At 43.2% G+C, this 144,179-nt stretch overlaps 3 protein-coding genes and 1 pseudogene across 6 annotated transcripts; 1 reads left to right on the forward strand and 3 right to left on the reverse strand.

The window, feature by feature from the left end:
* Nucleotides 1-4,567: 4,567 nt before the first annotated feature.
* CTPS2 (CTP synthase 2) lies at nt 4,568-105,360 on the forward strand. 4 transcript variants are annotated; one of them, XM_025857682.2, is made up of 19 exons: nt 4,568-4,914; nt 9,918-10,123; nt 15,072-15,242; nt 17,197-17,297; nt 28,839-28,955; nt 29,198-29,281; nt 30,119-30,199; nt 32,871-33,022; nt 37,463-37,595; nt 39,402-39,490; nt 40,655-40,749; nt 43,057-43,119; nt 43,225-43,268; nt 70,783-70,879; nt 84,513-84,568; nt 87,757-87,853; nt 92,396-92,540; nt 103,986-104,096; nt 105,142-105,360. In XM_025857682.2, exons 2-18 carry the CDS (start codon nt 9,958-9,960, stop codon nt 104,053-104,055), a joined length of 1,761 nt encoding a protein of 586 aa, XP_025713467.1. In that variant the 5' UTR covers nt 4,568-4,914; nt 9,918-9,957; the 3' UTR covers nt 104,056-104,096; nt 105,142-105,360. The 4 variants fall into 4 exon arrangements, with proteins under 4 accessions (XP_025713467.1, XP_025713471.1, XP_025713468.1 ...); XM_025857686.2 differs by having other exon boundaries at nt 4,568-4,838; XM_025857683.2 differs by lacking the exon at nt 4,568-4,914 and adding an exon at nt 5,732-5,750.
* Nucleotides 48,108-49,687, reverse strand: LOC112812749 (mitochondrial fission factor pseudogene; annotated as a pseudogene).
* On the reverse strand, nt 56,204-61,214 carry S100G (S100 calcium binding protein G). The gene is made up of 3 exons (XM_025857688.2): nt 61,174-61,214; nt 60,632-60,775; nt 56,204-56,473 (listed from the first exon to the last, which is right to left on the reverse strand). The coding sequence occupies exons 2-3, from the start codon at nt 60,764-60,766 to the stop codon at nt 56,369-56,371; spliced, it is 240 nt and encodes a 79-aa protein (XP_025713473.2). The 5' UTR covers nt 60,767-60,775; nt 61,174-61,214; the 3' UTR covers nt 56,204-56,368.
* Nucleotides 105,361-137,380: 32,020 nt separating the features above from the next.
* LOC112812863 (protein SET-like) lies at nt 137,381-138,523 on the reverse strand. Its single transcript, XM_025857841.2, has one exon. The coding sequence runs from the start codon at nt 138,456-138,458 to the stop codon at nt 137,625-137,627; it is 834 nt and encodes a 277-aa protein (XP_025713626.1). The 5' UTR covers nt 138,459-138,523; the 3' UTR covers nt 137,381-137,624.
* Between the last annotated feature and the right edge of the window lie 5,656 nt (nt 138,524-144,179).

Consider the following 144,179-nt stretch of genomic DNA (forward strand, 5'->3'; position numbering starts at 1 on the left):
TAAGAGCCATAATCCGTGGCAACCCGTGGATTTTATTTGGATCCTGATTCCAACATTGGGGGGAAAAGTATGACGTTTATATTTGAGTACCGGATAGTTCATGAAATTAAGAAATTAAATTAAAATTTTAATTGTGGTAGAATACCCATAAAATTTAACATCTTAACCATTTCTAAGTGTACAGTTTAGTAGCGTTAAGTACATTCACATTGTGCAACCAATCTCCAGAAGTCTTTTCAAGTTGCAAAAATGAAACTGTACCCATTAAACAACTCCCCATTCTCTCCTCCCACCAGCCCCTGGCACTCACCATTTTACTTTATGTCTCTATGTCTCTATGAGTGTGACTACTCCAGGAACCTCATATAAGTGGAATCATACCACATTTGTCTTTTTGTGACTGGCTTATTTCACTTAGCAAATGTCCTTGATGTTCATCCATTCGTAGCATGTGTCAGAATTTTCTTAAAATTCTGCCTTTAAAAGGCTGTTAAAAAAGGCTGAATGATATTCTATTGCATGTATATACCACTTTTTGTTTATCCATTTATGTGTTGATGGACATAGGGATTGTTAATTTTTAAATTGTGGTGATGGTGTTGTGTGTACTTAAAGGAGTTCTTATCTTTTAGAGAGTCGTACTGAGATATTTACCAAAGAAATGATAGGATGTCTGTCATTTGCTTCAAATTAATACAGGAAGGGGGGCAGAAATGGGTAGGGATATAGATGAAACAAGCTTGGCCATGGTTTGACAGTTGTCCAAGCTGGTGGTTATACTTTTATATCTGCTGCTCTGTACCTTTAACTTTTTCCATAATAACATGAAAATGAAAAAAACAAAACAAAACAAAACTGGTCAAGTGAACAACTACCCCTCCAGAGCCAGGAGTAAATGAACGGATTTCACAAGCACAGTCTTAAGCAATCTGTTGGCAAAGGACGCCCATTATTCCTCCTCCTCTCACCTAGTTCCAGTGTCCTGTGGGAGTATGTGGGGACAGATTATGACAGATTCTGATTCTGATTTCCCTGCTCTCCAGTTTTCCAGCCTGAGGTATATTCACAGTTCAGGTCCAGGATTTTGGCTTAATAAGGCCAAACAACTTTATTGAGATATGATTCACATACCACATAATTAACCTATTTAAAGTGTACAATTCAATAGTTTTTGGTATGTTACACTATGAATCTTTTAAATTGTGGTAAAATATATATGACATAAATCTGTTCTTTTAACTTTTTTTTTTGTTTTTAAAGTAGGCTGCACGTCTGGTGTGGACCCCAGTGCGGGGCTTGAATTCACGACCCTGAGATCAAGACCTGAGCTGAGCTAAGAGTTGGATGCTTAACCGAGCATCCAGGTGCCCCCCATTTTAACTATTTTTAAGTGTACAGTTCAGTGGCATCAATGATATTCCAACCTGTTTTTAGAGTCTGGGTATTGATTCAGCTTTGAAAGTCAGGAGACATCTTAGGACCAATATTTTCTGGGATTTATGTCAGTAAGAACCTAAAAGTGGTCAACACTACTGAAAAGGGATATTTGTTTCAAGTATGATTGGATTGAGACCAGAATTTCAGTCAGAAGCCTAGAGGAATGAAGGTTCTTAATGAGTTTTTTTTTTTAAGATTTTATTTATTTATTTGAGAGAGAGAGCGAGCACATGAGAGGGGATAGGGTCGGAGGGAGAAGCAGACTCCCTGCTCAGCAGGGAGCCCGATGCGGGACTCGATCCTGGGACTCCAGGATCATGACCTGAGCCGAAGGCAGTGGCTTAACCAGCTGAGCCACCCAGGCGCCCGAGGAATAAAGGTTCTAACATCACCATCTAATAGATAACCTTGACCTGTTATTTGTCCTTTCTGCCCTTCAAGTTTCTTCACTTGCATAAATATAGTGCAGAGGTGGGGCCCAGCCCGTTCAGCTCTACTTTTGCCTTATCTCCAGGAACACCCAAAACCACAGTAAAGGCTGTGTTCCCCAGGGAACAAACAGTTTTACAATGGTTCTGAAAGGTAGAATCCTTCAAAATAAAAGATTATAAGAGAGCACGAGCAATCAACTTAATGACAGACTTTGTTTTCATCTCTTTTTTTATTCTTATTGCGATGCTGGTAGTGGGCCGTGAATAAACACTTGTTTATTCACGAGGATATTCCCGTCCCACCCAAATCAGTCAATCTGAATCCTGTTATCAAATTTGTTTTTCTGTTCAATTTTTTCCCCATTTTGGATTAATAATACAATAGTTATCATAATAATTCCTTTGTATTCACAAAATATCTTCCATCTGTTAGCTACATAGAGGAATAGAATAAGATAAGGATAAGGCCCCACATCCTGTGGTGAAGAATCTGGCTTTGGGGACAAACAATTTACATTGATGTCCTGGCTTTGCCACTCGTAATGTACCTTTGGTCAGGACACTTCACATCTCTAAGCCTCAGGTTCTTCATTATAGAAAGGGGATTATAGTAATTGTCCTGGCTGTGAAAAGGGAATGAAGTATTGAAATGTGGAAGGAACCCTTACATATGTGGCAGGGGAATATCACCATTGATGTCAGGCCATTTCATGAGTGTCCTTTCCATAGGATGCTCTGGAAGACTTATCTCATAACAAACCTCTCCATGCCTCCAGCCTTCAAAGGTGTTTCCTTTTTTTTTTAATTTTTAAAGATTTTATTTATTTATTTGAGAGAGAGAGAGAGAGAGAGAGAGAGAGAGCACGAGCAGGGGGAGGGGCAGAGGGAGAGGGAGAAGCTGACTCCCTGCTGAGCAGGGAACCCGTTGTGGGACTTGATCCCAGGACCCCGAGATCATGACCTGAGCTGAAGTCACATGCTTAAACTGACTGAGCCATCCAGGCACCCCAAAGTTGTTTCCTCCTTTTCAAAAAATTTATTTATTGGCCTTCATGAGACCTGGGGCTTCCATACACTTCCTGCTGAGTGGAGCCTCTGTTTATTTTCCCAGAAATTGACATCACTAACCCTAGTGCCTTCCTTCTTCTTCCATGACATTACTCTTGGTGGGGAGAAACTCCCCTTTGCTTTGAAACTCACTGAATTTTTGCCGTACAACCTCCACCCATCCTTGTTGCCGTCATCTATTAGCTTCAGGGTCACTCCTCCACATTCACTGATGAGTTGGTTCCTTGGCCTCAAGATTTGGTTCCTTGGACTCCTCCAAGTTCCAGGGACCTCAGTGCCCCACACACTGGCCTGGTGGATGCTCAACCCACTCATTTGACTCTGTTTCAGATGTCAGACCCTAAACTGAATCATCCCCTGGAATTACTTCCCCTTTGAGGTCTCCAATGCTAACACCACAGCTGGTAACGGCATGCCAGCTCCCTTATTCCCATAGGCCTTTGTCTTTAGTTCTGTCTCTTTTCTTCCTAGTCTATCAGCTCCACACTGCTCTCAGTCCTTTCCTGTGTGGACTAGACGCCCAGTTCAATACCACAGTCACATTCTCCCAGACCCTCAACTGCCTCACTCACCTCCTTCTACTCAGCCCACAAACTGCTTTTATCATAAATATCCATATTTAGGGCGCCTGGGTGGCTCAGTTGGTTGGGCGACTGCCTTCGGCTCAGGTCATGATCCTGGAGTCCCGGGATCGAGTCCCACATCGGGCTCCCTGCTCAGTGAGGAGTCTGCTTCTCCCTCTGACCCTCCCCTCTCTCATGTGCTCTCTCTCTCTCTCTCTCTCTCTCTCATTCTCTCCCTCAAATAAATAAATAAAATCTTTAAAAAAATAAATAAATACCCATATTTATATATCTACCTATAGATAGCTGGCAAAATCATAGCTGGGCATCATTACACACTATGGTTTCTAAACTCCCCTAGGTCTTCGATGACACTTGTCTAACTTGGTACTCTAGTGACTCACACTGGTTATTCAAAATTTTCACGATTTTCCTAACTCTTCCATCTCAACTTCAAACCCTTCTATTGTCCAGTTAGAGCCTTTCTCCTTCAGTGGTTTGTGGATGTTCTTCCCTTCCCCGAATAACCTGTGACCTCTCCCAGCACCAGCCATCCTCCAAATACTCTTAAAAATTCAGTGGGTGAAGCCCTGACTGCCCCCCGCCCCACTTTTGTTGTTGTTGTTGTTACACTAGTACTGTTTGAGGAACTGTACTAATTTTTTCTTTTAAGATTTTAAGTTATCTCTACACCCAACACAGGGCTTGAACCTACAATCAGGAGATCGAACTCCACCAACTGAGCCAGCCAGGCACCTCTGGGAACTTTACTGATTTCAATAGACGTGTAGACCTGCCTCTGGACTGTGAGCCCCTCAAAGGCAGGAGTCGAGTTCTATTTGAGTCCTTTTAGCGTTTCTGCGGTTCCTGGAGCGCAGTAAGGGATCCACAAACGTTTGTGGACAGTGTGAAGCTCTTTACAGTGGTGAGAACTGGACAGGCGGACCCGAGTGAGGATCTCGCCTTGCCAAGAGGCGGGGGCTCGCCGGGAACGTGGCGTTCACCCGCGCCCCCGAAGTGCCTCTGCTAAGTGAGCCACGGAGGGGAGGAGCAGTCCCCGGGCTGACCGAGGCCTGGGGCCAAGTGCATCCAGGGCGGAGGGTGGCGGGAAGCTGTCTGTGCCTGAGGAGTGACTTTTTAGGCGCTTGTTTTGGAGCACTGCACAAACGCGGGTGCAAACCCCAAGCTCACCAGCGTGAGTCAGCGGGGCCCGCCGCAGCAGGAGAGGGAAAGGTGGGCGAGGAGGGCGCCGCGCACCCCGAGGCCCGCGCGGGCGGCGGGAAGGACCTGGTGGCGACAAGGGACACCCCTAGCGGCGGCCCCTTCCCCAGCCCTACAGGTGAGCGCGGGCCCGCCGCGGGGCGGAGCGCGCTGTCCCCACCGGCCACTCTCCCGGCGCCACCACCACCGCGCAGGTAACCACCCGCCCGGACCTTCCCCGGACCCCCAGGGCCTCCGCGCTGTGGCCACCCCGCGTCCCCAGGGCCTCCGCGCCCCCAGTCCAGGCGCGCACGTGGGGCCGGGCGCCTTTGTCCCCTCGCCGATGGCGCCCGCGCCGGGTCGGAGAGGGGCCGGCAACCGGCGCGTCCCCGCACCCGGCGCACGTAAACCGCCGGCGGACGGCAGACGGGCGGGGGCCGGGGCTGCCCTGCCGGCGCCCAGTGCCGTCGGAGCCCGCCCTGCGGCGGCCCACGATCGGGGCTTCGGAGCGTCGCGTTCCCGGGGTGCGCTTCTCCCCGCACGGGCCTCGGAAGGGGGCGCAAGGGCCGGCTGCACCCCGCTTCCCATTTCTCCCTGGCCTCGGGAGCCCAGAGAGCCCCGAGATGGCGTTGGCGGAAGTGAAGCCCCGCGCGGAGTGAAATGGCCTTTCTGTCCCCTCCCCCGCCCAGTGCACTCGTTGAACAACGACCCTAGCATTTCCCCCCAGAATAGCTGCTTAGGGCGCACTGGGGCTAAGTACGCTGCTGTTACAAAACAGCTTTCTTTCGGCAACGGTTTTTACAGATTCGATGTATCATTTACATACAACAAAATGCCCCCATTTTAAGGGTGCAGATCAGGGATTTGACAAATTATACACCCGTGTAACCACTACCCCAACGTGGACGTACACCATCTCGTTTCCAGTGTCTCCAGGAAGTTCCATCGTGCCCCTTTCCAGTCAGTCCACACCCCCCCCCCCCCCCCCTGCCTGCTTTCTATCATAGCTTAGTTTTGCCTGCTTTAGAACTTAGTAAAATGGGATCATTCAGTAAGTACTCTTGTTTTTGACTAATATTACTTTTTAAACGGCCGTCATTTGAGAAGGTGTCTCTTGGTGCTTCTGATGTTTTCAGTTGCTCTTGGGCCTGCGCTGTCCAGTGTGGTAGCCACTGGCCACACGTGGCTCTTGAGCATTGGAAATGTGGTGAGTCTGAATTGAGATGTGCTGAAGTAGACACACCGAATTTTGAAGACCTAGTACAAAAAAGGGGGGGGGACGTAAAATACATCACTAATGAATTCTTATATTGATTGTGTGTTAAAATGATGGTATTTTGGGTACATTGGGTTGAATAAGATATTATTAAAATTAACTTCCTGTTTCTCTTTACTTTTTAAATATGGCTACTAGAAAATTTAAAATTACACAGGTAGTTCCTGTAATGTTTTTATTGGACAGCAGACAGACGCAGCTCTACACATTCCTGTTTTACAAACAGCCGGTTCTGCTCACTGCATATAGGAGTAAATGAAAAACCGGTTTTCACAGGGGGAAAAACAACTCAATTCAAGGAAGTAGCTTTTTCCTGCAGTTTTAAAACTTGCTTCAAACTTACTTGTTTGCTTACAAGAGGTAGAAAGGAGTAGGTGTCTCCTTGATATTAAGTTACTTTTTTTTTTTTTTTTGAAGATTTTATTTATTTGTCAGAGAGAAAGAGAGAGCTCACAAGCAGGGGGAGCTGCAGGCAGAAGGAGAAACAGGCTCCCTGCCAAGCAAGGAGCCCGATGTGGGACTCCATCCGAGGACCCTGGGATCACGACCTGAGCTGAAGGCAGACACCTAACCGGCTGAGCCACCCAGGCATTCCTTAAGTTAACATTTTGAAGAAGGACATTGTAAAATACCTGATGTGCTTAAAAAGGCATCTGTCAAATAAATAAATAAAATCTTAAAAAGTATTTAAAAAAAAGTCATCTTGTGCTTTTTGAAAATATAGAAAAGTAGTAATTGCCTACAGCCCAACCACCTAAGTATTAAAATTTAGCTTTTTGATGTACTTTTGATTAATCTTAATTTAAAAACATAGTTGAGATAATATTATATTCAATTTTATATCCTTCTATATAGGGGGATTTTTTCTGAAAAATTCTTAGGCTTTTTGACGACCACATACTGTGACTTCACATGAATGCACTCCAGTTTTCAATGACATTTTTCAATTTTGCTAATTTTTACAAATAGGAAGTCATTTTAATAGTGTGACAATGACAGCAGTGCTCATTTTGTAACCGAACCAAACGAGAGTTTGTCCACCCGATGCTCAAAAAGCCAATAAAAAGTGACACTGAGTTTTTGCAGTGAAGGAAGATCGGCTATTTATTGGTGTGGTGCTACCTAGGAGAACAGGAAGGTAATGCTCTAAAGTCCCAAACTACCCAATGGCTTGCAAGTAGGGGTTTTTAAGGGCAAGATTTGGGGCAGGGTCTCCTGAGAAGGTGGATGCCATTAATTGGAGGCTCATGAAATCATGCTAGTTAGCAGGTGCTCTGCTGAAGCTTCATCTGGTGCCCTGGAGGTCTTTTCTATCGCAAGAGACTTGGAATCTGAAAAATATCTTTGTTCTTTATGTTGGAGATTTCGTTAGGTACATCTGGTAATTATATCTTTAAAAATTTTTTTTAAAGATGTTATTTATTTATTTGAGAGAGAGAGAAAGAGAGAACACGAGGGGGGTGAGGGGCAAGGGGAGAAACAGACTCTCTGCTGAGCGAGCCTGACGCGGGACTCGATCCTGGGACTCCGGGATCATGACCTGAGCTGAAGGTGGACACCTAACCGATTGAGCCACCCAGGCACCCTGGTAATTTTATCTTTACTTGTAAGTGAATGGAGTTGCATTCCTACAGGTTCTTTGGCCAGTCCAACTGTGCCTGGGGGCGATATGACCTCTAGTATTCATTCTTTCATCTCAACTAACAAAATGGATGCTGGCTTCAAATTGCCTCTTAATTCCACAGGGAAGGTGAAGTCCTAGAGGGCAGGGACCTTGACTTTTTGTCTACCCCTGTGTCCCCAGGACCTGGGAACATGTTAAGCATAATAGACCTATAATAAACATTTGTGAGCTGATTGAATGATGAGTAGATCGCTGTGAAAAATGATAACGGCTTTCACTAAGCACTTGGGCACTCCCTTTGTAAATGCCCACACGCCTCTATAAGGCAGGCACTGTTATGATCTCTGCGTACTGCACAGGTAGAGAAGTTTGAGGTTTAGAAAAGTTGAAGTTGCCCAGGGTCATAGCTGTAAATAACAGAATCAGCATTTGCACCCAGGCTGTCTGACTCTAGAGGAGGGGCACTTACTAAAATAGAAGAAATCAGCAGGGGGAGGGTAAGGGAGAGCTGTGAAGAGATTACCCCTATAATGACCGACTGGGCCAGTAGGAGTGGAAAGAGGTGGATATTCAGATACATTTTAGATCTACAGGAGGAGCATTCTGGGTTTGAATTGGTGGTTCATCTTTTGGGCTAAATCTAGCTGGAGTGAATGGAATGCCAGGTGGCTAGGGAAGAGGAACAATGGCATTGAATGTGATCAACTGGAGCGTGTAGAGAAAGGTAGGTCCAGGGACTTAGGGAAGCCATTTGGGATGGGACGTGTATGTTTTGGATGGCTACAGTTTACTCGCCTTGACCATGGTCGACTAGTTTAAATTGAACTCAGAGCTCTGCAGTGAGATAACCTTACACACCTTCAAGTGCTGATCGTTTGTTTTGAAAGTGGAGGAGACTGCAAAATCAGAATGGGCATCAGCTGACCTCTCCTGTATTCCTTTGTTCATTTAATCCTCACAACCACCTATGAGATTTTTTAAATGTTGGCATATTTGAAGACCGATTTAAAAAGAAAAGATTTTATTTTTTTAGAGGAATTTTAGGTTCACAGCAAAAATGAGCAGAAAGCACCGAGTTCTCATACACTCCCTGCCCCTACATGCACAGCCTTCCCCACTGTCAACATCTGGAACCATTTGTTACAAATGATGAACCTACACTGATATATCATTATCATCCAAGCTCCATCGGTTACATTGGAGTTTGCTCTTGGCCTTGTACAGTCTGTGGCTTTGGACAAATGCATAATGACATGTATCCACCATTATAGTATCATACAGAATAGTTGCACTGCCCTAAAAATCCTCTGTGCTCTGCATATTCATCCCTCCCTCCCCCGAACCCCAGGCACCCACTGATCCTTTTATTGTCTCCATAGTTTTGCCTTTTCCAGAATGTCAAATAGTTGGAATCACACAGTATGTATGTAGCCTTTTCAGATTGACTTCTTTCACTTAGTAATATGCACTGCAGTTTCCCGCATGTCTTTTCATGGCTTGATAGCTCATTTCTTTTAAAAAGCATTTTTTTTAAAGATTTTATTTAGGGGCACCTGGGTGGCTCAGTCGTTAAGCGTCTGCCTTTGGCTCGGGTCGTGATCCCGGGGTCCTGGGATCGAGCCCCACATCGGGCTCCCTGCTCAGCAGGAAGCCTGCTTCTCCCTCTCTCATTCTCCCAGCTTGTGTTCCCTCTCTTGCTATGTCTCTCTCTGTCAAATATGGGAACACAAGCAGGGGGAGTGGGAGAGGGAGAAGCAGACCTCCCGTGGAGCAGGGAGCCTGATGCGGGGCTCGATCCCAGGACCCCGGGATCACGACCCGAGCCAAAGGCAGACGCTTAACGACTGAGCCACCCAGGTGCCCCAGCTCATTTCTTTTTAGTGCTGAGTAATATTCCAAGGGACTGGTATTTTTTATTCCATTTCACAGATGAAGAAACAGGCACAGAAAGGATTAGTAACTTGCCCAGGTACAGCTTGTATAGATCAGTCTGATTCCAGATCATTTTCTCTTAAAATTTTACCATGCTTCTGAATCCCAGGGAAATTTGGTTTCTCATGATGAAGTTTGTCACATGATACAGTTGGGGTAAATGGAAAATCAGGGCAATGGAGCCAGCCACTTTGCTTGCAGATAGTGTCCACCGATTTCTGCATAGAGCCAAAAATGGAAAACCTAGAAAATAAGACTTTGTTTCAAAAATTTACTTTATATGGAAAAATGCTGTGTGCTTTTGAAAATCTGGTTTAACTCACTCCTGCTTTACTGCTTTGAGAATATGATTCTCTTCCCTGACTCTTATTTTTATTACCTTTCAGAATATTTCTGGGTGCTGGCGCCCAGCCACCTCCTCCGCCAATGAAGTACATTCTGGTCACTGGAGGGGTCATCTCAGGCATTGGTAAAGGGATCATTGCAAGCAGCATTGGGACGATTCTAAAATCATGTGGACTCCGAGTTACTGCCATCAAAATTGACCCCTATATTAACATCGATGCCGGCACTTTTTCACCTTATGAGCATGGTATGAAAGAGAATAACTTCCCCCTCTTATAAGGCACTAGGTTAAATTGCAGTTCTTTCTTGTATTTGGGGTAATTTCTTTTTTTTTTAAGATTTTATTTATTTATTCGTGAGAGACAGAGGGGGAGAGAGAGAGAGAGAGAGAGAAGCAGAGGGAGAAGCAGGCTCCCAAGGAGCAGGGAGCCTGATGCGGGACTCGATCCCAGGATCCTGGGATCATGACCTGAGCCGAAGGCAGACGCTTAACCATCTGAGCCACCCAGGCGCCCCTGGGGTAATTTCTTTAAGATAGAGTTCCAGAAGTAGAGTCGCTGGATCATTCATTATGACCATGTGAATGTTCTCATGGTTGTTGATACATTTTTCAGATTGCTGATGGCATTCCAAATTAGTCCACCCTTTTGGAAAACAATGTATAAGGATACCATTTTCATTGTACTTTGTGCAGTACAAATTATGTTTTGTTTTATTTTATCATAAAGGTAATATACTTTTCTTAACATTTCATTGTTAAGAAAAAAAGTCAGACAATATGGTATATACTGACAGTTATACTGACAGTATACAATGGCATGAAGAAAATAAAAGTCCTCCATTTCCCAACACTTTGAGTAACTATTATTAATGTTGACATTTTAATATACATGCTAATTATTTTTAAAAAGGCATTAGCACTTACATACTTTCTTTTTAAACTTTTTACATACAAGCAGGAAAGTGCACAGATCATAAGTGTACCACTCGATAAAGTGAGCATGCTGTGTAACCAGCCCCCAGATCAAGAAACAGAAACCCCCCCTTATGCCCCTTCTAGTTTTTCCCCACTGAAACCACCAAGGTAACTGCTATCCTGTCTCCTAACACTGTAAGTTACTTTTGCTTATTTTTTTACTTTTTCATTTTGTTTTTATTATGCACTACATAATACACTGCATGCTGCATAATACACTGCATAACCTACTAGCAGGGACAGATGAGCATAACTGAGTTGTTTTTCAGCAATCAGGAAAATGCTTCCTTAATTAATGTTTTCTAAACTCTTTGACATATATTAACCATTAGTTCCAGAGATTACTTCTGCTTATTTTTGGACTTTAAATGAATTGAATCTTTTTTTTTTTTTTAAAGATTTTATTTATTTACTTGACAGAGAGAGAGAGAGCCCATGCAGGGGGAGCAGCAGAGGGAGAGGGAGAAGCAGGCTCTCTGCTGAGCAGGGAGCCTGATGTGAGGGTCGATCCCAGGACCTGGGATTGTGGCCTGAGCTAAAGGCCGACGCCCAACCGACTGAGCCACCCAGGTGCCCCATGAATTGAATCTTCTAGTCACGTCAGTTTTTAATCTAATTTTTTAAAGATTTTATTTATTTTTCATTAATTTTTAAAACAATGTATTGTGGACATTTACATATTTTTATACTCTTTTTGTTTGTTTTAATTTTTTTTAAAGATTTTATTCATTCATTTGAGAGAGCAAAAGCATGAGCAGGGGGAAGGGAGAAGCAGGCTCCCCGCTGAGCAAAGAGCCGGATGCAGGGCTCCATCCCAAGACCCTGGGATCATGACCTGAGCTGAAGGCAGATGCCCAACCGCCTGAGCCACCCAGACACCCCTATATTTTATACTCTTAAAGGCTGCACAGAATTTATACAATAATGGGAAATAATTTCCAATGTATTGATATTATAAACAACACTGTGATGGAAATCTTTAAAATTTATTTTTTTTAAACATAAATGCCTACATGCAGAATTTCTGATTTCACAGGTAGGTATGCTTTTCAGGCTTTTGATGTATAATGCATATTACCAAAGGGTTTTAGATTCATGATCTCTTACCTATAAGTGTAAAATCCAGAAAGTTCTGAAAATTTAAATCTTCATAAGTTTGTGGCTATTTATAGTCTTTTTTCAAAAGTTTTGAAAATTGAAAAATCTTCATAAAGTCATGACTATTTCTGGTCTTTATTCCATTTGGAAAGTGTTTGCATTTGGGGTGTTTTCTAATATATGGCAAGTGTTTCTATATTACCTTTTCCATAATCTGAAAAACTTCAGATTTCAACATCCATCTTTTTTCCCAAGAATTCTCTGATAAGGGCTGTGGATTTGCACCAATTTATATACAGATCAACAGTGTATAAGAAGGCCTGTTTTTTTTTATACCCCTGCTGAATAGTATTCTTTTTTTTAAATTTTATTATGTTATGTTAATCGCCATACATTACATCATTAGTTTTTGATGTGGTGTTCCATGATTCCTTGTTTGTGCATAACAGCCAGTGCTCCACGCAGAACGTGCCCTCTTTAATACCCATCACCAGGCTAACCCATCCCCCCACCCTCCTCCCCGAACATTATTCTTTTTAAACTTTACTAACCTGAGAGAAAGCCAAAAAACAACAAAAAGGGTATCTCATTGTTCTAATTTAGATTTCTTTGGTTTTCATTTTGTCTGTGGAATGACTTATTCAAGTCGATGGGTAGATTGTATTTTTGTTTGAAACTGTTACCCAACTTCCTTCTGTGGAGTAAATTTCCTTGTCCCATTGACTTTGGACTGTGGTCATGTACGATGGTTAACGCGTCCTGGTTTGTTTGGAATTTTCCGGTTTTGAAACTGAAAGTCCAAATCCTGGGAATCCTATTAGTCCTGGGCAAACCCAAGAGGTTGGTGACCTTATTTGGTCATGTGGTTTGTTTTTCCCTAGGAGACATTAGTGAATGTGACATCTGTCTTGCTGAAGCAGAAATTTTCAGTGCAGTGGCATGATTTGGCTCTGTCTCTGGTTCTTCTGTTCTCTGCCATGAGAACGGCCTGCCCTGTAAAGGGATTTCTCCTTCAGTCTGGGTCCTGGAATGAGACCAAGTAGACTCACAATTGACCCACGGCACCCACATGACACGTAACCCGAGGGAGAAATCAATAAACGTTTTGTAAATTGCTAAGATTTTAGGGTGCTTTGGTATGCAGTAAAGTTGACTAATCCCATGTGTTATGCCAGTTTTCCTTTGGATATTTTTTTAAACATTTTTTAAAGATTTATTTATTTATTTGAGAGAGCGAGAGCCGGTGTGCAAGTGGGGGGAGGGGCAGAAGGAGAGAGACTCTCAACCAGACTCCCCACTGAGTGCAGAGCCCAAGGCCTCTCAAAGATTTCATCCTTTACCTCCTGATTTGAAATGCCACCTTTCATTATATACTACATTTCTGTCTATACTCGGGTCTGTCTTTGTACTCTGTTCTCTTCTGGATGTCTATGTTTATTCCTGCCTATGATTTTAAAAGCTGCAGCTTTTTATTATTAAATAGGTCAGAGCTTTCCACATTCCTTTTCTTCTTCCTTTGTTTTCTCTCTCTCTCTCTTTTTTTTTCTTTTGGTGCAGAAAGGTGTTTTTATTATTCCTCTAGCAAAGCGTTAACCTTTTTTTGTTGTTCCTTTGTTTTTTCTTAACCTCAAAGTGTTTGTCGTCTTCAGAATTAACTTAGGAATAATTTTGTCCAACTTTACAAGAAATTACATTGGAGTTTTTGACAAAAATTTCTTTAAATTTATTAATTAATTTGGGGAAGAATTAAACACTGGAAAATATTGACTGGCTCATTCAGGAACTTTAGAAGTGATTTTCCTTTTATTCATACCTTCTTTTATGTCTCTGAAGTAAGCTTTTTAAGTGTTGTAAATATAGGTCCTACATTTCTTTGAAGTTTATTTCTGAGTGTTTTATGTACTTTGATTTGTGATGATACCCTTGGGTTTTTGGTTTTTTTCAAGTGATATATTAAATTCTTTTATGTAATAGGGATCTGTTTGTTTTTTTGTTTTTTTAAAGATTTTATTATTGGGCGCCTGGGTGGCTCAGTTGGTTAAGCGACTGCCTTCGGCTCAGGTCATGATCCTGGAATCCCGGGAACGAGTCCCACATCGGGCTCCCTGCTCAGCAGGGAGTCTGCTTCTCCCTCTGACCCTCTTCCCTCTCGTGCTCTCTAGCTCTCATTCTCTCTCTCTCAAATAAAAGATTTTATTTATTTATTTTTAAGATTTTTATTTATTGATTATTCATTTGAGAGAGTGAGAGAGCACAAGCAGGAGCAGCAGAGGCAGAGGGAGAAGCAGGCTCCCTCATGCACAGGGAGCCCGATGCGGGACTCGATCCCAGGACCCCGAGATCATGACCCGAGCCAAAGGCAGACGTTGAACCGACTGAGCCACCCAGGCGCCCCTTGTTGATACTATCTTATTCCATCTTTATATATATTGAAATATATGTATGCATATGTATTTCAATCTTCCTTCACTCACTCTTATTTGTTATAAGGGCTTTTTAATTTATTTTTTTGTGTTTGTTTTGGTAATCACACCTGTTTTTCTAACAAATTAACTTTAGTGTCATCCTCAAGTTGAAAAACATCTGTTGGAATTTTTATTATAACTACATTAAATCTAAGAACCTGTTTAAAGACTTGTCATCTACAGGTTTTCTTTCTCTTCGAGGAATATAATGCATACATACTTTTTTTTTTAAAGATTTTATTTATTGGGGCACCTGGGTGGCTCAGTTAGGGAAGCATCTGCCTTTGGCTCAGGTCATGGGATGGAGCCCCATGTCCGGCTCCCTGTTCAGCGGGGAGTCTGCTTCTCCCTCTACCTCTCCCACTACCCTTCCCCCTGCTCCTGCTCTCTCTCTCTCAAATAAATAAATAAATAAGATTTTATTTATTTATTTTTAGAGAGAGTGTACGTGCTTGCAGCGGGGAGGGGCGGAGGGAGAGGAAGTGGGAGAGAAGCAGACTCCCCGCTGAGTGCAGGGAGTCTGTCTCCGGGGCTCGATCTCAGGATCCTGAGATCATGGCCTGATCCGAAATTAAGAGTTGGACGCTCCACCGTCTGAGCCAGCCAGGTGCCCCTGAAAGCAAATATTTAATATTTACATTGCCTTTTTACCTCAGGTGAAGTGTTTGTCTTAAATGATGGTGGAGAAGTTGATTTAGACCTTGGAAATTATGAACGGTTCTTGGATATTAACCTTTATAAAGACAACAACATCACCACTGGGAAGATATATCAGCATGTGATCAATAAAGAGAGGCGTGGCGATTACCTGGGGAAAACAGTACAAGGTATTGTATTCCGCAAAGGTTAGCGAGTCCTGTGTGTTGAGCACCCACACCCTGCTCAAAATAGACGTGAAGTGAGGGGCTCCCTGAGCTCTACAAGTTCTAATCCTTTTCAAATCCTTGCTTTCTTTCCCTTTTCATTTTCTTCAGAGGTGTCTTCACCCTCCATGTTCTCGATTGTATTTTCTACAGTCTTTTTTTTTTATTACTAATGTTACTGTTTTCTCTAGTCCATATATCTGTTTGTCTTTAGCTTTTATTTATAAAATCCATGCAGAACCATTCATTCATCATTTTTACCTGATTGAGGTGCAGACTTTTTTGGTTTGTTTTTTGTCTGTCTTTTATTTTGTCTGTCTCCTTTCTTCTTGTATCTTTGCATGGATGTGGATCACTCCCCTTTGAAGGACAGTGTCGGGAGGGACCGGGGGATTGAACTGCAGTGGCTGGTAGTACGGTCAGACCCTTTTTCATCAGCTCTTTTCCTGAGTGGTATGATTCTCTTTTGTCTTGGGAGAGACCCCTGCCCTCCCATGGCTCTCCCCCACCCCCAGCAAGCCTTGTATTCATGTGTTCCCTCCTGGTAGGGTAAAGGTGATAATTCCCCATCTCCTTTAAATCGCATGTTGGATCCCGCTGAGAGGTAGACATGGGGGTCGAACAGATGGAGATCAAAAGATCAGCTGTGTAATTACTGAAACTGGATGTGTGGCTTAGATCTCAGCTACAGCTGTGCTTTCTAATAGTTTCCCCCTGAGTGTAGATCTTGGGAAGACCCACAGGAGGGAGAATTGCTGCCTCACACCTGCCACGTCCCTATGATGGAGAGAGGACAGGGCCCCATACCTGGGCTCTGACTCCTGATCCCTGGGCTGCCCTCGTGGAGGCAGAGCCCGGCCAACCGCCCCCCACCCCCACCCCACCCCGGCTGCCAAAAGGGGCCAAACAGCGCATGTAATGTGGGTTGTTCCAAATGCACCAGTGGGTGACCACTTCCTCCCACTTTGAGGGAGCAGCAGGTGTGAGGTAGAGCGGGCAGCAGATGTTCCTTCTCCTCAGCTTCCCAGAGGGCCACGTTCCTGCTTCGTGTATCACATTAGGTTAGTTGACTGCACTGTGAGGATGTCCCCGTGCACCCACAAGGATGTCACCTTTCTGTCCCTTCAGCAGAGATCTGTAGCTGCAGGCCTGCTCACCACCAAGGGGCCTCCGGGCCTCTAATGCTTGTGGAGTTGTCACCTTTTGGCTTCTTCAGCTGACATTAGCAGCCACAGGCCCCTGGTCAGCATGCAGGGCTCAGCTACACCCTCTGAAGGGACCCCTCTCCACTGGCTGGTGGGCTGCACAGAGTCTGCAGCACTGGGCCACTCTGTGTCTTTTTTCCCCCAGGGAATCCAGCATGCAGCACGCCTGACAGCCCTCCTTGTGGTTTTTAGTTGGCATTATAGGTGTTTCTAGATGCCTCAAAGATGGCATTTCTGCTTTTTTTAAAAATTAATTAATTTTTTTTTTTAAGATTTTATTTATTTATTTGAGAGGGAGAGAATGAGAGCTAGAGAGCACGAGAGGGAAGAGGGTCAGAGGGAGAAGCAGACTCCCTGCTGAGCAGGGAGCCCGATGCGGGACTCGATCCCGGGACTCCAGGATCATGACCTGAGCCGAAGGCAGTCGCTTAACCAACTGAGCCACCCAGGCACCCGCGTTTCTGCTTTCTGTTTCTTGTTCTCTGTGGTCGGACAGTTTCAAAAGAAATGGTGTAACATTTAAATGATTAAACCTATATTGTGCCTATAATATTAATTTCAGTGAAATGGATAATAACATGAGCACTGTAGTTTGTCTCATTTGCCAAGTGGCTTTCAGGTTTTTTGGGAGGTCTAAAGACATGAACACATTCCTTTCTCATGACTGTGACCATGAAATAAGCTTTTGTGCTAATTATTACTTCTTTCTACAGTTGTCCCTCACATTACTGATGCTGTCCAGGAATGGGTTATGAATCAAGCTATGGTGCCCGTGGACGGTCATAAGGAAGAGCCCCAAATATGCGTTATTGAGGCAAGCATGGAATTTTTCTTTACAAACTTATATCCTTCTGGGTTTTTAAGCATCTACTTTTCATTCATTCAACCCGTATATATAGATGGCCTCCTATGTACTAGACACTGGGCTAGGAGGTCGGATTATAGCAGGGAAGGACATAGACGGTCCCTGCCCTTGGGGGTCACAAGTCATTGGGCCAGATTGGCATTAAACAGGGTGAGTACTCCTGGGACTGTGTACAGCAACCCGTGTGTAGGGACAGATCAGTTGCAGAATGCTTTCTAGTGAGTGCTGTTCTAGGGTTAAGGACGCTGACTTCTCTCTCACCCCCCAGTCAAAAATCCACATAACTACTAGCAGCCTGCTGTTGACCAGAAGCCTTACCAATAACATAGAGAGTGAATTAACACATACTTTGTATGTTATGGGTGTTACAGACTGTATTCTTAGAATAAAGCCAGCTAGAGAAAAGAAAATGTTGTTAAGAAAATCATAAGAAAGAGAAAATAAATTTACGGTACTGTACTGTGTTTATAAAAAAAAAATCCATATATAAGTGGACCCACACAGTCCAAACCCATGTTGTTCAAGGGTCAACTGTATTTGCAAAATGCTTTGGAAGTAGAGAGAGACTGAGTTAGGGAAATCTGATGGTGGAGGCGATTTGGAGGTGAGAAATGAGTTTTAGCTGCTTAAAGAAAGAACATAGTATTTGAACTTGTGACTTATTTACTGTTTCCCTTCCTCTCAATGAATGAGAATAACGTGCATGTACTCCTTGTCTAAATGTCAGTTGACCTAATTGCTGGGCAGGACTGCAGAATAATGAACAGTTTAGCTCCTAGGTACTGCCTGCCCAAGTTCAGGTTTCTGCTGTGACTTCTGAGTGGTGTAGAGCTCCCTGGTTAAGAATCTGGAGCCAGATGGCTTGGGTTCTTAGCCAAGCTGTGTTACTTACCAGCTGGGTGACCTTAGCCCAGCGTGCCTCAGTTTACTCATCTGCTAAATGGGGATAATATTTTGAGGATTAAATAAGTCAGTACACTTAGTGCTTAGAATGGTGTCAGATCTATAGTAAGTACTCAAAATTTATTAGCCATTATTAAGATGCCTGTGTGACTTTTGGCAAATTACTTCTCAAAGCTTCAATGTACTCAACTATAACAATATGATAACAATGTAACATCGTAATAAAAGCCAGATGATATTAACAGGGTTGCTGGGAGGAATAAGTGCAATTATATAAAGCACTTGGCATGTCTGGTATTCAGGAAGTGTTCAAAAACATGTGGGCTGTTCTTATTGTCATCATTGTCAGGGTCAGCAGACAGGTGTTAGGCTATCTGCAAGATCCATTTTGTTAACAGAGCTGATAAACTTAACATAAATGTGCTGTGCTATCATATATTAACTATGTATTGTACTACTATAATAGTATGGTTGATAATATAAATGCGTAAATGTGCTACGCAAAATTTTCTCTCCCCTGCTCTTTCTTTCTTTCTTTTTTTTAAGATTTTATTTATTTATTTGACAGAGGGAGAACACAAGCAGAGGGAGAGGGAGAAGCAGGCTCCCTCCTGAGCAGGGAGCCTGATGTGGGGCTCGATCCCAGGACCCTGGGATCATGACTTGAGCTGAAGGCTGACGCTTAACTGACTGAGCCACCCAGGCGCCCCTCCCTTGCTATTTCTTCTTTCACAATTTACAAGGAAAAGAGAGGGTGCTTCCTTCAGAATTTTTAAAAATTGGAGTATAACATAAACACAGGAAAGAGCACATATCACAAGTATACAGCTTAATGAAGTTTTATAAACTGAACACACCTGCATAACTAAGCTGGCTTCCTTTGAAACATATCTATATCTCATACAGTGAATAGTTTGCAAACAGATTGAGGCTAGGATAAAGACAAATAATTTAAGAAAAGAGAAAGGCAGGTAAAAGCTCCAGGAAGAATAACATCTGATATGAGAACCGGGCATAGCTTGCCCCTACAGTGAGGGAGACTTACGTGGTCACTCTGTTTATTGATTTTCGAGTTTTAGAATCAATCCCCAAGATGCATCAGAGAAGGCTTCAAAGCAGGGTTGTAAATGTCAGCTTTGAGGTGGAGGTGTGGAGGGATGTTGGAGAGGGAGAGAGGGGGATAAGAACTTCATTTTCCACTGTGAGGCAGCTACAAACATTGGTAGTAGTTGGCAGAAAAAGAGGGAAAAACGTCTCAGATTAGTAAAGTAACCAATACGACTAACAATTGAGATTGGGATCTGGGGATGGGGCAGCAGAGAGCTCCAGCCTCATCTGTTACAGTAGGAAGTCAACTTTTGTGTTATTGTAGAAGGTATCTGAAATGGGCAAGTCAAGAAAGAGTTGAGAGAGATGGTGTTTAGAGATGTGATAGAAACCAGCAGAAGAAATCGTGAACAGAGGAGTTAAAACGCTTACCTTGAGGAATCTGGATTTGGAAGCGGAAGAGGTGGGATACAGGACTCCTGCTTTTTACTTTTTTGTTGGGGAGCGAGAATTCCTGTCCCCTTCAAGGTCCTTCTAGCCAGACTAAGAATCAAACTGACAGGAGAGGGATTAATTGAAATGTGCTGTGAATTTTTTTTTTAAGTTTTTTTTAATTTATTTAATTGACAGAGAGAGAGACAGCGAGAGAGGGAATACAGGCAGGGGGCAGTGGGAGAGGGAGAAGCAGGCTTCCCGCTGAGCATCATGACCTGAGCCGAAGGCAGTCACTTAACCGACTGAGCCACCCAGGAGCCCCAAGATTTGCTGTGTAATTTACACTGAGCTTCAAAGATAGCATGAAAAAAACCCAGAATGTAAAATACCTAATACTTTTTAAAAAATTGGTGATATGTCAAAATAACATTTTGGATATATTGGGCTATATAAAATATAATGTTAAGATTAATTTCTCCTGTTTACTTTTGTTCTTTTAAATGTGGCAACTAAAAACGTTAAGATTATATTTTTATTTTTATTGGACAGTGCTGGTCTAGCACTTTCACTGGTTTTTGCTGTTCTAGCAATCGGAAAGGTAAGGGATCCAAAATGTGTCCATTTTCCGTGAAGAAGAACCAGTCTCTGGCCCAAAAGTAATGACCAATTTTCTGAACCTGAACGTTTGTATGACTTTTCCAGTAGTTTATTTTCTTTCTTTTAAAGGTTTTTGTAGGTGAAAGAATAGCCCCCCCCCCTTTTTAAGACAACCTTAATCACAGGAAAATTTCCAAATGGTCATGTGTATGGATGTTTTTGCCTCTGCTCTTCTTTAAAAAAAAAATACATTAAAAAATAATTACAAAAAAGGAGAAGGGGGAAATCTATTTTTTTGTTTCATCATTTTTATTTTTCATATATCCAGGATTCGGTATATAAATCTTTCAAAATAACTGGATATTACAAGAATAGTTTACAATTCAGCTCTGATTGCACAAATACTGGACACACGAAACCATTTTTACAAATACATGTTTTCTTATAGGAATACTTTAATAAAGAAGGTAAGTCTCTGTACATCTTACAGCAAATCCTATGCAGTTTTTTCCCCATTCAACCATCATTTTGGGTTTTCCATCCCAGCACGTTCATCACATCCAATAAACCAAATTACAATTTGCAGCTGCTTCTCATTTTCAACCATTATTGAGATTTGCACTGTTAAGCGTTTTGGGCTTCTTTTTCTAATCTTTCCTGATCTGAAAGAATTCATGTATTTAAGGTAGAAGAGGTCATTTAAACACCATTCCTTCTGAATATAGCTTGCCGCAGTTGGTGCTTGGTGATCTCACTCCTCACTTAGGCAAGACCAGCTCGCAGCTTTACCCCCCATGGCACCAAGCAGGAGGAATACAGTCCTTGCATTCCTAATGGTTTCTCAACCGCAAAAACAGACCCTAGAAACAAGGGTTAAATTTACAAATATCAAGAAAGCTAAAACATTTGCTAATGATAAGAACAAAGAACACTTTCAAATTCAAGGTCTCTCCTAAATTGAAGAAGACATAAAAGAAAGGATGAGGCAGTAGTTCTATAAAATATTGAAACACTAAAAAATGGGGGCACCTGGGTGGCTCAGTTGGTTAGGCGACTGCCTTTGGCTCGGGTCGTGATCTCAGGGTCCTGGGATCGAGCCCCGCATCGGGCTCCCTGCTCCGCGGGAAGCCTGCTTCTCCCTCTCCCACTCCCCCTGCTTGTGTTTCCTCTCTCACTGTGTTTCTCTGTCAAACAAATAAATAAAATCTTAAAAAAAAAAAGAAACACTAAAAAATGTTAATCACTTAGGTCAATGGTGTATCATTTCCAAAGTGCCAGAAGATACAGAATCTTAGATTCTAAGGTTAGCTGAACTCAAGATCTCGCAGCCTTCTTAGGCAGTGGCTTTGAAATAGCCTAATATTCCCCTGCCCAAGGGCATGTCATCATTCAGGCTGGGGGAACTTTGCGGAATACTGATCATGTTTACCTGAAGAGACAGGATCCACCAGGGGAAACATTTGACATTTATGCTACTCCGTCCCTGATACTGAAAAGTGTGTCCACTTGGCAAAGCTTGTGTTACTTTTCAGGTAGCATGAATGAAAACCTAGAGACTAGCGATATTCTACAGCCAAGTTCCTGAGTACCTGATGCTCCAATTATCCAATATTCTTAAAAGGATTCTTTAATCAAGCCCTTGTCCAGTAAGAGATTGAACAGTACTTGGGGACTACAGTATGTCCCATTTCTCTTATATTTCTCTTGATTTCTCTTTCTCACCCCAGTGTAATAAACTGCTGCGGGTTTTTACCAAAAATACTGTCCCAGTAGTTGGAAATGAGTTATTCTGCATTACCCAAAGTGTTCGATCCCATTATAACGGTCACATTTACATATAACTAGATGGCCAAACAATGTCTACTGCAGTAATTTGGCAAATTTCAGCACAGCCAACGTATCCATCATTGTTCTTGTCATCGGCTCTCAGAACATCATCTATTAAGTTGATCAGTTCAGCTTCACTCATTGGTGGGGCCTGTTCATTCCCTTCCTCCTTATGGATGTGAGTGATGGCTGTGGAGAGTTCTAGACCATCAAGGAAATTACTGCCGTCCTAATCATGCATTTTGAAATAATGGAGCTGCAGTTCTTGTGGGGACATCTCTGCTTCTGGTATGTTGATGACACCGTCTAAGATGCTCCATGATATGCTCTTGGTTGTGCACTGTATTCTTATCCAGGCCCACACTGCCAGGATGGGAGAAGCTGGCCCCAGGTTCCTCAGCCCCGGCACCTGGAGCACAAAAGGCCCAGAGCAGGCCACACAGGAAGGGGGTTCTGAGCAGCCGCAGAGATCTCACGGTCGCCAGTACCCTCACTGCCCTGTTTCCAAGCTGTTTTCCTCAAACACGAAGCCTTCCAGCATGAGCCTCGCCAGCATCCCCCCGCCCCCAGAACACTTCTCCTTGGCTCCGTCCCCCCCACTTGAGGGAAATCTATTTTTTTAGTGTAATTGAGCTGCCTTTGAATGATATTAAAATATAAGCCCAATTTGACCTTAGGATGAGCCTTCTTAACACTTCTTTTTCATGTTCTCAGTTTTTTTAGCTATTTTTTTAAAAAGATTTTATTTATTTGACAGAGAGAGACAGCAAGAGAGGGAACACAAGCAGGGGGAGTGGGAGAGGGAGAAGCAGGCTTCCCGCGGAGCGGGGAGCCCGATGCGGGGCTTGATCCCAGGACCCTGGGACCATGACTCGAGCCGAAGGCAGACGCTTAACGACTGAGCCACCCAGGTGCCCCTTAGCTATTATTTTTTGAGACTCATCCTTGAAGAAAGCTTTTATGTTTCTTTCTGGGGTCAGCGCATCTGATTCTCTTTGTCATCATTTTACAAAGATGTATACTATAGATTCAGACCCTGATTGTTGAAGATTCCACTTGTACAATAAAATCCAGAATTCTCAATGACATCTCAAAAATTTTTCTAAAGATTTTATTTATTTATTTGAGAGAGAGAGTGCACACAAGCAGGGGGAGTGGCAGGCAGAGGGAGAGGGAGAAGCAGGCTCCCTCCTGAGCAGGGAGCCCGATGCGGGGCTCGATCCCAACCTGAGCTGAAGGCAGACGCCTAACCGACTGAGCCACCCAGGCGCCCCAAGGACATCTCAAATTAAACTGAAATTTCCATCCCAAGAAACAACAGGCAAACATTTTAGGTCTGTACTTGCATATTATTCTTTTATGTCTATGCTCTTTATTATTATTTTTCCATCCTGCTCTTAAATTGACTTCTTTGGCTTAAAAAACATTAATTTAGTATTTAATATGCACTAGCCCCGTTGATAGCTGCTAGGCATATAAAGGCAAATGTGATATGACTCCTCTTCTCGGGGACTCATGGTCTTCATTTTTAATTTCATGGAAACAAACTGACAAGTTGTCCCCAGCATAACTCCTTCTTCATATAACCCTAATGTTTATATTGGCTTATTGGACACTAAGTCAGGCATCCTTCTGGGTTCGTTTTAAGTTCTGCTCAACATTTGTGTTCGTGCATGATTTAAGCTTTTGAAGAAGGACCACCAAGCTACTTTTCAGTTTTACCACATGGAAGTGGTTGAAATGTCTCCAAAGCCTTTTTGTGAGGCTCTTACTTTTCAGACTAGTGGAGCTAACAGGCTTTATTTGTTAAGTCCAGGTCATCTCCACATAAACCTGAAATAATTTATGCCTGGCTTAAAGAAATAAATTCTTTCTTTTTCTGTCTCTCTTTTTATTTCAAAAAAGAATCCTTTCCTTAAAGGCAAAGCAGACATTGCACGTCTCATAAATTTGCTGTTGCTTTGATTTCAACTTTGGATAAATCTTAAAATATTGTTATAGGTGTTATTTTCTTTGTTGTGTGGGGAAATAATTAACTTAGGTGTATTCTAGTAATAATACTGAGGGTTTCTGATCCCGGTAATACGACCTTCCAAATTGGCTGAGAGAGTACAGTACCACTGTAAGCCATGTGAGGGCAGAAGTGGATAATGTTTAAAGTTTTTTGCCTCTTTTTCAGATTGCCTGTTGATTACCAGAGTACACCTATGAAAAAAACAGATGTCCCCATATGGTTTAGTTTAAGTGCAGACCTTTTTTTTTCCTAAAAATTTTTCTCATTAGATTCTGGTATATTGTAGTTGGTGAGCACTTCAGCCCCTCACCCCCTGCCAATTTCCTGATTGCATGTGATATTTCTAGGATTTTCATAATTAAGTTTGTCATTCTCCTACAGAAAGGTCACATATTTCTATCTATTCCATACCCAGGAAGCTTGAGTTTTTTTTTTTTTTTTAAGATTTTATCTATTTATTTGACAGAGAGAGACACAGCGAGAGAGGGAACACAAGCAGGGGGAGTGGGAGAGGGAGAAGCAGGCTTCCCGCAGAGCAGGGAGCCCGATGCGGGGCTCGACCCCAGGACCCCGGGATCATGACCTGAGCCGAAGGCAGACGCTTAACGACTGAGCCACCCAGGTGCCCCTGGAAGCTTGAACTTTAATTATGTTTTGTTATCTGACTTAAAATTAATGAAGAATAATTTTTTTTTCTGTACCAATGTAGTCCCGAGATTTCTTAGTTTGATTCCATTGTAATTATGGTAACAGGTACTAGAATGCTGTTACCTAGGGCCTATAATTGAATTCTGAGACCCTTCTGTCTTGGGATGAGCACTAAGCTAAACCCTGTTGGAGAGGGAAAATTTTACTTTTACCCTTCAAGGTTCTTCTGGCTGGTCTAAGAATCAAACTAACCTGAAAGAGATTAATAGGAGAAAATCAAACAAAGGTTTAATTACATATGTACAGAAAGTCCGTATAAACATGAGAGATTCCAAAGCAGCCAGGCAAAATGAGGCTTATATGATATACTGAAGCAAGGAGAGGGGTAGAGGCCTAGAGGATACAAAGGGGAGGAAGGCCATTTGCAGAGAGGCAGAGGAGATGTTTGGAAAACGAAGACTTCCCTGTTATGCAGCTAAGTTTCTTAGGTAAAGAGGAGCCTCTGGCCATGGCTCTCTTCCTGGTATGGGATTCCCCACTTTCCAATGTAAATATAGGCAGCTGAATCTGCTGGGTTTTGGTTGCTTTTAAGTCAAAACAATCTTCATGGCAAAGTGGCATATTTCTGTGAGACCTATCCTGAACCCCTTCAACTGCAGTGCCATGTACAGGGAGCTGGGCTTGTGCCAGCAATAGGGTGGGGAGCAGGGCAGGCATGTTCCTATTCTCATGGGGCTTATCACTTCACGCAGGAAATGAGAACACACAGGAAATAATGGCACCTGGTGCTGAGTTAGTAGGAAAGGCACAGACACAGGGCTGTGATAGGGAGCGGTCGGAGGGAGGCTGGCTTTCAGAGAAAGACCTAGCTTTTCAGGCTGAAGGATAAGGAGGAGATAGATATACATAAGAAGGAGGGTAGGAGGGCTTAAGGGGTAGGAAAGAAGAGAGCGGCCCATCTGAGGACCTGCAAAGCCAGTGGGGCTGAAGTACAGGGAGTGTGTGTGGGGAGTAGGGGGGGAGTGTGTGGTGAGCAGGGGCATGAGATGACATTAGACACATATGCAAGGGGCACCTGGGTGGCTCAGTTGGTTAAGCGACTGCCTTCGGCTCAGGTCATGATCCTGGAGTCCCGGGATCGAGTCCCGCGTCGGGCTCCCTGCTCAGCGGGGAGTCTGCTTCTCCCTCTGACCTTCCCCCCTCTCCTGCGCTCTTTCTCTCATTCTCTCTCTCAAATAAATAAATAAAATCTTAAAAAAAAAAAAAGAAACATATGCAAGGGCCAGATCCTCAAGGAATTTAGATTTCATTTTTAGTGAAGCAGTGAGCCACTGAGGGTAGAAACACAGGAGAGATACATTCTGAGGTTTTTGTTTTTTAATATTCTGAGTTTTCATAAGGTCACTCTGCTGGTGTGTGGCAAATGATTTGATGGTGGGACAGGAGAGGGTAGAAGCTCGGAGGCCATTTAGATGAGGGGGTCAGCCAACTTTTTCTGTAAAGGGCCAGATAGTAGATATGTCTAGCTTTGCAGGTCAGAGAGTCAACTCTGCCGTTGTAGTGTGAAAGCAGCCGTAGGCAATATGTAAGTGAATGCCATAGCTCTGTGCCAATCAGTACAACCTTATATAGAAAAACAAGCAGCAGGCCATTGTCACCACCCCCTGCTTTAGATTACTGCAATCATCCTGGCCAAAGGTGGTGTTGGCGTGGGTGTCTAAGGTGGTGGCACTGGATATAGAGAGCACTGGACTGGATCAGGTGACGAAAAGGGAGGGATCAAGGATGGTTTCCAGACTGCCAGCTTGAACTAGTTAGTGGGAAGAGATGCTTTTGCTAAGATGAGGGGCTACTCAGAGAAATGGGCCCAGGGAGAGTTCGGTTTGGGCCGTGCGAAGTTTGAGTAATTGTTGAGTCATCCAGGATGTCAAGGACATGTTGGCTCCAAAATCCACTTGTGCTGGGAAGACAGGCTGGGGCTTGTAGTAGATTTTGGACCTACTTAGGTAGCTGAAGCCAAAGAAGATGGTGGATTCTGGGACTGGTCCTGCCACGATCTTTTCCTTCTCAGCATCCAGATCATTTCAATTAGTGCTTAAGTTTTACTCTTTTTTTTTTTTAAGTTTTATTTATTTTATTTTATTTTTTTTAAAGATTTTATTTATTTGACAGAGAGAGACACAGCAAGAGAGGGAACACAAGCAGGGGGAGTGGGAGAGGGAGAAGTGGGCTTTCCGTCGAGCAGGGAGCCCAATGCGGGGCTCGATCCCAGGACCCTGGGATCATGACCTGAGCCGGAGGCAGACGCTTAACGACTGAGCCACCCAGGCGCCCCTCAAGTCAGTGTTTTACTTGGTAAACATGTCTGAGACCGTGCATCCCTGGCTGCTAAGCACCATGACGGGACAGGGCTAGAAAGGTAACAGCTTTATTTTGAGCAGGGGGCAAAGACAAGGCAGCACTTTACAGCTACACTGTAACTAGATCCTGCATTAAGTTTTATTTATTTAAATACTGTCTACACCCAAAGTGGGGCTTGAACCCATGACCCCAACATCAGTAGTCTCACACTTTTCTGACTGAGCCAGCCGGGTGCCCCAAGTTTTATTCTTGATTATTGTTCTTTATCTCTGCCTAATTTTCCTAGATAAATTCTGAGCTCCTTAGGAGCACTGTTGTCTTAAATTCTTCTCAGCACCTCATTTATAGTGTTGAGCATGCAGTAGATCCTCAAATGCTAGAGAATTAATTTTAAAATCCATGTGATAGCCTTTTAAGTATTTAGATATAGTGAGGATGAGTAGGTTAAGGCTAATTTTATCCTAAAGTAAATGCTTACTTTAAAATGCCTTACTTGTTGGAAGCACACTGTAAATTAACATTTATCAAAGGATTACGCTGTCAGGAATATTATAGGGGCTTTCGGTAGGACTCGTTTCAGAAAGCCAGCATGTTTTAATAGTAGTTAATTCTAGTAATACCACCATTGCAAAGAGACTGTTGAGAAGAATGCAGGAGTGTGTGTGTGTGTGTGTGTCTGTGTGTGTCTGTGTGTGTCTGTGTGTGTCTGTGTGTGTACATGGAGATGGGGAGAAAGAGAGAAAGAAGAGAGAGTGAGAGAGCACTATTGCTCACCAGGCAGAGCCAGGTGGCTCCCACCTTTCTCATATAGTCACTGGATTTGTGTTCTACCTTCCAAGTGGACCACTGGTGGAAACTACTTGATCTCACCCCTCAGTGGCCTATACTCCGGATCTTTTTGTCTGCTTATGAATTCCCTTCTATTAAAGCCTTCCTTTTGGGGCGCCTGGGTGGCTCAGTCAGTTGAGCGTCTGCCTTCGGCTCAGGTCATGATCCGGGGTCTTGGGATGGAGCCCCGCATCAGGCTCCCTGCTCAGCGGGGAGCCTGCTTCTCCCTCTCCCACTCCCCCTGCTTGTGCTCTCTCACTCTCTGTCAAATAAATAAAATCTTAAAAAAAATAAAGATTGATTTATTTTGGGGGGCAGTGGCAGAGGGAGAGGGAGAGAGAATCTCAAGCAGACTCCCCACTGAGCATGGAGACTGATGTGGGGCTCGATCCCACGACCCTGAGATCATGACTTGAGATAAAACCAGGAGTCGGACGCTTAACGGACTGAGCCACCCAGGCGCCCCTAGGCACCCCTTAAAGCCCTCCTTGACCTCTGTTTCTTTTCCCTTCTTGATGTTCCGCTTATTCCCTTACCTGCTTACCTGGCTACGTTATCCTGCATCCTTTCTTCTTAGTTTCCTTTCTAGCCTCCCATCTCTCTTTCCTTTGCTTCCTGCCATTCTTAAATGTACAGTGCTTTTCTGTTTCATGTCGAACAGCTTAGGAGGTTTAATGTATCTATCCTAAATTTCACCTGCTTTAAGTATACAATTCCATGATTTTTAGTATATTTATAAACTTCTGTTCTTGTGCTCTGTTTCTTAATAATGTTTCTATTAGTCTGTATACTGTGGAAGGTCACTTGTGTCTTTTTTTTTCCATTCCCAGTTGGGTGGTACCATTGGAGACATCGAAGGGATGCCGTTTGTGGAAGCATTCAGACAATTCCAGTTTAAAGCAAAAAAAGAGAATTTCTGTAATATCCATGTTAGCCTTGTGCCACAGGTGAGCTTTCCAGATAAGTATGTAGACAGCAACTTCTATAAATCTTCCTGTGATATTCTGTTTATTCCACATTTTTTAAAAAGGAGATAGAAGTTTATTGAATACACTGCAAGGGCGCAGCAGACAGGACAGCAGAGGAGAGACTGTCTGCCTGTTTTTTTCCACATTTTAAACTAGGGAGCCCTTCATTATCCGGAAGAGCTAAATATCCAATATACTGACAGTGACCCATTTCTTTTCAGCCCAGTGCTACCGGAGAACAAAAAACCAAGCCCACACAGAACAGTGTCCGTGCGCTGAGGGGGTTAGGCCTGTCTCCTGATCTGGTGAGTTACGGAGAATGGGTAAATTTCTTGGAATAGGACCTCCATTTCTTGATCTATAACATCATCTAAGTCTTTTCTATCTCTCAAGTGGTTCCTATGACATTGAGCTCTTTGTATCCAGGGGCCAGGGAAGGCTTATTCCCATATCCTCAAGGGCAACTTCATACATTTCTAAACTGACCATCTGTTCTCCTCCAGGTCCTCATGTGATTGGCCACATTGACAGCTAGGCAAGTGCAATGTCCTATCATTTTTTTGGTCCCTGGGTCTTTTAGTGTGAGGTGGGACCTTGGGGATTTTCCTGATACCCACTAGGGTGGGCTGTCACTGCTCTTATTTATAACAGGTAATCCAGTTATCACTAACAGTCTAGATCAGAGGTTGGCAGATAAGGGCCTGCAGGCCTGCTGCCTATAAATAAAGTTTTATTAGAACATGGTACCGTCTATTGCTTACATTTGTCCACAGTTGCCTTTGTACTGCAGTGATACAATTGAGTAATTGAGCTTCCTGACTTGCAAAACCTACAATGTTTACTGTTTGGCCCTTTAGAGAAAAAGTGTGCCAAGCCATTTGTGAGCCTTCACTCTTGTTTATTTGAGATGCCTTGACATTTTGAGCTCTGACTGGTAGATTTGTGTTGAGTTTGATTATACTTGCTTATATTAGCACTCAGGTGTTTCTAATAGTCCAGTGGCATGCCCAGAATGAACAGGTACCTACTTGGTCAAGTCTCTGGTTGTAAGAAGAAATTAATATAGCCTCCTCCTGAAAACGAATGGCGGTATGAATAGCCGGATTCCTGCTTGCTGACCTGTGCACACCTGACTTTGACAGATTGTCTGCCGAAGTTCAACGCCCATCGAAATGGCTGTGAAGGAAAAGATTTCTATGTTTTGTCACGTGAAACCCGAACAGGTGAGTGCTGCTCTTTAGCTTTTAGTGCTTTGCGGGCAGGCACTTCTACGGATGCTGATGTTTGGCCTCTCTTAAATTACTGTATCACTTTTCATGGCATTTATGAAAGCTTTGGGAGATTCATATCCAGCCAGCCACGGCTTCCTTGCCTTGACGTGAACAATCTGAGACTCCTGATTCCTTAGGTAGATCACATATTTCTTTGCATCATCATTCCTTAAGTCACAGGGACAAAACTTAACAGTCGAACCTGCAGGGACAAACCTGTTTGTCTTGTCTTTCCAGGACACTGACTGCTTTCACTGCGATTTCTCCTTTGTACACGTTACAGCGTAACTTTGCCCAGACCCCATTCACACCATTGCTGCTGAGTGTATCAGTGGCCTCAGTTCAGTTCCTTGCTAAAGAAACTACCGTGATTTGGGCTCAAGTCCTCTGTACTGCAGGACTTTCCACCTGGGTATCTGAGAGCTTTTTCCTTTTTCTTTCATTCTGTTATCTGTCTCTTGTTTGCCCTAAGGCTTAGGTGTAAGGGATTGGAGTTGGCTGGAGTTGAAGAGGTGATATGAATGGTGCTCAGGAAAAGGGTGAAGTTTAGCAGAAACCCTTTGTTTTCTTCAGATTAGCCCTGGGTTCTTTGAAGCCTAAAAACCATCTCCTCGGATTTCTGTATCTCAGGAGGCAGCCTAGCACACAGCCTCCCACCTGATAGGTTTTTCAGAGTTGGGTTACTGAGGGCTCTGAGAAGGGAAGAGTGCACATTTCCGACCATACAGAGCCTGTTTTCAATAGAACTATAGATTCTGAAGGATGTTCTATCCCAGCAGTCCACAGGCTAGCTTATTAGCTATTTTTCAGCATATCGTTTTTTCTGATGTGAGTTAACGCTCCTGTTTCTTGGTTCCTGGTGAACTGGCATTTAAAGATCCTCTCCTCTCATTTCCTGAGGAAGGGATGGAGGGTCAGAGGCATCTCTATGGATGTGGTCATTACCATGACACTTGAAAAAAATCTCTCTCTGGCCTGGAGGATAAATGAGTAAATAGTTCCACATTCCACATCTTCCACTGTGGGAGTTTGGGCTGCCCAGAGATTTAGTTTTAATTAGTAGTTGGGCTGGAGCTCATATAGGTGACATCTTGGCACTTTGAATTGCTTTGGTGAACGAACAAGTGAGGCATAATAGTCATAGGTGTCAAGTTGGTGATGTCCAAACAGCTTAAGAACCTTTGAGTGGATTTGGCTACAGATTTGGGAAGACTGAACGCATAGAGTTAGCAGAACATTTCTTGGCATTGATTTAGAATGTGGCAGATCCTTAAATGCCTGCCGGTAGTCCCTTGGATGTACTTGACAGGGTGGTGAAAGCTCGTTAGGGTAAGTGTGAAAAACAACCATACCACCTGGCATTTAAAGGAGCCGTTCTCCTCTAACAGGTGTAATAATTAATTTGACTGGGTTCAGTGTGTGCTTGAAATTTTTCCACAAGAAGGGAGGAGACGAAAACACTCCAGCAGCAGCAACAGCAACAAATGAATACACACACACACACACACACACACACACACACACGAACCACACACCCACATTTAGAAGACACAGTGTACATATTCAATGTTACTGCTTTAGCCTGGACTTAGGTGATGCCTTGGGCCATGTGTCTTGGATATGGACACATAGACCATCCATGTTTCAACACCAATTCTCTGACACCAGCTGGGGTCTTGTAATTCAACTCTGACACTAACTACCTGGAATGAGCGTCAGATCCTGCAAATTTGAGGGCTGAGTTCTTTATAAGACTGCCCCCCACTTCAGTCACCAGCCACAAGTTTCCAGTGTCCCTGAGCCACTTATACTTCTGGCTGGCTGACTACAAATTTGGGGCTTCCCATAACCCCTTCAGGTTTGATAATTCTCTAGAATGACTCATGGAACTCAGGAAAATGTTATACTTACTATCACCATTTTATCATAAAGAGTGCAAATGAACAGCCAGATAAAGAGATACATAGGGCAAGGCCTGGGAGGATCCCAAGCTCAGGAGCTTTTGTCCCCATGGAGTCAGGTGTTGCCACCCTCCTAGTACATTTGTAGATTTACCAACCAGAATACTCCCCTGAGTCTTGGTGGCTAGAGATTTTTTTTAATGGGAGTTTCATTATATAGGCATGATTGAGTCAACCATTGGTCACTTAATTGAACTCATTCTCCAGCCCCCTTATTATCCTTGGAGGTCAGGTGGCTGAAAGTTCCAGTATAACTTCGTGGGTTTTCTAGTGACCAACTCCCGTCCTGAGGCCATCTAGGGGCCACCGTAAGTCACCTCATAAGCATAATAAAGATACTCCTGTCACTCAGGAATTTCCAAAGGTTTTTGAAGCTTTGTACCAGGAATTGAGAACAAAGACCAGATATATATATATCAAATTATTCTACCATGGTATCCATGTTTCCAGAATTGGAATAATGAGTTCAAAGAGTTTTATAATTAGATCAAAGTAAGCTTGTGTTAATTCTGCCTCTTGTTTGGGTCACCGGACTCTTGCTTTTCTTCAATCAGTGTAAATGAACTGCCATATCTCTCGAATTTTGGCTCATTCTTGAGCTCATTCTTGTGACATATTTGTGGTGTTCCATTTAAATATGGTGTTTTATCATCATTAATCAGGTCATATGTATCCATGATGTTTCATCCACATACCGAGTGCCTGTGCTTCTGGAGGAACAAGGCATTGTTAAATATTTTAAAGAGAGGTTGGATCTGCCCATTGGTGATTCTGCAAGTAATTTGCTTTTCAAGTGGAGAAATATGGCTGACAGGTACGTGAAAGGAATTACTAATGTAATCTTTAATAATTCTTGGGTTTGGGGGTAGGATTGAGACATACCTTGAAGTATACCTATGTCACATTGACTTTCTGTATGTATATATTTTGGTCTGGATTTATCTGAAGCTTTAATACATTGGTCGAGTGTTTTGCTGTATTCTTTGAAGATTTCTGGAGCTTTTGATTTTGTTCTACTTAAATGAAAATGAGTTGAAGGAATTTGGATTCTGGAATGATTTTTTTTTTTTTAAATTCTGGAAGCATTTTGATTGATTGATTGATTTCTCAGTTTCCGAACATTTTAAACTTGCTTAAATGTCACAGATTTTTGCTGTTTGTTTTGCTTGGTTTTTTTTAAGCTTATTTATTTTTTAGTAGTCTCTACACCCAATGTGGGGCTCAGACTCAACGACCCTGAGATCAAGAGTCGCATGCTCTTCCAACTGAGCCAGCCAGGAGCCCCTGTTTTGCTTGTCTTTAAAGACTTGGCTAGGGGCGCCTGGGTAGCTAAGTCTTAAGCATCTGCCTTCGGCGTAAGTCATGATCCCCTGGGATCGAGCCCCGCGTCGGGCTCCCTGCTCGGCATGAAGCTTGCTTCTCCTTCTCCCACTCCCCCTGCTTGTGTTCCTTCTCTCGCTGTGTCTCTGTCAAATAAATAAATAAAATCTTTAAAAAAAAAAAAAACGACAACTAACATTTCCTAAAGAAAATCCCCTTTGAATGAGAGGTTCAGGCTCTATCATTATTGCTCCATCCTGCGGTTATTAACTGGCAGCATTGTTATTAAAACCTCAGACAGGTTCTAGCTTTAAGACCACGATATTAATTTCAGCGAGGCTTGTCTCATTTGAAGTCATATGGAAATTAAATCCCTGTCACCTATTTTCTTTTACTACATTTAGTAAAAGAAAGGCATCACTCCATAAAGTCCTGACTGCCTGGCTTTTCACGCAGCTTAGGTAAGAGGCAGTGGTTACAAATGTCGGCTCTGGTGTTGCTAAGGAGTAGATCTTATTGTGGTGATCGTTTCCTGATACATATAAACATTGAATCATTATGTTGTATCCCTGAAACTAATACAATGTTATTTGTCACTTGTATTTCAATTAAAAAAAAAAGTAAGCTCTGGTATCAGGTGCTCTGGACTGAGATCCCAGCTTCTCCTCTCACTAGCTGTGTGAGTTTGGGTGGATTACTTAACCTCTCTGGACTTGTTCTCCCATCCATATGTAACAGGGAGATACTAGTACCCACATTGTGATAATTATGAGAGAAAACACTTAAGACCTTAATCTCACATTGGGCGCTGAGTATTGGTTACTGAGCTTGGTAACAATAATTAAAATGGTTTGAAGATGACAAAATCACTGACCTTGGTAGATGATCAGTAGATTGATCACTTATAAGTCTGTCACTTAAAAATTTAAAAAGTGTCTTAGAATTTCTGGGACAAGTAAAATCAGGAACAAAGTGCAGTTTCTGAACTTAGGTACTTTCTTGCATGATGATACAGTTAAGCCCCTGCCCTCCAGAATGCTTAAGGAATCAGTCGCTTTGGGGGAACTTTCTGAGTAGCTTGGGGCTGATCCTCTTTAAACACTAGAAATTTTATTTTTTTATTTTTATTTTTTTAAAGATTTTATTTATTTATTCATGACAGACAGGGAGAGAGAGAGAGGCAGAGGCAGAGGAAGAAGCAGGCTCCCTGCTGAGCAGGGAACCCAATGCGGGACTCGATACCAGGACCCTGGGATCATGACCTGAGCCGAAGGCAGATGCTTAACATCTGAGCCACCCAGGTGCCCCTAAACACTAGAAATTTTAATATATAACTCCTTTTACTGGAAATAGCTCTAAATTATACTCTGAGCTGCTGTGCTTTTAAAAGCCAGTGTTTGTTTGTCTGTTTTTTAAGATTTTATTTATTTATTTGAGAGAGTGAGTGAGCGAGCCAGAGAGAGAGCATAGAGGTAGAGTGGGAGGGAGAAGCACACTCCCTGCTGAGCGGAGAGCCCGACGCAGGGCTTGGTCCCAGGACCCTGGGATCATGCCCCGAGCCGAAGGCAGACGCTTAACCGACTGAGCCACCCAGGCGCCCCCAGCGTTTGGTCTTCATGTTAGTTTCCTTGGCTGCTGTAACAAATGACTGCAAACTGAGTGGCAGAAAATATCAGAAATGTACTCTCTTGCAGTTGTGGAGGTCAGAAGTTCAAAATCAAGGCATCAGCAGGATTGGTTTCTTCCAGAGTCTCTGAGGGAGAGACCATTCCAGCTTCCGGGGCTGCCGGCAATCCTTGGTATCCTCAGTTTCTGCCTCTGTCATTGCATGGCCTTCTCTGTGTCTCTTCTCTTCTCTTCTTTTCTCTCTCTCTCTCTTTTTTCCTCCTCTTCTCTTTTTGTATAAGGATGCTTGTCTTTGGATTTAGGACCCATCCTAATACAGGATGATCTCATCTCGAGATCCTTAATTGTATCTGCAAAGACCCTTCTTCCGGATATGGTCACATCCACAGGTTCTGGGGGACATAGGTTTTGGGGGGCCACCATTCAGCTCACCACAGTCTTCAAGCAAAAGGGATATTGAGCATTGGTCCCTCGTGGTGATGTTGGTTTATTGGTAATGACGGTATGTACTGTCCCCTCAGTACAGCCTGTAGAGAGATGCAAGAAGGCAAGCAGAGGGAGAGAGAGAGAGAGGGAGAATCTCCAGCAGACTCCCTGCTGAGCAAGGAGCCAGACGTGGGGCTTGATCTCACAACCCTGAGATCATGACCTGAGCCGAAATCAAGAGCCTGACGCTTAACCAGGGTAGCCTTGCTCATGGAGATCCAGTGCTGTTCAGAGGCCAGGGGTCCCTGGTTGAACGGGATGACAGAGCTTGCCTGGGATCCCAGGCCAAAGTGGAGACGGCTCGCCTCCCTGGGGACCTGCGTGTGGGGTGGGCCTGCAAAGTGGCTCACAGCAGCCTCAGTGGCTGACCCCCTCAGCTGATGGCTAGGTGCAGAGCAGGTGAGAGCTCGGCTGGTCTGGACAGGGCCCCCTGAGCCTCGCCTGCAGGCCCGAGGGTGAAAAAGAGCACGAGGGGAGTGCACTCAGGATACATATCCTTCCTGGACGGCAGCCCCTTTCCCTGGGATGTGTGGCCTGTCTCCCCCGGCTGCTGAGTGACTCCTCCTCTCCCCTGGATAGATCAGACTGAGTGAGTAGGAGGAGCTGGTGGTGTTGACCCCAGTCCTTCTTCCTTCCTGGGAACAGAGTGGACATCCCTCCTTCAGTGGAGGAAGTGAGAATAGGCGGGAAGGGCTCAGCCCAGGGGGTCAGCTCAGATGTGGTTGTGATCACCAGTTCTCCAGGCCCAAACCTGACATGGGAAGCATTTCCCTCTGACGTTGTATCGGAATCTTGCCTGGATACCAACTTGCTTTGTCACCTGTGTCCTTTGTGTAGGGATGGGGTGAAGTATGAGCAGCCATGCAATCTCCTGAGCGACGTAAAATTCAGTAGCGATCGAAAGGCTTAGCAGCTTTCTCTGAGGTTCTTCAGTCACCTTCGTAGAAAGTCACCTTTCCTGTCAGTTTGAACTTCTTAGCTTCTTACGCATTTTTCGCCTCGCAGCCTGTGTGCAATCATTCTTGTCTGGCACCCTTTGCAGATGCTGGTATGAAAGAGGAGTGTTCCCACTCACGGTAACTTTTCTGTTCTAAGGTGTTTGGTGACGGGTTTGCTTTCAGGCCCTAAAACATCTTTAGCTCCAAGATGACGTTTCTACATACTTAGTACCAGACCAGACAATTCAGACAATTTTCATGTACAGGTTTCCTAACAAAGCAACAATAAACATTGTGTCTTTAGTGGTAAAATTGATTGAGCATCTTATGTAGAATGGAATTTTCTCATAAAAATGATCCAAATGGCTTGTAATATTTTCTGTAGTTCTCTTAGTGCCATTCCCTGCCTTTGTGGGCCAGCTGGGACTGTAACCATTTTTAAGGTAGACAGTTTGATTGCATTTTCTTATATAATGTCACCTTACAAAGTTAATATTGAAGTGTTTCCTGTTGACATTCAGAATGCATTTTCTTATACAGTGTCACCTTATAAATGAATTTAAAGACAGCTCATGTTTATGAGACGGGGAGACCTTTTTTATTTTTAATGCTTTTAACTGTTTCTCTGATACACTTTCCTTGGATTTATGTCTGTGCCTGCTTATGTCAGCCAACATTGGGGTTGCTTATGATTTTGCAATCTGTTGACACACAGATTTTCATTCACTGGGGGTGGAGTGGGGATTTGAGTCAAGTACATCAGGTTCGAGGCTCATCTGCCCTTAAGGTTTTAAGAAGTGCCTTGGGATAAGAACAGTGGCTCTCATTATATTTGTGATGTTATATTACATGCATATAACCCTTAAGCTTGTCTTTCATCTCAGGTATGAAAGGCTGCAGAAAACGTGCTCCATAGCCTTGGTTGGCAAATACACCAAGCTCAGGGACTGCTACGCCTCTGTGTTCAAAGCCCTGGAACATTCAGCCTTGGCCATCAACCACAAATTGAATCTGATGGTGAGCCCCTGCTGGTCTTCCGCATATTTCAGTCACTCACTGTGGTATCTCCTGTTGTGTTGAAGGGTCCCCAAGACTTCCGCCAGGATTGATGTCACCAGGAGGACTCACAGTACTCAGCATATTGCCTGCCTTGTGGCTAAGATTTAATACAGTGAGAGGATACAAAGCAAAGTCAGCAAAGGGAAAAAGTGTATGGGATGAAGTCTGGGGGACCTTATATATATATAGCTTGAGTATATTCTTTGTCTTTGTTAGATATAGAAGTAGTACATGCTCAGTGTAGGAAATTTACACAAAGCATCATGTAAAATGCAGAAAGCCAAAGATCCCTCCTCCCTGAAATCCTACTTCTCTGCTATACCTGTCGCTCCCAGTTTGATGCGTATCTTTCTAGACATACGTATATATGTTATGTTTAATGATATTCTATATAGGTATGCCATGGTTTAAGCCAGCCTTATTATCTTGATTTAAATGTTGAAGTATTTATATAATGAGCAAAAGGATACATGTATGCATCTAAGAAATTTAGTAACTTCCAACTTAGGACCTATCTGAATTTTCTTTCACCTTTTCTAGCCTCCTCCCGTCCTAATCACTTTTTTAAAAAAGATTTATTTTTGAGAGCTAGAGAGCACGAGGGAAGGGGCAGGGTGGGGGGAATCTCCAGCAGACTCCCTGCTGAGCAAGGAGCCAAATGCGGGGCTTGACTTCACAACCGTGAGATCATGACCTGAGCCAAAATCAAGAGCCTGACGCTTAACCAGCTGAGCCACCCAGGCGCCCCTGTAATCACTTTTTATTTATGCCTTTCCAAGGAACACTTCACTTCCTGCTCTTCCTGCTCCTCCAAGTCCCCCAGCCCCTTGTAGAGAAAAGAAAAGAGGAATAGAAAAATTGTTAGATTACCAATTTCATAAAGCCTTAAAAGTCTGTATGTTAAGATGTATTCAGATAATAATTTTTACAAAATAAACACTAAAATAATACAGGTCAATAGGAACTGTTATGTACATAGGAGTCGTCATATATGATTTTTCAGTTGACAGAATTTGTTGACATTTGCTTCCACGAAGTACTATTTGAATCATGGTCTCATCATATTCTTTTTAGACCACTTTGCTCCTGTGTTTACTTCGCCTGGCTTACTGCAGCAGCTTCCTGACTGGTTTGCTGTCTTCCCTCCATTTTCCACCTCATAGCACCGTGATCCTTCTAAAATCTTTCTCTGTTCTCTCTGTTCCTTAAGACCTTCCAGTGGCTTCAAGTGTAAACTTCTCCTCTCCTTTGGTGGAGTCTGCTTTGAGGGCCCCCGAGTGACCACCCCTTTGTCTCTTTCCTCTGAGGTTTCATACAAGCTGTTCCTTTGCTCCCCTCCTCCCTGTGTCTCCCACACACCTTCCCGCCAGCCTCCCAACATGCACACACAGGCTCATCCTCGAGGGCTGAGCTGCTCGGACATTACCTCCCTAGAGACCTTCCCCGATGGTGCTTCTTCCCATCTTTCCTGCCATGTCAAGGTCTAGATTAAGTGTGGCTCCTACTTATTTCCACAGCATTCTCTTTGCCCATCATAGCCACTACCGTGCTATGGTGTGTGTGCCTGTGTATTTGGTTCTGTAGTCTTCCTGGAAGATAAGAGCCCCAAGCCCGAGATTGTGCTTTTCTATCCTAAGTGACCAGTGCAGTGTTTGCAAAATGAGTAGTTATTGAATAGTTGGGTCAGAGTGTTAGATGCCTCGAGTATTTTTGAGTATCTACTTTTCTTAAATGTTCTTTTAATCTATTGGATATTTTTTTTAGTACATAGACTCCATTGATCTGGAGCAGACCACCGAAACTGAGGACCCTGTGAAATTCCATGAAGCTTGGCAGAAGCTGTGCAAAGCTGAGTGAGTGCCGAGGACTGTCCATGGCAATTAGGAGAATGCCATTGTGCTTTTCCCATAACGATTTGATTGACCCCAATTCCTAATTTTTGTGCACTTTTGAAAGGTAGTCTACTGTAGTCATGGTCATTAAGGGTGGACATGCTGCGTCCTCACCTCATTTACTTTGATACGTGCCACGTTCATGTTCATGGCATGTGCAGTGGAAATGGGTTTTATTTCAGGGGACTATGGGGATCCTGTACGGGGAGAAAGTGGGTTGATTCTGCTGAAAGATAGAGAAATAGATCTTACAGATGCACAATTAAAGTACAAGGATGCAACACTTCCTTCTTGGTTATATTTTCTTTTTTACATCATTTGAGTCTAGGTTTTATTTTATAAGTAGTCAACAGAACTTTTGGGGGCAACACCGTGTTGTGAGGGTAGAATGACCCTCCCAGTTAGTTCTTGAAGTCTTGTCTTTTTCAATGAGTGTTTGCCTAAAATGTCTCTAAAGTGTCTCCTAGCCAGGAGACTTTCATGTGCCACTATTTAATTAGCAATTGAAATCTTAGGCTGATTTTACCAGTTTACCTCTTTCTGATTATGCAAGAGATCTTAACGTTTTTCTAATAGTGCTTTTAAAAGAACCTTAACCTTTTTTTATTCAGATACTTCAGTGGCATTTGTAATCGAATTGAGTTTCTCAGTCACTATGCTCACATACCACAAAGACCTATCGGAAAATATATATATCGAAGTCAGTTGTGAAAAAGTATTGTCTCTTCTTCATAACATTGGGAGGATTTCAGGAAGAAAGTTCAGGATGTGAAATCATGTGGTCAATTCTGAAAATAGACCTCAAGCATATTCTCTAGCAAGCATGCCAAGTGTTGGACTTGGGGTCAGTAAGCCTGACTGGCTGAAAATAAGAGTTGTTTTTTTTTTTTTTGGATTTTATTTATTTGAGAGAGAGAGAGAGCATGAGGGGGGGGAGGGCCGGAGGGAGTAGCAGACTCCCTGCTGAGCAGGGAGCCCAACGTGGGACTCGATCCCGGGACTCCAGAATCACAGCCTGAGCTGAAGACAGCCGCCTAACCAACTGAGCCACCCAGGCGCCCTGAAAATAAGAGTTTTAAAAAGAAAAACGATGTCAAATTCACCCTCGTCTTGTGTTGATTGCAGTGGTGTTCTTGTGCCGGGAGGCTTCGGAATCCGAGGAACGTTGGGAAAACTCCAGGCCATTTCTTGGGCACGGGCAAAGAAGATCCCTTTCCTGGGTAAAACTCATGTTTATGCATCCTAACTATGAGTTGATTGGATTGTTGATATGTAGTAGGGGTAACACTTCATAGGGTTTGTTAACATGAAAGGTGTGAACTCAGATTTGCATATTCAGGTGCCAAATAGTCCACCACAGGGGCCAGCAAACTCTGTCCTGTTTTTGTAAATAAGATTTTATTGGAGTGACACCAATCTGTTTACATATTGTCTGTGGCTGCTTTTATGGTGCAGTGGCAGAGTTCGAGGCCTACAGCCTGCAAAGCCTAAAATCTTTACCTTTGTAGAAAAGGCTGTTGACCTGGGAGAACTTAGCACCGTTCTGGTTGGGTAGCAAGAGGCTGGGAGAAGTCGCTGTGTACACCTGCCCTTACCTTCTCCCATTTTCACCCGAATACATCTTTTCACCACTTCGAGCTAGAAGAGACCATCCTACATCACAGGAAGAGTTCTGCTAAAATTTGGTAGAGCCAGGTCTTTGTAATGTCTTTGTTCAAATTTTATTTATTTATGTGTGTATGTATTTATTTATTTATTTATAAAAGATTTTATTTATTTGTTCAAGGGAGAGAGAGCATGAGTGAGAGAGCAGTGCAGTGGGGAGGGGCAGGGGGAGAAGCAGACTCCCCACTGAACAGGGAGCCTGACGTGGGGCTCGATGTGGGGCTCGATCCCAGGACCCGGGGACCATAACCTGAGCTGAAGGCAGATGCTGAACGCACTGAGCCACCCAGGCGCCCCTTTCGTTCAAACTTTAAAGCATTGCTTCTGGACCAGTGAACCAGATGAAACGGCCCCTCAGTGGGGGAAAGGCAGCTCTGCAGCTGGGGATTCGGGCAGGGGTGGTGGTGTGGGAAGGGAAGTGGGGGGGAGGCTGTGTTTCTCACTGTGCTGGTGGGTTTATGACCGAATGGACTGGCTTCTGTGGCTTTTACAGTATCAGCAGATTGTTCATTTTCCCCACTGCCTCCTGTCCTCTGAATAGCTTCCTACACGCTCTCCACTTGGGATCCATTTTCAAAAGAGAAGCGGGGAGTAGTTAGATACCTGGATACGTTGCTTTGTTTTACCCATGTAAGCGCCTCTGGGCCGCTGTTTTCTTCTGAAGTAATCTTGTTTGGTTTTTGTCTAAACGTGGTTAGTGTTCTTCAGATAGTTTTCGCCGTATAGAATAGTTTGAAACTCTTCAGCTTTCTCTTATTTAACACAGCATCTCTTTATGTCTTAGCCATTTGGAACTTGCTGAAGTTCCTCCCCCAAAGCACTCAGCTGTTTCGTGCTCACCAACTTTTGCTCTAGTGTGCCAACTGTACTGATTGCCCTTTTCTGATGAGTCCCTTGTATACCTTAGCTATGTCTATAAAAACATCTGGAATGTTCCTTGGCATCTGTTGAGTGGAGAGAATGGGTGGATGTGGAGATGGGTGAAGGGCCCATCCCTGTGGCAGCAGCTGGGGGCTACACAGGTGTTTGTTTTCCTCCTTATTGAGGTCTCTGTTCTGTTCCATCTTGCACTCCCCTTCCCTGCTCGCCAGCATGCTCAAGCCTGCAGTGGAGATGCCAACTTCCCCCAGCTGCTGCCGTTCTCCTGCAGTGAGGTTGGAGGGCTGTTCTGCGCCTAGCAGCCTGGCACAGACTTCGCACTCCTTTGATCCCAGCCTGCTGGCTAGCCTCAGGCTGCCGTCTGAGAGGAGGGAGTATCAAGTCTCCCTCTTTTTTTTTTTTTTTTAAGATTTTATTTATTTATTTGAGACAGAGAGAATGAGAGAGAGAGAGCACATGAGAGGGGGGAGGGTCAGAGGGAGAAGCAGACTCCCCGCTGAGCGGGGAGCCCGATGTGGGACTCGATCCAGGGACTCCAGGACCATGACCTGAGCCGAAGGCAGTCGCTTAACCAACTGAGCCACCCAGGCGCCCTCAAGTCTCCCTCTTGAGTCGGGGTGTTGGTAGACGTTCTTGGAAGGAATCACGTGCTCTGGGTCAGGCCTGCATCCCACGCATACGCCTCGAGTTAGAGGCAAATTTGGAAGGAGGCAGATTTGCCTTTGGGACCTTTGCTCTGTCTTCTCTTGCCCTTTTCTGACCTCGAATTCCTTCTTCCTCAAGTCCAGGTGGTCTAATCCCCCTCCTGCCCCCGGCCACCGGTGTTCTGAGTGCAGAGGGCACAGCAGTGAACCCGGCAGGCAGTCTCGCTCTCTCCAAGCCTGCGTTCTAGAGGAAGGAGATGGGCAGTAAACAAATGAACAGGAAATACGAAGTCATACAAAATATGTTCATTTGCTTTATACATATGCTTTTTCAAACAGGAGTTTGCCTTGGGATGCAACTAGCTGTGATAGAGTTTGCAAGAAACTGCCTTAACTTGAAAGGTAGGCCTGCTATTTGCTAATACCCTTTTATTTAAAAAATTCTTATTACTTAAACTATTTTTCAGCAATACTGGTGAATTATTGACCTCATTTCCTCATCCTCAGGTGCCGGTTCCACAGAATTTGAGCCAAATGCCCGTGTTCCTGTGGTAAGTGGCTTATCTTTCTGGGTTGGGTCATTGTCATTTTTTTTTTTAAGATTTTATTTATTTATTTATTTGGCAGAGAGAGACGCAGCAAGAGAGGGAACACAAGCAGGGGGAGTGGGAGAGGGAGAAGCAGACTCCGTGCTGAGCAGGGAGCCCGATGCGGGGCTCGATCCCAGGACCCTGGGATCATGACCTGAGCCAAAGGCAGACGCTTAACGACTGAGCCACCCAGATGCCCCGGGTCATTGTCATTTTGTTTCTAGCTCTGGCCTAAACGCATAAGGGGAAATTATTGTTGTGTTTTCCTTACCACATCAGGACATTTTAAATTGGATATGATTTTATTACTATTATTACTACTGCTACTATTATTTTTATATGAAACAGCTCTGCTCTCAATAGTCCCTCTTGTCAGCTGTGCCTTGAAGAAACAGTCCCGGACTGATTTCTTTTTGCAGCAGTTCTCAAGCCTCATGTTTAGGAAAGGATTAACTGCACTGTGACAATACTTTATAACCAACCGCTCACGTAAATAAATGGGCTGTCCTGTCTCCAGACTCGTCTCCTGCCTGTCTAGTTTTCACATTGACGGTCATCTGCCTTTCTAAAACAAAGGTGACGACCTTTCTTGTGCTGCTCCTCATCTTTCACTGATTCTTTTTCCTAGAAAATATTCAGTCCAAGGTTCTTGGCTGGGACTGAAGGCCACTGTGCTCGGTCACCTGTGGCTTTGCTACAGTAGGCCCCCTTACCTGTGGGGAAGACGTGCCAAGACCCCCAGTGGATGCCAGAAAGTGTGGGTGGTACCCAACCATATATATACTCTATTTTTTCCTACCCGTCCATACCTATGATAGAGTTTAATTCATAAATGTGGCACAACAAGAGATGAACAACAATAAGTAATAATAAAATAGGGCAATTATAATTATACTCTATAATAAAAGTTATGTGAGTGTGGTCTCTCACTATCTCTCAGAATGTCTTACTGGGCTGCACTCACCCTTCTCGTGATGATGAGGGCTGTGTGGTGAGGTGAAGTGGGGGAGTGCCACAGGCACCGTGATGTAGTGGCGTCAGGCTATCCTGACCCTCCGACAGTATGAAACCATGGGTAAGGGGGGGCTACTGTAATTCAAGTTGAGGTGTCCCTGTCCCTCCCATGCTTAGGGTTTATATTTGCACACTCTGAACGGTATTTTTAGATGTATCCTGAGATTCCCTATACCTGACATGTCCCCCTTCCTGCAATCTCCCTTCCCCTGGAATGTCAATGAAACCAGTGAAGAATTTAATTAAAAAAGTAAACCAAACCGATGACTGACAACTTCCTATTCATCCTGGGAAGGCTGTCCTGATCTCCAGTCTTTCCTTGCCTCTGCCTTCTGTGCCTCGTGCCCACCTCTGTCAGAGTGCATACCTCACCCTTGTGATCGTTTTTTTTTTTAAGTTTATTTATTATCATTTTTTTTGTAATGTCAACACCCAGTGTGGGGCTCGAACTCCCAACCCCGAGATCAACAGTCGCATGTTCTTCTTACTGAACCAGCTAGGTGCCGTGTGATCACTTTTTTTTTTTTTTAAGATTTTATTTATTTGAGAGAGAAAGAGCATGAGCTGGGGCAGAGGGAGAGGGAGAAGCAGACTCCCCGCTGAGCAGGGAGCCCAATGCGGGGCTTGATTCAGGACCTTGGGATCATGACCTGAGCTCAGGGCAGACGTTCAACTGACTGAGTCACCCAGGTACCCCCCCCCGCCGCCCCGTGATCACTTTTCTTTAAACAGTTTTATTGAGATATAATTTACGTACCATAAAATTTAGCCATTTGGAAGTCCATAATTCAATGGCTTTTAGCATATTCACAGATCCCTGCCACCATCATCACAATCCATTTCGGACCATTCTCATTATGTCAGAAGAAACCTCACACCCCTTAGCTGACACCCCCAACCTACTCTCACCCCCAGCTCTAGGTAACCATTAATCTGTTCTGGGTCTCTATGGATTTGCCTATTCTGGGCATTTCATGTAAATGAAATCATACAATACGTGGCTTTTTGTGACTGACTTCTTTCACTTAGTATAATGGTGTCAAGGTTGTCTATGTTATAGCATCTATAAGTACTTTGTTTCTTTTCATTGCTGAATCATATTACATTAGATGGAACACAACACATTTTATTAATTCCTTCATCCATTGATGGACATTTCAGTTATTTCTACTTTTTGACACTTATGAATAATGCTGCTATGATCACTGGTATACAAGTTGTGCTGTGGACATATCTTTATTTCATTTGGGTATATACACCTAGGAGTGGAATTGTAAGTCGTACGGTGACTGTATGTTTAAGCTTCCGAGGAACCGTCCCACTGTTTTCTACAGCGGCTGCAACAACTTATATTCCCACCAGCAGTATATGAGGATCCCAGTTTCTTCACATCCTCAACACTTGTTTTGTCTCTCTCTCTCTCTCTTTTTTTTAAGATTTTATTTTTAAGTAATCTTTACACCCAACATGGAGCTCGAACTTACAACCCTGTGATCCAGAGTTGTGTGCTGTACTGACTGAGCCAGCCAAAGGCCCCATTATTATTTGACTTTTTGCTTATAGCCATCCCAGTGGGTGTGAAGTTGTGTCTCTCTGTGGCTTTGATTTGCATTTCCCTGATGGCTGAGGATATTGAGCTTATTGGCCACTTGTATATCATCTTTGGGGAAATGTCTATTCAGGTCCTTTGCCTGTTTTTGAGCTGGGTTATTTGTCTTTGTATTATTAGGTTGTAAGAGTTCTTTATGTATTCTAAATACAAGTCCCCCATTAGATATACAGTTTGCACTATGGGCATCTGGGGCCGGATTATTTTTTGTGGTGGGGTGCTGTCCTGTGCACTGTAGAATATTCAGGAGCATCCTTGGCCTCTACCCACTAGGTGTCAGTAGTACACTCCTCCCAACCCCCCGTTGTGACACTAAAAATTCCAGCCAAACATCCCGTGGGGGCGCGGGCAAAACCGGAGAACCGCTGATTTTAAGAAACCCACTTCCGTTCTTCTCTCCTCCATCCTGTTCCTTCCCTTCCTTTATGGTAGTCATTAATTCTATTTTTTAATAGGTTGTCTTTCTTTCTTTTTTTAACAGGTTATCTTTCCATTTAAAAATATAAGCAAACCTATATATCTACTTGTAACCCGCTCTCCTTCTTAGATAAATGGTAGCATGCTCTGCACGCTTTTTTCTTTCTTGCTTTTTTAACTTAACATTATACGCTGGAGATCACTCCGTGGAAGGATATAGAGATATTCCTCACTCTTTTTATAGCTTGCAATTCAGACCATAATGAACCATAACTTCCCAGCCAGATGGTACTTTTAAGTTCTATGCTCAGAAGACCTAATACTAGTGAAGAGTTCCTTATGAAGCTTTATTATAAACATATTTCTTGACTAATGGCTGAAATGGCTGTGCAGGCAAATCATGGGTTTTCTTTCCTAAGATAATACTTTGGGATAGGAAGTGATTTGGGGGGGCGGGGGTAGTGTGTGCTAGGAAGTGGTTTGACCAGTAGGTGCCACTGTTAGATAGCTTTGGCAAGGTTAATTCTTTGCGGCCTATTCTTTGCACTGTGTGTGTGTGTGTGTGTGTGTGTGTGTGTGTGTGTGTGTGTTTGCCCGCGTGCGCGCGGGCACACATATATGGATATCTGTTTCCTTTTTAACAAATACATTGGCTAGCATGCTTGAGACACTGTGCCCCCTGGCTTTTTTTTTTTTTTTGCCCCCTTGCTTTTTGTGCGCATCACTCCCTGTCAGTGCACAGGGAACTTCCACATGCTTCCCTGCTGTATGCATCATTTATTTAACCAGTCTCACACTGATGAATATGTGTCCATTATTTTGCAACTTTAAATCATGTTGCAAATTAGTATCCCTGTGCATATGTCCTTGCGGCCCATGCATGCGCATTTCTACGGCATGCGTTCCTAGAAGGGGAATTACTAAGTCTGAGGATCTGTGCATTTTGCATTTTGATAGCTTCTATACTCATAAGTGAGATGGGAACAATAAAACCTAATTGCTACTGAACATCTTTATGGCCTGTGATCAGTTTGTTGGAGAAAAATAGACTTAAGAGGCAGCATTTGTGCTGATGGTGAGAAGTCCTCTTATGGAGAAGGGCTAAGCGAAGAGACTCATCAGGCAGCCGATACCAGGTAGGCTGGGGAAATCAGTTAAACTTGAGCAAGTAACAATGACTTACAGTGGGTAATGGTCATTCTGGCCTTTCCAGCTAAAAAAGTAAATGATTTGGAAACCAGGAGCCTCCTTTGGGTATATTTGCTGCTAAAATCTGTTTCATAGGTGTGGAGGAGGAAAAATAATTTTTACTCCCCCCCTTCTAGGTTCTTGGCTGAGACCCCTCCGTCATAAAAGATTAACAGGACAAAAACAAAGAAAGCTTAATAACCTGTTTACCTCCTGCGTACATGGGAGAAGCCCAGGAAAACCAAATGGCCCAAACCATCATGTTAAATAACCTCTCCAGCTAAAGACAAAAGATGATGTTGGGAGTGGGGAGCAAGTTTTGGGGGGGTTACCTGGAAAAACACAGGAAACAAGGGTATGATTGTGATGCAGATTGAAATCCTTGCTTTCTACATTCATGTGAGTTTCTAGAGATTTAGTCATTCTCTTCCTGGTACAGAGTGGGAGATAACCCTTACAGATGGAGATTTGCCTTTTACCATGTAAATGTCTCTTCCATCAGTAGACACAAGGGCATCTGGGAGAGAGCTCTAAGAGGAGGTATCTCTTATACACACAAAAGGAGAAATAGATTTTTTTTCTTTAGTTGACAGTTTATTAAATATACTACATTTGTACCTTATTCTGTAGTTTTTTAAATCATTCACACAGGGACTTAGTAAAAACATACTTTATAGAAAACCATCTGCAAAACTAAAATAAAAATAAGAACACACATTTTACACACATATTAGATAAACTGCTGGAAATGTTAGGAATTACTGTAATGAAGGTGACTGGAAAACATGAAGTGCTTGACTTTATCAAATCTGACACCAGACCATGACTTCAGAAGTGTTAATGTTGAAACGTCGATGCAAAAGTGTCTATTAACAAAACTGTTCAATCTAATGGTGTTTGAGAAACAGGACAAAATAAAGTACCATTTTTCTTCTACAGATACTTTTCTAAATCCATTTCCTATGCACTCTCTCTCCCATTCAAAGAATTAATTGTGTGAGCTGATGAGGCAAAAATTGCTTTCAAAAAACAAACTAGAGCCTATTTACAAAACATGCAAAGGGAGAATTTTAAGGTGTTTGTTACTGCAGATCTGCTTAAAAGTGACTACAGCTGAGTGAGAGAAATATACCTTGACTTCTGCAAATATCAGTCCTTCCGCCCTCCTTTCTGGAAGAAATACACGTTCAGGGCATGGCCTATAAAACGGCATACAATGCAAAGACAGAAACAAATTTGCAAATTCTTTATACTTGCAGCTGTTGAGACAATATTTTTGAGAGCTGAGGTTACCTCTAGCGGCGAAACCAGAGCCAGCTGTTAAGCAGCCAGAACGCTGCAGTAATCGAACACATGACCATTTCTCTTTTAGCACGCTCTTTGTTCTCCTCTTCTAGAAGCTGTAGACGTCTATTTAGTTTGATTATCTGCCGTCTTAACGAAGCTGCATCTACAACAGTCATGTCGTCTGAAGTTCCTTCAATTGTTGTATCTATATGTGACATGCCATGCATGGAGTCAGCTCTGACCAGCTGTCCGTTTTGGCGAACAGCATTTTCACTCATAGAGCGCGCTCTTTTTAGCCTGCCAACTGCACGGATTTCTTCATTTTGAGGGGTTGGAGGAGGTCTTTCTAAATCCAGAAAATCTAGTGGTCTTTCACTTAATGTAAGTACACAAGGTGGTGTTTTTAGTGCCAGAGGTTTAAAGGGAGTTGACTGAATAAGGTCAAGATCTGCTGGTCTTGAAAATGGAATGTCTTCACTATCTCCCGCTACAACAATCCTCTCTGGAACCTGCATAATGACACTAGCGTTTGGAACTCCTTCTTGGAATCCTTGTTCCAGGTCAGCATTTGGTGGTGCTACCTTTAATTTCTCCGGGACCCTCATTTGCTGACTAATACCTTCGGTGTATTCCATTTCATACTGAATTCGACTAATCTCCGCCATCTCAGCAGCAGTGGGAGAAGGAAATGCTGCCCCACTCACTAAATGTGTACCAACTACAGCTTGCTATTTGGCACTATCTATCTGCTTCTGTGCTTCATATTAAATCCTTTAACTTGCTTCAATGTGCCTGTGCTACATTTAGAGCCACTTTGTCCCCCTGGGCCCGCTGAAGGGTCCCCGGCGAGGGCCGCCGCCCGCCGGCTTCCCGAGGCGTTCGGCTGGGCGCTCGTAGAGGCAGTTGGCCGATCGCACTGCGGCGCTGGGGCAAACCACCGGCCGGAGCGGCCGAGAAATAGATTTTTCTCTAAGAGTGAAGGTAGTAGACTCTGGGACTACCAGGAGAGAGTGAATAGAATTTATTTTATTGTGTCATTTCTCTGCTTAATCCACAAGGCGAAATAGAAGGCTCTGGGAATTTGCTGAATATTTAGGGTTCTATAGCGAGTCTGATTTTTTGGCTTGTGTTAAAGTAGGCTTACCTGCTTTCTGGACAAGGCTTACCAGGAGCACAGCTGTGGGTGACTTGCATTCTGACTCTTTATCAATCACGTGGCTGCTGCTGACACCCTTGACCTTGATTTTCAGATCTTTCCAGTTCATGTGGAGGATAGTTCATGGCATTGTGTACTTTCTATTTAGAATATTTTTGGGTTTTGAGACATATATAGGAAGAATGATCTCAATCCAATATTTAGATATGTGGATATGCTTAATTTTTAGCATTTCTTTTCTGTTTATTGAGAATAGTAACTAAAAAAACCCTGGATTTCCATAAGACACAACACTTGGAAAACAAAATCTGTCTTCCACCTTCATACACATCAGTACACACATGTATACTTGGGTAAACGTATTGGTAAGGAAAAGTGAGGAATTTGAAGCATTTTAAGCAAATGCAAATGGACATTTGAGATTGTGGTATTTGATACTATTTCAATTTTAGTTATCATAGATATGACTTCTTTTATCCCTTTTTGATCCAGGGATTTTCAAAGTCAAAATTAATTTCACATTTGACACAGTGGATTTGTGGCATAGTTACATCTAATTAAAAGTCGATTCAGGTGAAGGGTAATTTCTGTTATACATTAAGCATAATTAATGCATGACATTTTCCTACCTCTAGATGAAGCTGTTTGAAATATTTTTTCTCCCATGTTATTTTTCAACAACTTTATATGGAAGGCAAATTAAGAGGCATTAAAACAAACCCGGACAGCCATTCAGCGTAACCTTTCAGGTGACTTTTTATTACTTTGAAGACTGCTTTGCATTTAGGACATTGAGTGAGCATCTCCCAGCTAACAAAACGGTCTTATAGAAGTCCTTTGGAGCTTCGTTTGGGCTAAAGAACTTTTCTTCCCATCAAAGCAGCTGCCAAGAAGACAGCTATGGCTAAAATAGCCTTTTATGGACCAGTTTGGGAGCCTAATAGTCATTTAGTCCTGTCTCCGTGGGGGCAGTAGGTTCAGAGTTGATATTAGGCTGTTGGCCATAGAAACTGCTTTCTATCTGGAGAAAGAACAATTCTTCAGGCATGATGGCTGCTGTCTAATGGCTAGGGCATGTTCTCCACCCAAACCTCCGCCTTATGCCGGCCTACTTTTTGGAAGGAGACGGCGCGCCATGCTTGGAATGAGCCTCCATTAGTGAATCACAAGGGTAGTCTATAATTTTAACAATAAATGACTAAATGAGTACTTCAAAGCTAATGTATTTGAAGGCTTTTGTACCTTGAGCTCAAAGGGAAATGCCTTAGGAATAGGTATTTCAACCACTTGAAAGATTTTTCTGCAGTAGAAATAACTGGATGCTAGTGGAAAGAGATTATTAAAAAGAAAAAAGTCACTCTACATTTAGAGCTTGTCTCCTTAAGTGCAGTTCCAAATAGAGTGTATTACAAATGAACTGCTATGACAACCCTGCTTGCAGTTTAGTTGGGGATTTGAGACATACACTGGTGAAACATATAACCAAATATACAGGCAGTACGTGCGTTGTGCCCACATTAATGCTAGCAGGGTTGTCAACTAGGACTTCCTGCTGTGATAGAATGCTCTGTATTTGTGCCATCCAGTATGATAGCCACTAGCCACGTGGGGCTGTGGAACGCTTGAAATGTTGCTAGTGTGGCCAAGAAACTGAACGTTAAATGTTATTTAATTTTAATTGATTTAAATGTCCATGACCACCTGATCTAGTGGCCACAGTATTGCCCAGCGCAGGTAGACCTTAGATACTTAAGAATCCAGAATCTGGAAAAAATACTGTGGGTTAGAGTAAGAAGAGAAGGTTGTCAAAGCCTGGGAGACTTCATAGAGAGGAGGGGAGGCATCGGCTAGATCGGAATGTCCAAGATTTGCTCATAAAATACCGAGTGGCTTGGCTGAAGCATGCGGCTCCTGTAGAGAAGTGGAGGGAAATAAGGGAGATTGGTACGGATTTGTGGGGGGTCCTTGAGTATCAGTGTCAAAATTAATCCTGAAGGCCCTAGGGAACCAATAAGATAATACCTGTCAACTGTGACATATTATGCAAATACCGTACTCATTGCCGAAGACTTTGCAATAGAATGAGTGCTTTAGGAAGATTCAGCTGGCATGGGATCAAGAGAGCTGAGAGGGGAGAGAAGACTCCGGGCACAGCACTCGGTTGAGTCTTAAGGCAGCCTCAGTCTGCGATCTAAGGAGCTGGGTTGGAGCAGGAGTTAGAGTAGAAAGATCTGGCTGGCAGAGCAGCTTTATGGAATGATTCACTGACTGGATAGTCAAGAATCATTCATACAGCAAATAGCACTTGAACCTGTCTCATGTGCCAGGCTCTGAGCTAGACTTGGGGGTACATCAGTGAAAGACTGGAGGTCTTTCAGAAACACACATACTACATTTTGGGTGGAAAGCCAGCTACAGGGAATAAAGAGGGCACACTGGCTTCAGATCATAAAAGTCCTTGGTTGCCATGATAAGCCAAGGTCAGAAAGGGAGTAGAGGGGCGCCTGGGTGGCTCAGTTGTTAAGCATCTGCCTTCGGCTCGGGTCATGATCCCAGGGTCCTTGCCCTGGCGGAGCCTGCGGTGTAGTGAGGATTGAAGTTTTGTGGTTGACAAAGTGCTGGTACTGTTGATTCTAGAGGAAATTCAGGCGAATCCTGTTGGATGTGGGAGATGAGATCAACGTTGGAAGCTAGGCCAAGAAAGCCAACGAAGTAGACATGTACATACACCCCTACTACATACAACACTCCATACGTTTTCACCCTTCTTGAAGGTCCTCAAATGGTAATTTGTCCAAGTCAGTAAATCTTAGCCAGGTGGAGAAGGTATCTCTCCCATGGGTTTCCTGTGCATTGCCACCATTCCTTTGAGGCCTTCCCAGTTTGCCCCGCTTGCAGTGGAGGCCTCCTGCCTAGCCCCAGCCTCCACTCTGTGACCAGTCCCCACCCCTTGCAACCTCTTTATTGGTGCCACCTCATCTTCCCGCAACACATTCACATCACCTTATGACTCCTACACCTTTCTACTCCCTTTCTTTCTTTTTTTTTTTTTTAAAGATTTTATTTATTTATTTGACAGAGAGAGACACGGCGAGAGAGGGAACACAAGCAGGGGGAGTGGGAGAGGGAGAAGCAGGGGGAGTGGGAGAGGGAGAAGCAGGCTTCCCGCGGAGCAGGGAGCCCGATGCAGGGCTCGATCCCAGGACCCTGGGATCATGACCTGAGCCGAAGGCAGTCGCTTAACGACTGAGCCACCCAGGCGGCCCTCTACTCCCTTTCTGACCTTGGCCTATCATGGCAACCAAGGACTTTTATGATCTGAAGCCAGCGTGCCCTCTTTATTCCCTGTAGCTGGCTTTCCACCCAACATGTAGTATGTGTGTTTCTGAACTGCCTTGTACTTACACATGTGTTTACTTGGGGTGTTTTCTCTATCTTTTTAAAAAATATTTATTTATTTAGGTGATCTCTACACCCAACGTGGGGCTTAAACTCACAACCCCGAGATCAAGAATTGCATGCTCTTCTGACTGAGCCAGCCAGACATCCCGTGTTTTCTCTCTTTTAGATAGCCCAGTGCTGCCCCTTCCCGGCAGGTTCCCCTGAAGTCTCTTCCTACAAATCCCAGTTGGAAATACTACCTTTGCAATTAAGCCTTTCCCTGACCTGATCCCAGACTTGCTGACTTAGGATCTCAGAGGTCTAGAAATTTCTATTTCTTGTGGCATCTTTTCTTTTTTTTTTTAAGATTTTATTTATTCATTTGAGACACACACACAGAGAGAGAGAGAGAGAGAGCATGAGCAGGGGGAGAGGCAGGCTCCCTGCCAAGCCAGGAGCCCGATGTGGGCCTCGATCCCAGGACCCTGGGATCATGACCTGAGCTAAAGGCAGACGCTTAACCATCTGAGCCACCCAGGCTCCCTCTCTTATGGCATCTTGTGTAAAGCCTTGCCCATGGTAGTTGCTTTATACATGGTGGAGTTGAAAGAGATAATGTATATTTATACTGCGAGGGGCCAAATGAGAGCCAGAACATCGGCTAAAATGGGAAGCTAGCATGACCTAGATATTAGAACTCAGCAAACACCCGCAAACAAAAAATAAAACCTAAAACTATAGACTAATATTGGTTATTAATAAAGATGTAAAAATCTTAAATTTAAAAAGATTTGATTTATTTATTTGACAGAGAGGAAGAGGGAGCACAAGCAGGGGGAGGAGCAGAGGGAGAGGGAGAAGCAGGCTCCCCACTGAGCAGGGAGCCCAATGTGGGGCTTGATCCCAGGAGCCTGGGATCATGACCTGAGTCAAAGGCAGATGCTTAACCAACTGAGCCACCTAGGCACTCCAAAGATGCAAAAATCTTAAATAAAATATTAGAATGCCTAATTTAACAGCATTAAGGAATAATCAGTCATGACTGGACAACGTGTTTGTCCTGGGGATTGAATCAATTGATGCATTATATTGATCAGACAAAAGAAAGAACCCCCATATCACCATAGATGCTCAGTAGGCAATCTACAGAACCTAAACCCTCCTGCTCACAATCTTATAACAAGCTAGGAAGAGAAGGGGAGTTCTTTTTTTTTTTTAAGATTTTATTTTATTTATGTATTTGAGAGAGAAAGAGAGAGCATGAGTGGGAGGAGGGGCGGAGGGAGAGGGACATGTGGACTCCGTACTGAGCACAGAGCTCTATGTGGGGCTCGATCTCATGACCCTGAGGTCATGACCTGAGCCGAAAACAAGAGTTGGATTTGGATGCTTAACCGACGGAGCCACCCAGGTGCCTGGAGAAGGGGAGTTCTTCTTCTTCTTATTTTTTTTAAAAGATTTTATTTATTTATTCATGAGAGACAAAGAGGCAGAGGCAGAGGGAGAAGCAGGCTCCCTGTGGAGCAGGGAGTCCGATGTGGGGCTCGATCCCAGGACCCTGGGATCATGACCCGAGCCGAAGGCAGATGCTTAACCAACTGAGCCACCCAGGCGCCCCTGAAGGGGACTTCTTAAACAAGAGAAAAATTACCTTTTATAAACCAATATCAGACAGTAAACTCAATGGGGAAATAGTGGGGGATTCCTATTAAGACTAGAAATGAATAAAAGATGTGCACTGTTTTGACTAATAAAGTTGTTAAAATGAGACCAACTAATGCTGTCTAGAGAGTGCAGCTGGTGTTCTCCTGCCTGTTTGTAGATTTTTGAATCAATACAATCTTTCGGAGAATCAGTTAGGTGGTCTCTTTCACAAACCCCATAAAAATACTCATACCCTCTGACCCAGACATTTACTTCTCAGAAATTCTCCTAAGGAAATGTGGTATGTTGACGGAGATATGAACAGGTACTCATTATAGCATTATTTAGAAGAATCAGAACTGGCAACAATCGAAATGTCTCACAATGGGCAAATAGTTAAGACTATTATGGGGTATCCGTGCAGTGGAGTAGAACTAGTCATTAGAAACGTTTAAGGCTTTTGACTCAATAAGAATGCTCTTGTATCGAATTAGAATGATACAGATTGCATTTAAACATTTCCTCACTGTGTATAAAAATTTCCTTTGTTTCTTGGTGGTGGGGTTAGAAGTAATTTTTCTTTTCTTTGGTTAAATTCCTCTCCAACACTCCCCCTCCCTCCTTCCCCCAAGCTGGACTCAGTAAGTGGAACTTGAGGGCTAGCTATTTCTCAGATCCTGAGAGTCCCAGCAGCCCTAGATGCCAGAGCTGGGAGGGCCCTATGTCTTCCTGTCCCTTTTCTTTTAAATATTACTTGCCAGAACCAAGGCCACCCCCTCAGTGATGGAGAGAACTGACTCTTGGTCCCATAATGCTTTTACCTCCTGAGAGGGTCATTGATTCAAAAAACACAGTGAGTGCTGGAGGTGACTTGAAAGACAAGTATCTGTGCTTTGAAGTCCGCTCCTCACTAGCTGTTGACTAGTGTTGAAATTGGAAATGACGTGAGCACTGAGTGGCTGGGGAGGGGCAGCAGGAACAGGGCTATTTTGATGGAAGGCCGGAGTAAGGACGTTGGTTGGGCAAGTCAGAATTCTTTCTAAGCCTCTGACACTATCTTTGCAGTCTTGGTGAAGATCATGGAACTATTCTCAGCCTTTCTTAAAAAAAAAAAAAAGGGTATAAAATTAAATGCATTAACCAAGGTTACTTTCAAGTCTATTAAGCCATGGGGGTCAGTACTTGACAAGGAGAGACATGTCTAAGAATTCCTTTATTAACAGTGATTGGACCTCACTGCCAGATCATTATAATTGCCAAGAATTAAACAGAGACATTAGCAATTGCATATAGAATGGGGGCCACATCCCAGGCGCTCTTCTTTTGGGGCTTGGAATAATGATATGTTGTTTTGGTTTTTTTCCTTCACTGGGATATCTTCTTCACTAACACCTGGAATTCTTCAAAACTAACTTCTCCGTCTCCATTCTTGTCCAGTTCTTGAAAGAGTTCATCTAGGGTGCTGGGACCCTGGTTTTAGATGAGAAGAATGGCAAAGGGGAGAGGAGAGAAAAATGAATCAGTTACCGCTACCCATTTTCTGAAATTAGAGACGCTGGGTCTGTGTTCCAACAAGGCAGCTGAGGTTTCAGTTACCTGCCACTGATGGTTGAGGGTGGAAAGCCCAACTTTAGCTCCATGTCACCAAACTGGCTACCTGGTTTTTTCTGTATCATGCATTTATCTTTATTTTAAAAAAAGATTTCATTTATTTCAAGAGAGAAAGAGAGAGAGTGTGTGCATGGGCAAGCAGGGACAGGGGCAGAGGCTGAGGGAGAGAGAGAATCTGAAGCAGACTCCCCGCTGAGCACGGAGTCCTAGAGGGGGCTGGATCCCAGGACCCTGAGATCATGACCTGAGCCAAAATCAAGAGTTAGATGCTCAACCAACTGAGCCACCCGGGCGCCCCACACATTTATCATTTTAATACTGCTAATGTGTATTTTAATATACAGTTGACCCTTGAACAGTGCAGGGGTTACAGGCACCCACCCCCCACAGAGTCGAAAATATGGGGACAACTTTTGCCTCCCCCCAAATGTAATGACTAAGAGCCTACTGTTGACTGGAAGCCTTCCTGATGACACATACAGTTGATTAACACAGATTCTGTATGTTTTATGTATTAGATGCTGTATCTTACAATCAATCAAGCTAGAGAAAAGTGTTATTATGGAAATCATAAGGAAGAAAAAATACATTCATCGTACTGTAAAAAATCCGCATATAAGAGGACCCATGCAGTTCAAACCCATGTTATGTAAGGGTCAACTGTAATTGGTTTTCTGTGTAACCTTAAGTATTTTTCTTTTCTTTTTTTTTTTTTTTTAAGATTTTATTTTTTTAGTTGACAGAGAGAGCGAGAGACAGAGAACAAGCGCAAGCAGGGGGAATGGCAGGCAGGGGAGAAGCAGGCTTCCCACTGATCATGGAGCCTGATGTGGGGCTCGATCCCAGGACCCTGGGATCATGACCTGAGCCGAAGGCAGCCGATTAACTGACTGAGCCACCCAGGCGCCCCAGTATTTTTCTTTATGTCTCCAAAAACGGAGAAGGAATCTTGGGGCTTCACTGGACTGCCGAGGAGCCCATGGCTCACCAGTTGACAATGCTTGCCCCAAGGTTTTCCTGGGAGCTGGTTCTATGTAACCCAAGGCAGCACGGTGCCGTGGGCTCTCCGTAGCCTGCGCACTGCCCCCAACTACCCTGTTGGGGGGAGATCCACTTCACAGAGGAGGGAACTGTGCTCCGGGACAGCTGCTAACTGGCTCCAGGGCCCACAGCTGGTAAACAAAGGGTTCGAGGTTCAAACATTGACTCTAGAGCTCAAGCCCTTAACTAGGATCCACACCAGTTTTTCCCAAGCCCCTGGGTTGCAGCCCCCCTCTACACCCTGCAGGATGACAGGATCAGTGGTTCTCACACTTTGGCGTGCAGCACGGTCACCAGATGCGCTTGCTGACCTTAGGAGATACAGAGTGACAGGTCCCACTCCCAGAATTTTTGAGTCACTAGGCCTGGGGCAGGGCCTGAGAATCTGTATTTCCAACAGGTTCCCAACAGGTTCCCAGGTGATGTTGATGCTGCTGGGCCAGGACCCATCACACTTGGAGAACCAAGAGATGTTGCAAGAGATCATGTTAGGCTTGACCCCCTTTTGACTGTTACTACTCCTAAAGTGTCTTAAGCAGACTTAAGTTTTGCCTCTGGCCTAAGACTCAAATCTTAAAGCCGTTACAGCTCTGCCTTTCAGGTAGGAGTTTATCTGTGGCAAAATAGTACCTAGGAAACTCACTGAAATAATGGTTTAGTTTATAAGTCAGCGTCAACACTTAAAAAAAATTGTGGTAACATTTACCATCTTAACTATTTTTAAGTGTAGAGTTCAGTACTGTTAAGTATGTTGACATTGTTGTACAACTGATCTCCACATCAAGATATGTTTTAACCCTTAAGATTCCTCTAAAGACATTTGATACGTTGCTGTGATCAGAAGACAAAACTAAGTTAGTTACTCAGCGTTTGTTGTATAAATATCAAACACTTTTCCTGAAGCGTTTATGAGATTCTCAGCCATACAAGGCGATGATGGAAAACCTTAGTAATCCTTAAGAAAATATAATCCAGTACGTGATATGGTAAGTAGATTTTTCAAAACTTACCATCAGTATTCTTACCTTTATTCAAATTGTAAGTCATCATACCTGCTTTTTGTAGGAAATACCTAAACCATAGGAAAATATAGAAAAATTCCCCAGTCTTACCTTTTAAAACAACTTGTTTGAGTAGACTGCCTAGGCTTTCCTGTCAGATTATTATTTTTCTTTCTTTTATTATGATTATTCCTTCCTATTATTATTTTTCTTCCTTTTGAAAAAATCTCAGAGTGTTTTTTAGAATTTAATCTTTCTCAGAAAACTTTGTCTTAATTTTTAATTAAAAAGTCTCTTTTTCTGGGGTGCCTGGCTGGCTCATTTGGTAGAGCACATGACTCTTGATCTCAGGGTCGTGAGTTCAAGTCCCACGTTGGGCTTAGGGCTTACTTAAAAGTGAGTAAATAAAATAAAAATCAGGAAAGGTGGTTTTTTTTTTTTAAGATTTTATTTATTTATTTGACAGACAGACACAGTGAGAGCAGGAACACAAGCAGGAGGAGTGGGAGAGGGAGAAGCAGGCTTTCCGCCGAGCAGGGAGCCCGAGGCGGGGCTCGATCCCAGGACCCTGGGATCACGACCTGAGCTGAAGGCAGACGCTTAACGACTGAGCCACCCAGGCGCCCCTAGGTTGTTGTTTTTTTTTTTTTTTAAGTCTCCTTTTCTGCTAGCGCCTTTAACTGTTTTTAAAAGTTATTTTATATTTTAACTGTAAGCAAATGAGGAGAGATTGGATTATATCATTGAATTCGGCCACTTTTTCTTTTTAGTACTAAAACCAGAAACCTCAACAGCTATAACCAGAAACCTCCTCATGTGTCATACTGGCAGAAGGGACATTTCTGGTTAAAACCTGGGAAGCCAATGCTTTCTTCTGAAGTTACAGCTAAATAGTGACCAAGTTGGATGAAAGGGTTGCACAGTCACTTCCATTTTGAAAATGGCTTTTTTAGTTGTGAAGTAGAGAAAATGTATTGGAGCAAGGAGATCAGCCCGCCTCTCTTTCCCATGATTGCCTCAAGATGCACTTTGTTGGCTTTTTTTTTTTTAAGATTTTATTTATTTATTTGACAGAGAGAGAGATAGCGAGAGCAGGGGCACAAGCAGGGGGAGCGGGAGAGGGAGAAGCAGGCTCCCCGCCCACCGAGCAGGGAGCCTGATGCAGGGCTCGATCCCAGGACCCTGGGATCATGACCTGAGCTGAAGGCAGACGCTTAACGACTGAGCCACCCAGGCGCCCTCAAGATGCACTTTGATTTAGACAACTCTGGGATAGTTTTGAAGAGAAACTATCTGGCTAGAGATTTAATCCCTTCCTGGAAGTTGTTTAGAAATGCCTGGCTGCCTCAATAACACAGATTTAGGTGCTTAACACAAATTAACACAAATTTAAATGCTTTTGAAATATAAATGGATGTCACCAGATGGCAATTTGTCAGCGCAAAGTGGGTTTTCTCTACAGATTGCCTAGTAAGTCTTCTTGACTTGGTCTTCTTGACAGATCCTACCTATAACGATGAAGCACGTCCAAGGTCAGCTAATATTACTTTGCACACCTCTTTGTTTTCCTAAGAGCCTGGCCCGGAGATGCTGAATCCAGGCTGAAGGCCTTAGCGTGTTGGCTTGGTGACCTATGGGTCTTCTAGACCTAGCTTCATTAAAAGGGCAATCATTGCTTCCTTTTACTCTGGCTGGTCATGGAGAGTTCTGTGCCCAGGCTGTGGGGCATAGAAGGCTTGGCCCCTGCTTTCTAGGTGCTTGCCATCTGAGATGTGGCCTGCCACCAGGGAAGAAAACACACGTTCAAGAGCCCTTAGTCAAGGAATGCCCTCGCCTTGGCTGCTGTGTGCTCTGCCCCAGAAGGAGCCCCGATCAGTACTGCATTCCTCCGCCTCCCCTGCATCCTCTCCTCTTCCCACCCCTCCCTCCTCACCCTCAGAGGCCCCGTTTATGGGCTCTGCGGTGGTGCACTCACTTTCAGTAAACTGGGGAATTCCATCTGAATCAATAGCTTCAGCTCCTCCTTCGACAGCTGGTCTGGATCACCTTCTTTGGCTGCGTATCTTTCAAAAATGCTCTTCAGTTCTTCAGGAGACTTTTTTACGCTCATCGTGGTGGCCTGTCAATTGGGAAAGAAATGAACTCACCAAAAAGCTGAAGCGGAGTTTTATATTGATGGTTTTGCCAGCAGTTCAGTGCCTTTGGGCTCTTTCCTTGGTGTAGTAAAAATAATCATCTTAGTATGTTAAATGTCTGTTCTCAGAGTGCATCTGTGAGGAGATGGTCCCTGGAGCCAAACCCCTTTTTTTAGTAATCATGACATTCTCCACTTTTTATGCACCTGGTCTGTGCTCTGTAGGCTGTGGTCTCCAAGAAAGCTGACTACAGCTTCTAGCTTCTAAATTACTGGAAATATATTTAGATGGCACCAATCCACTTTTTCTCCTGACCACTATCTTTCATACCGTTCTGGAAGGAAGCAGAAGAAGCACCAGGTTGTACTAAAATCACACTTACCTGGTTGCCCAGCAGCAAGACAGCTAGAGGAAATCAAGAAGTAGGAGTGTGAAGAGTTGAGCAGCAGGATCATGACTTTTATAGTCTTCACAGACACACCACCCTGATTATAACATTTTCCTTTTGTTTGCCATTTAAGGGTAATTATTAATGGTTTTTGAAACCCAAGCTTAAGACTGCATGAACCTCATAACTAAGGGCAAGAGCCAATAAACGGCCACCTCAACAGTTGCTTAATGGTTCAGAGTCCCAAGAGTAAACTTGGATTTTTTTTTCCCCCTTACATTGTATTTTCCCTCCAATGTGGCATTACGATATTTGCTCACTGCTCACATTTTCAGAAAGCTTAACTATGGAGGGTTGGATATTTTTCAGTTTAATTGCATATTTAGGCTTGAAACAATAACTTTCTTCACATCCAGAAAAAAAAAGAATGCTATAATGGATGGTCAATCCTGTAGAGTTTAAGAAATTGCAATATGGCCGTTGAAGTCCCTCTGATGTTTTGTACAGATTAGGTGCTTAAATATTTGAATAATTGAATGAGTGAATGAACAGAAGTATCATTGAGAAGTAGGCTTAAGGAGTGGGGAGAAGATACATAATAATTTGTGATTTTATTTAGCAAAGCAAGATTACCAACTAGCGTGGTAATTTTTCAACTTTTTCATTATTTGTTGCTCCCATATCTGCTTTTTTATTTCTCATTACCCCTTTCCTTACCACATATATGTATATATAAATTTTTTTTATTGAAGTATAGTTGACACACAATTTTCTATTTTCAGGTGTACAACATCCCCCCATATATATATATTTAAGATTTTATTTATTTGACAGAGAGAGACACAGCGAGAGAGGGAACACAAGCAGGGGGAGTGGGAGAGGGAGAAACAGGCCCCCCCCCCCGCTGAGCAGGGAGCCCGATGTGGGGCTCGATCCCAGGACCCTGGGATCATGACCTGAGCCGAAGGCAGACGCTTAGAAAGACTGAGCCACCCAGGCGCCCCCCAAATATATTTTGTTAATCATTCTAAGAACTTGCAAAAACACTTGACTTACTTTTATTCTGTTGGAAATACTTCAAACTTATGGAACTGCCAGGATTTAAAGTTGGAGACTAAATTTATTTCTATTGGAAAGAGTTCCATGAAAGAACATGGACATTTCCAGAGGACATTAATCTGATACTGATGTAACTCACAATAAAGGTTTCCAGATTGACTTTAAGAGATCTTATCAGCTTTTAAATACTTGCACGCTTCCACACTTGTATAATTTTTTCTGACCCTTCATTATATCGTGTATAAATTGAGCGTTGTACTATTGAACTGTATTTTTCTCTGACACTTTTTAGTTCTAAACTTCTAGGGTCTTATTTACCTTGGAGAACAAATGTGAAATCTTATAGTTTCTTAAAAACTTCCCACCCATCCTGAGCATTTATCATTCCGTGTGCCTTCACTGTCCTTGTATATGTTATTCTTGCTTTTATTACAGATTCTTTGACTTTGGTATTCACCAATGTTGAATATATAGGAACTCACTTCTTGGAGTAAAGATAAGCATTTTGGGTTTAGCTTAAGATTTTATGCAAAAAGATTCTGATTTTGGCAATGCATTTTAATCAAGATTTTAGAGAATTTCTGGTGTTTTTATACATATGCTCTGTTTTACTTGGGAGGAAGTTAGCTTTTGTTGAACAACTGTAGCAAAAAATACCTTTTTCTTCCAAAACCTTTAAAAAATTTTTCCAATCTACAGAAAAGTTGCAATAGTGGGTGAATACAAACCTACCTTTGGCCCAGATTCATTTATGAATCAGTTGCCAACTGATTTTCCCCCTTAATACCTTAGCATCTTATGTCCTAAGGACAAGGACATTCTTCTATACAACCACAATGCCATTATCAGAGGCCAAATTCACATCTCTCCAAGTGTGGAAATAGCATCTTAAGTCATCTGTTCTCTCGAATTACCACTTGTGAGCTAAACTCAACATGGCAGTTGTTGTATTTCTTGAGTCTATATTGAAGAAATGGTTTTAATAACTATATAATGTATAACTATAATTTTAATAACTGTATATTATAGGACAGATATATGTTATGTATAACACATGGCATATATTGTATATATGGGGTGTGTGTGCGTGTGTGTGTGTGTGTGTGTGTGATATTAAGTCTAAGAGAAACATTTGGGACAGTTTTAGTTAACAGTCTTTCAAGCTACACATCTTTAGTTTCAAGGGAGGACCTCTGGTTAAAAGAGGCCCAGTGCTGGGGCACCTGGCTGGCTCAGTTGGTAGAGCAAGCAACTTTTCATCTCGGGGTTGTAGTTGTCTACAGCCCCTGTTGGGTGTAGAGATTGCTTAAAAATAAAATCTTTTAAAAACATAAAAAATAAAAGAGGTCCAATGCTATTTGTTGTCAGAACTTAGGCTTGTAGTAAACACTGACAGAGCTTGAAAAACGACCCATGGGTTTTAAATGTTCCCTTGCTCTCCTGTGCCAGGCACATCTCTCATCTCTTATGTTTCTCTTTACCTATGGGCTCAAGTGTGAAGATAAAGCTGCAGTGGGAACCACGAAATCCACCAATAGATATTCTCATGAAACATTAACTAAAAATATATGGAGACAGGTGATAAACACAGGGTGTGTTCAAAAGAGTGCATTTTGAGACTAGAGAAGGGGGAAAATGACAGGCATAAGATTGGGCATGGAAAAATGGAGAGGCAAAGGTTATTTATCACCTCACCATTCAATTGCTTGATCTTTGGACAGGCTTAAGTTTTTCTCAGGGAAGCCGAGAGTAACTTATTTGCAAAGCTCCGATACCACAGGGTTCCATGGGGGTGTTATTCGATTTGAAGTCTACAGCGGGCAGTGCCTTGAAAGGCATCTTTGGAAGGGGGTCAGTGTCAGGCCCTGCAAAACGAAGTGGGCAGGCAGTGCTATCCTGGGTTCGTGTTGTCTTTGATCCTGAGGTTCAGAAAAGAGCCTGATCACTAAGGCACAGTTATCCCTAAATGCTGTGTGACAGCTTCCCTTTGCCTGCCTACTCTGTGCCCTACCACCGACTTCACCTTCTTCTGATCGAGGGCTGGCTCTTCCCATGGCTGAGTGCCGCCCTTGGCCACAGCACCCTCTGTGGAGTGGATACTGCTGTTATCCCCAGTCTACAGAGACGTTCAAAGACCAGCTCAAGGTCACAGCTCTGGGCAGTGCTAGAGCTGGGATTCTGGTCCAGGCCCAGGCTGCTCCCTCAGCCGCCATGCTGCCTGCCCCTCTCAGGAGGAGGGCTTCTGTGAGGAGGGCTACTCAAGGTTAGCGTGAGGCCCAGAGGTAGGACTTATGCGTTACATTCACACCTGAAGGCATAAGAATGTTCTTTTTCTGACGGAAGTAACTTAGGCCTTCTTTTATTGGTGGAAAATGAGTTGAAAAGATTGGAAAATACATACGTATTTATGGGCGTGCTCAGTGCCTTCACCATTGTGGATTCCATCATCCCACTGCTGGTGATGAGACAGGCTGGGGAGACGGACAGGGAAGTAACAGTCCTGTATCAGGTGAGAGGCTCAGCGGGGCCCGTGCCTCAGAGCGCAGCACTCTTCCCCCCCCCCCCCGCCTCCATGCTGAAACGATCCGCCTGTTAGCTCAGGACAATCCGCAGCCTCTCAAAGACCCCATCCATTGCTTCTCGGCTGTCCACCAGTCCCTTAGTCCGCTCTGCTCGTTTCTGATAAAAATCCAGGGAGATTTAATTATGGAGCACTTGACGGCAACCTGACGTGTTGAACTCTGATGGAAACAGAGAAGAAAATCCAGTCCTTGTGCTCGAGGAGCCCCCCCTTTAGGCAATGAGCCGAGGCATGTAAAGGAAATGATGGAGGGGGTTAAGGTTGTATACAGTGAAGGACTACATTAGTTTCCTGTGGCTTCTGTAACAAATTACCACAGACTTAGTGGCTTAAAACAACACAATTTTTTTTTTTTTCTTACAGTCCTGGAACTCAGAAGTGTAAAGTGGGTAGGCAGGGCTACCATTGCTTCTGGAAGCTTTAGGGGAGAATCTGTTTTTTGCCTTTTCCAGCTTCTGGAGGCTGCCTGTTTAAGGCCCCTTCCTCCGTCTTCAAAGCCAGCAAGGTAGCACCTTCCAATCTCTCTCTTTCTTTTCTCTCTGACCACCACTTTGTCATCTGTCTCCTTCTCTGATTCAGACTCTTCTGCCTCTGTCTTATAAAGACCCTGTGGTTACAAGGGCGTCTGGGTGGTTCAGTCGGTTAAGCGTCCGACTCTTGATTTCAGCTCAGGTCATGATCTCAGGGTTGTGAGATAGAGCCCCTCATCGGGCTTTGCGCTCTGTGGAGTCTGCTTGAGATTCTCTCTCTCACTCTCCCTCTGCCCCTCCCCACACTCACGCACTCTCTTGCTCTCTCTCAAATAAATAAATCGATCTTAAAAAAAATTTGAAATAAAGACCGTGTGGTTACATTGGGCCCACCCAGTTAACCCAGGATAGCCTTCCCGTCTCCAGAGCCTTAATTTACTCATGTCTGCAAAATCTCTTTTGCCATGTAAAGTAACCTCTTCACAGGTTTTGGGGACTAGGGCATGGATCTCTTTGTGGGGTCATTATTCAGCCTACCACAAGGACTAGTTCAAGATGAATTCACAGCATATAGGTGATTTATTTGGTAGGGTGAGCATGCTAACACGGTGTTAATTATGGGTCAGTAAGGAGAACAAGAGGGTGCCCCGAAAACATGGGCCCATACGGAATGGTGGGGAGAAGCCATTTTAGGAAAAGTAGTGAAGAGGCAATATATACGTAGAGGGGCTGGGGGCGGCGGGGGGAGCAGAGGAGGCATCAGCAATGGACCTGTCTGGCCAAGGTGGAAACCACAGGTTAGAATACGTGAGGAGAGCATAGCCAGACTGGGTTCCTGAATGAGGTGTGGAACCTGAGTGCCACATGCGGAAGAGCGTCGAGTTGATCTGTAGTGATGGAGGCTACTAGAGCTAGCAGTGTAACACAGAATGAGTTCATACTTTATGGACACCACTTGGTTCATACTTTGTGCACAACTGGAATATGACTCATCAAGAATTGAAATCAGAAGCAGGCTTGAAAAAAAATGAGCAGAAAAAACTAATGGACAGGAGGAAAAGAATGGGTTGGGGAAATCCTTGTAAAGAATACTTGAGGAATATACTAGAAAGTCCGAGAAAAATCACTGTGTGTTGCCTAAGAGACTGGAAACAGCCTGCTGCGGGGTAGGCTCCTTCAGCGTCCCCAAATGAAATATCCAAAGGCAAGGGACGGGAAGGAAGCCGACTTACCTCACACACTGGAATTTCATCTTTGATAAGAGAACCTAACTTCCCTAGACTTTGTTTTTAAGGCACGTGGGACGCATGAACCCAGGCTTGAACCCATTACACTTTCATCGTGGGCTGCAGAAACTTCAGTAAAGGTTAATTAGTGCTGTATTTATCCTTATGTGGTACTTTTACATCTAAAGCTTTATCACCACCAACATTTGTTACTTATTGATCCTTTTTTATTTTTCTTATGCTGTATGGCTGGCTCCGTTCCAAGAAAGGACAGCTCTGTGGTGGGGATCAGACAACAGGCAAAATCAGAGCAGGCCAAGGCAATCCTTTTGTAATGGAAGAGGCATTTTCCTCCTACCTGCAAATCTAGGGTATTTTGTGGGGCGCCTGGGTGGCTCAGTTGGTTAAGCCACTGCCTTCGGCTCAGGTCATGATCCTGGAGTCCCGGGATCGAGTCCCGCATCGGGCTCCCTGCTCAGCGGGGAGTCTGCTTCTCCCTCGGACCCTCTTCCCTCGCATGCTCTCTGTCTCTCGTTCTCTCTCTCTCAAATAAATAAATAAAATCTTTAAAAAAAAAATCTAGGGTATTTTGGAAATGTCGGGATTAAAACTAAAGCACATTTGGGTTTTTTTTTTTAATTTTATTTATTTATTTGAGAGAGAGAATAAACGGGGGTGGGGAGGGGCAGAGGGAGAGGGAGAAGCAGACTCCCCACTGAGCATGAAGCCCACCTTAGGGCTCCATCCCAGGACCCTGGGATCATGACCTGAGCCGAAGGCAGACGCTTAACCGACTGAGCCACCCAGGCGCCCCGAGGGTATTTTTTTAACTACCCCAGTAATGATAAAGTATATGTTTTGAAACTGACATCTCTCAGGCTTTTCGTGGAAGGAATACCAGGCACAAAGATGTTTTCCTTGATTTTGTTGCTGAATCAGGTTGCTTATAACCCGAGAGGCAGTCGGTCGTACTGCCAACTTCAGAGGTCATGGGAGGTACCTGTAACTGGAGGCAGCTGATTGGGCCCGGCTCGGCCAGAAATGCACTGTGTTCTCTACCTTCCACAACCTTCCCCTTCCAGTGTGTTTGGATTGCACCAGCTTGTGTCTGGTCTGGGAGGTCCTTTGACTGAGGGTCTGATGAGCATCCCCAGACGAGGCCTCCTGAGCCAGACCAGAGAGAACAGCAAGTCTCCTGCCAGTTCTCACTCTGCTTTTGGCCTTTCACTGACATCTGGGGCATCACTCAGCATCAGAAAGCCACTTGCCTCTGCTCCCTCATCTTTTCTCTAGCATTTTCTTTGCCTTCTCCACTGGTTTCTGTGCTAACACGTTTTAATCAGGGGATCACTGTGGCTGCCATTCCTTGGGATTTCATTCTGTCTTATCATTTCAGGAGAAGGTTATAGTTATTGCTTCTGAAAACAGCAGGGATAATGTGAACTAACAGCCTAGTGGAAGGTCGAAATAAGTTATTTCACTGTTTGGGCTTTAAATTTGTATTCTCATTAAAATAATACTGTGTACAAAGCTTACAAAGCCAACATGTTCCAAAAGGCCTATAATGAAAATATTTAGTAATCCTCACACCCTCTCTGCACCCTCAAGTCTTCTAGCTGTTTCTCCTGATATTTACCTCCACCTTTTTTTATTTTTATGTATGCATGTAAACTCTGCCCCCAACATGGGGCTCAAACTCACCACCCCAAGATCAAGAGTCACATGTTCTACTGACTGAGCCAGCCAGGTGCCTCCTACCTCCATGTGTTTAAGTAACATTCTCATCAGGCTCTCTCAGAGATTTCCAGATTTCCATTTATGTTAGAGGAGTACTTAATGCCCTCAGGCCACCCCTGTGCCCGCTGCATTTTTCTTTCGGAAATATGTTCTAGTCTTGTGTTTGTCAAGTTCATCTCAAGTGAGCGGTAAGGCAGATTTCCTGTCCTCAGGTGGGTCATTTGAGTTTTCTTAGTGGTTCATAGCAGAACATTTCTTAAACACCGAGCATGCCAATAACTGCACAAACTACGTTCAGAGACTCTTCCTGGGCAGAAGAACCCAACGCAGGAAGTAAGGATGGATTGAACAATCACAGAACTTCTAAGAAGCCAGGGGGGAGTTTATCATTGTGCTCTTCCTCCATGGTTCAGGTTGTCTTAAACTTAAGCGAAAATTGAGGCTGTGGTGGGTAGTGCAGTCTTATCTGCCCTTTCCTAGGAAATGCATAAGGGGCTGGGCATTTATAAGCAGCTCAGCTTTGAGAAATAGAAGCTAATGCCCTCTCTCACCTCACTCCAGTAATACTTAATCTAGCCATAATTAGCCAACCAAAGAAGATAGCAAATAGATGCCAAGGCCAAGAGCACTTCAGAACTGAGCACTCCATCAAACAAGCGGAGTAATCAAGCTTTTTCTCCACCCCTTCCCCTCAGTGACTCTTAGAGTGTACTTGGGACACAGGGTTCAGACGGCTCGGAAAGTTCTGGGGCGCTGATAAGATCATACAAGTTCTGGGAAAATTTTGACCTCAGGAAGTTCCAGTTGTCCAGGCTTCCTATAGAGTAATACGTGGCAGTTAAGATATGGGGGAAGAAACCGAACGAAAGGTTTTATGAGAGGGAAACCTGAGCAGTTCCATTAGAGCAGGTTACCTTGCCTAACTATGGTCTAACAGCTTAAAATAACATTAGATGAAACAAAACCATGAGATCATAGCGACTAGAGGTGGGAAAACAGAGCAATGACTTACGAGAATGGGCTTTTCATAAAAATCACGTGTTTCTGAATTTCTGTGAGGTAATCATAAAGATAAATCTGAAATTATTTGGTCTGAGTTCATTCCTTCCTTCCGTCGTGGATTCATTCAGTGTACACCCTGGGCCAGTTCCATAGGTGCAAGGGGCCGGGAATGCCATGTAAGGAAAAACAGCACTGGCTCAGCTCTCAAAGATGTACAGTCTGACACACAAAGCACTCCACAGACAGGAACTGAGGGAAGCACAGTGGGCGGGGGGAGGGCAGGGATAGGTGGTCCTGACTAGGCTATGGCGCCTGGGAGTATCCGCTCCCCATAGGAGTTCATATTGATTGTTGAGCTAAGATCTCAAGGTTGAGGCTGGTTTACTTTAGGAAAAGAAGGTAGGGGAATGGGAGATGTTCTGGGCAGAGGAAACAGCATGTGCAAAGTCCCCGTGTGGGGAGGAAAGAAGATGCCTTGGAGGAACGGAAGAAAGGCCACACTGACCAGAACTCAGGGGACAGTCATGGGACGTGAGGCTGGAGGGCTAGGCCAGGCTGATAACACTCAGTCAAATTTCAAGCTGGGGAAATACAGCTACTTTGCCTGCAGTGTGCAGGGTAGACTGGGACCATGTGAACGCGGGGCAGCCGTTTGGTAAGCTCTGGCTATAGCCCGGGTGAGGGGCTGTGGTTTGGGTGGTGGTTGGAGCCATGGACGGATGCCACAAGTCTGGAGGGGGTGAGGACTGGACACATTGGAGATGAGGGATGAAGAAGAGGGAGAGATCCAGGGTGGCCCTTAAGTTTACAACACACAGAATGTGCTAGAATGGATGACATTACCCCCCTTTTTGTTTAAAGGAATCCTTCTAAGGTTTTCTACAAAAAAGTATCTTCGGTGTACTTTTCCACAAGGGTTGGCAGATTTGCTTATGGAAAATCTGTAGGGAGTGAAGTGGGCAGTGGGGGAGGGATGTGAATAGCAAAGTGAGAGGTCCCAGAAGGCCGGAACTTGAAGTGTGAACATTGCCTGGAACTGACAGCTTGAGTAATGACAGGAGGAAGGTCATAAAGAGGCTCCTGATAAATTTTTTACAAGTGATCTGAATGAAAGATGAGAAGGAGATGAAAAGAAAGCATACCGTGAGGGCTGTGTAAAGCATGGCTGTATTTGAATAAGAAAATTGGAAGGAACGATCAGATTTTACTGTTTAGGGAACATCCTTACTCCAGTGATCATTACTCTAAAAGTAAAGCTTGGGGGCGCCTGGGTGGCTCAGTTGGTTGGGCATCTGCCTTCAGCTCCGGTCATGATCCCAGGGTCCAGGTCCTGGGATCGAACCGTGCATCGGGCTCCCTGCTCAGTGGGGAGTCTGCTTCTCCCTCTCCCTCTGCCTGCTGTGTGCTTGTGTGCTCTCTCCGTCAAATAAATAAATAAAATCTTAAAAAAAAAATAAAAGTAAAGCTTGAAATGTGGGAAATGACATTTGTATGAGATGGCAAAACCTGACTTGTTTTGTTTTCTAAGGTGATTGATATGCCCGAACACAATCCCGGCAATTTGGGAGGAACGATGAGGCTGGGAATCCGAAGAACTGTTTTCAAAACGGAAAATTCAATATTAAGTAAGTTTGTCCGATCATTGGTTTTACGACAGCGGGTGTGGTTAGCATGGCTCTGCGCAGCCCGAGCCTAACCCTACCCCTTCCACCTCGCCAGCTTCCCCTTCCAGTAGCCCCTGGTGCTGCGCCTCTTCCTCCCACCTACATCAGTCCCCCCGCTCCCCCCCCCCCCCCCCTGCCCCCGCTCCCCCCCCCCCCCCCCCCCCCCCCCCCCCCCCCCCCCGCCAAGCCCTTGCTGGTCCTCCTGCTTCTGGATTCCTCTCCCTGGCAGGGTTGGGAACCTGTGAACGCCCCTTCTCATTCGATGTCCACGACACCCTGCCCAGGGAGCTGCTTTGTGATTTACCGCCGCTCCTGGAGATGACCTTGCCCCCGGGAGCAAGTTCTCTCCAATCCACCATTCTCTCCACTACACTGAAACCAGCTCCCTGTTTAATTGGTTCATGTCTGACTGGTTTTAGCCACTAATTTACGAACTTCGTGGAGGAGGAGAGCAGTTATGTCTGAGAAGTAGATTTCTCTGCTCCCCCAGTAGCTTGGGCGTAGGGAGAGCAAAATATGATGTGGCTTGCCGTCTGCTATTTGCCCATCTTCTACTCCCAATAAGGTTATTCGAATTTTTGTGGCACTTTTCTTTCATAGATGAACATTTTATTTTATTTTTTTAAAGATTTTATTTATTTGACAGAGAGAGACACAGTGAGAGAGGGAACACAAGGAGGGAGAGTGGGAGAGGGAGAAGCAGGCTTCCCGCCGAGCAGGGAGCCCGATGCGGGGCTCGATCCCAGGACCCTGGGACCATGATCTGAGCCGAAGGCAGACGCTTAACGACTGAGCCACCCAGGCGCCCCTTATAGATGAACATTTTATATGAGACTAACTTAAAGTGAGAAAACCCCCAAAGCCCTGAATTCAATTTAATAAATATATTTTGAGTGCCTACTCTGAGCCATAGGCACCGTGCTAGATGCTGCACATCCAGCTGTGCCCGGGACAGCTGTTAGCCCTGCCAGCCTCAAAGCAGGTGGAAAGAGTGTGATGAAGGGGAATGTGCGAGGTGCCGAAAAGCTGGAAGGGGAGAAAGGGAACCAGGTTTCTTGGGTGTCCAGCATCATTCCTGTGAAATTATAAGCATATCTTAGAAAAATGCCTTCTTGAAGAAGAATAAGACCAGGAATATGGGTTTCTCCTTTATGGGTGAGAAACAGCTTCTAAGGAATATAAAGCTTCCTAGTAAGAATGAAATTTAAAAAGGAAAAGTTTCAAGGCACACACATGTCTCTACTTTCTCTGGATAAGAAACCAGTGCTCTCTAAGTGACTTTTTTTCGTTAAGAATAGAAGAATTTTTTTCTCTTCTTGGATATTAGCAGTGATTCTGCAGCTTTCTGATGTTTTCAGATCCTTTGAAACTTGGTTCGAATAGTTGTCTAAGAGACAAAAAATGGTTAGTGAGAAATGTAATGTTTTAAAATTGTATCTTCTGTAAAGAGTTCAGTGCTTAACAAACTAAGCTTTTATAAAAGAGCATAGTGTTCAAAATATTGAAAATTTGCGTCTGTCTTGATAGAAATAAGACTGATTTAGGGTTTGTTTTTCTTTATGGTAGACATAAAAGTAATGTCGATTTTCATGAATCTTAAACACACTAAGAGCTTGTTGCTTAATTAATACCTTTGGCCTGCTTTGAAAAAACATTTTTAAATAGCTTTATTGCGATATAATTCATATACCATACAATTCATCTGTTAGAAGTATACAATTCACTGTTTTTTATTGTATCCAGAGTTGTGCAACTATCACCACAGTCACTTTTTGAACATTTTTGTCACTCCAAAAAGAATCTCTGTTTCCTTTAGCTATCACTGCCCCCCTCAACCAGTTCTCAGCCACCATTAATCTACTGTCTCTGATTTGTCTGTTTTGAACATTTCATATAAATGGAACCATATGCTATATTTTGTGTTTGGCTTCTTTCCTTTAGCATCATGTTTCAAGGTATATGCACATTGTAGCATGTACCAGTACTTCATTCCTTTTTGTGGCTGAATAATAGTTCACTATATGGTTGGACTACATTTTGTTTATGCGTTCATCACTTGATGGGCATTTGGGTTATTTCCCGGCCTGCCTTAAATTTAAACTGTGCTTCCTACTTTGCAAAAGTCATGTGCATATATGAACCTATGATCCCCAGGAGGCATAAGTTTTGCCCTCCCATTTGCGCCAGATCTTCCACGGTTCTCCAAAAGGGTTGTGTTGGAAATAAGAGATAAGAATACGACCACTGTGCATGGCTCTATTGAGTGTCATAAAAATATAAAAACAAATAGCACCATAGTATTTTGTGGGTTTCTTCCCCTAGTTGGTGTATTTCTTCTGTAGGATTTTTTTTTCGCTAGTCGGCTCATTACTTTTGTAGGCTTTTTTTTTTTTTCCCCTATTCACATTTCTGCAAGATGCTAGGAACAAAATACATTTGCTTACATAGCTTCTGAAAATAATGTATAGTTTTGATGGAAAGCATTTGATGCTATTCATTATTTAAATTTGATTTATGGGCCGGTGATTGCAATGCTCTGGATTAAATGGAAAAACAGAAAAGTAAAGGGTTTTTTTTTTTCTTTTAGTAAAAGAGAATACTTTGAAATAGGACCAAAGCCTAAAGATATTGGCAGACACAATGGCTGGATTACTAAAGTGATTCTAATTTTTATATTCATCAGGAACAAATTCCTCTTTTTTTCTTAGTCACCTGTTCGTTCCTTGAGGTTCATGAAAACTAGGCATTTGTTTTTTTCTTTTTTCTTCGTTTTCAACCACTTTACTGAGGCATCATTGACATACAGACGGCTATATATATTTCACGTATGCAATGAGATGAGCTGAATTTGAGTTTTCTAAAGTGGAGATTACAGGTATAAATTGAGTTGGACCAAAGTACTAATCATCATTTGCTCTGTTTGTAAGAAACATGTTCCCAGAGGCTTACTCCTGTCCTGCATTCTGGATGTATGTGCTGTCCTTGCCTACAGAGGCTTTTTCTTATTAAAGGACTAAGGGCAGTGTGTGGGGAATTGTCAAAGCTGGTTCACAGGTCTTCACCAATAAGATATTTTTTCTGTAACACTTCACCTTAGTATTAATTGCACATGCATGATGTTTTCGAAACTTTATCTATCATGCTTAGTTTTTATATAGCCTTTTGTTGTAGAATAATGTTTTATGTACCTAGTCTTTGTGTTTATTACTTGGGCATAAAATATTTCATTGAATTAAGGAAGCATAATCTACTGATTCATTTCTTATTGCTAAACACTGCAGGTTGTTTCCAACATTTTTTTTTTAAAGATTTTATTTATTTATTTGACAGAGAGAGACACAGTGAGAGAGGGAACACAAGCAGGGAGAGTGGGAGAGGGAGAAGCAGGCTTCCCGCGGAGCAGGGAGCCCGATGCGGGGCTCCATCCCAGGACCCTGGGACCATGACCCGAGCCGAAGGCAGACGCTTACCCGACTGAGCCACCCAGGCGCCCCTGCAACCTTTTGTTAGAAAAATGCTGATGCAAACATCTTGACATCGTGTTTATATTCTTTTGATTGTTTCCTTAGGATAGATTTCCAGGAGTCAGACTATTCGGTCAAAGGGTATAAACACTTTTATGACTGATAATTCTGCCAGATTGTTTGAAGGGAGAGGTGAACCAGTTCATGGTGATGTTAACTCTACTGTACTTTTCTTGCTTTCTCTAGTCTTTTTATTATTTTTCTTTTTGCTCTCCTAGCAAAAACAAAAAGGGCCTCTATTAGAGTACTCTATTTTCCATTTCTTTTCATTACCACAAAGTGGAAGGTGCCCCCCACCCCAAAATGTTGGTTTACTTGTGTATATACTGCCCATGTTCCTACTAACACTTAAACATGTGAAGGGGGAGATCTACCAGCCCAGAGTCTATAACCTACATGGCCTAAACCAGGGCTTGGTAAACGTTTTCTGTAAAAGCCCACACAGTACATATTTTCAGCTTTGGGGGCCACACGGTCTTTGATGCCAACAGCTCAACTCTGCCATTGTAGTGTAAACAAGCAGCTGTAGGCAAATATGTAAGTGAACGAGTGTGGCTACGTTCCAATTTAGGTTCCTTTATTTATGGACACTGAAATGTGAATTTCATGTAATTTTTGGGCGTCATGAAATATTATTCTTCTTTTGATTTTTTTTTCAACCATTTGAAAATGTAAAAATCATTCTAAGTTCAAGGGCTGAACAAAAACAGGGGAATCCTGTTTTGCCTCAGAGTTGCCATGGCTTGCTTGCCAAACACAAAAGAAGCACAGGCTGAATGAAGGGTAAGGCCCAGGCAGTGAGGCTGTTACCCTCCTGGGGAGCGTTCAAGGACATCTCCCAGCTTGTCCACTTGCCGGCCTAAATATCCTATTTAGTGTCAGAATAAGGTCAAGAGGGCTTTCGGAAGCCATCTGACCCAATCAATATTTTTCAGCAAGGAAATGGGCACAGAGGGGAAGTGTCTTATGGTCAGTGGGTGGTCAGAACAGGCCCGGATCACTCTTCTTGCATAGTTCCTAGTCTTCTACTCCAACAGATGGCCCTGGCTCCACAGCCCACAGTTATAATCACTCTCCAAAATGCAACTCTTAAAACACTACTATTGTTAAACTCCTTCAACAGCTCTACCCTTCAGATATGTATATTTCATTGCGTGTAAATTACACCTCAATTTTCCAAAACAACATTTTATCTGGATACATAGATGGCAGGACTTGTCTCATAGTGAGACCATTACTTGGTTGATTAACTCATTAGATGACATCTGAAAAGCAGGGAGAAATGGTGCAGAGCAGGTTAAGTATTAAATGGGGTGCTTTGAAGAGTCAGAAATCTAGAAAGAGGTATGGGTGGCTCAGTTGGTTAAGTGGCTGCCTTCGGCTCAGGTCATGATCCTGGAGTCCCAGGATCGAGTCCCGCGTCGGGCTCCCTGCTCAGCAGGGAGTCTGCTTCTCCCTCTGACCCTCTTCCCTCTCATGCTCTCTCTCATGCTCGCTCTCTCAAATAAATAAATAAATAACATCTTTAAAAAAAAAAAGAGGTATGTTTAGAGATGGAGTGGATCAGGCTCAGGTGAGAGAGGAGCCAGGGAAAGCACCAGGGAGCTTTGTTATGAGAGGGTTTTGAGACTCCCAAAAATAAACTTTATCAGTTTGCTTTTGGCTCTCCACCGAGTGTGAGACATGGGAACGTAGTAAAGTACAAAGCAATTCAGACACGGTTCAGAGCTCATTACGGGGATGGCTGACAACTTGTTTGATGGTTATTGTTTCCAAAATATTACAGTCCTCAGGCTTAACTTTTTTGGTCAGATCCCAGACATGTTGCTGAGAGATCCAGGAAACGAAACACGTCTTTGTCTGTGCTGAGTGTGGTTTTCCAACCTAACACCACCTACCAGAAAGAATATGCTTTTTGGACCATGCAGGTAGCATGTTTTAATGCTGCTCAATCTGGTGTGTATATGCACTGGTAGGAATGCTAGAGTCAACTCGATTTAAAGCAATCCCATATTTGGTATGCAGTTTGAGAAACTCTGTCCTCTAAACCAACACCCAAATGGTTAGGGAGCCCTTGCATTTAGAAACAGGAATCCTGCCGGGGTGGAAAGGTGCAGAGTAGACCTGAGTGCCTGGGGTAGGGGTGGGAGGTGGGGGGGTTGGGCAGAGGAGGGAAAGGGCCACCCCATGAGCATAGCACTGGGCTGCGGGGTTGTTAAAAGTGAATGGGTACCATTTTGCCCTCTAGGGGTGTCCAGTCCAGTGGAGAACGTGGCATAACATTTTGGAAGGAATTAGAAGCCCTCTTCAGTGCAGTGTATGCAACTGGAGACCAGGCCCTGGTGACTTCCCATCAGAGTTCTGAGAAGATGACCCCCATCCTCAGGGCAGACAACCAGGGGACAAACGTCAGCTGGCAATGGAGGCTGGGGAGAGCTCCTCAGGATGATGCTGGCAGGGAGTGTGCCAGAGTCTAGGCTGGAGGAGGCCATGGCAAATGGAAATTGAATGCTTTAGGAGAAGACTTTATTCCTTTTTGGGATCTTCTCTGCATTTCCTCATAATAAGGGGGGAGGACTTGGCTAAAACACTTGGTTCTGCCTTACTGTAAGAGAAAAAGGGTTTTGTTCTGAGAGAACAGGCAACAGGCCAATTAGGGAGGTATGGAATGAGTCCCAGTGTTAAGATCTGGGTTAAATTCATGGCGTTGGAAATGCAGATTGGTCAATCTCGAATTTGAAGGGACTGAAGGAAAGGGGGATATGGTGGAACAAATTTTCACTGGCTAGAAAAATTGCTCTTGCTTTCTTATCTTTTATCAGGGCATGGGTAGAGAAAAACAGCTTCTAGTTCCTGGTGTGATTAGATTGTTAGGAAGTTTAAGAAAATAATCATGCCATACAAAAAGCCTAGGTTCGGTTAATGAGGTGATTTACAAAACAGTTTAAAAGAGGCCACCAGGGATTTAGGGACGCTGAAAGTCCATGCCACGGTGAATTTGTCGTGCCGAGACCTATGGGAAGGGAGCGCCTCCTGAGCGGAGTGTGCCCGCTGGCCAGCCTCCCGGCCTCCCTGCTGATGGGCCACGCTGCAGGGTAGCTGTCTGCCCTGCTCCTTCTTGCCTTTTGCTGGGGAAACCCTTCTCTAAGGTGTATTTGTGGATATGGGGGCTTACAGGTCTGGGACATGACGTAGCTCCTTTAATCCTGACAACAGGAGGCATGTCCCTTACTGAACCAGCTCTGTGCCAAGCATCTCCCCCGTGGGAACTAGTGGAGTGGTTAACAGCCCAGCCTCATTGCCCCATTCACTGGAGGCCCCCTCCAGTCCCAGCTCTCAGTCCCTCGCTGCGTAGCTACTTACCGCATGACACTGAGGTTTCTGCATCTGGAAAACGGACATCAGAATGCCTCCTGCCTCATGGGGTTCTTGTGAGCGTTAAATCAAATATACATGTGAGTCCTTCAGTCCTTCAGTGCCTGGCACAGAAAAAGCACTGTTTGAGTGTCGCTGTTAGGATCCTTAATGTGAAGGGTATATTCCAATACAATGTGACCTGTGAGTCTCTCAAAGCTCTGGGTATGACCTAGTATTAACATACCATGTGATGGGGCGCCTGGGTGGCTCATTCAGTTAAGCGTCTGCCTTCAGCTCAGGTCATGATCCCAGTGTCCTGGGATCGAGCCCCACATCGGGCTCCCTGCTCAGCGGGGAGCCTGCTTCTCCCTCTCCCTCTGCCTGCCTGTCTGCCTACTTGTGATCTCTCTCTCTCTGTCAAATAAATAAATAAAATCTTTAAAAAATAATAATAATAAATAAAATACCATGTGATTCAGTAATTCCACTACTGGGAATTTACCCAAAGAAAATGAAAACACTAATTTAAAAAATATATATGCACCCCTATGTTTATGGCAGCCAAGATATGTAAGCAACCTAAGTGTCCATCGATAGATGAATGCTTAAAGAAGCTGTGGTACACACACACACACACACACACACAGAGGAATATTACTCAGCCACAAAAAAAGGACAAGATCTTACCATTTACAATAACATGGATGGACCTAGAGGGTATTATGCTAAGTTATGTAAGTCAGACTGAAAAAGGCAAATACCATTTGATTTCACTCATAATATGGAATCTAAAAAAACAAATGAATAAATAAATGAAAAGCAGAATTGTATAGATAAATACAGAGAACAAACCGATGGTTGCCGGGGGCGGGTGGTGATGGGCAAAATGGGTGAAGGGAAGTGGGAGATACAGGCTTCCAGTTATGGAATAAATAAGTATGGGACTAAAGGTAGAGGGACTACAGTCAGTGGTATTGTAATGGTGCTGCATGGTGACAGACGGGAGCTACACATGGGGAGCACAGCATAACATAGTATAGTCATCAAATCACTATGTTGTACACCTGAAACTAATGGAACATTGTGGGTGAGCTACACTCAAATAAAAACGTTTTAAAAAAAGAATATACTAAAAAAAGAATGGGGTCTGCTAGGACAGGGGGAGGGGAGAAGGGGGTGAGCCTGAGGAGAAGGGGAGCAGGCATCCTCCTTGCGTTACACGTTCTCTCCAGTCCCTCTGTTCTAGTCTCCTTGCTCCCTACCTGCTAATATGGACTAGCCGAAGCATACAAAAAAGTCTAAGAAAAGAGATGTTAAAAATGGGATAAGAATACGAAGTCGGGGTGGGGGGAAAGAGATACAAGCAATGAAAAAACATGTAACGCTGTAATGTGGCGTTAAAGGCAAGGATTCACATTTTAAAAATAGAAAGGGAGCATTTTTATACTAGCAAGTTGAGATAAAAGCAGATCACGAAAAATAAAATTAGAGAAAGAGGAGGAGTTTAGATGCTCAAAAGAAATGAGATGTTTTATAAAAACTGAAGAAATGGTATAGCAAAATCCAAAAGTAATAAATAAGGAAGGAGAAAGATAGTCGCTGGCCCCGCTTGCGCACTTTCTAAGCATCAGTAACGAGGACGTTCTGTGCATCGTTTCGGTTATTCCTTTAAACACCCCAGGACCCGGTCGGATTTTGCACGAGACAGAAAGGCATCTTAGCCTGCTTAAGTCATCTGTTAGAAAGTCACTCAGCTGATTTCTGAGCCTGAACTCTTGACCACCTCACTCTATCAAATAGCTGGACCTTAATTAAAGAGGGAATAAAAAGACCGAAACAGCTCACAGAACTGAAAGCTGCCTTGTGCTGAGAGCCCCCAAGACAGGGTTCCACAGGTCTCGGGGGGGTGTCTTGTGGGAGAAGAGCAGGGAGTGCAGAAAGTGAAGACCCCACCTCTGGCTTCTGAAAGCCAGTCTGAAACCACATGCTTGGCTTGAGGAGGGACACAGGCACTGAGTCAACAAAGGACTGAGCCGGAATGCAAACGCGTCCAACAGCCAGGTGTAAGAAATGCCACAGCTTAAGCTCAACAATCAGTGGCAGCTACATCAGGCCTTAGCGTTGGAGAGGAGGTAGGGAATGGTGGGGACTGGGGCAAAGTGACAAGCACTTGACCCCTCAAAGGAGTAACCGCTAAAACTGATAGTTGCATGAAGAACTGTGGATTCACTGTTGCCAGTCTTCTAAATTTTCAAGAGAATCTGGAAATCTGGAGTTTTATGAGAAATCTCCTGGTTTCTAAATGTTGGCAACTTATTCATTTTTAAAACACTGTGTGTTTGCCAACACCATGCAAACCAAATACACCAAATATTCTATACCCTGGGCAGCCTCTTGGGATCTCTGAATTAGACAAACACCAGGAGACCCTTGTACATACACAGAGAACTCTAGCCCCTTGTAGTGCCTAATTAGCACAGGGCACAGGTCCGGGCAGTCTTAAAAGTGAGTCAAATTAAGGCATTGGTACAGCAGTTAAAAGATGTTTGGGCAAAGGCAAGGCAGTTCTGCCTAGAGGGAAGAGGTGACGAAGCCCATCAGGTAATGATTTTACCTTTTGGACGTGCCATGGGTGATTTCTTCTAGCCCCCTGGAAATAGGAAATGTGGAGCCCAGGTGGAAGATAAGGTTCAGAAGATACAGAATGGGGGTCAAGAGCATAGGGGGGATGGCTTTCAGGAGTGAAAGTGGGGGAAGAAGGGAGGGTACGGTTCTGGGCAGGTGTCCCCAGTTGAGGATGAAGAGCTAGTAAATGGGGAAGGAGTAAAGGTCACAGATGGGGAAAGGGGGGGTTACTCACGTCCCAGCTGAAGACACATCTGCTGCATTTTTTTCTGAGAGCAGTTCAGTAAAATAACAGGAACAAAAAACCAAGTTGCAAAGGATGGGGATGGGAGGTTTGGATAAAGGGTAAGTTAGGGGAAGAGTGAGCAGTGGGGGCAAGAATGGGGCTGTATAGCCTTTTACTTTTTCAAATTTTAATTGTGGTAGAATACACGTAACATCAAATTTACCATCTTAACCATTTTTTAAAAAAGACTTGATTTATTTATTTGTCAGAGAGAGAGAGCGCACAAGCAGAGGGAGGGGCAGAGGGAGAGGAAGAAGCAGGCTCCCTGCCGAGCAAGGAGCGCGGGGTGGGACTCAATAGCAGGACCCTGGGATCCTGACCTGGGCTGAAGGCAGACGCTTAACCGACTGAGCCACCCAGGCGCCCCCCGTCTTAACCATTTAAGTGTACAGTTCAAAAAGAGAGCGAGAGAGAGTGTGTGTGTGCACACAAGCAGGGGGAAGAGGCCCAGAAGGAGAGGGAGAAGCAGACTCCCAACTGAGCAGGGAGCTGGATGCTGGGGGGCTCCATCCCAGGACCCCCGGATCAGGACCCGACCCGAGCCCAAGGCAGACGCTTAGCTGACTGAGCCACCCAGACACCGCGTCCCCCCGCTTGCTTCTTAAGGGAGCGTGAAGCTTATGTGCAGTTAATCTCTGTTGCATTTGATTTTGCCTCCAGAAAGACTAGGATAGAAAAGAAGACTGTGTTGCTTTGTTGAGGATTTCCCCCTGTGCCTAAGATCATCGTAGGGCACGAGTGCTTGATAAATCCATCCAGAGAACTGCTCCTCACAACATGGTGTATCTACCCCTCAGTCTTTTCACTCCACGCCCAGATACACTCTGCAGTCAGCCGCAGCTAGTGGCTTGCCTTGTCACTGATGGTCATTGATTGTCCTCCTACAGCACTTTCAGCAACAGTATGGATCAGCGGTGCCTAATCTGGAATGCACCCGGAGTCGCTCGTGGTGCTTTGTAAAAACCCACATGCCCAGGACCTCTCCTGAGAGTAACCAAATCAGAATCCCTGGGGCCAAGGCCCCGGAATGAGCAGTCTTGGTTTTATTTTGATTTTTTTTTTTTTTCAAATAGAACTGGACTGGTAACATTCTGAGTTGACTCTCGACATATAGTTATAAAGGAAATTTTAATTTTTTTCATGGATATGGCAATGGATTAGTTTTATAAATTCATTCTTGACAGATTTGTAGGTGATCAGGGAAGAATTGGAGTGCATGAAACAATATTTCCAAAGTCCTAAAAACATGTTTTGTTATATACCATATATGTATATATAGGGAGAATGAGCCATTCATTAAACAAATATTTATTTATTTATATATTTAAAGATTTTATTTATTTGACAGAGAGCAAGAGAACACAAGCAGGGGGAGTGGGAGAGGGAGACGCAGGCTCCCCACGGAGCAGGGAGCCCAACACAGGGCTCAATCCCAGGACCCTGGGATCATGACCTGAACCGAAGGCAGACGCTTAGCCGACTGAGCCACCCAGGCGCGCCTAAACAAATATTTATTAAGTACCTGCTTCTGTGCTAGACGCCAGTTGACTGGTTGCAGGAATTGAGGGGATGGGTCCTTATCTTGTCCATTATCATTATCTTGTAGAGCTTAGGTTCTGGCTTCCATTCTTCCTACTTGGATTTCATAGTCTAGAGATAACACTAGCAGTCACATGGTTTGCTTACGGTTCCAAGCGCTTTATTTAATCCTCACAACAACCCTATGAAATAGGACTATCACAATCCCCATTTTACAGATGAAGAAGCTGAGGCAGAGGGGTGAAATAATTTGCCCAAGCCACACATCCATTCAATTGTGTAGTGCAATTTAGAGCCAGGTGGCCTGGTTCCAGAGTCACTACACAGCCCTGTCTTCCTGTCACTTTTGTGATACCTTCGCAAACCCAAAATTTGCCTTAAGCCAGGCAGTATGTGCCGGCCATCACGGCTTCAAAAGGTTGCGCTATATCCTGCTAGTCCTGATGACTCGAAGATATAATTCCTTATATCCTAACTCGGAGATGTTTGCCATTTTCTTCACCATCTGTTAGTATTTTGGCTCTATTATTGGATTTCGAAGTCATCTGTTGTAATGGAGAAAGCAGAGAAGAAATTTTGGACCATAGGAAGAAAAGATCAATCACAAAGTCAGAGGTCCTAAGGGAATCAGGATCCTCTCCAAGTTAGGTCCAGAGCTTTCAAATGATTTTTCTTGTAACTTCACAATGACATATATGCTTCTATTTTTTCCAGCTGGTCGTCATTGTGCTATTAGTTGCCATTTTTCCTTTCATTTTTATGAACCGATAGTTTGAGTACAAAGGCTCTGTCTTGAATGACTGCACTCTTGGTGGCATGTTGGAGTTCTCTTAAAGTAGCTCCCTGTCCCCACGATTTCCAATTTTTCTAGAATGCCTGGTAAATATTCACTATGACTAACATCATCTCCAGGGAGCTGAGTCTACATGGACAAAATTGCAAAATAGAAGTTCAGTCGTGATAGATGTTCATACCAAGTCATAGGAGAATGCAACCAATTTGTGCTTTCTTTATCCAAGTCAAAAGCTCAGAGGAGACACGAGGCATTTGGTCTCTCTTGGTTCTCTGCTCTGCAGCCTTATGGTGTCTCAGAGAGTCTGACAATCCCCTGCCTGTGGAACTGAGCCCTGCTCCCGATTCTGTTGGAGTTGGGCGATGTGTTCTAGCACTGGCGGCAGGTCTTCTCCTCCCTTGGCTGTGTGCCAGGGGCCTGCGTCACGAGGGTTGGCTCTGAGGGAGGCGTGGTTGGTCCCCTCCCAATGCTCCAGGGCTATCACCCACTTGGTGGTAGTGCGTCCTGCTGCTCCACATGATCGGGGTGGGGGGGGGCTCTTCTTGAGAGGGGTCTGGTGACGGATGCCATTGCCATCCACCTGACACCGCAGTCACTGGACCCCCCCCAATTGTGCCCGTTGCTGAATAGGTCATGCCCAACGTGCTGCTCGGGGCTGCGGCAACCACGGCGACACAGGCACATTTTAGCGACACATGACCGCCAGCCGCGCACTACTGGTTAAGAGCTGTTGGTATAGATGTGCTCTCGTTTAATCCAGCACTCCTCTGCGCCTGGTGCTCAGCTTGTTTCCAGTTGTTCACTGTTAAAGAACGAGGCAGTGCACATCTTCGTGGTGAACGCTTGTCTTCGTTTCTATTTTCAGGGGTAAATTCTTAGAGGCTGAATTTTTAGAGTCAAAGGACAGGCATATTTTTAAGGCGGGGTGTAAACCAATTATTTGGCCAGTACACAGAGGCAGCTGGTATGGTGGAGCAAGTGCGGACCAGGTGTGAGGGGGCCTGGGCTCAAGATCGGACTGTGCTGCCAGTGGGGCGGGGCTTTGGGCAAGTCCTTCGGTTTCATTTCCATTCCTTCGGTGTCATTTTCTTCTTTTGTAAAATGAGCCCTGTTAGGAGTCTGCACAGGAGCAGTGGTGCTCAGATGTTACTCCGCCTCTCAGTACTTAGGGCAGGCAGGTGTGGAAAGGCAGGACGTCCATCTGTTGGACGTCATGGTGGACTCGTATAACAGAGGGCTTCCCTTTGTGCGGTGCTGATGGCTTACTTGAGAATTGCTGCAGGGTTTCCGAAAGCTATTGCTGTTCTGTACTGGAAGAGAAGAAAATCTAGATGACTATCTGGAGTCCAGGTAATTTTGAGGCCTCTGATCTATGGCTAGAGGTCAAAGAGACATCCTCCACACATATGCTCTGGATGTGGTTCCAAAGCTGATTACTTTGATCTTAATTTCACTCTTGTATCTTTACAGGGAAACTTTATGGTGATGTCCCTTTTATAGAAGAAAGACACAGACACCGGTATGAGGTACGGCCTACAACTGAATGACTGCGGGGTGTAGGTGCCTAGGTCAGAGACCTCCAGTGATTACACGCGGGCCTCCGGGAAAGGCGTCCGGCTCGGTGCTATCCATCGGGCTCAGGGGACTCATGCCAGATTTACCAGAGGAGGGCAGTTGGGATGGGGACACTGCCCTTCTTGGCTTTTCAAAGGCAAAGTCTTACCTATCTGCACACAGGACACATCAGTGTTCTAGGTTCCCCTAACTGTTGTCTCCTAGACCGAGAGAAGGGCATCGTCCTTCTCCTTAGTCCTTTATTTTGGCAGGTTTGGGAAAAGAGAACTTACATCTTCTGAACCGTATACCTCTCAGGATAAGGAGGCATCTCTGGCTATCCCATAACGGATTCTTCATTTGGGAACCTCTTCGGAATTCTCCATTGAGCATGCGGCTTAGTGTCACATGATTAATAAGAGTTATCATTGAGATTGTCACATGAGAAGCATAGGTTCCTCAAAACGCGGGCTGTCTATACCAGGGTTATTGGAGTATCGATTAGGATGCTTTTGGTTAGTTAGAATCAAAAACCCTGCTCATTATTCACTCAGACTAGCCTCAACAATAAGGAAATTTGTTATATCAGGTAATACGTAGTTCAGAGGCTGAGTAGGCTCCAGGCGTGGTATGATCAGGGCTTCTACTATTTCTGGGATTCTATTGGCCTTACCTTTTCTCTGTGTGTTTGCTTTGCCCTTAGGCTGGTCTCTCTCCTAGCTGCAAGGTGGTTACCAGCAGCAGCTGAGGCAATACGCATCTCTCTTAGACATGGAAGTTTTTCTTCAGTCTGACTGGATCAGTATAGATTACCTGCCCACCTGTGAACTAGTAACCATCGCAAGGGCAAAGCTAAACCAGAGTTAAACCTGGGTTCTTGCATCATTCATCAGCCAACAGGGATAGCTTTATCATGTTTGGCTTAGACTAGTCAGGGCCAACTTCTAGAATGGGGGAGATGGAGTCCCATGGGTCCTGTGGGGGTGGCGTAGATGCCGGAAAAAGTCAAGGGTTCTGTTTGGAGGGAGGACCAATGGGAATCGATGTCGGGTAGGCTACCAACAGTGTCACTACAATTAGGGAGCAATTTGCTGAGTATAGGCCATTTTTGGTCTTCTTTCCACTGGGAACCGGCCCAACTGGTGGGACCAGAAACTATTGAGCTGCTTTGCCTAGGTGGTAGCCAGAAGGTGTAAGAAATACTGTGCACACATTGGTGTGGCCATCCATTCCTGCATACTTATTTCGTATCTGATATGCACTAGAGATGGAAGGGGGAAAGACACACAGTCTCTCTCCTGTTAGGGAGCTTACATTCTAATGGACAGGACACAAAATAAAATAACAGATAAAATAAGTACAGATGAAATCAGATATCAGATAAGGTACTTCTCTCTAGACTATATAAAGAATTCTTACAACTGAATATTAAATAATGGCAAAGATTCTGAACAGACATCTCTCCAAAAAAGATACACAAATGGCCAATAAGCAAATGAAGAGGTGAGGTGTTCAACGTCATTTATCATCAGGGAAATGCAAATCAAAACCACAAAGAGATACCACCTCCTACCCACTAGGCTGGCTATAATCAAAAGACAGATAATAGGGGCATCTGGGTGGCTCAGTCATTAAGCGTCTGCCTTTGGCTCCGGTCCTGATCCCGGGGTCCTGGGATCGAGCCCCGCGTGGAGCTCCCTGCTCAGTGGGGAGTCTGCTTCTCCTTCTCCCTCTGCCTGCCTCTCCCCCTGCTTGTGCTCTCTCTCTGTTAAATAAATAAAAATCTTAGAAAAAAGATAATAACAAGTATTGGTGATGACACATTGTTGGTAGGAATGTAAAATGGTGCGGCCACTTTGGAAAATCATCTGGCAGCTCCTCGAAAAGTTAAACACAGAGTTATCATATGACCCAGTAATTCCATCCTTAGGTATATAACCCAAGACAAAAGAAAACGTGCATGCATATAACAACTGTATACAAACGGTCAAAGCAGCATTATCCATAATAGCTAAAAAAGAAAAAGTAGAAACGCCCCAAATGTCCATCATCTGATGAATGGGTAAATGAAATGTGGTCTATCCATATGATGGAATTATTTGATAATAAAAGGAAATGAAATATTGATACATGCTCCTATAGACACGAACCTAAAACACATGATCCTTCACGAAAGAAGCCAGTTACAAAAGACCACATACTGTATGGTTCCATTAACATGAAATGCCCAGAACAGACAAATCTAAAGAGACAGAATGTCAATTAGTGGTTGCCTAGGACTAGTGGGGAGGTGATGATGGGATTAGGGGGATGATGGTTAGAGGGCCTATTCTTGGATTCATTATGGCGATGGCTAAAATCCTCTGTGAATGTGTTAAAAACCATTGAGTTGTACACTGTTAGTGGGTGAATTGTATGGTATGTGAATTATTTCTCAATAAAGCTGTTAAAAAAAAGGAAAAATAATTACAAATTATGAGAACTAGCCTAATGTTAAAAAATAAAATAAAAACATATACGGTTAAGATTGAGGAGGACAGGTGGGGCCCCACTTTGATTTTAGATGAGTTAGTGATTTCTGTGAAGAAGAGGCTGAAAAGTTTGGGAAAGGACTAGGGATGCAAAGAATGAGGGAAGGGGCTGAGCACCAGGCCGTCGGGTTGTCATCTATAACCAATATTCTAGCAGAAAAACTGCTTCAAGCTTCTAATCCTTGGAGCTTTTATGTAACTCTATGTGAAGAAAGCACTGGGGTTAGTCACAAGGGAAATAAGGTCGTTTCAGTCCTCAAGCAGATTTGTGATTTGGGGAGAAACAGTTAATTACACATAACTCAAGGGAAGAAGCAAATATGGTGATGGCTATAAGTAGCTAATCTCAAGGTTCCAAGTCGGAATATCTGTGTCACAGTCCTACTTTTTGAATTTCATCTTTGAGCAACAGAAGGTGGGCCTCTCAGGTTTCGGGGCTGTGACTAGACTGTTTCTCAGGTTCATCATGAGTTTAAAAATAGGCTTTGGGGGTGGGATATAGAAATTAACCACTAGTTAAGAGCATCACTGAAATAGAAAACCCACCCCATTGATGGAGGGCATTTTCATAGGCTGATATGTCTCTATGGCTCTGCTGCCCAAAGGCACTTAATTTCTTGTTTTTCCAGGTGAACCCAAGCCTGATCAGTCAGTTGGAGCAGAATGACTTAAGTTTTGTAGGTCAGGATGTCGATGGACAGAGGATGGAAATCATTGAACTGGCAAGTAAGTGGCTCTTTGTTTTTGAAAATTTTCATGGTAACCTAACGTCTTTTTGTTGTTATATAGGAAGGTATAATTTGTCGTTATATGTGAAGCCAGAAGTTGAGACTCGTTTTGTTTGCTCTCCTTCTTTTCCTCTCTCCTTTGAAATAATATGCAACTAAATAGAAATAATATGACTAAATATAAAGTACATGAAAAAACCAGACCACTTATAATCCTAATCATTTTGGGGTCCACTGTTAAAAAAAGGAAAAATAATTAATCTACCCGAAAATGATACATTGTTCCATGTCTACCAGTTCTACTAGCAGTATGCTTCCTCACCATCCCTGCCCCCTTTCTGGGCCTTCTCCTGTTGCTAGCCTCTAGGTTAGTTGCTCTGGGAAAGGCAGGCAGCCCACTGTTGAGTAGCACTCTGCTTTCTCCCTCTTTTGAGGAAAAATGGCCCAGTGCCCTCATCCCTACTCGTGACTGGTTTTGACATCTGTTGTGTGTGGGACCTGGCCCCTCATTCTACCTGGAGTCTGCCTTTCCATACCACTTGTGCTCCATGGTCAAGTGTGGACCAGTCGTTTGACTTTTGAACACTAGTCCCTGCACCCACAGAAGTTCTTAGTGAGACCAAACACGGCACAATGGGTTAGGGACTTCTGTTGAGGAAGGTCGCTGAAGAAGTTGTTTGTGTGGAGGCTGGGACACCCTCAAGAGCCTAGGCACAAACCATACACCATTACTGGTGAGACAGAGGACACTATTCTCATTCAGAGCTGCAAATACATAGTAAGCCCATGCTTACCGCTGGTCCCAGCTCTTTCTCTAACATTACTTACTACCTGGCCCTTAACAGAAGTGTTTGCCAACCCCTGATGTAGACCGCACACATATATACTTCATTTAACTGACTTGAACTTAACATGTTCCGGTGCCTGCTTGACCTGTTTGTCTATCTGAATGTTCTCCTAGCAATCCCAGCTCAACTTATTTAAACCTAAATTACATGCTTTCCAAACTAGCTATTCTTCCTGACTATTTCTGCTAAGTCATGCTCAATCTCCTTGTTCAGGGTTTCTCACCCTCGCCACCATTGGCATTGGGAGGGGGATCATTCTTTGTGATGGGGGCGGTCCTGTGCACTGTATGATATTGGGCAGCATCCCTGGCCTCTACCTACTGGATGCCAGTAGCCTCGTCCCCACCTCCCAATGTCACAACACCCCAAACCATCTCCAGACATTGCCAAATGTCCTTGAGGGGCACATTCGCCCCTGGGTGGGAACCACTGTCCTAGACCATCAGGCTTAAAATTGGCCTTATTTAGTTCTTCTTCCCCTCTATACCCCCAACTTATAATCGGTTGTCAAGTCCTGTAGATTCTGTCTCTAGAAAGATCGAGCTGGGATTGCATTCCCATCCCTCTCACCCTCATCCCCAGCGCGTGGTGACTCCAACCCAGGGTCCTCCTAAAGCTCCTTCCTGCCTCCAGGCTCTCCCCTCGGCAGCACCCCCTAACGAGGACAGGGCTCTGAGTGTGCAGTGCATGTGACACGAATTCGGTGGATAAACCACGCTCATTTATCAAGTGCTTAGTTTGTACAGGATACTGTAAAAACGGTAACATGATTTCCTAGAACCTACCTTTTTAACCTGTCTTCTTTAGGCTACAGGTATTCTGGACTTACTCTTCTAAACCTCCTACTTCTTTTACCATCTGAGCCCATGTCACCATCCTCTACTTCAAATTCCTTTTCTCTGCCCCTTTCCTTTTCTGTCTGGAATCTGTTCAGGTACTTCGGGAGTCCCGAGCAGGGAGCAGAATTGAAGTTGGCGAGGGCTTCTCTGAATGCAGTGACATGTTACCTGGACCCTCAAAGAAGGAAAGCAGTGGACACTGAGTGCACACTTGCTAGATGCTTCTCCCTAGACCCCTTGCTAGGGACTGTGCGTGCCTTATGTAACTTAGAAGACAGGTGATGTTATTCCCACTTTACAGAGATGTCCAGCTCATCACAGGAGGGGGTGGAGCCAAACCAGGTCCCACCACCCCCTCGGTGGATGTTACCGTTCCTCTTGTTTGCCCTGGACACGCCACCTAAGATTATCAGTCCATGCCCGAAGTTTTGAATTAGGAGATGAGGATGTATTTCCCGTAGTCTTTCTGATGCAAATGCCCGTCTTTTAGAATTTTTATAGTGTGGATCACTGGTCAGGGGTGAAGTCTCTTAAATCTTTCTGGTGTGTGAGGGGGCAGAGAATTTCATAAGCAGATTGCTGTTTGTTTACTTCATTCAAGTACTTACTCTCTTTTAATTCTCCTGGCTCTCGTTATTGTGAGCAAATACTTAGATGCCTCTTTCATCGCACGGATTTAGATTCCCATTGACACTTTTAAATGCGGGTTGGAAAGGAAACGAGAGATGCTGTAAAATCCTGCCATTTTTTAAAAAAGCCAATTGCAAGGAAATTCGTTTTATTAAGGAAAATTCCCCAGAAGATTCTGATCTCAGCTACCCCTTAGAAGCATTTCCGTGAATGTCTACATTTCCTAAAGGAGTTCTAAAGGGAACAACAAAGTTTGAGATTAGTATAATGTCAGAATGTGATTCAAAGCAATTAAGAGCACTATTTAAAAGATACTTTATCTGACTAATAGAACACCATCAACATAAAAACTTTTTCATTTCTTTCCTCATATTGGCATAGGGGATTCTCTTGGAGAAAGCGATTCAGAACAGTGGTCCATTCGTTCAAATATTTTTTGTCCCTGGCCATGACACAATTGTTTGTGTAGCTTCTGTCTGCAGTTGTACAAAAGCACAATTACTGTCTGTGTCTTTCAAAGACATCCCTAGATGCTGTGCTATAAGATTCATTGCATCTGAAATTTAAAGCTACATTGCTTCATTTCTTTTCTAAGAGTGGATGATTGCTTTTCTTCTTTTCTTGAGGGGACACATTCCTGGGAGAAGGTGGCATTCTCTTCACCAAGCTTTCATACCTGAAGTGTCCCTCTCATTCAAGGAGGCTTCTTCCTAGATGCGATGGTACAAGATTTCTACACTGGATTTTTCTGGACTCAGAGCTGTCCAGTGAAACTTGCTGCCGTGATGGACTATTCTGCCCTGTTCAGTATGGTAGCTACTAGCCATGTGTGGCTATTGAACACTTGATATGTGCTCAATTAATGTGAATGAATTTAAATAGCCACATGTGGCTAAGAGCTACCATTTTGTATAGCAAAGCTTTCAATGATAACCTTATGAGAGTGGACATTTCCGTTCAGTCCTCATTTCCTTACTATTGTAGTAGGAGCTTTGGGTCTCCAGCGGTAAGTGATGGGGATTTGTGATTTTGAATTCCACACTAGATTTTTAGATCATTTGATAAAGCATCTCGTTGAAAGCTTTAAAGTTATATTTACTCCCCCCATAAAACTTATATTCTGTCATCTTCAGTTTGATATACATAGCAATTAAGATGATTTTTAAAGTAGGGAATACAGCAACAACCATGCTCTGTACTATAGTAATTATGGGATTAGAGATTTGCCTGATTTCTAATTAGAAGTTGCTTCCTAATCTGGGGGCGGGGGGGCGGGGAAGCCAACATAGTTTTTGAGAGTTCTGATTGGGGGAAGGAATTTGCACTCCTGTAAAATTTCTACCCAGATTTGGAAATGTTGCCCATTTAATGTTTTCCAATCCAAAAGGGGATTTGTGTGTTTAAAAGTAGCTGGGTGAAGCTACTTCTCTGTTCCATTCCATCCAGGAGAACTTGAATTTCTCCTGTACGAACTTTTTACAACCTTCAATTTGGAAATTGCTTAATTTCCCCCCGATAATGTAAATTACATATGCTCATGGAAAAGTTTCACACAGTAGGGAAAAGTATAAGGAAGAGAACAAAAGTATCTTGACCTCTTACCACCTGGAGCTACAACCACCATTAACATGTTGAAAGGCCATCCCTTTATCACTCCGGGACTCATCCTCACAGGCAATAAGTTGGCAGAGGCTGAAATAGGGGTACAAGGTCAGTTTCATGGTGCCACCTCTGATTAATATCCATCGTAAAGCTGTGATGAGAAAAGCGGTCGTACTTGCTGCATTCCCAGGGGACTTTTCCCTTGGGAAAGGAAACGACCTTGTGGGAACTGGCCGGAAGCCAGCTAAGAGACGGAAGGCCCTACAGCTAGCCTCTAGTGTGAGGGATACTGTGGGAATGGAGCCAACATACGTCTACGAAGGGCCTTCAAAAAGCAGGCAGACTTTGGGCAAAGCAGAATTCATCTTGCCATTCAAAAATGTTGCTTGGTTTTTCTCCCTCTAACACCTTGCACAGATAAAATGCCAGATCTCTCATTAAGTGAGATGTGTTTTGCCGTTTGAGATTCTGCCTTGAAGATGGTTGGTGAGAGTAGCTGCCAGGGATGGTAATAGGTTAATTGCCTCACCATTTGATGCGTTTTCTTATTCAAAGATAAGACCTTTAAAGCAGCTCTCATGTTTGTCTGCTTCAGTCACATCATGATTATTCTCATTTCAGATCACCCCTATTTTGTTGGTGTCCAATTCCATCCTGAGTTTTCTTCTAGGCCGATGAAGCCTTCCCCTCCGTACCTGGGCCTGTTACTTGCGGCAACCGGGAGCCTCCATGCCTACTTGCAACAGGGATGCAAGCTGTCTTCTAGGTAACCAGCTTACTGCTCTCAGCGCCAACCCCAGCTGCACTTATATCAACATTTTAGGGTTCTTGTGAAATTTAATATCATTACAGGACATTTTTAAAATGAAGAGTAATTTTTTTCTTTCTTACCGATCCTCATTTTTTTTCTCTGAATGAGAATGATTTCTTCACGTCCAAGGCAGTAACATGTTAGCTTTCCGAATCACGCTAATGCTGGGTGTTATTTTAGAAGTTTGTGTCATTTTGATAAGTGAAAAGTGGGATTTGCTTTTGGTGACTCTCTGATTAATGAATATATATAAATATTTTATATATTTATTTGTTTTTTAAGGACTAGCCTGTTCATACCCTCTGCACTATTTTTCCTTTTGCTATTGTATCCTTTATCTTACTGATTGGTAAGCTCTTTATATATAAAGGACATTAATCCTTTGTTAGGTTGCAAATAATTTTTCAAAGTGGGTTTGTTTATCTTTTAAGTTGGTAATCATGGTTTCCATTTTCCCTAGATCTTTAAAGAAAGACTTTATGCAGTCCTCATGGTTTTTTTTTTTTTAAGATTTTATGTATTTATTTATTTGACAGAGAGAGACACAGTGAGAGCGGGAACACAAGCAGGGGGAGTGGGAGAGGGAGAAGCAGGCTCCCCGCAGAGCAGGGGGCTGGACGCGGGACTCCATCCCAGGACCCCGGGATCATGACCTGAGCCGAAGGCAGACGCTTAACAACTGAGCCACCCAGGGGCCCCATCTTTGTGTGTGTGTGTGTGTGTGTTTTTTAAGATTTTATTTTGCAGTAATCTCTACACCCAATGTGGGGCTCAAACTCACAACCCTGAGGTCGAGTCGCATGCTCCACCGATTGAGCCAGCCAGGCGCCAATATTTATGTATTTTTAGTTTATGTGGTCAGATCTTTAACTTTTATGGATTCTGCCTTTAGTATCATGCCTAAAATCTTTCCCTATCAAAAATATTATATAAAAAAATAGCCCATTTGTTTTCCATTAGCACTCTTATGGTCTCAATTTTATAGTTTAAATCTGTAACATACATATACTTGATAACTGGCATAGTGTGTAAGGTAGGATCTGCATCCCCCCACCCCCATGGTTAGTAAGTTGAGTAGTTCAGATTTGTTGTAAAGATTTCTGTTTTGTTCCGTTGATGATTTCATGTCTTATTGCTGAACCCTTACCACCCTTTTCATTATCATAGCATTACTGTTAATCAAGCCCTTATCTACCCTATGCCCATTATTTTTTTTTTAAGTTTTTATTTATTTATTTGACAGAGAGAGAGAGAGACAGCAAGCGAGGGAACATAAGCAGGGCGAGTGGGAGAGGGAGAAGAAGCGGGGAGCCCGACATAGTGCTCAATCCCAGGATCCTGGGATCATGACCTGAGCTGAAGGCAGACGCTTAATGATTGAGCCCCCCAGGAGCCCCCCTACGCCCATTATTTAACTTTTTAAAAAATATATTTTGCTATTCTTCCAGATGAATTATGCAACGATTTTTAAAATTGGGTTCAAATAAAAAATCCCTTAGGGATTTTCATTAAAATTTCTTTACATTTAAATATTAGTTTGGGGAGAATTTCTCTACTTCTTCTCCTGCAAGAATATTGGATGCAATAACTTTAAAAGTGGAGGGAACTAGCCAGAATCATAGAGGGGTTATGAAGGGTTATTCCCGCAGTAACCGGATATATGTCATTTAGAAGATTACCTTTGCTGACCCCCATCCCAGCAAATAACCCTGGTGATGTTGCAGTCGAGAGCTGCCAGGATCTGCGTCTGGTGTGTGTGCGTGTGCTTGTGTTACACAAGCCTGCTTATTCGTGACATTACCTGCGGGGAGAAGCTCACAGCTCTCTCATTTCTTGTAGCCAGTTTTCAAACGGGAACAGCTTTACGTATTTCCCTGTCAGGTGTCTTACTGACTCAATGATCACTGCTTGCTCCGCTGAGCCAGTGCACTGGTTTCCCAGCTGGGGCCTGCGGAGCCGCAGTGTGGGCGGCGGTGAGGAGCAGGCCGCGGGGGCCCCAGGCTTTCCCCCCGCTTCGGCCGAGCAGCTGCTCTTTACCGGGCTCGCGTGGCGAAGTTCCGCACGAGACTGCATGTGAAGAGAGCTTCTGTGTTGTGACACGGCGCGGCATTGCAAATGCCAGGGTGGTCGCGTGTCGCACGCGTGCCGTGACCCTTTCTCCTCCACTGTATAGTCTCCGTTATTTCCGGTGCTCGCACGTAAGAGGAGGGTGGCGGCAGCGATAGCTGGGCGAAATAATGTCGGGCTGTTTGCCAGCAACGGCTAAGAACGAGTGTTCTCTAATTTGTGTGGACTGCGCACCTGTGTGCTAGATGGCCCGCTGCTTCCCGCGGGGGGCCGGGAGGCGGGATGGTGGTTTCTGGGCAAAGCTTACCGGCAGTTTCTGAGAAAAATGCTTGCTTGCTAGGGACTCCTGAGCAAGACTCAGTATGTCTCGAGGACAAGGCAAGACTTCTTAATGTGACTCCGAGGCTGGTATTGGAGTTACAGCTGACTAGCAGGCTTCCGCGGTGGTCAGAGAATTCCTGCGCGTCAGCCATAAACCGGCGCGTTTCTTAAGGGCAGCCGACACCTTATTTATGGTGATCTCCCTGGCTCCCTAGCGCACGGGGTAGTTAAGTACCCATTAAAGTACTAACTGTAGGTAGCAGGGGAGGATGGGTATAGTCTAGCCTAATTTTGACACCTCGCGGTGGGGGGGGGGTCCAACTAAGAATGGTGACCATGAGTTAACCCAGTGACAGACACCCGGATTCCAGAGGGACCTTGCACTTCAACTCCTCTCTGCCCAGCTCTGTGGCGTGAGTGAACGATGAAAAGCGAACGAGTGCTTTGATGGCCAGGCTCTAACGTGAGCTGGGTTGGTACTGTATTTCTGTCAAACCAGACTACTGTCTGTAATCCATCACAAACAAACGTAACAAGGAATATGAACACCAGCATAGTGACTTCCTTCCCCAGAAATTGGCCGACTGTATGTAATTATATGGCACATGCGCAGCTGACATCTTTAAAGCCCAGAATACAAAAATCTTTGGCTTTGAGCGAGTACACCTGAACTATAACCTCTGCGTTCTGGCCTGTGGAGAACAGTTATCTTTTAGTGCCTGGGAAGTTGCGGTGAGAATGGTATTTTGGGATCTAGAGCTGGTGAGCTAAATTCTTGGCTACTCTGCTGTCTATAGAGTGGAAGCCCAGTTATGAGGACCAATTCCACCTGGTTTTCAACTTGCAGTCTTCGGTTCGAGAAAGGCATAACAGTTTTAGGGTAGTATTTTTTAGGTTTTTATAAGCTGCTCAGGAAGTACATGCAAAATCAAACGGAAAGCCTTTGTTTTGGGGGTCCCCCCAGGACGACCCACACATTTGATGATTAACTAGAAGGAGATCAGAATATAGTGGTACTCATGGTTAAAACTTCAGTGACAGAGTAAGCACACCCAGCTGGCTCAGTAAGCGAAAACGATGTAAGTGGGGTGTGGGGAAACCTATCTGCAGGTTTCCTATGCCCCACCCCCCCATGAGAGCTCACACAGAGCTCACCTTCCCTTCAGCAGGGAACATGCAGCAACATGTGTCTGATGTTTGTGCCCAGAGGAGCTCATTTGAGACTCAGAGTTTAGGGTTTTTATTGGGGCTGGTTACATAGGCATTCTCTACCTAGCAACCACTCAAATTCCAGACTCTCAGAAGGAAAGCAAGCATTCACCATAAAGCGCATCAGCCTACACCCAGTGAAAGGACCTTATCGGTTAGTCATGGAGAACACATTCTGAAAGCCAAGTTCCTGAGTCGTTCTCCCATCCCACGCCACTAAGCAAGCCCTTCTAATGATAGCAGCCTCACGCCTGCTGTGTTAACTCTTTTTTTGCACAAGTCTAATAAGCCAGTTTTAGAAAAAACAAATCCGATGGGAAATTATTGTAATCCTCTGCTGAGATCTCTCCTCTGGTGTACATGTGTCCCATGTACGAAAGATAACCGCACATTTGCCTGGTTTTGCTGGCATATCATGTAATAGGATGGGACTGTTTCATGTGATTGTAAGAAGGCAATTTTAGGGGACTTATACTAAATACGCTATACAAAGGTGCTTGTAATTGTGAGTTCTTGAGTATCTAGAAACAAAGCATATCATCTCTGTTCAGAATTGCATTTTTAAGCACCTGGAAACAGAAGAGGGATCGGAGTCTAACGTGGTTCAGAGGTTGTTTTCCAGCATGTGGATCTCTGGGGCTGCCCTGCAGAACTCTTAGGCTCACTCACTACACACCAAGTGGAGAAATAGCTTCCAGTTTGGATGACGCTGCCATTTATCACACCCGTGTGTCAGGTCAGAGTAAACCTCTCATGCTTACACAGTGCTCGTTCCATGTTGGAAAGCAAGAACCTAGATGGGTTCTTGCTGAACTGCTCGGTCAGCAGTTCACAGACACGCAGCTCTTGGAGGTAGCATGTCTTTAAAGTATAGAACCAGAATCTTAAGACATTTGAGCAGCATTGTATTCTAGGTTTTAGGATCCTGGATTCCATGCCTCCACCCAACATATACTACCTTTTGTGCAGAGAAATCATCTTCTTTGGCAAAACAGGAAGCAATCTGGTACAGAAACAACAGGAGGGAAATTACTCAGTGACTCCCTCTATTTGCTTGACTTTTTCAGACCGAAATCAAAAGTTGAAACTACTATATAATCAAAGGGCCCTTAAAGGAAGTTCACACCCAGAACCGGGTCTTTCCATTCCCCGATACCTCGTGTGCTCCCAGGATCTGAGTCCATTCTCTCCTTCATGCTTATCCTCATCTCTTCATTTTTTTTTTACCTGTGAATCCTGGCAGCAGTCAGGGAGAGAAGGCACCCATTTTCATTCACCATTGTCTCTAGTCTCTCTGCCATGACTTTCTTCTGGGTTTCCTTCTAAGTGACACGCCGGCTTCAAGCTTGGGAAGATTTTGTTTTCTGTTGACTTCTAGATGTAGCATGACAGAAAATTTTGAAAATAGAAAAAAAGGACCCATAAACCCACCAGCCTAACACACTGTGCTCATTTTTGAGTATTTCCTTCTAACCTTTATAAACATATAGGACTCATTTCATGGTTATAATCACTGTTCTGTGACCTCGCTCTTCTCTGCATCAGTTTATAAAGGGGCATGGTAATGGTACCCTCTTGCCATGGTACCCACTTAATGAAGATTAAGTTTCATACTAAATGTAAAGCACTTAGCACAGTGTCTGGCCTATGGTGGGAAATTAAATGGAAATTATTTTTTTATTTTTAAAGGAAGCTCTACACCTTAAGTGGGGCCTGAACTCACAACCCTGAGATCAAGAGTCACGCACTCTACTGATTGAGCCAGCTAGGTGCTCCTAAATGGGAATTATTATTATTAATTTTACCTTAGTTCTGGTCTTCTTCATCTCTTGCCTACTACAGAGCTTCCTATCTGGTCTCTATACCTCCAGCTTTCCTCTTCTCAGTCCATCTTCCTACATTATTTTGGAGTTTAAAACTCTCAGTGGCTTCCCTTGACTTAGAGAATAAAATGCACACAGATCCTTAGGGAACAGCTTGCAGTCCCTTGATCTCCCTAGAAGCTTTTAATGCCTTTGCCTCAGCTCACACCACTTTTGAGGCCCTTGATATACATTCCTGAACTGCTTAGTGAGAGGTGAATGCCAATCTGTATCCTGTTAGGATGCTACTTCCTGACAGTGGGCATGGGAGGTGGATGTGACCTCTCTATTGATTGTAGTGTGTGTATTTCTCCCTCTAAGGCATACTTATCCCCCCTTGGGTACCTCTTTCTCTTTGACTAGGAGGGTGAGATACTTTTTTCCCCCCTGCATGAATCTGATGTGCATTTTCCAGCACTATTTTAAACTTGGGATCACCTTGTCTATTTTTTTTTAACCTTTGGGCTGCATGGTTGATGTTGCCAAGGGCCATTCTTGCAGTCTGTGGTGTGTAGGGGCCAAGGGCTGGCCATCCCAAGATGGCCCAGTTTGGCATAAAGATTATTTCAAGTTTGAAGGGGTTTGGGACAGGTCTTCTCAAAATATGCCACTTCTAAAAAAAAAAAAAAATGCCACTTCTGCACGTGGACTGTTTTGAGTTGAAGGCAATCAAGACACTGCGGGCTCAAGAGAAACTTTAGTCCCTCCAATTTTCTTCTGTTAATCTGTCTCATGTCACTTTGATTCTTAGTCCAGCTAGGAGTACCTTTTTTTTTTTTTTTTAAGATTTTATTTATTTATTTGAGAGAGAGAGAATGAGAGATAGAGAGCACGAGAGGGAAGAGGGTCAGAGGGAGAAGCAGACTCCCCGCTGAGCAGGGAGCCCGACGCAGGACTCGATCCCGGGACTCCAGGATCATGACCTGAGCCGAAGGCAGTCGCCCAACCAACTGAGCCACCCAGGCGCCCCCAGCTAGGAGTACCTTAAAGGGGACAGGAAATTCTTGCTCCCCGACAGGTGCAAATAGTTTGTTTCTTTGGGGACAGTGTGAACGAGTAGAGCAGGGGCTATGGATTTGGTTTCTGGGTTTGCTGCTTACTGGGTGATTTTTCCCAAGTCTCTACTCCTAAACTTCAGGATCTTCATCCTTTTGGGCTGCTGTAAAGAATAGTTGAGATGGTGCTTTGTATATTTTAAACTGATATAAAAATACTACTTTTTCCCATTTGTTACATTTCAAGCAAAAGTGAACTGGAAAAAGAAAATGATTCTATTTTAACAGTTTTTTAAACACCTTTTAAATCAGCGCCGCCCCCTGTGCCCCCATTGTTTGTCACCAACTGCATACCTTGAGACTTTTTGGTAAAGTGCTGCTAATAAACCACATTTGAATACACCTTCCCTTAGGGATTAAATGTTGATTAAAAGGTGCTCTTTACTGATGGTGGTTCACTGCAGTGCTGATGATATGGTACCAGCCAGGGATGGAGTTAATAGTGGTAGAGACTACTGTGCTTTTAATGCCCTGCTGGGGTCGTATTCTACCATTTACTAGTCAATGCAAAACTCATCAAAGCATACTAAGTTTTTATTCCATTGCTCTCACATTTTATGGCTTCCAGGGGCTCTTTGAAAAGGAAGTAAGTAAAGCAGTAACAATGCTTTGGAGAAAACTGTGTGCATGGCAACCTGTTTTAAAACAACGCTTTTTCCACATGAAATGGATTTTGATACAAAGTATTGTAGGAACTCATGCATGCTGGGAATCCTAAGTTGGCCATCAAGATTTTTTTAAATTCCAACCACCTCTTTCTGTTAATGGAGAAGAAGTGGCTTAATGGCCGCCCCTGGGATGGCATAAAAAAGTGGGATATATGAGGCATTACTATATCTTGTCCTAGTGCCTTGAAATATATATTTTCTTATATTGGGAATTTACTAGGAACCAGGAATTTTTGACGAACAAATGACGATGACCAACCTTTTGTTTGTCAAAGAACCACACGTAGATTGTTGCAGTCAAGTCTCCTAGGTCAAGCCAGTGTTGTAAGGATAGCGATTCCCATGAATCACTGCTGGTGATTCTGATTTTGTCTTGTAACAAGTCATATAGGGGGCATCTGGCTGGCTCAGTCGGTAGAGCATGTGACTCTTGACCTTGGGGTTGTGGGTTCAGGTCCCACATTGGGCTTGGAGCCTACTTAAAAAAAAAAAAAGAAAGTGTATATATACATATATATTAAAACTTTTTTAAAAAAGAGTGCTTCTGTTATTTGGGGGACACATGGATGCATGAGAGACATTTGCCATTTGCCATGATTTTCATTAACTGTAGATAGCCAGACCTTAAAAAAAAATTTTTTAGGAAGTGACAAGGAGAACCATTGCATGGTGATTATAGTTTTTGATATGGTGATATATTGTTGTTGCTGTTTTTAATCATTATTCATTTGTTTTAAAATCAGTGCTATCCAACAGAACTTTCGGCAATGATGGAACTGTTCTATAATCTGCACCGCCCAATATGACAGTCGCCAGCCCCACAGGACTATTTGTTGGGCGGTTAGTTGGACCCTGAGGGAGGAGGGATAAAGCAGATGCTGGTCACACCCTTGGAGCCAGCCCTGACGGTTAACAGCCACACCTTCAGAGCCACCTCTAAGAGCTAAGAGAACAGGAAAGGCCTCGCCACAGAGCTGGCTCAGAAGCCACAAGGGGACTTCCACGTGCTGAGCATGCGCACAAAAGGCGCAACGTGTCCTTAAGGTCACAGCAAAAGCTCCTTAGAAACTCATAAATATACAATACATAGATAAATACAATTGTAACAGAATGCATCATGGGTAGGCGCATGCGCAGAAGCCAAAATGTTATATAACCAGCTGTCACTTGACCATATCTGTCAAAGCCAAATTTAGGGCGGAAAACCGGCTTAAAAGGATGCAGCTAGAGCTTCTTGGGGCCATTGCCACTCTTGTTCTAGTAGTGGCTCATTTTCGCTCTTGAAAGTGTAGGTACTATGCTTATCTACTTAATGAACTCTATCTCCCCATTCTGGTCTCGGGTTTCCAATTCTTCGGTGCCTCTGGGGCAAGAACCGAGCAACCCGGTAGCATATGGAGCACTTGAACTGCACTTAATATGTGTGAGTGAGGCATGGAATTTTCAATTCAATTCGGCTTTAATTGATTTAAATGTAGATAGCGTCCTGTGGCTTGTGGCTACCATATTGGGCACTGCAGGTTTAAAACTTCCCCTCCTCAAATATATCAAGATACACACAAATGGGTCTGTATTCTGTGGCATTTCATAAAGTTTAACATGTAAGACCTTAATATCTAATAATTTTCCCTACTGAGAAATGTGTGTACAGAGAAGATGATTTTAAAAGATGGGTTAGTCTTAAGATAGAGCTGAGATGTCACGAATTTAGTGAAAATACACTCAGACAAGTATATCTTATGACTTCTTTAAGTTTGTTCTGTGTGAAACTCAAATGAACCCCTAAGTCAGACGCAGCACAGAGTAGCATTCACATTTTATTGAACGTGCAGGAGCCGCTGCTGTTCCGTGTGTGGTGATGATCCGTATTTTATTTCTAGCGCTTGCTTTTTGCTGGCATGCGGATGCCCTGACATCAGCACGTTGAACAGCAATGCCTATTTTAATGATTCTGTTCTTGAGTGCCATGGTTTATTTCATTGTCCTACTTCTGGCCCCTGACACATAGGAAGAAGAATCAGTGAACCCGCTCATTTGCCTTAAAAATGACTAAACTCAAGCCGAGTCTCCCCATGCCATTTTGATGTGTTGTCAGAGTTTGGGGGAGCCAGCCATCAGACAGAAATGAGGACCGTTAGGTTAGAAACAGACCCACCCTGCTCTGCTGGCTAATGTGGGCAGGGAATTATTTGGGACAAGAAGCAATTCTGGGGCGCCTGGGTGGCTCAGTTGGTTAAGCAACTGCCTTCGGCTCAGGTCATGATCCTGGAGTCCGGGGATTGAGTCCCGCATCGGGCTCCCTGCTCAGCCGGGAGTCTGCTTCTCCCTCTGACCCTCCCCCCCTCATGCTCTCTCTGTCTATCTCATTCTCTCTCAAACAAATAAAGTCTTAAAAAAAAAAAGCAATTCTGAAAAGCATGCAATTGGCAGTTTTTGTGACTTCTTTATATTTCCATGACTTTTTGAGAGATGCCATGTTATAAATATGTAACTCTCATAAACAATGACGGCTTACATTTTTATGTAGGCTTCAGAGCACATTTAGACATTCCCTTTTGGCCTTCATAACATTTTGGTGAGGTTGTAGGTATTGTTACTATTTTTCTAGACTCTCAGGAGTCAAGTGACCAGTCCAAAAGTATGTGGCTAATAAACAGTACAACCAGGAGTGTGAGGGGGGGAGATGTGGGCCCACCTTACTCTTCCCTGGGCTCCGAGGTTGGGAAGGAAGCAGGTGTAACATCTGATGCCTGAGAAAATGGGAGTTCCTTGGTTCTTTTGGCCTTCTTGCTTGTGGAGTCAGGGGACATGCCCCAAGGTGCCTGCTGGCACATTGCAGCCCAGCTTAGACTTGAGCTTGTGGCCTGGGTTGGCATGATGGGGATGCTGACCCCGCCTTGAATGAGCTGTGTGCTGGGTGAATCACCTGAGCACCCTAACCTTCATTTCTTCTCCCAGAGGAAGTTGAGTGCAACTTCCAATTCCCTTTTTGTCGCACAGAACCAGGAAGGATTCGACATTTGTGTAATGAGAGTGCATGGATAAGGAAGGACATACCAACTTTTGGGGGCAGTTTAAAAAAAAAATTCTTTAGTTATTCCTGTATTTTCTTTATTGGAAACCCTTTTGTAACAGAAGTGATTTTCCTGCTCTAAAATCTAAGTAGGAGGTATCTTCTCCTTGATTGTTTTGAGGATCTGTTGATTTATATGTTTATCTAACATATCTTGTCTTTTCTGCCAATTCTCAATCCTTGTCTATCTCCTCTCCATACTCGAGCCCCGCCCCCACAGCCTTTCCAGTATTTTGTTCAAAAGTCAGGGAGGAGAGTGAGGCTGTGGACCTATTTTTGTTGACCTATTTATTGATACGCACTCAATATGTTTAGAGTAAACCTTTGCTTCCTAACGTGTTAGCAGAGGGTTTCTTCAGTTCCCTTTCCTCCTTTAAAAAAAAAAAAGAAAGAAAGAAAGAAAGAAAATGGATTTTCACGTGTTATGGAAATCAGACTTCTATTGCTGTAAGTCAGCTAACAGTTGGTCAAGGCTAGGAATGGGTCAGGCATAAAACACTTACTTCCTGGCAACGTCATCTCCATAGATCAGTAGAACTCCTGTGAAGTTGATCTACTTGCTGATTGATTTGGAACCGAGCAAGAGGAACCCCAAGCTGAGCCCATGGCTCAAAGCAAAACTCCAGTTGCAGGGCTCTGTCATGGAGAAGGTGTACTTCTGAGGGAACCCAACATGGCAGCATCTACGTCAGTCATTGGTCCTATTTTGAATACTACATGTGACTCGAGGTAGTCGGAGCATCCCATAAAGCTTCTAATGTGAGAATAGCATAATTGTGCAAATTATTTCTGAAGCCCTTGGACATATGAGAATGCTTGTTGGAATGGAAAACTTTCATGCTGCTGGCCTATATTAGTGGCCTTCAGAAGATTATAAATTTTAATCTAAATTGAAATGCTTTTATAAATTTTCTGAATAAGTTGCTTCCAACTTAAGATGAAAGCAAGTGATCAGCTCCTCTGACGAAAGATCATTGTGTGTGGTTGGACTAACCTCTTTTTGCCGTGACTAGAAAGTGGTGGTAGAACATCGCTTAGCATTTTCTCTGAGTGGAGATTAATTATGGAATGTGTTTGGAAGTGTAAATAGGATAATGGTCCAGGGTTTTTTATACCTTGCTAAATTAGTTCCTCTTTTGATCTAGTGATAGATACAGCGATGCCAGTGATGACAGCTTTTCAGAGCCAAGAATAGCCGAATTGGAAATAAGCTGAAACTAATACAGGACTGGGACGAATCAGGACTGCCTGAGAAGGTAAGATGGAAGCCTCAAGTAGTCTCTGTTTGTCTGACAGCCAAGCTGTTGTCCTGCTGGAGAAGGGACCATTATAGGACTTGCCTTGCATGATTTTGCTCTCGCGGGATGCTCCCATTTGCCTGGCATAGGTAGCAAATATGAGCAGCCCGGGGCATAGTTAGGACGGACCTGACAGCCGATCGTGCTTTTGGGAAACTGGAATGCACCGGAGAAAGCTCACAGTTAGCATGGGGGAACTGGAATGCACCGGAGAAAGCTCACAGTTAGCATGGGGGAACTGGAATGCACCTGAGGCCAGGAATAAATATGTAAGTGCACCTCTAAATGTGTATCTGGAGGCTAGAGTGGTTAGAGTTGTCATAGATCAGCAAAATTTGCTCTGTAAAGGGCCAGATAGTAAATATTTTAGGATTTGCAAGCCGTGCAGTCTCTGTTGCAACTATTCTACTTTGCCATTATAGGGGGAAAGCAGGCGTAGCCAATACATACGTGAATGGGCGTGGCTGTGTCCCAATAAAACTTTATTTACAAAAGCAGCTTGCTGACCCCTGGTTTAGGTCATTCATGGAGAAACAGATTTCCATGGATTTGTGTAAAATAAAATGGTATTTTATTTCTTTGTAGGGAGATGCCAGAGACTGGCTCAGCTTCTGAGGGCACCTTATTTTCTCCACGGCTCTTTTAGGCTTTATGAGGGAGGACAGCAGCCTGGATAACTTTATTGAATTCGAGCTCAGAGGCTGATGCTGCCTGGGATAACTCTAGTGTTATGGCAGGCCTTGAAGTGGATGAGCAGCTCTCTTTTCTGGAAAATGTAGAAAGAGTTAATTGCTCCAGTATGAGCTCTCTTCGTTTCACTTAGAAGTAGGATATTCATGTTCACCAGGGAATGCGTACCTCTCTCTATTTCGGTTTGCCTCAAACATGGAGACCTTTAGGAGCAAACCAAAATGGTGCAAAGACTAGCTGGAGGTACTTGAAAGACTTACATTATTCAGTTTCTGATGTTGCTAATACTTATATTCTTCTTCTGTTTTTTAAGGCTCTGAAATAACTGAAGCCAGGATGAAGGAACTGTCTGAGGAAATCACCACACTCTTAAAGAATCACTCTATTTTCCACCAAACATGGATGTAAAGCCTCAAAGGGGATCTAATAATAGATAAACCAGAACCAAAGGGCTACTTTCCTTTTCAGTCCAGAGGTGGGCTTTGGTTCTCACAAATTTCTGTAGCCAATTAAACTTTTCCCAGAAACCTCACAGGGGAGAAAGCGTGTTTGTGTTTTGTCCGGCATATGGTGACGTCCCGGCAGTGAGCAAGGATCCGGGTAACTGAGGCTTCACTGTGCTGTATGAGAAAGGTGGCAGGGCACATGCCACAGTGAATTTTGAGTCAAACAGGAGTCGTTCTGTGACCTGGAGCTCAACCACAGATTTGTGTGCGGCCCAAGCTTCTTTCAGTTTGTCATCCTGTTTATTTTTATTTTTTATTTATTTTTTTTAAAGATTTTATTTATTTATTTGAGAGAGAGAGAGAGAATGAGAGAGAAAGCACATGAGATGGGGGGAGGGTCAGAGGGAGAAGCAGACTCCCTGCTGAGCAGGGAGCCCGATGCGGGACTCGATCCAGGCACTCCAGGATCATGACCTGAGCCGAAGGCAGTCACTCAACCAACTGAGCCACCCAGGCGCCCCGTCATCCTGTTTATTTTTAGCTAAAAATAAAATTAAACATGTCCAAGACTGGGGGGGGGGCGGCAAGTAAGACCCTCGCTGCAGGTGGGCAGAATGTAAGGGGGCATAAATATATATATAATATATGTATATTCATTGAGGCAGAATTCACATAATTAACCATTTTATTTTTATTTATTTTTATTTTTTTAGAATTAACCATTTTAGTTTTTTAAAAGATTTTATTTATTTATTTATTTGAGACAGAGAGAGCATGAGGGGGAGAGGGGCAGAGGGAGAGGGAGAAGCAGACTCCCCACTGGGCAGGGAGCCCAACGAGGGGCTTGATCCCAGGACCCCAGGATCATGACTAGAGCCAAAGGCAGACGTTTCACTGACTGAGCCACCCAGGCATCCCGGGAATTAACCATTTTATTTAATTAATTAATTTATTTTTAAAAGATTTTTATTTACTTATTTGAGAGAGAGTGAGAGAGAGCACAGAGGGAGAAGGAGAAGCAGGCTCCCCGCTGAGCAGAGAGCTCGATGCGGGGCTCCATCCAGGACCCTGGGATCATGACCTGAGCCGAAGGTAGACGCTTAACCACCTGAGCCACCCAGGCACCCCTAGACTTAACCATTTTAAAGTGAATGGTTCAGGGGCATCAGGTACATTCGCAACATTGTGCAACCAACACCTGTCTCCAGTCGGCTTCCTGATGTCCCCGTTGAATGAGCTTGAGAGGAGAGTTGTTGCTCACATCTGAGCTTCCCGACTTTAACTTAAATATTTTAACTGCTCAGTTAATTGTTTTGAGTGTGTTGTCTTTGGCCTTTTAAGTTTTTTTTTTTAAGATTTTATTTATTTAATTGAGAGAGAGAGAATGAGAGACAGAGAGCACGAGAGGGAAGAGGGTCAGAGGGTCAGAGGGAGAAGCAGACTCCCTGCTGAGCAGGGAGCCCGATGCAGGACTCGATCCCGGGACTCCAGGATCATGACCCGAGCCGAAGGCAGTCACTTAACCAACTGAGCCACCCAGGCGCCCTGCCTTTTAACTTTTTTCACTTAAGTCTGTAAGGTGTTACAGCGTTATTTTTGTAAGACGCTACAGAAAATTCATCTACCAAACACAGGCAGAAGTGAAATGAGTAATTCTGGTAAACAAAAATATTACAGAGCTTTAGAGCTCCACTTGTGAAAATTATAACTTGGAGATCACAAGAGGCTCCAAATGAAAAGCCCACGAGGTAGGTTAAAAGCTGGAATAGGCCTCATAGAGAGAGGGACTTAAGCACTGGGGGCATACTTTACCATCACAAAGGGGTAGTGTGGCTTAAATGGAAGTTTTCGATTGTGATGATTATGATTTCTAAAGTCACTTATACCAGAGTGCTTTCACTGTGGGCTGATGATGCATGTAAATAGGACCAGAAGAAGGGCACTTAAAAACAATAAACCAGCCCTTTTGTTGTTACTACATGAGGTTTTCCTCTTTTGGAGACACCCCTTGAACTTGGAATCCACTGAAGGCTTAATGGTAGTAGCGTGGCTGCTCAGGATAGTGGAGCAGCCGTGGGACAGGAACACATGGAAAGTTATTATAAATCATTCATTCAAGAAATGTATCTCGAGCCCTCAGCAGGAGCCACACATGGTATCAGGTGCTGGGGGAAACGAAGAGGAGCAAAATTTGCCCTTGTAGGGGTCCGGGGCAGGCTGCCCCAAGACGGGCCACTTTGGCATAAAGATGAGTTAAAAGTCATCGAAACCTAGCAGATGCAGGAAAAGCTCTCCGCCTCCCCTTCAACTGCCTAATTTTACATTGGAAAGGAGAGCCTGTACCAGGAAGAAAGCTATTAACAGAGACTCCCTTTTATCTAAGAACCTTGTCTGCATAACAGGGCAATCTCGTTTTTCAAAACATCTCCTTTCACCTTCCTGCTAATGAGCTCTCTCCTTAGCTCCTGTAAGCTTCCATGGTGCCTCCTTGTCTTTGGAATTTCCCTGTCTGTGTCGATTCCCCTAAGTATGCTATTAAATTTTATTTTCTCCTGTCAATCTGTCTCATGTCAATTCGATTCTTAGTCCTGCTAGAGGGACCTTGAAGAGCAGAGGAAGGTCTTCCTCCCCAACACCCCCAAAATATGTCTCTTTGGTATAAGAATTCGTTTAGGCTGATTTTAAAGAAATAGCAGACATAGGGAGAGCTCTGAAAACTGAGTAGAAGTTACCGTTTGTGTACAGGTCATTAAACTGCTGTTTGTTTTTCTCCCGTTAATCTGTTTTTTAGGTAAGGGGGTATCTTCTATCCCAGGCTTTGATGGAAATAGAACGTGAACTTGGTGAGCTGCTTTTTGCCATGCAGCTTTGGTCTTTAAGGTTCATGTCCATGGAGATCTCTAAAACACGGTGGTAAATCTATGGATGCCATTCAGTTTTCTCTCTCTGGGATGGGGCTCACTTTCCATCCTGGTAGCTTCCTTGGTACTACTGATATGGGAAACAAAGGCAGAAGAAAAATTATTAAGTTTCCTTACTACCTAGGGCCCCCTGACAAGTCCTTGAAACAGGCAGAATGACATTCCTCTAGGGACTCAGCTGCCTCGATGTTAATACTTTGCTAAGGACAAAAGGCAATCCTAGCCCGCCCCCTCCCCCCAAGATCCTATAAGTCTGCTTTCATGTATAAAAATTCCTTTGGAAACTTCCTTTATCTCTAACCCCTCCAAGATACATGTTGGCAAGCATCCCCCAAGCATATGACCCACTGATATCCATCTGAAGGGTCTCATGACACAGGTTTTATTAGACAGTAATAAATGACCCTTTCCCAACAACAGCTAGCCCCCTCGAAGTCCTGGACACCTTGCTCCCAAAATTCCTTAGAGATTTACGCTCTCCCTAACCCCCTCCCAACCTGAAAGTATATAATGGGCCACTGCTCATGACCCCGGTGCGGCTCTGTCCGCCCATGGGTCCCGTCCCCGGGCTTTGATAAAACCACCTTTTCGCACCAAAGACGTCTCAAGAATTCTTTCTTGGCTGTCGGCCTCGAACCCTAACATCACTACCTTCTCTCGGAAGAATACTGGTGAAAAGCTGGGGAATCCACGTGGCACTGTGTGATTACATAGTTCATTTTTAAGCCTCACTGTCAAGTTTTAAACTTCCCATTTTTCCTTGAACAAGAAATTGTTTGAAAATAGACGTATTGCTTTGATTTGTTTTCCCTGGGGGAGACTATGCTTTCAGTTAATATGCTGAGAGTATTCGATATTGAGAGTAAGATAAAAGCCTAGAACCTGGGGGCTGGTGTCGGTCTACCAGGAAACTACACTTTTCCACGCTGAATCACCTTCTCAAGGGGTTTCTGTGAACTAGAGAAACCTCATCACATGCCACAGGCCAGGATGATGAGACTACTTGTTACAACGGCCACTTATGTAGAGAATTTAATCGCAAGAGATTAATATTATTTGAAACTATATAAATTTCTGGAGTAGCAATTTCTGAATTTATTTGCACAAGCATATATACATATATATATGAATTATTTATTTATTAAAGATTTTATTTATTTGACAGAGAGAGACGCAGTGAGAGAGGGAACACAAGCAGGGGGAGTGGAAGAGGGAGAAGCAGGCTTCCCACCGAGCAGGGAGCCCGATGCGGGGCTCCATCCCAGGACCCTGGGACCATGACCCGAGCCGAAGGCAGACACTTAACGACTGAGCCACCCAGGCGCCCCTATTTATTTTTAGAACGAGAGCGAGCACGAGCGGGAGGGGCAGAGGGAGAGGGAGAGAGACTCTCAAGCAGACTTTGCACTGAGGAGAACCCATTGTGGGTCTCGGTCTCACAACCCTGAGATCATAACCTGAGCTGAAACCAAGAGTTAACCAACTGTGCACCCCTGCACAAGTATACATTGTTTAAATGTCAAACTTGAGAAGCTTGAAGACACAGAAGTAATTTTCTTTTTTCTTTCTTTTTTTTTTTAAGATTCTATTTGAGAGAGAGACAGAGAGAGAGAGAAACCGCGTGACAGAGAGAGAGAGAGAAACCACGTGAGCAAGCACAGAGGGACAGTGAGAGGGAGAAGCAGACTCCCCAGTGAGCAGGGAGCCCAATGCAGGGCTTGATCCCAGGACCCTGGGATCATGACCGGAGCTGAAGGCAGACGCTTAACCAGCTGAGCCACCCAGGTGCTCCCAGAAGTAATTTTCCACCCAGAATGTGACTTCTTTGTTGCCACCATTGATTCATACCAGGAAAATATCTGATAGGATGAGAGTTTTTCATGGCTTTTGAAACACTTATTCTTTTTATTCTTTCTTTCTTTTAAAGATTTATTTATTTATTAGAGCAAGCAAGAGAGAAAGCATGAGCGAGGGGAGGGGCAGAGGGAGAGGGAAAGATGCAGACTTCCTGGTGAGCACAGGGCCCAACTTGGGGCTCAATCCCAAGAGCCTGAGATCATGACCTGAGCAGAAACCAAGAGTGGAATGCTTAACTGACTGAACCACCCAACACTTTTGCTCTTCTGAGTGAATTATCACAACTCCGTGGTTTTATCCCATAAACTCAGTGTTGTTTTTCTTCTGCTCTCTATTATCTTTCCTTTGTTTCAACCTTCCTAAGCATAACTCTTTTAACCTGGGTTGAAGGGAGATCTGTTTTAACCTGCTTAAGAATGAAGAAGTAGGGGCGCCTGGGTGGCTCAGTCATTAAGTGTCTGCTTTCGGCTCGGGTCATGGTCCCAGGGTCCTGGGATCGTGTCCTGCTTCAAGCTCCTTGCTCGGTGGGGAGTCTGCTTCTCCCTCTCCCACTCCCCCGGCTTGGATTCCCTCTCTCGCTGTGTCTCTCTCTGTCAAATCAATCAATCAATCAATCAATCAATCTTAAAAAAAAAAGAATGAAGAAGTACAAAGCATGATTGTACTTGATTGTTCGAAGGAGGCACTATCTAAAGCAGGGGGTGGCACACTGTAGCCACAAGTTAAATCCCACCTATTTTTGTCAGTGAAGTTCCATTGGCACACAGCTGCGTACACTTTTTTTTTTTTTTTCTATTGTCTATGGCTGCTTTCATGCCACCAGGGCAGAGCTGAATAGTTGTTGGAGACCCACAAAGCCTAAAACATTACTCTCTGGTGCTTCGCAGAATAAGTTTGTTGACTGTTACCCAAAAGGAGCGTGGCAAGAAAACTGTGCAAGTTTCTGATGGGGTCTCAGTTTTCAAAATCTTTCTTTCTTTCTTTCTTTTTTAAAGATTTTATTTATTTATTTGACAGAGGGATACACAGCCAGAGAAGGAACACAAGCAGAGGGCGTGGGAGAGGGAAAAGCAGACTCCCGCTGAGCAGGGACCCCGATGTGGGGCTCGATCCCAGGACCCTGGGACCATGACCTGAGCCGAAGGCAGACACTTAACGACTGAGCCACCCAAGTGCCCCCAAAATCTTTTTTTCTATATAGTGAAGACTGCTCTTTAAAAGGTTCTAGAAGATCATGGAACACTACATCAAAAACTAATGATGTAATGTATGGTGATTAACATAACAATAAAAAATTTTAAAAAAAGGTTCTAGAAGAATTCCTGACATGAGGTCCCACATTGAAAGACTACAGAAAAGTCTCTCTTCAACTTCTTTCTTCAGCCACCTTGTTCCCTTCCCTGGAGGCTGTTTTATCAAATTGTTCTGGGTCCTGCCTGCTATATACCATGCAAAGGTGACTGTTTTATCATTATGTTTAAGCAGTGTTCTTATTTCAGATGAAATTATATTTCTCTCTTTAGTGAGAAAAGAATAATTATGGACTACTAAGAAAAAATGTACAGGGGAAAGGTTCAGCTTGTGACAGATATTGTGCACACGCTGTGGGTCCAGCCCTCAACTGATGCAGCAGAGAATATGGAAGACCTGCAGGATGTGGTCTAGCTGGGGGAGGGCCCAATACGATGCTTGAACTGAATCCTAAAGGATGAGTAGGAGTAGAGTAGATGCATCTTTATGTTAGAAACACTGGCAGGACCAGTCATTGGCTACTCCAAACATTTCCCAAGGATGCACTCGAAACATAGGTGAGCCCACTTCCTCAAATAACACTGCCCAGATCTGGAGCATCCTGAAAATTGTGAGTCATTGTGAGGGCTCTCTGTATTCTCACTAACAGGCAGAGAGGCTTTGGTGGTGAGAAACCCAGCTTCCCACCCTAGACTTTAGAATAGCTCCACGATCTTTTTTCTCTTCCCTGCTCTACCCCAGCTGCTCTCTAGACCAGTGCTATCCAAAGAATAAAATGTAAAATAAAATAAAATAAAATGTGAGCCACAAGTATTACTTGACATTTCCTAGTGGCCATATTAAAAAGTAGAAAGAAACAGATGAAATTAATTTTAGTAGTATAATATTATATATTAACTTTAGTAGTATAATGTTATATTATACTACCAAATATTATAGCAATTATACAGCACAGCTCTAATTCTGTATAAAGAGGATGTACAGATCTACCACTTGCTCATGGCAGAATCCCTGGGCATGTGTCACAGAGCACAAGTATATATATTAATATCTCAATGCATCTCACATTGGGTTATGAATATTTTTGTGTTTGAGATGTGAAGGGATTCAGGACAGGCACCCCGCCCCCCAGAATGTGCCACTTTGGCATGTGGATTATTTTGAGCTGAAGGCACTTGAAACTCTGCGGGAGTCTCAAGAGAAACTTGTCCCTTCCTTAACCACACAGAAGAATCTAAATTGGGGGTTTTCCCAGAATAAGGGTTACTAACAGAGATAAATTTTATCTGAGAGACCCGTCTGGATGGTAGGGCAAACATATAATTACCAAACCTCTGCTCTCCTTACCATCCTGTGAAGTGCATTCCTTTCCTCTGAACTCCCAGACCCCTACCCCCATCTCCTTGGTTCAGAATGACATATAGACCTCATTTTGCCTGACTGTTTTTGGAATTTCCATGTCTTTGTGGATTCCCCATATGTATGCCTGTTAAATTTGCTTTTCTTCTGTTAATCTGCCTCATGTCAATATGATTCTTAGTCCAGCCAGAAGGACCTTTGAGGGGACAGGAATTCTTGCTCCCCAACAAGCTGAAAGCAGTATAGTGCAGTCATGTATGAGGCTTGCTATTGGATTTGGCAGTCGGCCTTCTTGCTGTTTTTTTCTGGTGGCTCTCCAGGTCCTCAAGCCCTACCTTTGCCTCTGGATTTTGAGAAAGTACGTCCTTCTTTCTTCCTTAGAATTCTCCAGATGCTGCATTGCGTTCTTAAACAGAGAAAAGATGTCAGTTAGTTGGGTTTACTGTTCTAGCATTTGTCACTCTCTACCCAGGACCGTTGTAGGGGAAATTTACTTGGCAGGTCCTTTCAGATTCTCCTTAAGAACATTTGCAAGTGGGGCACCTGGGTGGCTCAGTCATTAAGCGTCTGCCTTCGGCTCGGGTCATGATCCCAGGGTCCTGGGATCGAGGCCTGCATCGGGCTCCCTGCTCCCCGGGAAGCCTGCTTCTCCCTCTCCCACTCCCCCTGCTTGTGTTCCCTCTCTCGCTGTCTCTCTCTCTGTCAAATAAATAAGTAAAAATCTTTTAAAAAAACAAAAAACATTTGCAAGTAATGAGCAATTTTTGCATTCAAAGGAGAATAACATTGACAGTAAAATCTACTAATTGCCAGTGTTGTACTTCTACATTCTGTCTTTAAAAAAATTATCTGAGTATAGTCGTTACATAGTGTTACATTAGTTTCACATGTACAACACAGTGATTCAAAGATTTTGTCCTTGATATGGATATAGTTTATAAAATAGCAGACCTCCTTGCAAATTTCAGGTAGAAGTTACTGGTGATTAGCAAATTTGGCCCTTCTCATCATTAGAAGGGAAGAAAATGGAACTTTTATTTTTGATTTTTTTTTTAATTTTTAAAGATTTTACTTATGTATTTGTCAGAGAGAGAGAGGGAGAGAGAGAGAGAGAGAGCACAAGCAGGGGGAGCAGCAGGCTCCCAGCTGAGCAAGGATCCTGACGTGGAACTCCATTCCAGGGTCCCGGGATCATGACCTGAGCCGAAGGCAGATGCTTAACTGACTGAGCCACCCAGGTGCCCCAATCAAACATTTTTTTTTGACTCAACTTTGCTAATAGGGTGGGCGCTAGACAGTGACTTGGAGTCCTGTATTCAGAGAATTCAACCTGATATTGGGGCAATTAGGAAGAGATTCACAGCCAAGTAACATCTGATTCTTTCGAGGGCTTCAATGGCGAGATAGAATAATGTCATGGCATCTTACTGGGGAGGTGATGACATGGATGCAAGGCTTTCTATGTTACCGAGAGAAGCTGCCCACACATGTGGATATGCACAAGAATGATTTGCTCCAACCTAGAATAGAGTTGGGTAGATTTCTGGAATTGTGACATGTTTTATGAAGGGATTCTATAATAGCAATAATGGGACTTTCAGCTGTTGAATGAACAGTGGAAAATGCTATGCAGATGGGAATTTATTAAATTCGTAAATTGCACTAGCCTCCCTTTCTGCAGCTCTCTTGATTCCTGGCCATTTCCGGCTTGATAATAAATAATTGTATATTAGGGCAGTTCTTTTCTAATCTAAAAGAGAATAATGGCCTGTAGCAGGTGGGGAGCCTTTAATGCTAATGACCCAATCAAAGTTGTTTTAAAATGTCAGTTAACAAAGGCAAACCATAATATTGGAGCAGAAAATCCTTTAAGTGGCTACATAAAGGATGCCTTTCTAATGGCTATGTAAATGATGTTTTCCTTAATTTAGGAGTGAGATTTAATGTTTATTGGACATTTGTTTTAAATTTAGCATGTCGTCTAGTCTGTTGATCTCAACAGTGCATTTCGATTCAGACTAACCCCATTTTAAGTGCTCAATAGTGGTTCTCTCTGGCATGCCAGGCTCTGTGGCTGGGGGCACAGAAGTAGGAAGCTTTGGTGTCCAGAACACATCCTTAATAAGAGTTTATATATAATGTTACTTCTGTCCTTAGTGATTAGGGGAATATGAGGGTGGGGCTAACCTTAACCTATGGTTTGTATCTTGCAAAGCTGGGACTCACCAAAGCCAAAGCTCCCTTCATGGAGAAAATGGAGCTGAATTCTCAGAGCAAACTGCCTGGTCAGAGGTGGCCTCTCTATAAAACTACTGACCTGAATTAGATAGAAGGCAGCCTCCCCTATAACAGCATCCTCTCAATCAGAGTGTGGTAGTGTTTCTCTGCGTCTGTTTTCTCTGTGTTTAATCTGGAGCCAGACAATATGGTTTGGCTAGTTTTGGAATAGCAGTTATTTGCTTTTGGTATCTTTTGGGTCTTGCAGAAACAGCCCAGCTTAACCCAATTCAGCTCAGGCAGAAAGAATTCAGAAAGAGCATCAAAGGAAAAATAACATATAACCTAGAACATCACATGGAAATACAGCACAGCTCAGGTAAATGATTGAGGTATTTTTATTTTGTTTTATCTTGCTTTCTTTGATTCCTCGATTGCAACTTTATTCTTAGGCCACCCATAGAAACTCAGGAAGACAACCATGATAGCTACTAACTAACTAAACATGATAACTACTAACTTCAGGGGTTAAGCTACTTCAAATTTACATCCTAGAAATAAGGCTTATTATGAAGGCCAAACTGCCCTTGGTGGGATCCCGCAGCTGTGAGAAAATGCAGCCGACCCAGTCAAGGTAATGTATTTTCTGTCCACGCCGGAGGTTTTCTTCAGCAAAGAAGTAGGTAAATATGGTGGCGTATACTTATCACATAACTGAAAATCTTTTTTTTTTAATAAGACATCTCCTTTTTTCACCCAGAGACACACCCGGAAGTGACTTACCATGCAAGGGAGCATATGTGTTGCCAAAAACTTTTTAAGCCCTTTTGCCATACCTTATTTAACTTAAGAAATCCTATTTTATGATAGTCATCAAAGACAAAGTAGCAAAATTATAAATCACTTATAGATAATGCAGCTATATGGAAAACAGTAAGAGTATAAGTCATTTACGTGCAAAATAGCTATATGAAATCACATTAAAAAGTGACTCACCAAGGGGCGCCTGGCTGGCTCAGTCGGTAGAGCATGCAACTCTTGATCTTGGGGTCGTGAGTTTGAGCCCCACGTTGGGTGTGGAGCCTCCTTTTAAAAAAAAGTAATTCATTGAAAAAACATTGGGAATATAAATGGTTCTCTTTAGGTGGTGGGGAATATGGGGAAGGTTTTTTTTTTTCCTCGTTCTAATTGCTTTTATTTTTTAGGAGTCGTCCAGAACGAGTCAGTAAAACACTTAACTTTTGTTATTTATTTAATTAAAAATTTTTTCTGACACAGAGATCTCAGTTCGCCACGCATCTTCGTTCATGGCTCACTACCTTCCATGGTCAGTCTCAGGCACCTGATTTTTTTTAATCCCACTCCAAATATGTTCTTAAAAAGGTATAATAAATCCCAAAACATTGACAGTGCTGTTTTGTGCATGTGTTTGTGACAAATTTATACAGATGGCATTGTGCCACAATTCTTATTCTATATTTTCCTGCTGTTGTTCAACACCGTGTTTTTAAAGTCTATCCCCACTGCTGTATGTACATTTAGTTCATTGCTTTGGGCTGCTGAGTAGTAGTCTTTTGTCTGCATCCATGCCATTTACTTACATATTTCTTGAGTTGCACTCACCTTCCTGCTGCCACAAACAAGGCTGCATAGAATATCCCTGAACATGTACCCTAATGGAACTCTAGGTGAGTATTTCTGGAATACACATATCCAGGAGTGGAATTGCTGGACCATAGGAAATAGGCACACTTAATTTAGCCAAAACTGGCCAGGTTGCTTTTCTGGAGAGTGGCCGTCGCAGCCTGTCCACATTTCCATCAGCAGGTGAGGAGTGTGCCAGTTCCCATTGTACTTGTCAAATATTAGTCACCTTTTTTATTTTTGTCCATCTGATGAGTGCAAAGTGGTATCTCAATGTCGTTTTGACATTTCTCTGATTGCTGGTGATGGTGACCATCCTGGTTTCCTCCTTTGTGGATTGTCTCTTTTTAATCTGTGGGGGTTTTTTTCTCTTTGACTTCCCGACTTAAAAAAAATATATATGTGTGTGTGTGTGTGTGTGTGTGTGTGTATACACACACACATAAAGCTTTACTGAGATATAATTTGCATGCTGTAAAATTTACCCACTTAAAAAGCAGTCATTAGTTTTTAGTATATTCACAATATCATGCAAGCACCACCACGATCCATTTTAGAATTTTTTCGTCAGCCCCAAAAGTGACTGTTCCCTTAGCTCAAGGAGACACCTTTAGGTTGGGCACTCCCTGTAACCTTGTTGGTCTCACAGGTCTGGACAAAACGTCTGTGGACTCTGGTTGCTGGAGCCCTGGTTTCTGCTTTCCATAGCATGGCTCAGGTTCCCTTGGAGTGTGTGAGCTTCCTCAGTGTCCTGCCCACGAATTCTTCCACGGCCCATGCCCTCACTTCGTGCTTGTTGCCAGCATTGGTTTCTGTTTGCTTGCAATCAAAAGAACCTAAACTAAGTCAGAAATTTGTACCTAGAAGAAGGATTTTGCAAGCAATAGACCCTAGAATGTGGAATTGATAGTTGCAGTAGATGGCAGAGCCCCCCGTCCTTTCTATAACAAAGGGCAGCAAAACTGTTGATCAGACTATGATTCGTTTCCTCCTGGGACTGTGTACCTACCTGTAAAATGTCTAAATGTTTCCCAGGGTGAGCTGCTTTTTTGCCTTTCTTGAGGTGCTCTGAGAGAGAGAGAGCTAAGTTTTGGTTCAAGATGATCCAGCTGAAAGAAGAGAACAAGGCTGGTGCAGAGCTTTATTAAGAAAGCATACAGCCTGGGGCACCTGGGTGGCTCAGTCGTTAAGCGTCTGCCTTCCGCTCAGGTCATGATCCCAGGGTCTTGGGATCGAGCCCCACATCAGGCCCCCTGCTCAGCCAGGAGCCTGCTTCTCCCTCTCCCGCTCCCCCTGCTTGTATTCCGTCTCTAGCTGTCTTTCTCTCTGTCAAATAAATAAGTAAAATCTTTAAAAAAAAAAGAAAAGAAAAGAAAGCATACAGCCTGGCCAATGATCTGATATATCAAAGGTCTGTCTGCCATGCCCCCCTAGGAAGTGGGCTGCTAAGATGGTACGGTGCTCAGCAAGGGGATCCTCTTAGCACCTTTCTCAGGTGGGGCTTTGGAAGACACTGGGTGAAGGAAATCCAATGGGCACAACCTCAGTTAATCAAGGACCTCTTGTCACTGCCAGAGGAGCCAATCGACAAGTGGACATTTACAAAAGATGGTCCAGGAGGATTGTGTCCATGCTTGAGATGTTGCTTTACTTTTTCCTTTTTATTAAACATTTATGGTCTCTCTCTCCTCATGTAGTATATCAGGTATCATTCAGGTCACAAATTGCAAGACCACCAGATGCCACATCTCATCCTGCCTAAGTCATGGACATCACCAAGAGATACTTGACTTGGCAGCTCGATGGGGAGACTAGCTATAATTTTTAATTGTCTCATAATAGGGAAGGGGGTGGGGGTTCAGTCCATTCTTGGTTGTATGTGGAGTAGCTGTATTATGTTAGGTGATAGTATTTAAAAAACGTGTGCATAGGATTAAAAACATGCGCAGACATGCGTGTGTGTGTGTGTGTGTGTGTGTGTGTGTGTGTGTGTATGCACCCAAACTACCAAAGATAGACTATGGTATACGTTTATTTTTTGCTTTCCCAGAGCAGAGAAGAAGACTGTATTAGTCAGGTTTCTGCTGTGATAATGCTACATAACAATTAACACCCCCCATCCCCACCATCTCAGTGGCTTTACAAAAACAAGCACTTATTTCTTACTCATGGGTCTGTAAGTGGTTGTGGCTTTGCAGGACTTGGGCTTCTAGCTGCAGGTTGGTTTCTGGTCTGCTCTATGTATCGCTAGTGGCTACTCAAGGCATGTTCTTCTCATTGCCAATGGCAGAAGTACAATAGAGGTCAAACCAAACTCTGTGAACACAATTAAAGCCTCTGCTTCAGTTCCATTAGTTAAATCATTGAGGACTGGGATTTATTCTCTGCCCACAGTAAGCCCTAGTAGAGAAGGGGAAGGAATGAAGAATTGAGAATAAATAAATCATTCTACCACACTCCCTCTTCTTCTAAGAAATTAGGCATGGGGTTTAAATGTGTTTTCTCTCTCAGCAGATTACATTATTACTCATCGAGTTGCTCATGTTAGAAGCCTATGATATAAGAGAGAGTCCAGATTGGGAAGGGAGGAGCATTTGTTTAATTTCAGATATATTGAGTTTGAGGTGGGTATGGGATAGAGAGATGACAAAACTGTTGGCTATATAGATCCAGAGCCAAACCATTCTTGTTGTTTATGTTCTACTCAAGCTCCTACAGGTTTTATAAGTGGGGCTATTGATGAGTGTTACTAGTTTCTTAGAATCCTCTCCACTAAGGTGTCCTTATGATGTAACTCTCATGAAATTATTCTGGATTTTGAACCAAAACTAGTCCCAGTCCTGGCCTTTCAGATATAACTCTGTGAATTGCTAAATGTCAATATCAAGGTTTCTATGTGAAATTCCCACGCAGATATTTATTACTTCAGAGAACTTTTATGACTGAAGGGCATTAGCAAGTAATATTTTTCAATCCAGAACTGCTTTAGTCCACCATTTGTAAAGATTCTCCTGAAAAAGAATTTTCTGCGCTTGTGTAAATACACTTGAGTCATCATATCTTGTGCCAATTGTCTGTATTGATTAATGGTCTCTTGTTTGCTTCCTTTTGCTTGTTGTATTTATAGCTCACATTACTTATAATTGTTGGCCAACATAATATGGACCAGATGGCTTCATTATTCTGTGTTTCACATTTTGAATTTTAAATGTTGTGTTGGACTGCCCGTCAGTGGAAAGCTGTGTCCTGGAGGAGATATGAGGCCAAAGCGTAGTTCAAAGATCCCAGGCCAGAAACCATGGACAGTAAGTGCTGTTGAGGTATTACATTTGAGGTTTCCTCCGGCCCCTCTGCCCTTGGAAATTCAGACTGGAAGGTCAAGGGGGGAGAGAGAGAGACTGTGTGTCAAAGCCCTCTGAAGCACTCAGCTGGCCCATGATTGCATTGTGTTTGAAAATGCTCTTTCCCAATAAGCTCACAAAATTTATTATGTGTTAGGAATTTTAAGTATAGCTACTAATATTTTAAAATAAGTGTATCAGTCAGGGGCCTAGCAGGAAACAGATGATATACTCAAATAGGATAATTAAAGAATGGTGACTTAAGGGACTCTTTACAGTAGTATGGGTTAAGGAAAACAAGGTACAGTGAAGTAACAACAGTCTTTTCTGGTCTCGACTTCAGACTAAAACACTGGCTCTTCTTGGGCCATGAGCCTACTGGCTTTTGTACTGGAACTTACCTCATTAGCTCTCCTGGTTCTCTGGTCTTCAGACTCAGACTAGAACTATACATTAGCTTTTATGGGTCTCCAGCATCTCCAGCTTGCTGACTCATCTGGCAAATCATGAGACTTACTCTCCATAGTATTATAAGCCAATTCCTTATAGTGAAGTGTGCGCTCTCTCTCTCTTTCTCCCTCCTTCTCTCACTCTCTCTCTCTCTCTCTCTCTCTCTCTCTCTCTCTCTCTCTCTCACACACACACACACACACACACACACACACACACACACACACACACACATTGGAAAACCCTGACTAATACAGAGGGCAAGGCAACAGGTGCTGTGACCTTTCTTAGAGGGACACATAGACAATCCTAACCACCAGGCAGTGGGGGGAGCTGGGAGAATAAATACCTAAATCTCACCTTTCTCCCTGGTGCCTCCACTTGGTTGAACTCACCTGGAAGTTATCGAGCAAGGGAACCAGTTGATTGAGTCTTTAAAGAGTTTGAGCTATAAAGCAGGATGGAGGGTGAACAGTGAGTCTAGAGAGGCAAATGGAGCCTTTCCAGATTAAGTTTCTATTACAACTATTGTTACCATATTCTTGTATATCCTCCGGAGATATGCTATGCATACAAAAGCGTATATAGAGATCTTGGTAATTTTCATGATATTTCAAATTCTTCCAAAAATATCATTTTGATGCCTACGTAATATTAGCAAGCCTTTTATTATGAAATAGTGTTACATAGAATAAATGTAACATTTATATAATATACAAATATAGTAATGAATTCCTGTGTATCTGTGATGTTGCTTAAGAACTAGAATACTTGGGGGAGCCTGATTGGTTAAGCCCAGTTGGTTAAGCATCTGCCTCCAGCTCAGGTCATGATCCCAGGGTCCTGGGATGGAGCCCCGCTTCAGGCTCTCTGCTCAGCGGGGAGCCTGCTTCTCCCTCTGCCTCTTCCTGCTGCTTTGTCACCTTGTGTGCTCTCTCTCTATATATCAAATAAATAAATGAAATCTTAAAACAACAACAACAACAACAAAAAGAACTAGAATACTTGAGTGCCTGGGTGGCTCAGTCAGTTAAGCACCTGCCTTCAGCTTGGGTCATGGTCCCAGGGTCCTGGGATAGAGTCCCGAGTTGGGCTTCCTGCTCAGTGGGGAGTCTGCTCCTCCCTCTCCCTTTGTCCCCCACCCAGCTTGTGCTCTCTCTCACTCACTCTCTCTCTCAAATAAATAAATAAAATCCTAAAAAAAAAAGAGCAAGAATACTACCAAAACTTCTCAAGACCACTGTGGGCACCTTCCCAATTATATTCCTTCCCATAAAGGGTAAACTGTGATAATAATTTCATTATCGTATTTCTGAATATATATGTGTCCCCAAACAATATATTGTCAAACTTTGTATGGTTTTGACATTTATGTAGTTTCAAACTTCATGTTGACTTCTGAGAATCAATTTTTATCCTTAACATTATAATTTTGAAATTCATCCAAGTTGATGTTTATTATTTTAATTTTTGCACTGTATATTGTTCTATTATATGCATATGCTATAATTTATTTGTTTTACCATCAATGGACATTAGTTATTTCTACCTTTTTATGATATTGCTATAGAATTTCTGGGTATGTATGTGTATGAATTTCTCTAGGATAGGTACCTGGGAGAAAAAAACCTGGGTGATGAGGATTATCTTCAAGTTTACAAGGTAATACCATATTTTAGTACAAAATTGTTGTTCCAATTTTCACCCTCCACTGCCAGTCTATTAGTTTTATGGCTTCATATTCTCACCAAACAATTTTTGTCAGTCTGACAGGTATAAAATGGAAGTAACTGTTCATGTCTTTTGCCCATATTTAAATCACTTACTTCTTCCTTTTTGATTTGTAAAAATTCTTTATATATCTTAAGCATCCATCTTTTGTCAGTTGTATTGCAAACACCACAAATTAGACTTCATCAACACTAAAGACTTTTGATCATGAAAACATAACATTAAGAGAGTGAAAAGGCAAGGTATATAATATGAGAAAAAAATTTCAATGCATATATTGAACAAAGGACTGATATTCATTTTATTAAAAACTCCTTCAGGGCAGTGAGAGAAATACAGACATCTCAATTTTTAAAACATGGGCAAAACCTTTGACCAGGTACTTCATAAAAGATGATCTCTGAGTTGCCAATAAACATAGGAGAAGGTGCTCAACTCATTGATTCTCATTAAGACACAATAAGAAGCCACTCTGTACTCTCCAAATCCTAGTGCTAGAAAAACTAGTGTTTGCAATGATTGGAGTACCAAAAACTTTTATTCTATACTGGTGGTCCATGTATCTTGGTGCAATTGCATTGGAAAATAGTATCTAGTTTCTAGTAGTATGATAGCATATAGTAAAGTTGAACCTAGGCATAGTTATAATACACAGCTCCATTCCTAGGTATATACCCAACAGAAATGCCTACACATGTTAATAATAGCACTATTCATCAGAATCAAACACTGAAAACAGCCTAAATGTTTATCAGGAGTTGTTTATCTATGCAACAAAGTGAATGAATCTTACAACTATGGGGAAGAATGAAAGATACTAGATACAAAAGAGCATACTATATGATTCTGTTTATATAAAATACAAAAGTCTGCAAAACAAATTGATGGTAATAGAAGTAAAAATAGTTACCTTCAAGGACGGTGATGAGTTGGAGTGAATAAACTGGGGGTATCTGGGAGTAAAAGCATTATCTTGTTCTGAGAGTGAGTATATGGGTAAATTCAGTTTGTGGAAATTCGTTGAGGTGTGTACTTGAGATTTCTGTACTTTTCGTATTTATGTAACACTTTAGTAAGAACTATCTTGAAAATGCCATGTGTTTGGAAATCAACAAAAACATGTCTAAATAAATAATCATGAGTAAAAAAAATCATGATGGAAATGTAACTTAATGACAATACTGCATATTAAAACAGGTTAAGTGGTACTGTAAGGGAAATTTATAGTATTAAATGTTTACATGGGAAAAGAAGAGAAGCTTAAAAATATGAGCCAAGTGTCCAAATATAGCACTAAAACTTTTTTTAAAAAGGGTAAAAAAGCAACAATAAAAATAAATGAAATAGAAAATAAGATACATTTTTAAAAATTCAACAAAAAAAGTTGATTCAAGGAAAGAAAAAAGAGAGAAAGGCACAAACAATGTTTAAGGGTGAAAAGAAGGACATAACTACAGGAAGTCCAACTATACCCAGCTGTACAGTGTTGGCTTTCTGTTTTAAAATATTTTATTTTTAAGTAATCTCTGTGCCCAGTGTGGGACCTGAACCCACAACCCGGAGATAAAGAGCCGCAGGCTCTACCAACTGAGCCGGCCAGGTGCCCCCAGTTCTTGTTTTCTAAAGACCTAAAGATCACCCTACTTGGGGAATATAGTGTAAAGGAACTTGAATGGATGCAAGCGGGCTAGTTAAGAGGTCATTGCTGTAATCCAGATGAGATGTAATGGTAGCTTTTATTGGGACTAGTGTCTTCTTAGGAAGGATGCTCACATTCTAAAGTTATCTATTTACTCTCTTAACTTTTCTAACAATATGTTCATTGTTTGGTGTTTACTCTTAAAACTGTAATCTTTACCTGGAATCTTTAAAAAAATATACAGTATGAAATAGAGCTATGACTTTTTTCTCAGATGGAGAACCATTTATATTAATGCACCTCACTCAAAAATAAATTGAAACAACTACCCTTGTTGTATATTAGGTTTCCACATTTACTTGAATCTATGTCTTAATTCTCCATTCTTTGTTCTACCATCTATTTGTCTCTTTCTTTGCATATACTATATAATAGGTTTTACAGTAAGTTTTAATACCTGGAAAGATAAATTACTCCCCTCACTATTTTTCTTTAATTTTTCCTTGGCTTAATTTTCTTACATTTATTCTTCTATATGAACTTTAAAATCATTTCACCTATTAAAAATCCCCATTTTTATGCTGATTGGATGGCATTTATATATTATTTTTAGAAGAATTGACACTTGTCTTCCATTCCAGAAACATGTTCTAACTTTCCATTTATTCAAAACACCTTTTCTTTTCCATGAGTATAGATAATCAAAAGGTAACTGCTGTTATGTTTAGTATTTTATGCCTTTTATTTGAATATCTGAAAGTACTATTCATTTTATTATGTAACTTAAGGAGCAAATAGTGCCCATTTAGTTAATCACTTAATAGTCTGAACATTTCCAACATTTCAAGTGTGTCATTTTGAATATGGAAATTCTTCTGGCTCTGAGAATTACTGAAAACCTCTGATTCGTGATTAGGTTGAAGACAAGGAAAAGTATTAAAATTAGACTAATCAATTTTATATGCAACATGTAACAGACATGTGTAACTTTTTTTTTTTAAAGATTGTATTTATTTATTTGACAGAGAGAGAGAGACAGAGAGAGAGCACAAGCCAGGGGAGAGGCAGGCAGAGGGAGAAGCAGGCTTCTCCCTGAGCAGGGAGCCTGATGGAGGACTCGATCCCAGGACCCTGGGATCATGACCTGAACTGAAGGCAGACACTTAACCGACTGAGCCACGCAGGCGTCCCTCATGGGTAAGTTATGAATTTGTTATGCACCATTGTCTCTTTTACAGATACTTCTTTTCAGCTTTTGATTTCATCCTGTAGCAAAGATATGGGGGACAGGTTTGGGATTTGAATGAAATTAGCTTCATATTTTCTGGGTGAATCAGGATTAGATGTTCATCCAGAATTACTTAACAGTCAGTAATGAAGCTGCTTGGATATCTAATATCCTCCATCACGTTTTCCCCCACACCCCAGTGATTACAGAGGAAAAAGACTACTTTCAAATAGTAAGGCTCCCAATGAGTAAGAATGATCAAAAATGTTATTGACATTATTTTTTTTTTCATGTTTTAGTGAGGTTTTGGTCTAGTGGAATAAGATGACAGATGTAGCTCCTATTTATTACCTGGGCTTCCCCAGAGATGGTTCTGGAAACACCAACAGGTTTGCACCCTTACCTGAGACAGAGGATGTTTGGAGATCAATCTTGCTGGTGAGAGAAGGGGAAGGAAAGAGTGTTGATTAGTTTTCTCTGTCTCCAGCCTGGTTCAACAGTCAACTGCTCCTCTCTGTTTTAACCTCTCCTCTCTCTTGCAAAGATGAATCTGGTTTTATTTAGAGAAGACAGAGGCCAAACCAGAAACTGCATAACTGTGGAAGGTAACTATTTGGGGAAATTATTTTTCTTGATACCTATATCTAAAATGAAGCAGATATGAGACTGTGAGGGGAAAGTCTAAATGTGGTATGTTTGGGGGAAGGGATGACAGAACTAATTTTCAGTATATTTTAATTTAAGCAAGACGTGAGTTTGCTCTAGTCACACAGGTGGAATGGGGCTCCTTTGTGGCAGTGGGTACAACTCGAGGTACACATTAGAATCACCTGGGTTAACATGGAAAATGCTAGTGCTTCAGCCCAACCCTCAAGAAGTTCTTACTCAATTGGTCCGAGATTGGGACTGGGCTTGGGCCTTTTAAAAAGCTCCTTAGTGATTCTAATGTGCAGCTAATATTGTGAACACTGTTTTGGGGAAATCACCAAGGGTCTAGGAGGATCAGATTTTTTAACAATGTGTGAAACACAATCAGCAGGATTTGGCAAGGGATTGCAATATGATGTATCAACAAAAAGTAGTAGACATTTATTTTAATTCATCTTGTTAGGGAACAACCAGTGTCCGACTAGTTAAGTTTATGGGGTTAATTTTTCTAAATTGACCTTTTCATACCAAAATAATATTTCCATCAAATGAAGAAGAGTGCCATTATGTAGCATGTGTTATTATTTGAAGTCATATCTTGACCTTCCAAGATATAACTGTTTAGGAAGACCCGACATAGCATGATCAGCTTTTAGATTGTGGAGCTATGCACGCCTGTTACTATTATAAGGTGATTTGTGCAAAATGCTTCATGAAAAAAATCTTTGAGTCTTATTTCAGCCTTGAAGTTATAATTCATATTGGAAAACTAAGGTCATTAAACCTTTGGAATTTATTCAGTTGTTCATTCATAGGGTACAGGGGATTACAGATATTTTCAGTGCCTGCTAGGCCTTTCATTTTCCCCAGCTTCCAAAACAGTTCTGCTTAATAATGTGCAGATAAAGCCAGGATTAAACTCATCCTTCTGATTATTCTTTATTATTGTTTTTTAACTGACAAGTTATTACATTGGCTTTGTTCTTGTCACTTCCCTCTGATGCTCCAATTATCTAGGCATCAAAGATCATAATGAAATAACAAGAAAGGAGAATGTTAAAAAAATCATCTGTATAACACTAGGATGTTGACATATGTGATAAAACTAGCTTTCCAACCCAGGAATGAGTCTGCATGAGTCATAGATCCTTCTTTCCTATGAGAAGTTGAGTCAAACAAACAAAAAAAAAAAAAGGATTGCGGGGGGTGCCTGGCTGGTTCAGTCGGTAGAGCATACAACTCTTCATTTGGGGGTTCAAATTTGAGCCCCATGTTGGGTGTAGACATTACTTAAAATTAAATCTTAAAAAAAAATAAAAAGCATTGTGCATCAGTTGGGATTAGTTTGACTGTAACAGAAGCTCCCAAAGGAGCTTTGCGCTTCTCACTTTGAAGCCCTGGAGGTGGGCCTTCCAGGGCTCGTGTGGTGGTTCTGTTCCACAAAATCTTCAGAGGCCCTGGCTACCTCTAGCTCTTCTCTCTGCTTTCCCAGGGGTATGGACCTTATCCTAACAGTTCAAGATGCAACTAGAGCCATCATATGAACATGTTTAGCAGCAGAATGAAGGGAGAGGTGACAGGAGGCAGGGTGGGGGAAAGAAGGAGCAAAGTTGAGCTCTTGCTCTTAAGATCTTCAGATAAGGTCACACGATGAGATCACATTTATAGCTCATTAGCTAGAACTTAGTCATATGGCAGCCTAAATGAACAAGAGTCTGGGAAATGTAGACTTTACCTGGTGATCATGTGCCCAGCTGAAAATCATGAGTTATAAGAGGGAGAAATGGACATTAGGGGTTAACCAACAATCTGTGCCATAAGTGGCATATGTTGGATTGGATAGTCACTGGAAAATTATATTTTGAGGTTGAATTCTGCTCCACAAACTTTTATTTTCTATCAGAGACTCATCTGTACACACCATTACTATTCAATTACTCTTCAGGAGTTCTTCGCTCTCTGCTTTTCTGTGGGACCACCATGGGATAAACAAATAGAACTCTATAGAAACCGAACTTAAAAGGGAGAGGAGTGTACATTTTCACTTCATCCTGCAGAGAAGTGTACATTTTCATTCTAACCTATTCCTTCTTCACATAGATAATTTATTCAGTTGTCTTACAATATTTTTATTGGAATCTTTCGAGGACTGACATCACAAGATGGAAAAGGGGGTAACCCAAATGGAGGGATTTGAGAAATGTCACTAAAGGCCTTCCTACAAAAAAATAATCCCACAACTTTTCCAACACATCACCTAAGAGCACACCATTAATAACACATTGCTTTCTAAAATACAAAGTATTTTGGGGGAATTATAAAGCACTGAGCTCTTTTTGGCTAAATTCGTTCATTATATACATGAGATCAGGGTGGAATAGGAATTTTGAGAGGTGAGACGAAAGGGAAATATAAATTTGGAACATGACAGGAAGACCTGGGTGAGGCCACAAAGTTTCCCCACCCATATCTCCTAAGCATCCCCCATTCCAGTGTAGACCACTGCTTTCTACGGAAATATAAGGACAGGGTGGGAATGTTAAAGAGGATTGCCAAAAGAATGGGAGATGGCAGAGCAAAAAAGACAAATACCACTACTTCAGGCTCCAGGTGAAAAAGACATTTGTACACTTAGTTTTATTTGGAGGAAATCATTATTTCATGATCTAACATTCATATACACTTAAATAGGAGTAAATCACGTTTTGAGACCAAAATTTTGCGACAAAAAAGATCATACTGCTTTACTGGAGACTCTCATTTTGCCCGAAGCCACGGTGTCTGAATCCAATATCACTTTCACAGACATTTCCTTTCCTGATAATGGATTTTTCCTTTACTTCTGATGATCGATGGGAATTTGTTTGTTAGCCCAGACTGAAAGTGATACAGTTCATTGAGATAAGTAAGCTGTCAAAATGGTGGGAAGAAGCATTGGAACTAAATGTCATCTACCATGTCGGCAAATAGGGACAATTATGCATTTCACTGACATGTTTACCCTTTGCCTTCTCTCCTTATGTTCACTAGGTTATAAGGATCCTTCTGAAACTGTTCCCAGAGAACAGAAGAAGCCATGTCAACCATGTTGGGTAATTTGAGAGCAAGTTAGTTGTCTTATGCCAGTTGGATATTATATAGGAATAGCGCCACCAGGGGCTAGTGCAGAACAGTGTAGGCCTAAGAGGTCTAGGCTATTGTCATAGCAGATGAAGTTAGTGCACCCACCTACACCCCCAGGTACTTGCCATTCCAGTACCCACCAGTGTGAATGGCTTCTTAGTAGGAGTGGGTTTGTGCTTTAGCGCTGTGCAGGGCAGGCCAGAAGTGGCAGGGACCCAAGGCCCCTGGGAGCTACCCTCAACCAGTGATGTATAGGGTTGATGGATAAATGTCTCGGCTTCCCCATCTCTTGAGACGCCTGTTCAATATTATCTCCCTGAGATCCTCAGTAGGATTAAGCCCCTTTTGCTCATAGTAATGAGCTGCTCATGAATGCATTCTATATTGGCTTCCTTCCCTTTTCTCTTTCATCTTCCCTACCAGACCTTCCTAGGATCACCTCCCAAATTAGCTACTCCCATTCAAATCCCTGTCTCAGTGCTTGCTTCTGGAGGATTCCCACCTGAGGCATAGGCAAGAAAAGTAATAGAAAGCTGAAGAAGACATAAAGCATATCAGCGGTAGAAATTGGACTTCAGTATGTAGAAACCAGGTGTTGCTTTACATAACTTACTCTCTCTCAGGAATTTCAGTGAAGGATTGTGAGAACAGTAGTAAGAAACATTTACTCTAAGTTCAGAAATGATCTTGCTTAGATCGATGGACTGAGAGATAATGTTAGGCATCAAAGTTCTTCACAAGAGCACTACAGTTATTGGGCAGTCTTGCTCGCTTGTGGTAGTTGCTGAGCCTTTTTTTTTTTTTGAGACATTCTTGATTACTGTGCGAGACAGAGAGAGAAAGAGAGAGACTTCTATATGAATAAATTGAAATTTGGAGCCGGGGAGTGGGGAGATCATCCATTTAAGATGAAGAAGAGACAATCCCATGGACACACAAGAGAGAGAGGAAGAGAGTAAGGAGATGGGAGAGGTCCTGGCACTCTTATGTATGACCTCTCCCTGCAAGCTCTTCAACCTTGAAAACATTATATTAAAACAGAAAATGCTCGAGATGAGTGGGTTCCTTGTGGGAAGTGGTGGTGAAGGGACCACGCATCTAGGGACACTTGGGACGGATCAGAGATGGTATAGCTGAACATCACAGCCTGGACACAGAAGGGCAACTGTGGGAATAAGCAGAAATCACTGGGGGAATTTAGGGCTGTCCAGGCAATGACACTGGCTGGGGTCCGTGCCCCTTTCTCTCTGGTCTCTTGGGTGTCAGGGGGCCACAGCTGGTGTCTTTGAGATGAGTTGAGCATCAGAAAGGGAAACTGAGGAGGTGGTAGGAGTTCCTCAAAACTTTTCAAAAAGTCTTCAAAATTTTTCTTTTGAGTTAGTTAAGCATTGTTCCTTCCTGGAACAGATAATTGGTTTAAATGGTTTTTGGAATTTCCTCTGGCTTGATTTATAACTCTGTGAAAGGAACCTGAAATTGTGCAGTTGTTGGTTACTTGAAAGTTTTTATTGAAAAATTCTAAAGAGGTTTTAGCAGACTCGGTGTTCTGTTTTTAGCACTTCATCCAGCAACTGTCTAACTCTATTTTATCTTCTGTATAATTGTTAAATATTCATTTTCTGCCCGTATCTGAAATTCATGAGTCATATTCTTTTCTTCTGCATTTTCCCTGATAGATCCTTATTTTCAGCCTGAAGAGTCTCCTTCTTTCTTGTTTTTAATTTCCCAAGTGCCTTCTTAGAACTCAAGTTTTATCCACCCCCGACATCCTAGCAATTTCCGTGGGTCCTTCTAAGACCCTGGTTATAGGACTCCACGGTGTTCCTGGTGGGCACGGTCGTCCTTCGTCACCTCGGTTCCGCTCTGCGCGCTGTCACTCAGCGACCGCCCACCACGCCTTCCGCAAGCAGATGCTCCTCCTTCTGACGCATCCTCGGAGCATTCATACAGCCTGACGCTGCGTCACAGCGTCTACGCCTGCGTCACTCACCCCACTTCCTTTCGTGGCGCAGGCTTCGTGACGCAGGCGCTGTGTCAGTCCCCTCATCCCATCTCATCGCAAGAGGCAGAGGGGTGAGTACAGTAAGGACGTTTTGAGAGAGAGGCCGCATTCACGTAGCTTTTGTTAAAGTACATTGTTATAATTGTTCGATTTTATTCGTTATTATTTATTATTTGTCATCAGTTACTATTGTTCTTACCTTACTGGGCCTGATTGATAAATTAAACTCTATCCTATGTATGTAATAGGACAAAACATAGTATATACGGGGTTGGGCACTATCCATGGTTTCAGGCACCCCTGCGGGATGGGGCTCTTGGCACGTATGCGCCACGAGTAAGGAGGGACTACTGTATTTCTGCTTGATTTGATTCTGGACTCCGAGAAAAAGCATTTCTGTTCAGAGATGTAGGGATTTCCTGATGCTGGTTTTCGCCTGACCCAGAGTACGCAAAGTCCTAAGTGCTCGTCCCGAGGACCCCCGTGCCCCGCCCCCATGGCTGGAGAGAGCAGGCTTTTCTCAGAGCACCCTCCGTCTGTGCCCTCTCTCAGTCCTGGTTGCAGGCTGCCTCGGAGCTTGAGCTGGGATGTACAGAAGGAGAAAAAAAAGAAAAAAACCGGAGAACTCACTTGCACGTCGTCCCTTAAGACCTGGGTTCCTTACCCAGTCCCCTTGCTCTTTATCCACTGTAGTAGGTAGGTGGACTAATGTCCCCCTCCCCCATGTCCATGTTCAAAGACCTGGAACCTGTGAATATGTTACCTCACATGGCAAAAAGGATTTTGCAAACCCGATTAAGTGAATGATCTTGTGATGGGGGAGATTATCCTGGATTATCTGGGTGGGTCTAATGTGATCACCAGGGCCCTTGTAGGAGGGAGGCAGGAAGAGTGCGAGATGTGATGATGGAAGCAAAAGTCAGAGTGATGTGAGGAAGGGACCCTGAGCCAGGGAGTTTGGGCAGCATCTAGAAACTGGAAAGGGAAGGAAATAGATTCTCCTCTAGAGCTTCCAGAAGGAACACAGCCTTGCAGACCCATTTTAGGTTTCTGACCTCTAGGACTATATGATAATGTATTTGTTTTGTTTTGAACCACTAAATTTGTGATAATCTGTTTCAGCAGCAAAAGCAAACTAATATCTCCACCTTGCTGCCAGAGCCTCTGGTAGTTGCTTTATATATCGTGTCTAGGGTTTTTTTGTTGTTGTTGTTAAAATCAAAGGGAGAGATGGCGTGGAGTGTCCTTACTGCATCTTGAGTGGAACCAGAGTCCATTATTCTTAATTTTCAAAATGTTATGACTCTGGACAGTAGGAGCTAACTTCTGTGTCCTGTAGACCCTACCTATTAAACTTGGAAAACTTCCCTACTTTCTGATTTAACATGATGTCCTGTTTCAGACCTTTTCTGTTTCAGACCTCGGACAGCCATTTCTCTGAGGAAAATGTTTAAATTAGTGAGAAAAATGGACATTAAAATGTGTTCTCAAATTCTTAAAAAATCATCATTGAAGCCAGCACTGTCCTGGTTCCGGTTCTCTTCTCCTTTTAACCACAGGGCAGTGTGGGGCTCCACCATCCACATCACTGACCCACCGGCTTGGAGACACCGCCCTCCCTCCTTCCCTCTACTTAGGTACCAGCTGAGGGCGTTCTGGGGGTTTTCCCTCAACAGCCACCCATTCCCTCCCCCAGGTGCAGGCATCCTCTGTGAGGCTCAGTGAAAGCTCGGTTGGGCAGAAGTACCCCGGGTGAGAGACAGGGACAAAGCCTGTCCCCAGGTTCCTAGCGTCCCCCTGACCCAGCACAATGCTTAGCCTGCAGAAAGGGCTAAATGCACAGGCATCTCATCAAAGCTGACAGTTCACAACCAGCAGTTCAAAAATACGCAGATGTTGCAGAGTGGAGCTTGAGGATGAATGCAGCTAAGTAAACAAAGAGGCTTGAATGAGCAGATGCCAGTCAACAATCATGGTAAACACACAGCTCCTACAGCGCAGCTCTCTGGCTGCAGACCCTGCCCGGTGAGGTGTTATCAAGTCTATGTAGTGGGAGATGCAAGGAATAATGGGAACTGGTTTAGCACTGGCAGGCAGCCTTTTTCATATTCTGTGATGTGGGGTGCAGAATTTGTCTTGGGGAAAGACTACTCTTGTTTAGGAAGACATTTTGAGGGGCTTTTTGGTTGTGCAAACCAAAGACCTAGAGGTGGGTCTGGTGAGAGAGGTTGAGAAAATGGGGAACTAGATTACCCCTTAGAAGTCTGTCTCGTTAAGGAAAGGCATGTGTCCATGAAAAGCAATTTTTTTTTTCTTTTTTTGGTCTGAAAGAATTTTTTGTGAAACGTGAGTCCTTAAGGGGCTGAAACTAGGGCTGAGGGGAGATGGGAAAAGATGTTAGGTTCTTTTTTTTTTCTTTAAAGATCTTATTTACTTGAGAGAGAGAGCATGAGTCGGGGGGAGGAGTAGGAGAGGGAGAAGCAGACCCACACTGAGCAGGGAGTCCAATGCGGGGCTTGATCCCAGGACCCCAGGATCATGACCCGAGCCACCCAAGTGCCCTAGATACTATGTTCTGAGGAGGTAGAAGTATGAAGGCAGTTCAGAGTGACAGGCAGGACATGTAAACATTCCCTGAGACTATTCAAACATATTCTGGACATATCTGGACCTCCGGTGATGGAAAAGTGCTAAATTCTCCAGCCCGGGCGTGCTCTCTATATAAAGGTGGAGGAAGAATATGGTGATGGAGGAATAATGGCAGCATCTAGCTCAGTGCTGTCGAAGAGAAATATAATGTGAGTTACATATGTGTTTTTTACATTTTCTATTAGTCCCGTTAAAAAAAAGTAAAAAGAAACAGGTGAAATAAAACTTAGTACTATATTTTATTTAGCCCAATATATCCGCATAGTTATTTCACCATTTAATGAACATAAAATATTACTAATAAGACATTTTACATTTTTCTTATATTAAATCTTTGAAATCCGGTTTATGTTTTACATTTAAAGCACATCTCAACCCAGACTCGCCCCCATTTAAAGTGCTCAATAGCCTTATGTGGTTAATGGCCACCATAGTGAACAGTACAGTTCTAACTTTTTATACTCTGTGATTACTAATTTCAAAGCCTTAAAAAAAAAAAAACAACAGAACTTGCTGTAAGAGTCTGCTTATCTCGGCAACTACATTTACCTTTGCCATAAAAACAGAAACAAAAAACTGTTATAGCAAACACAGCCTGTTTATTTCAGAAGACTCTTTACAAAAGGCTCATGAACTGCTTATGGCCATGGGTGACTTCTGAGTGGGCGGACAGAATTAAGTCCATAGATGAAAAGTAGGTTGATGTAATCATGAGTGAATTAAAAAATAAAAATATTACAGCCACATCAGTATGATGGTTACTTAGGTGGTAAATCTCTGCAGGAGCTAGCTTAAAAATGCACCTCCTACTTAATTCATTTTCAGGAGTCTTCTGAGAAAATGCCATGTTGTAAGAAAGGAGGTATTAATTTATTGGAATGAAAGGAAAAAATGCTTTTTTTTGTTGATTAGAATGGCTGTATGACTCACCAGCTTCTTTGTCTCTGCTGTTTATATAACCCAAGCATCCCAGCCACACCAGCCTGGAGTTTGACTAGGTCAGAGCAACAGTGACAAAACTTACACACCTTATATAATTGGAAATCCATGAATATTCTAATAGGAACATTATTTCTGTTTAATAGCTAACGTGGCCATGCCATGTGAAAATAGGATCAACTCAGTATGAAATTCACTTGGTTATGCTTTGGAATTATGAGATTCTTGAATTAAAATCATGGATGAATTATTCACATTTCACACATAAAGTTGGACTTCATTAATCTTCTCACACTGCAACATTACAAACCTACTTAATACAAACTGGCAGAAAATGAGCACACACTTATAGTCCCAGGCTCTGCTTCTACCTCCAGCACTCTCTTGGAACTCTTCGTCTCTCAGATTCCTTTCAGATGGTCTTGGGAGTCTCAAAGAGGTATCTCATGAAGACTCCAAAAATTAATTCTGCTGGCTGCCCTGTGGCACCCATGTTATTTGTTTGTTTGTTTGTTTGTTTGTTTAAAAGTAATCTCTGTGCCCAACATGCGGCTCGAACTCATGACCCTGAGATCAAGAGTTGCATGCTCTACTGACTGAGCCAGCCAGGTGCCCTGTGTGGCACTCATGTTTATCTCCTCCCCTGTTCCAGACTTTTATAAGAAAGTCTCTTTATACTGCTAATCCCCAAGATGGCTGCTGGTCCTCTGTTGGTGGTTTCCAGAGATGAGACCAGAGCTGATGTTTGTCCTGAAGCTGCACAAGTCCCATGAGGAGGGCACTGATGGCTGCTTGCAAGGCACAGTGTCCCTTTGCTGCAAGAGCCACGGACAGTGGGTTCTGTTGCCCATGAATGGAACTGCCGCAGTCGACACCTGGTGATTCAGTTTTTCTGGGTTTTGCTGGCTTCTTTTGCTTCAGACTCCTGGTTCTGGGACTGTATCATCAATCCAGACAATCTGAAGACCTATCTCTTTCTTTGACCTTGTCCACTCTTCTGGTGCCCAAGTAATTCTTTATGATTCTCTTCCTTTAGACTGAGTTTCTTTGAAAATTATGCTTCCATAAATGCTCAAGGATTTTCTATTCCACTGTCCAAGCTCCTAAGTTAACCTGATTTCTGTGGTGAACAAAAATCTAGATTCAAGCTGAGTTCCCTGCTATACTTAAGGAGAATATTCTAAATTACATTTTTTTCCTTTATTTTGTCCACCTTAATATAGTGGTAAGTTACCCAATGAGCATCCATCTCAATTTTATTTTTTTTAAAGATTTTATTTATTTATTTGATAGAGAGCAGGAGATAGACTGAGAGAAAGCACAAGTAGGGGGAGAGGCATGCTGGGCTTGATCCCAGGACCCTGAGATCATGACCTGAGCTGAAGGCAGACGCTTAACCGACTGAGTCACCCAGGAGCCCGTCAATTTTAATTTAATAATCAGCTCCTAGAGAAAGGTCTGGTACAAAATAGATATTCAATGGATATTTGTTGAGTGAATGAGAGTTTTTATTTGCAAGGAAATCTTCATTTTGAGAACAAGGCTGAGTCTTTTTTTCTGGTATCCTAATCAGGGGCAAATTTCAACCTTTGTTCCTTTTGGCATTTGTATCTGATGTCTAAATAGGAAGAAGGCACAAGTCAACATAGCAGAATAGTTAGAGTCAGGCAAACCTAAAGCACCATAGTGATTGGACAAGTTAGTTAACCTTTCAAATTCTCTTTCCTTATTGTGTAAAGGGAAAAATATCTAAGCATAGAATTTTGTGAGGATTAAAAGAAGCAACAAATTTTTAGCATTATACCTGTCACATATTTGCCAACAGATGGTAGCTATTAAAAATATTACTGATATTTTTAGAGAAGGAAAAAGAATCCCAAGTGTTTGAACATCAGTTGAGTTTGTCACTGTTCTCTGAAACCATGAAACTTCAAATCTTATGCAAAGGCAGTAAAAATGTTCCCCCAATTCAGTTCCCTTTATTTACACACACACACACACACACACACACACACACACACACACATTTGGATAGGAATAATATTGAAGCAAAATAGTTTGTAGTTCATTGTATAGAGGGGTTGGTGTTTTCTCTGAGTCATTGATATTTTTGCTTATGTTATTATTACCTATCTGTCTTCTTGAGGACAGAGTCTTTTTAGTTTTCTTGATCTCTATGCCATGTGTGTGAATACAATGCCAAGAACTTAATAAATGTCTGGGCAATGCATACAACAAGGCACTCCCATTTCTGAGATACTGTTTTGCCTATTAATTGTAGATGAGGAACAAATAAAAGTCACTGCAAACTTACTGTTCAGGAGAGACAATAGTTTGGCGGTTGTACTATATAAAAACTGCTCAGCAATAAAGTTTGTGTTATTTTTCAAAGATAGTTACACTAATATTTGAGTGTCAAAAAATTACATTTAAAAAAGATTTTATTTATTTACTTTTAAAGATTTATTTATTTTTTTCCTTCGTGTACACATTTAGTTTTATTGTACCAAAGCAACTTGTACACTTTTAACGTTTAAAACTGAGCATCATCTTTCCTTTCCAGTGAAACAAAAAGAAAATTTAAAAATAAACAGGAACAAAATTACAATAGAGAATGTCAATTCCAAATAAGATCCTACAGGTTCTGCTGATTCTCCCATCGAGTGGCAGGGCTCAAGTCATCATTAGGAGAGAGTTTTATTTTAAAAGTGTCATCTTAAACTGCAAGGATGTCCGTTAAACATCACAATTAAACATACCAAAGGAGAAGCCATGTTGTCACAATGCCCACTTAACCCACTCAAACATCTCAAACCCACCTTTTGCTGCCCTTCTATAACCCCATTTTTTAAAGTTTTTTTTTCTTTTTTTTTAAACAAGAGAAAGTAGACGGGTACATGTTGGTAAATGCTAACTGTCCATATTCACATAGAGACACAGTGTAATCTCTGAGCCCAATATACAGAGAAAGGAGGAAAAAAGCTAGAATTCTATGCACTACTACACAGGGGCCTAGCACCCTCCAGCTTCCAGCAGAGCTAAGGGAGCAGAAGGTTTTTCTTTTTTCCCGCAGAGCATGGTGGTGGTGATTCCATAAAGTTTTTGTTGAGACAGGAAAGGGATAAAAATGAATTTGGAACAGAAAGGGGTAGAGATTCTTTTCCCACTGTATTCTGCTCAAGGTATTTCCCCCCAAAATAAGTTGAGAACCATGGTATAAAGGGAGAGGAAAGAGACTTCAAAAAACAGGGCGAATGAGCACAAGAGGAGAAAAAAAAAAAAAAGACGGCAACTTGCTCCCAGGGACTGAAGAAAATTAAAAAAGGAAGGTTGGAATCCATCAGTGTTCCATTAGTCATCTTCTCCTTCATCCTCCTCTCCTTCCTCCCCCTCATCATCGTCTTCATCTTCTTCACCTTCATCCTCATCTCCTTCTTCATCGATATCTTCCAATCCTTCTTCTTCATCATCATCATCATCGTCTTCTTCTCCTTCCCCTTCTTCATCATCCATATCGGGAACCAAGTAGTACTGTAACGGATTTGGCCAAATATCATCTTTGATGACCTCTCCTAACTCATCTGCACCTGCATCAGAATGGTCAGTAAACCAGGTGAAGAAGCTCTCTGGTTCCTCATGCTGTCTCTTCCTGCTGGCTTTATTCTGTGTTTGACTTGAACGTTTCGTCAAATCCTTTCCAGATTTCCATTTGATTTCCGTGGACTTTGAAGATGGATCACCACTCTCATTCAGATGAAATTCTTTGGAGAGAACTTTATTTTCGAAGTAAGGGTTTTCATCAAAATAAAAATCTATTCTGTAACCTGATTTAATATCTTCAAATTCTGTCACTTCAACTCTTGTCAAATAATGCAGCGCCTCTTCATCCTCCTCCCCAAGCAGTGCAGACACTTGTGGATGGTTGACAAATGTTGTTACCCAAAAATTGGGGATTTTGGCGATCAATTCCGACCTCTTCTGAAAAAATGGTTGGCGGAGTTTGTTATATTTCTGTTCTACTTTCAAAATCTCCTCACTGGCTTGTTCATTAAGTCTGTCTATTTCATTTTGTACTTCATCAGTATGTTCAATTGCTTCTTGCTGTTCTTTTTCTGAGGTCTCGTCGGCCCCGTCGTGGTTGGAGTTGAGCTCCTTTTTACTGACTTTGGCCGCCGGCGCGGACATGGTGCTGCTCTGCGGTCGGGGGGGGGGGGGGGGGGGAAGGGAAGGCGAAGGGGGCGGGCAGCAGCTTCCCCTCACGCCACACGCACGGGCACTCGATCGGTCCGGCCGCCTCCTCCCAGCGCTCGCTCTCTCGCTTGCTCTCCCTCCCCTGCTCACTCTTCCTCTCCCTGGCTTGCGCATGCGCTGCCCTCCCGGCCTGACAACGAGGGAGGGGCTGGGGCGGTGTGCCAGCCCGACCCGGGCTCCTGCTTATGGAGAGGAGGCAGCTCGGCTCCCTCACTCACGCTCCGCGGTCCAGCTCGCTGCTCAAGGTTTATTTATTTTAGAGAGGGGGAGGGGCAGAGGGCGAGGGAGAGACAGTCTCAAGGAGACTCCCAGCTGAGCAAGGAGCCCAATGCTGGGCTCGATCCCACGACCCTGAGATCACAACCTGAGCCGAAACCAGGAGATGGATGCCCAACCGACTGAGCCACCCAGGCACCCCACAAATTGAGATTTTTTTTTAAGATTTTATTTATTTATTTGACAGGGGTGGGGAGAGAAAGCGAGAGAGAGAGAGAGAGAGAGAGAGAGAGAAAGAGAGAAAAAGAGAGAACACAAGCAGGGGGAGTGGCAGGCAGAGGGAGAAGCAGACTCCCTGCTGAGCAAGGAGCCTGATGCAGGGCTCAAGCCCAGGACCCTGAGATCATGACCTGAGCCGAAGGCAGATGCTTAACTGACTGAGCCACCAGGTGCCCCCCCCATTTAAGATCTTACTTTTAAGTAATCGCTATACCCAATATGGGGCTCGTATTCACAACCCTGACATCAAGAGTCACATGCTCCACCAACTGAGCCAGCCAGGCGCCTCCAAAAAGCTACATTTTTAAGTACATTATATATAGAGTTAATATAACCAGAAGAACTCAAGTTATAGTTGTACCAGATTAATGTGATGGTTCAATAGATTTTCCAGATGGCCAGTCTCTCAAATACTTGACTCAAGTGTACAACCCAGTACCTATTCTTGACTTTCCCTTAGATGCAGAGCTATTTTGAAGGTAGAGAAATATTGTTTGGACCAAGTCCAGTGTGAATAAATTTTGTTTTATTCTTCAGACAAATATTACAATTGAAGAAAGTGTAGAAATAGCATAGAAGAGAAAGCACAAAATAACAGGCTAGAAATAAACCCAAATAATGGTGTTTCTGCCATAATATAGCATATGTTCTTGAAATACCTTACATTCTATGAAACCAGACATTAAAAATTAGACAGTTAAGGGAAAAATAAGGGGAAAGATTATAATATTTAGCCATAGTCTACAACAGCCAATAATACCCAACCAGAGAGAATTATGGAGAGAGGCGAAAGGATCACATAAACATATAATTACTTAAATCTGTGTGGCACACTATCTTTAATAAAACTAGCTTGGTCCTAATCAAATATTTGATGGCTTATTGTTCATGCCATTCTTCTTACCTCTAAAAATACATATAATGAAATGGACTTTTTCTTCACGGGATTGCAGCTAATGCAACATGGGCGAAGTGGAGGACGGATAAAGAGAACTCATAGAACCAAATTGCTCATGCACAGTTTTCCCTCACTGTGAATGTGTGTTTGTGTGTGTGTATATATATATATATATTTTTTTTTAATTTCAGCTTTATTGTATAATTGGCAACCAAAATTGTAATATGCATTTTCTTCTTTTTCACGGGGCACATGCCCAAGTTCATCTTATTTGAAATGCAAGCATAGGGAAGAACTTCAGGGAGATGGGAAGCAATTTCAGATGTTTCTGTGGAATCAGCCATTTCAGAAAGTTCATGTGGACTTTTCATCTTGAGATGAGGGAATGAGGAAGCTTGTTTTCTTGAGGAAAACAGAGTATTTAATAAAAAACAGTTTTAAGAAAATAGTGAACATAGTTTCAATCTGAGGTGGTGTTCAAAAGATCAAATAACCTTTTTGGTACCTCGCTGTTTTATTAGGTGGCACTGGCAGCTCCAGAGGAGTATGAGCCTATGATGATGGGCCACAGCCTCAGGGACCAGATGGGCATTGGGCATTTGTCCACTGGGTGCCAACACTGCCGAATGGAGTGGCATCTTCCCAGCGGAGGACTGGGCCTTCTCTGTCTGGGAGGACACATAAAGATGGGCACTGGTATATGGGAGTTGTGGTGGGCTGGCTGGAAGGCCACTGGGTACCAAGAGCCTAGGCAACACCCACTTGGGGCTCTCCAGCCCTGGGTGGTTCAGTCAGTGTGGGAGGGAGGACTCAACAGGCTTGGGGTAGCAGTTATTTACCAATGGGCAGGGGAGCATTTCTGAATTTAACAACCTGGTTTCAAGATCTTCCTAGTAAAATTGGCTTTTTGATGAAATTCCTAATTTCTTTAGGGAGATATCAATTAGAACAACGAACAAAGAAATTAATAAATAGGGCAAGGGGATTATAGGTCAGGGGCTAATACAGAGTTAATCACACAGGTGGAGCCCCAATCATTTCCTGCAGATGGCAACTTCCTCCAGTGCTTCTCATAGTCCCTTTATCCTTGAATTAGTGTAAATTGGTTTCTTTGGTTCTTTTCATTTCTTTTCTTTGTTGACAGTTTGACATATCTCCTCACTCCCAGGTTGCTTTGCTCCCACAGAAGATTAAAATTCTCTCCCAGAGAGCAAAAATGCCCACTAACCAAGATAAATTGTAGTTGCAAGCATAAGTGTGTTTCGTTTAGGTTAGCCTTGGGGGGGGGGTGCGCGAAAAATTGTCTGCAAAATTAATTTATGTAAAGAGATAAATTTCTTGCAGCTGATTATGTTTTCAGAGATAACACTTTGGAAAATGAGATCATGATTCCGTGAATGCTCAGTAAAAGATACTGTGCTCCAAACAAAATGTACTGCTGCAAAGAGTTCCTAGTTCAGACAGGCAATGAAAAGTAGTGCTTCTTATCATACACTGTGAAATTGGCTAATTTATAGGGTGGAATTGATTTGGATTTGAGCTTTCCAAGTCTTTTTTTTTGTGTGTGTGACATAGAATTATCTGCCCCCTGAAGTTTCTGTCAGCCGAGCAATTATTTATGTTGGCAAGACATCACAGTTCAACTCAGCTCTAAGCTTCATGCCATCATGTAGGACCTACAGATGAGCCCTAGACTGAGAGCCATAACCCTTGACTTCTAGGCCCAGCTCAGCCACCGGGTAGTTGTGGGTGTTTGTGGCCTTTGTGTTTCAGTACATTCATTCAAATGGCCTTGTACACCTAGTACACTTGCTCTCTTGACCTGCCTGGGCTTTTCTAATTTTATAGGATGGGATTTCCAAGGTAAAAGTCTGCAAACTATTTCATGTAGGAAATCACCACATACATGTTCTTCAGTGTTGATGGGGGAGATTAGCATGTCTCAAACATGCCAGCCTTATCAAATTACAATTTCCTTTTGGTATCTGCAGAGATACCAGGTGGTAGGGAATCATAAAAATTCAGTGGATATACATTTAAATGTCCATTTATTGGAACATTATGGGCCCCAATACTGTGGCTGCAGAATATTTCACTACTACTACAGAGTTAGCCAAACAGTTCTTTTCAAATTAAATTGATGTTGATGAACCTAAATAGTAATTTATAACTCAAGAGCAAGAACAACAGCAATAAAAAATCTCACCGACCTTGAGACACTCTGATAATATACCAAAACAAAGTATCCTTCCTCAAAGTTGGGGGCATGTCATCAGCATGTGCAGAGGGATTTTCTGTGTTCCTGGGGTGGGGACAAGGCCTGTATAGGAGAGGTTTCAAGTTGCCACGAAAGTCAGGTAAAGGATGAGTATTAGGGTATGAACACCAGATTTTTTAAAAAAGATTTTATTTGGGGCACCTGGGTGGCTCGGTCGTTAAGTGTCTGCCTTTGGCTCAGGTCATGATCCCAGGTCCTGGGATCGAGCCCCGCCCCGCATTGGGCTCCCTGCTCAGCGGGAAGCCGGCTTCTCCCTCTCCCACTCCCCCTGCTTGTGTTCCCTCTCTTGCTGTGTCTTTCTCTGTCAAATAAATAAATAAGACCTTTTAAAAAAAAGGATTTTATTTATTTATCTGAGAGAGAGAGCGAGCACGAGAGTGAGCGAGCAAGCATGAGTGCACGAGCGGAGAGGGAGAGGGAGAAACAGACTCCCTGCCTGCTGAGCAGGGAACCCCATGTGGGGCTTGATCTCGGGACTCCGGGATCATGACCTGAGCCAAAGGCAGACACTTAGACGCTTAACCCACTGAGCCACCCAGGCACCCCTGAACACCAGATTTTTTTTTTTTTTTAAGATTTATTTATTTTTTAGAGATGGAGATAGAAGGGGGGAGGAGCAGAGGGAGAGGGATAGAGAGAATCTCAAATAGATTCCGTGCTGAGCATGGAGCCTGATGCCAAAAACCAAGAGGCAGACTCTTAACCAACTGAGCCACCCAGGCGCCCCTCCCCCTGTCTTTCTATCTTGCCTGCCCTACAAAGCCCAGGCTAGGATAAATGCAGCCCTTATTCTCTGCATCCCTCCACAGGGGTTGTTGAGGGCTCCTGAAGAAAACCATCTAACTCTGCAGATTAGCACCATAAAGGGACCACTAGAATGCCAGCAGTAAGGCCTCAAGGCCCACTCCACCTCCCTACAGTGTTGGTTAAAAAGGCATAATTTCAGGGGCGCCTGGGTGGCTCAGTCGTTGAGTGTCTGCCTTCGGCTCAGGTCATGGTCCCAGGTCCTGGGATCGAGCCCCACATCGGGCTCCCTGCTCCGCGGGAAGCCTGCTTCTCCCTCTCCCACTCCCCCTGCTTGTGTTCCTTCTCTTGCTGTGTCTCTCTCTGTCAAATAAATAAATAAAATCTTTAAAAAAACCACATAATTTCAGAGCTGAACTGGAAATAAGAAAGGGAAGTCACCAACAGCTGCCAGAAAGAAAGAAAGAGGAAACTCAAAGCATTCACACTGATGTTCTGGTGGCCCAAAAGGCTGCACGTAAACCCATTTATAGGGGCTAAAGTTTAACATCCACAACTTAGAAAAAGATCCAGGTTCTTATGCCATTGTTGCCATCACAAAGAATGTAGATAGCCCTATGCTAGGGCCACAGAAGGCTAGGACTGTCCACCCAAGAGAGGTGTCCTTGGCTCTGTGTGAGGTGGGGAGCTGGAATTGGAATGGTAGACTAAAGCTGTTCACCAGGAAAGGCTGCCCCAATGTGTAAGAGTAATTAGAAGCCTCTGCCCATGGGTCTAGGAAAGAAGCAGTCTTGTCCCAGGTGTGGTCTGGGGTGAGGAAAAATAAGTCTCCTGGAGAAATTAAAACCCTAAACCTGTATCATAAAGGTGTGGAGCCTGAATTTATAGGCTCAACATGGTGTGGGAATCCCTGGCCAAAGAATTAATGTAAGCCCAGCAGTAGCCAATGCTGTAAGGCAGGTAAAATAAAAAAGAGGCACAGCTTTTTTAAAAGCAAAATAAAACTTACTACTTGTAGGTTTCAAGATCATGGATCTAGAAAGCCCTAAAGAACCCTCAAACTTTTAAGATTAATAGGTGAATTTAGTGAGATCACTATATATATATATATATATGCAAAAACAAAAAAAGTAAACAAAACTAAAATCTTTGTCTCATGCCTCAAGCCCACTGTCCATCCCATCACTCAACAATGATTTTGTCTTGTACTGCATAGGGAAAAATGAGGCTCTGAGTTTTG

The sequence above is a fragment of the Callorhinus ursinus genome, unplaced genomic scaffold, assembly GCF_003265705.2.
Source record: "Callorhinus ursinus isolate GAN/ISIS: 27379988/994484 unplaced genomic scaffold, GSC_fseal_2.0 scaffold16, whole genome shotgun sequence".
Taxonomy (NCBI): Eukaryota; Metazoa; Chordata; class Mammalia; order Carnivora; family Otariidae; genus Callorhinus; species Callorhinus ursinus.

Excerpts from the sequence above, each read along its gene's own strand:
- S100G (XM_025857688.2), bottom strand. The coding sequence starts at position 60,766 with ATGAGCGTAAAAAAGTCTCCTGAAGAACTGAAGAGCATTTTTGAAAGA. Across the intron at positions 56,474-60,631 it reads AATTCCCCAGTTTACTGAAA|GGTCCCAGCACCCTAGATGA; the intron begins GTGAGTGCACCA and ends ATCTAAAACCAG.
- CTPS2 (XM_025857682.2), top strand. The coding sequence starts at position 9,958 with ATGAAGTACATTCTGGTCACTGGAGGGGTCATCTCAGGCATTGGTAAA. Across the intron at positions 30,200-32,870 it reads GTCACGTGAAACCCGAACAG|GTCATATGTATCCATGATGT; the intron begins GTGAGTGCTGCT and ends ATCATTAATCAG. Across the intron at positions 43,120-43,224 it reads AAACTGCCTTAACTTGAAAG|GTGCCGGTTCCACAGAATTT; the intron begins GTAGGCCTGCTA and ends CCTCATCCTCAG.
- LOC112812863 (XM_025857841.2), bottom strand. The coding sequence starts at position 138,458 with ATGTCCGCGCCGGCGGCCAAAGTCAGTAAAAAGGAGCTCAACTCCAAC.